This window comes from Zingiber officinale, chromosome 6A, assembly GCF_018446385.1.
Source record: "Zingiber officinale cultivar Zhangliang chromosome 6A, Zo_v1.1, whole genome shotgun sequence".
Classification (NCBI taxonomy): Eukaryota; Viridiplantae; Streptophyta; class Magnoliopsida; order Zingiberales; family Zingiberaceae; genus Zingiber; species Zingiber officinale.
This window is the reverse complement of record NC_055997.1, coordinates 142,481,249-142,625,427: the sequence shown is the minus strand read 5'-3', so window position 1 is coordinate 142,625,427 and position 144,179 is coordinate 142,481,249. Positions and strand designations below refer to the sequence as shown.

The following is a 144,179-nucleotide window of genomic DNA, read 5'->3' as shown; positions in this document are numbered from 1 at the left end:
AAAGGTTTTGTCTAGTCGGTGGTGGTTGCTCCCATATCCAAGAAGGCCATGTGCCTCGCCACGTCCAAGATTTAATTTAAAAGAATATTTAATGAAATTAATAACTTAAGGAGACTTGGGTCGAACGTGTTAAGTTCCGCAGGAGATCCAAGTCAAAACCTAAAAGAACAAATAGATTAAGTTTTGGATCAAACGTGTTAAGTTCCGCAGGCGATCCAAAATTTAATTTAAAAGAACACATGGTAGCTAGGAAAAGGTTCAGACCTTTGTACAAAATTTTTGTACAGTGGAACCTATAGGTTTTCCGAGTAGCAACCAACAGCTTGGAAGGTAAAATGACCAAGAGGTCGTTCAAGGCCAAGGGGTATAGAGCCAAAGAAGTGTTAGAATTGGTTCATTCTGATTTGTGTGGTCCTATGTCTGTCCAGGCAAGAGGTGATTTTGAATATTTTGTCTCTTTTATATATGATTATTCAAGATACGGATACATTTACCTAATGCGCCGCAAGTCCGAGTGCTTTGATAAGTTCAAAGAATACAAGGCTGATGTGGAGAAATGACTAGGTAAAAGTATCAAGACACTACGATCTGATCGTGGTGGCGAATACCTCTTAGGAGAGTTTAGGAATTACTTATCAGAGGCCTGAATTCAATCCCAATTGTCTGCACCTGGAACACTCCAACAGAATGGTGTAGCAGAACGAAAGAATAGGACTCTTATGGAGATTGTTAGATCGATGATGAGTTATTCAGAATTACCAAATTCATTTTGGGGATATGCTCTGGAAACAGCAGTATACGTTCTTAACTTAGTACCTTCTAAATCAGTTTCTTCTACTCCCACAGAATTGTGGAATGGGCGAAAACCCAGTCTAAGACATATTCGAATTTGGGGTAGTCCAGCACATGTGCTGAAACCAGATGCTGATAAGTTAGAATCTCGTACAGAAGTTCGAGTGTTTGTGGGATATCCCAAAGGAACGAAAGGAGGTTTATTTTATAGTCCTAAAAGAAGGTCATTGTTAGCACCAATGCCCAATTTTTAGAAGAAGACTATATAATGGATCACAAGCCCAGTAGTAAAGTTGTTTTAGAAGAACTAAGAGAGGACACGTCTACTTTAGTACCAACAGTACAAGATGAAGTACCACAAGAAACTGCAACACGTGTCACACATGATACACAACCACAGACAGTACCTCGTCGTAGTGGGAGGGTTGTAAGGCAGCCTGAGAGATTCAGTACCTCGTCGTAGTGGGAGGGTTGTAAGGCAGCCTGAGAGATTCATGTTTTTGGGAGAGTCTTCGGACTTGATCTCGGATAAACATAAACTTGATCCCCGGACATATGACGAAGCACTCCAAGATATAGATGCAGCATCTTGGCAAAAGGCGATGAATTCTGAAATAGAGTCTATGTACTCTAATAAGGTCTGGGAGCTTGTAGAACCACCTGATGGTGTGAAAGCCGTTGGATGCAAGTGGATCTACAAAAGGAAAAGAGGGACAGACGGGAAGGTAGAAACCTTCAAAGCTAGGCTTGTTGCGAAAGGGTACACTCAGAAAGAGGGAATCGATTATGAGGAAACCTTTTCACCGGTAGCCATGCTTAAGTCTATCCGGATACTCTTATCCATTGCTGCTCATATGGATTATGAGATTTGGCAAATGGATGTCAAGACAGCTTTCCTTAATGGAAGTCTTGAAGAGAACATCCATATGAAGCAACCAGAAGGGTTCATTGAAAAAGGCAAAAAGCATCTAGTGTGTAAGCTCAATCGGTCCATTTATGGACTGAAGCAAGCTTCAAGATCTTGGAACATCCGGTTTAATGAAGTAATCCAGTCATATGGATTTATTCAAAGTCCGGATGAGTCTTGTGTATATAAGAAGTGTAACGGAAACGTGGTGGTATTTCTTGTACTATACGTAGATGATATTTTGTTAATTGGCAACAATGTCAAAGTATTATCAGACGTAAGGGTATGGTTGTCCAAACAATTTGATATGAAGGACTTAGGAGAGTGTGCACACATTCTTGGGATCAAAGTAATAAGGGATCGCAAGAAAAGAATGTTGTGTCTGTCTCAAGCTTCATATATAGATACAATCCTTGCTCGTTTTAGCATGTAGGATTCCAAGAAAGGTTTCTTACCTTTTAGGCATGGAATAGCTCTATCTAAAGAGATGTCTCCTAAGACATCAAAGGAGATAGAATACATGAAAGCAGTTCCTTATGCCTCGGCTGTAGGAGGCCTTATGTATGCAATGCTATGTACGAGACCTGATATTTGTTTTGTCGTGGGCATGGTCAGCAGATATCAGAGTAACCCTGGACAAGGACATTGGATTGCGGTAAAGCATATATTAAAGTACCTGAGAAGGACTAGAGATTATATGCTAGTTTACCAAGCAGACGATTTGCTCCCTGTGGGTTACACGGATTCAGATTTCCAATCAGATAGGGACAACAGTAAGTCTACATCAGGCTATGTGTTTACTTTAGAAGGTGGAGCCATTTCATGGAGGAGTGTTAAGCAGAAATGCGTTTCGGACTCAACCATGGAAGCAGAGTATGTAGCAGCTAAAGCAGTATGACTCAGGAACTTTCTAATGGACTTAGATGTGATTCCTGGTTTACCCAAAATTATCACAATTTTTTGTGATAATAGTGGTGCAGTTGCAAACTCGAAGGAACCATGGGCTCATAAGGCAAGTAAACATATAGAGCGCAAGTGCCACCTGATACGAGATATCGTGAAGCGAGGAGAAGTTGTCATCGCCAAGATTGCATCAGTGGATAACCTGGCAGATCCTTTCACTAAGGCCTTTCTGGCAAAAGCTTTCGATCGGCATGTGGAGGGAATGGGAATCAGATGTATGGTAGAAGATATGGCAGCTTAGTCATTAGTATAAGTGGGAGATTGTTGGAGTGTATACTGAAAGCCTAAGCTTTTGTAAACATTTATGTTAAATAAAGAATCACATTTTGGTCAATTTATCTACATTTGTTTGTAGTTGTTCAATTAATTTATATTGTAGATAACATAGTATGTGGTGTCACATATAGAAGATGATGTTATCAGTACCTTATAAATTATAAACAGTAGCTCACGACCAAAATGGAAAGGAACAAACCATTGGAAGGTCGTAGTGTAATTAGGAATTAGTTTATCTTGACTATATAATTACACTAGTACACTTAGAGTGTATTGAGTAGAACCATTTGAGGTTGTTTCTTTTATACTGACTTTATAAAGGAACAAATACCTCAGTTATTATGGAAGTGTGTGCTCTTAATCCTAATATAATAACAAGCACATATATTTGATATTTATTTTATTTAATTTATCAATGGGTGAAATTTAGTTCGATGAATCAATAAACCCGATAAGTTGGGAAATGATATCACTTATAGTGTGTGTTGTTAATTATAGAAGGAAACTATGTCCTAGAGATACTAGGTTGATAATGTCCCCAAGAGGAGCACATAAGTATTGTCATGTTAAACCCTGCAGGTGGACTTAGTCCGACATGATGATAAGGTTGAGTGGTACTACTCTTGGACTAAGATATTAATTAAATGAGTTATCAGTAACTCACTTAATTAGTGGACATTCGATATCTTAAACACAGGGAGACTAACACACTCATAATAAGAAGGAGCCCAAAAATGTAATTTGGGATTGGTGCGGTAGTTCAATAATAGTTCTCTAGTGGAATGAATTATTATTGATAAAATTAAGTTGTGTGTTCGGGGCGAACACGGGATGCTTAATTTTATCGGGAGACCAAAATCAATTCCTCCTCTCGGCCCCTATCATAGCCTCGTATTTATAGAGTACTATACTCACCTATACTCACCTTCTATACCCATCTAAAGGGGGTCGGCCAAGCTAGCTTGGAATCAAGCTAGGGCAGGCCTAAGCATGGTTTAGGGTGGCCGGCCCTAGCTTGAACCCAAGCTAGAGGGGGCCGGCCATAATTAAATTAAAAAGAATTTTAATTTTAATTTTTATTATGTGGAAGATAAAATTTATTACAGAGAATTAAAATTAAAATATCTCTCTTTAAAGGATCTACAAAAGATTAAAAGAAAGAGATTAGATCTCTTTCCTTATTTGTAGATTGGAAAGATATTTTATTTCTTTCTCTTTGAAAATTATTCACATGATTGAAAATTAAAATTATAGAAATTTCTTTTTATCAACCATGAAGGGATTTTAAAGGGAAATTTTATTTTTTAAAATTTCCAAAGACAAATAAGGAAGTTTTAATTGTTGATTAAAAATTAGCTTATTTGTTCTCCATGAGGTGGCCGGCCACAATTCAATTAATTAGGAAATTTTATTTATTTTTTCTTAATTAATTATTGTCAAATAAAGTTAAGGAAATTTTATTATAAATAAATTTCCTTATTTGACAAAGCCAAGGAATATAAAAGAAGGGGTAGGGGTGCCTTCATGAGACAACTTCTATTATTTCTCTCCCTCTCTTATTCCTTGGTGTGGCCGGTCATCCTCTCTTTTCCTCTTCCTCTTTGTGGTGGCCGAACCTCTCTCTCTTCCTTTGGAGCTTTTGTGGTGGCCGGATACTACTTGGAGAAGAAGAAGAAGAAGGAGAGAAAGCTTGCATCCCTTGGAGCTTGGTTGGTGTTTTTCTTTCATCCTTGGTGAAGCTTTCTTTGTGTTGACCGAACCTAGCTAGGAGGAGAAGAATGTTCATTGGTGGTTTCTCATCTCGGAAGATCGTTGCCCACACAACGTCCGAGGTTAGAAGAGGAATACGGTAGAAGATCAAGAGGTCTTTCTAAAAGGTATAACTAGTAATTTTTCTTTCCGCATCATACTAGTTATTTTTGGAAATAATACCAAATACAAGAGGCTTACGATTCTAGTATTTCAAATATATTTTTCGATGTTGTGTTCTTTTGTTTTATTTTTCCTTGTGATTTGATTGTTCTTTTCGGTTAACCTAAAGTTATTTTAGGAAATTAAATATTAGCTTTCCATAAAAGGTTTTGTCTAGTCGGTGGTGGTTGCTCCCATATCCAAGAAGGTCGTGTGCCTCGCCACGTCAGTACTGGGAACCAATTATGGAAATTAATATTTAATGGAATTAATAACTTAAGGTGATTTGGGTCGAACGTGTTAAGTTCTGCAGGAGACCCAAGTCAAAACCTAAAAGAACAAATAGATTAAGTTTTGGATCAAACGTGTTAAGTTCCGCAGGCGATCCAAAATTTAATTTAAAAGAACACATGGTAGCTAGGAAAAGGTTCAGACCTTTGTACAAAATTTTTGTACAGTGGAACCTCTAGGTTTTCCGAGTAGCAACCAACAGAAATATGGACGAAGCCTCCGAGCGGTGAGCACTAGCGCGTACTCTGCATCTTTTAATATATGACTTAGAAAATATACAGGTTGTTGCTCAATCCCATTCTGCCTCACCAACACCGAGTCAACCACATACTTTGTTGAGGACAGGTAAATCCAAAGAGGCTCGCCGGCGTTAGGTTTTGCCAGTACATGTAGGGAGGTGAGGTACTCCTTAAGTTCCTCCAGCTCCATGTCGCACTCCGCGTCCCATTGGAACTTCATCGCTCGGCGTAACACCTTGAAGAACAGGTGACTCCGGTCATACGATTTGGAGATGAACCTTGAGAGTGCGGTAATTCGTCCAATCAGTCATTGAGTCTTCTTCAAGTTGTGGGGAGGGTAGGGATGGCAATGGGGCGGGACGGGTGGGTTTGCCATTTCCATCCCCGCCCCGTTCTCATTTTTTCGGGTTCGGGGATTTCACGAACCCGAATCCACGGGGATCAAATCCCCATCCCTGCCTCCATCCCCGTCTCATTACCAAATTTAATTCATATTATTATTATTATTATTTAATAATTATTATTAATGATAATATTGATATTAATATCAATATTAATAATATTATTAATAATAATATTTTCAAAAAATTTAATATTAATATTAACACTATTATTAATACTTTTTTAAAAATTCATATTATTATTTATTAAAATTAATAATAATAATATTCGAGGCGGGTTCGGGGATGGGGATAGTATTCCCATACCCGCCCCGAACCCGTCCCATCCCCGAAAAATCGGGGATCTCCATCCCCATTTCGGATTTTCCCCGCGGGACCCCAAACCCGCGGGGGAAATTGTCATCCCTAGGGGCGGGGGCATTTCCTAAAATGCCCTCACTTTGCTCGAATTCGTCTCGATCCCTCGTTTGGTGACGATGTATCTAAAGAAGCGACCACTCTTTACTCCAAACAGACATTGTTCGGGTTCATCTTTATTTCATATGCCCTCAAGGTTCAGCAAGATTCTTCAATATCTGTGCAAAGGTCAACGGTTCAAAGAGATTTTATTAATATATCATTGGCACATACCTCCATGTTGCGGCTGATCTGCCATCGAAACACTTTGTTCATTAGTCTCTGATAAGTGGCGCCGACATTCTTCAATCTGAACGGCATCTAGTTGTAGCAGTAAGTCTCATCGGCAATGATGAAGTTGACCTTCTCTTGATCCTCCCGGGCGAGCAACACTTGGTGATAACCTTGATATGTGTCGAGCATGCAAATCAACTTGCAACCCGTCGTGGAGTCTACCATTTGGTCTATTCAGGGCAAGGGATAGAAATCTTTTGGACATGCCTTATTCAGATCACAAAAGTCGATGCAGACTCGCCACTGGTTGCCCATCTTGGAGACCAGTACGACATTGGCCACCAGCTCGGGAATTATACCTTATGGATGTGGCCTGCTTCCAGCAACTTTTCTATTTCTGCTCGGATAATTTGATTCTGTTCCGAGCTGAAGTCCCTCTTTCACTACTTCACTGGCCAAGTGTCTGGTCGGACTTGAAGCTCGTGTTGAGCTACACTTAGTGAGATACCCGGAAGTTTGTATGTCAACCAGGCGAATATATCATGGTTTCGTCTAAGGCAGGTAACCAACTCTGCCTTCTTTTCATCTATCAAGTCAGCGACGACAAATGTAGTAGCTTCCGCTCGGCTAGGATGGATCTGAACCTCCTCCTTTTCCTCATAGACCAGCATAGGAGGTTCTTCTATAATGGTGCTCACTTCCAGACGCGGGACTTTCCGTGCGGCCCTTGCTTCGGATTTGACCATCTCGACGTAGTACTGTCGAGCGGCCAACTGGTCTCCGTTAACTTCGCCCACATCGTTGTCCACCAAAAACTTGATCTTCTGGCATAAGGTGGACACCACCGCTCGAAGCTCATTAAGAGTCGATCAACTCAATATAACATTGTAGGCGGATGGCGCGTCCACCACAATGAAGTTTGTAGTTCTGGTCCTCTTGAGAGATTCCTCTCCGAGCAATAAGGCCAGCTGAGCCTGACCGATTGGCAACACTTAATTGCCTATGAAATCGTAGAGTGGGGTCGTCATGGGTTGTAGTTAGCTTCGGTCGATTTGCAATTGATCTAATGTCTTCTTGAAGATTATATTTATCGAACTTCCTCTATCAACAAAAGTTCGATGAATGGTATAGTTAGCTATTACCGCCCGGATGATCAAGGCGTCGTCATGAGGGATTTCCACTCCCTCTAAGTCTTAGGGACCGAAGCTGATTTCCTTGTTGTATCAAACATCATGTATCTCCAGTCGCCGAGCATACGACTTTCTCACTCGATTAGAATCACCGTCGGTCGTCCTATCAATGATCATACCAATTTCACCCCGAGCGGTGTTGCCCTGGTTTTCCTCCTCTCGGGATGAGGGTCTGTTCCGTTCAACAGAAGCTCGGACCGGACTTGTGTTATTTCTTCTTTGAGGCTGACGATGGCATTCTTCGTATGCTAGTCTCTCTTCATCCCGTTGCCCAATCAATCGGCATTGATGATGTCGATCGGGAGATGGTGACCGACGGTGATATCCTCGTGGAGTCGATCTTCTTGAAATCGATGTCAGGTCGTAGCAGTCGCGCATGTTGTGCGTCGTCGACTAATGGAAGGAGCAAAATAACGGCATCCATGACTTGTCTTTTGCAGCTTTCGGGTGACCTGCTGCTACATGTTGCACAACATGTGTTCTTGGCTCCTAGTGTGGTTGTCCTGCTCCCAATCGGGAGGCCTTTCGACGGTTGATGAATGTCAGTCGACCATCATTCCGCAGGAGCAGTATGCTCAGCAGGTGCTTCGTTCCTCAGTGTTGCCTAGGCTTCCTCCATATTTCTGTATTCAGTGGCCCTCTTAAGTAGGTGGTCGAAGTCTTTTGGCGATCTACGAATGAGTGGAAGAATTCCCCTTCAGTAAGCCTCTGGGCAAAGGCATTTACCAATATCTCTGAGGAGACCGATGGAATATCCATGGTCACCTAGTTGAACCAGTTAAGGTAGGCCCTCAATGTTTCCTTGTCCCCCTACTTCAATACGAACAAATTGACACTTATCTTCTGGTAGCGGCAACTGTTGGCGAAGTTGTTAAAGAATGTCGCTTGGAAATCTTTAAAACTGTGAATTAATACGATCGGCAGGTGTCTGAACCAGCATTGCACTGATTCGGAAATGGTGGTGAGGAAGACCCGACACTTCACTCCATCAGTATACTGATGGAGGGTGGTCGCGTTATCAAACTTCACCAGGTGGTCGTCTGGATCAGTCGTTCTATTGTATTCATCTATCGTCAGTGGGGTGTAATGTCGGGGCATGGGGTCATCTAGAATCCCCTGAGAGAATTATCAGTTGATTCACTCGGGTGAATCATCATTTCTAAATGCTTTCCCTTTCCTTGAATCTCAAATGGGTGTGTCATCCGAAGAGGATCCCGGTTCTTTCTCCGCTTGCCACTGTTCCTTTAAGGGGGTCTGGAACAATGCGTGATGAAAGGGGATCGGCGCATTGGGCGCGTCCCCATATGTGCTTGTCAGCTTCTTATTCTGTCCCCGAACAAACATACAATCCGCTCAATCCTTGTATCCGGCCTGTTGACCCGCTGTTAATGTTGCGGGCTCATGTACCTGGCGCTCGACCAGCGCCTGCTGCTGTTATTGCTCCACCATTTTTTCTGCTCGAGCTTGTATCAACATATCCAACTCCTCCTTTGTTAAAGTTATCATGGTAAGTCATTCAGCGTCCTCCATTTTTACGTATTGAATGCAGGTTACGTTTTCACAGACAGTGCCAATATGATCCTGTCTGAAAATCATAGGGATTGCTAGTTGGGGATGTGGCTTCTGTATTGACTGGATGTAGACTTCGTTCCACTCTATAACATAAGAAACATCAGTACCGAGCCAGGATAGGGGTCTCTGGCATTGGCCCTACGATGCTCAAGTTAATCACCAGAAAGATGGAGGGAAATGGAGCAACAGTGAGCACATTATGAATAGTGAATAACTCGTACCTCCGTCAATGCATGAACCTCCCTTTATATACCGTCTCAGCCAACGATGTGCATGCTTCTCGAGGCACGAGCATGTTCTCTAAATTGTCCTATGAAAGGACTTGTCATGAAAGTATCTTTGATACCATACCTTAACAATGCAAATCTCAGACAAGATAGTAGAAACTTATGTCGTACGATCCGCATGTTGACTATACCTCGTTATCAGCAACATTATCTCCCAGAGAGATATCAAAAGATATGAGAGGGGTCTCGATGTTTGGCCGAGCGGGGGAGACGCTCGGCCGGGGATCCCGGCTCGGTTGACCTCTGATGTTTCCCTACAATGACTCAATTCAGTATATTATTCCTGCTTGACCGAACTAACGCTCTGGTCGTCCCAACGTTCCTCTACTCCATGACAAGTGTCTGATGATCTTGGATGTATGAGCATTCTGCTTGGATTATGTAGGACCGTTGGGCCAGCTAGAAGGGGGGTTGAATAGCCCTGTAAAAAATAAACAAAATCCCTTCCCGACTTTTCAAACTAACACTTGTAAAAGAATCAAAGCAGTAAATTAAAAGTAGAAAAGAAAGAGGCATAATTATTTACTTGGTTACAACTGGAGAGGTTGTTAATCCAAGGAAAGGATGAAGCGCACTATCAATCTCCTTCAGGCGGAGAAGTCTCTTACAGCGTTGAAGCACAAAAAAGAGAAGCTAAACTAGAGAGAGCGTACAAGTGTTGTTACAATAAGCTGTTCTGAATCAATTGAAAAGCTTCTGGACCAAGGCTATATTTATAGTCTTGGTCGGGTCGCCTGGAAAGGTTTCGAGCGCCCTGGGGGGGGATAAATTTTATCCCCCAACATTCAGATCGAGATTTGACTCGATTTGGTCAAAATTCAATCTTCGGGCGCCCGGAAGGGTTCCGGGCGCCCCGGGCTGGTCCGGGCGTCCCTAGTCCAGGCGCCCTGGGCTGGTCCGAGCGCCCCGGACCCTAAGTCAACTCCGGTTGACTTTTTTCACCTCGGTCAAGGTCTTCAACTCCGGTTCTGCTCGCTTGGTGATCTCTTCCATCCGAAAAAGAGCTCACCCGAACCCAACTTCCGGTCTTCTCGAGCGAGCTTCCCTCCGGCTTCTCGTCCCTCGGAATCGCCACGTGTTTCCTTCTCGTCTGTTGGCGTACTCATCCGCAGTCTTCGTCCCTCGGACGCACTGCGTACCGTCCTTCTCGCTAGCTGTGTCTCTTGCTCCCCGAGCAATATTCCGCTCTGGCTTTCATCCCTCGGAACCACCGAATGCTTCCTTCTCGTCCGCCGGTGTACTCTTCCGCATCACCTTGTCCCTCGGACTGCCGTCCTTCTCGCTAGCTGCGTCTTCCGCTCGACTACCTGTGCTCCTAAGCTCCTGCACATTTAGACACAAGGTTAGAAACAAACAGAACCTAACTTAACTTGTTGATCACACCAAAATAACCTTAGGGTTCCATTATCCCTTTGTCGGTTGAGCAATTCATGCTCGATCGTCCACTGCAGTAGAGCTCCGCTCAGCCCCATTTTAGTAAGCCCATTGGTTCTCTGGTGTTGACCTCCACGTTGGATGCTATCTCCGTCCTTTGACCCACACTTGGTGGGCCCCCCTTTATCAGTGCATCAACTGTAATCCAGCTCTAGGTGAACGATTATTTAGTAAATTTCTAGGAGACTTAAGAAAAAAAATACATAAAGCATGGACGGATCAACATACCAGCACTTTATGATAATATCGGGGTACAAATCCAACACATCTGGGCTACACTTAAAGACAAAATGTACATACATTTATATCCAAAAATAATTTAAAAATCAATAATATAGATTTTGTAGTCAGATTTATACTCCACAATAATATGAGAAACATAGATAAAAACAAACTAAACCTATGATCATGCCTAAACCAAAAATGAAACATAAAAAAAAGTTATTATGTCTGTAAAAGTAAGGAAAACAAACCTTACTTAAACAAAGATAAGCATGTAAGGAAATTCAAACCTAAAAAGACTTATTCTAATACTATTACTTGCTTTGCATATAATGAACCAAGACATCTTTCATCTACATGTCCAAACAAGAAAAATATATACAGTCAATAGGCTACACTAGTTGGTTGTACCAACTTAGACTTAATCGAGGTTCAATCTGATGTCATTGATTCCTCTTCTATCTCATCTATTGTCTCAGTTGATGACTTAGAGGAAATCCCTCTTCTGTTGATTATACATTAATCAATTCTTTTTAACACCCAACTTTCCCATGTACACCAAAGGATACTGCTACTTTTGAAGAAACACTCAATGAGATACACAACTTTACCTTCATGTACTATCGATTCATCCCATAAAACTTAACAGATCTTAGATCTAACTAACATACATGTACTCACGAATGAACTTTAAAAGAAGGCACAGATAATGTACCGTACTTTATCTATGGATATTCTCCTTTTATTTTACAAAGAAGAACTTGTAAATTATGTAAAAAAACAATGTTGCAATCTATGTTTAGATACAATCTTTCAAGCAACTATTCCTCCCACTCATACTATTAAAGGAAGTACTAGGAATACATTTTTGGAAACTCAGGACTCTGTCTTGAAATTCGATTAAACCTCTTAGAAACTGAAATAGCAGTATCCAAGGCCATGAACTTACTTTACACGCTTTCTTAGATAGTGGAGCTACAACTTCCACTATCTCTCATTAAATCTACTAATATATCTCTTATTAGTATTCAATTTAATAGCCAACAACTCATTTGTCATAAATTTGTTAAAAACATTTACCCTCATTTTTACACCAATTGTGGCATTTTTAGTTTGCCCTTTTTGTTGGTACAATTAGCTTCCAGGGTTTTGATGTTTGACAATGTACCCAAGTCTAATCAATTTAACCAAGAGTGGATACAAATAGGACTTGATGTTTGGAAGAAAAAAGTCTCAAAAAGTGGAAATCTCTAAGGGGAGGTGACCCTTGGTAATGAGAAGTCTTGGAGGAGTAAACTTCAAGCATGTGTGATCAAATAGTTGACCAAACCAACGAATCTTTGAAGGTGCTAACACTGATTTACTTTAGTATTATATATCTATTATACTAACTTGGTGTTGCAGGAATATCTTAGTTGATCAGACACTAAACAAGACCAGAAAAAGTTGAAATAGATCTGAAGGACCAAATGTTTGGTAGGTAAAGTTAGGTAAGCAACTGGATGAGAGATCCAGTGAGAACGCGTTCCCGGTTGAGGGAACAGTAGACATCGGTCCGACATAGGGTTTCAACGAAATTCAAAATCAGAACTAAACAGTCCTCTGACTATCAAAATATTTATTTTCCATATTATGCTAGTTTTGCTAACCCTATGGTGCAGGACATCGAAGTTGGAAGCTGGCTAGAAAAAAGAGTTCCAGATGCTTGGGAAGGAACCAGGCGCTTGGAGGTCTAGGCGCCCGAAGTGGGTCCAGGGGCCTGGATGATCCTAAACCCAGCCACTCGTTTAGATGAGTTGTCACGCTCTGACTAACCGACACACGTCAACGTCCAAGTGCCCGGGGGTGGTTAGGCGCTTGGTAGTGGATAAAGGCAACTGGATAGAGTTTCACCAAGGTGCAGTCATGTCAGCATTCCAGGTGCCCAGGGATGGTCTAGGTGCCCGGAGGTGAATAACTTAGTGTCAAAATAGGATCAAATAGGGCTCAGTCTAGGCATCCGATGGTGGTCTAGGCACCCGAAAATGCCTATAAAAGGAAGTCAGCGACAATTTTCACAATACAATATTTTGTTGGAGCAATTTATGTGCCCTAAATTTTGATGTTTAGACAAAGTTTAAGTTAGGTTTATTATTATATTTGATATGCATTGTGAGTGTGTAAGATGCAGATACAATAAGAAAAGTTCAAGTAAGATCTTGGCAAAAGAAAAAGTCCGAGGATAAGTCTTGACGATGTAAGTCCAAGCATGTAGTCTTGTCAATGTAAGTCCAAGTGTCACTTGACAAAGGTTGAAGTTTCAGAGGTGCGATCTCTTGGCAAAGAAAGACCCGACAACAAAGGCAAGACCGATGAAAGCTCTAAAAGGCAAGGCGTGAAGGATGGGGAGTCATCTGAGGGACACGAGACTGATGGAGGAGGCTAGGTCTAGGTTGATCAGATGAGTACTGAGAGAATGTACTTGAGGTAAAGCCTAGGTTTAGGGTTTACCAGTCGACTAGTTATGTACCAATTGACTAGGGAGAGAACAGAATGTTTCTGTTCTCTCAATCAAAGTGGACCAGTCGACTGTTCCTGGGACGAGTCAATTGGTATTGAGTCGTTGGCATATAATGATCGAATTTCATAGAGAATCAGTCGACTAGTAACAAAAAAAATAGCTTAGTATTTTCCTCCCGAGCTCTATTTAATAGAGCTCGCGGTGGCTGGCCATGAAGACGAAATAGACTTGGTTAAAGTCTATTAGAAATCTCCCAAGTGCTCTAGCAATCCAAGGTGTGCTCAAGTGTTCTTGAGAAAGATTGTGGTGAGGTTTCTCCACCCACAAGGAGATCGTGCTAGCCGAAGATTTTCCGGGATTGATCCACCGAAGGATCACAAGAATTGTCCACCTTACGGACACGCCATAGAGTAGAAGTAAGTTATCTCCGAACCATGTTACATGAACATGTGAGGTTTGTGTTGGTGCAATATCCCTCAGGTCAAGGTTGACCTGGGTAACCAAGCTGAGTCTTGGTTTAGGTTTAGATGTTTGACAATAAGATATTGATTGAAGAAGAGTCAAGTAGGTCAAGGTTGACTGGATACTTGACTGGGAAGTCCTAACTGGGATGTTAGGCAAAATGAAAGTCCTGGTGAGTGAAGCCAGGCAGAAGAAAAGTCCTGGTGAGTGAAGCCAGGCAGAAGGAAGTCCTAGTGAGTGAAGCTAGGCAGATGGAAATCCTGGTGAGTGAAGCCAGGTGAAAGTCCTAGTGAGTGAAGCTAGGCAGATGGAAATCCTGGTGAGTGAAGCCAGGTGAAAGTCCTAGTGAGTGAAGCTAGGCAGAGTGAAAACCCTAGTGAGTGAAGCTAGGTGAAAGTCCTAGTGAGTGAAGCTAGGCAGATGGAAAACCCTAGTGAGTGAAGCTAGGTGAAAGCCCTGGTGAGTGAAGCCAGGCAAGGGAAAATCCAGATGGATCAAGGATGATCGGACATCTGGTGCTGGGAAGTCCAAGTAGGTCAAAGGATTGACTGGATACTTGGCATGAAAGAAAAGTCCAAGTAGGTCAAAGGGATTGACCGGATACTTGGCACAGAGAAAAGTCCAAGTGGGTCAAAGGGATTGACCGGACACTTGGTAAGGGAGTCCTAGCAGGTCAAGGGAGTGACTAGATGCTAGGCATGACATACCAACAAGTCAAGGTTGACCGAATGTTGGTTAGGGATGTTTGGGACTTGGTTTTGGACAAAAACCAAGTGCTGGATCGATCCGTGGATCGATCCAGGATCTGGATCGATCAGTGGATCGATCCAGACCTGTCCCAGCGAACAGAGAGCTTCTGGATCGATCCGTGGATCGATCCAGATGTCCCAATCGATCAGTGGATCGATTGGGAAATGGATCGATCCGTGGATCGATCCAGGCGCGTTTCCAGAGCACAGAGGCGCTCTGGATCGATCCGTGGATCGATCCAAAGCCTCCCCGATCGATTGGGAACATTCGAATCGATCGGGATCCGACCGTTGGCGTCGTTTATAGCTGCAGGCGTTCGATGGCTGCAAAAACAACTTCACCGATTCACTCCAGAGCTCTCGCCAACTCCTCCACAGCGCTCTCAAAGATCAGGTCGCCAGTTCTTGAAGGATCTTGGAAGCTTTCCAAGTCAAGAGGCGGATCAAAGGCAAGAAGAGAAGCTAGGGTTAGGGTTTTCTGTACTCATTGTAAGCTTTGCGCTTGTATTTTGTTTCCCTTTCCTTTCTTCTTGTACTGAGAGTCTTGTAGGGCTTCTCCGCCCTCGGTAGTTACCGAAAAGGAGTGTTTTCATAGTGGAGGGTGCGTGCGTGGTGTGGATCCTTGGACTAGTCACCTCTTGTGAGGTGGATACCAAGTAAACCAACCGTGTTAGCGTTGTTGCATTTGTTTCTGTATTTTCCGCTGCATATTCTTGAAGAAACAAGCAACGCCAAGCAACGCCGAGCACCGAGAGAACGCGACGAGCTATTCACCCCCCTCTAGCTACTTTTGGTCCTAACAAGTGGTATCAGAGCAAGGCCGCTCTTCACCGGAATCATCGCCGGAAGGGTCAAGCATAACAACAAAAGCTAGAGGGTGAAGAAGTTAGAGCAAATTCATCAAAGTCAAAGAATTCAAGAAGCTCAACTTCAAGATGCAATTCCAAGATGGACTTGGATTTGATACAAGGGTGGCTCCACCATACACTTCTACGAGTTTCGATTCTTGGAAATCAAGAATCGAAAATTTTCTTATGATGGAGATAGAGCAATGGTTTGCTCTAATGGAAGGCTTCAAAGCTCCAACAAACTCCAAGGGCAAGCTTCTAAAGAAAAGCAGATGGAGCTCAGAGCAAATTCAAAGGGGCGAGGCAAATGACAAAGTGACCAAGCTTCTGGTCAACTTATTGCCTAGCCACATCTTGGCTCGAGTTGGAGAATTCAAAGATGCCAAGGAGCTTTGGAGCAAATTGGCCAAGCTTCATGAAGAGATCCCCTCCACTGTACAAGATCGTGAAGAATCCAAAGAGGGTGACTCTTTGGAGCAAGACCAAAAGGAGGATTCCGAGGTTGATAGATGCTCAACCTCCCAAGAAGAGGAAATCCAAGAAGCTTCATCCTCAAGGAAATGCAACGAAGGGAACAAGGAGGGAGCATACTCCTTGTTTCATATTCAAGATGATGAAGCCTCCACCTCTAGGATTGAGGGGGAGCAATCCTTGGTGACACCGGATCAAGAAGAAGAAGAAGCTTCTACATCCGGGTCAAGAGAAGAAGAGGAGGAAGAAGCGTCTACCTCCACAAGTCAAGAAAACCCAAATGGAGGAGAATCAAGGTCCGATCAAGAGGAAGCTTCTACCTCCGGATCCAAAGAAAAAGATGTCACCCCTACAAGCAAAGGTATAAATATTTCAATTAATAATAAAAATCATATTATATGCTTTGAGTGTAGGGAACATGGGCACTACAAGAGCAAGTGCCCTAAATTGGCCAAGAAGAAGGGCCAAGTGGCACAAAAGGGCAAGGCGAAGCTCGAGGAGACCATTCCCGGAACAAAGAAGAGCAAGGAGCATATCATATGCTTCTCTTGCAATCAAAAGGGGCATTACCGGAGTCAATGCCTCAAGGGGAAGAAGATGGTCAAGGCTCAAGGAGGCATTAGTCAAGGGGGAGCCTCCAAGGTAAAGAAGAAGGTAACATTTATTGAGCCTACTCCTTTACATTATGGTAAAAAGCATGATAGTTCTAATTTTTATCATTTTAATGCGATTTACCATAAGAATAGGAAGCATGAGGGCTTTAAGGAAAAGCATGTAGCCCTACATGCCAAAACTACTACACCTAAGGCTAGGAATGTAGGTAAAAGTCTAGGCAAGAACTCTAAGGATTGTAGCTACAAGCCTAGAAACAAAAATGCTCATGAACTTAATGGAAAACCAAAAACTAAGGACTTAGTGATGGAAAATCAAGTCTTGAGGTCAAGACTTGATAAAATGGAAAAGACCCTAAAAAGGATGGAAAATATCTTATTAGGGCAAAATGAGCATAACCTAGGTTTAGGGGTACAAAAGCCATCCAATGGCCATAGAGGTTTGGGATACAAACCAAAGGCTAAGAAGGATGTGCCCTCTTACCATAGAGTTCCATATAGTTATGGAACAAACCCTAGGTCTAGTGGTCAAGCTAAGAATACTAGGGAAGTCATCCCTAAGAGTATTTTTGCAATAAATGTGACTAAGACTTCTAAGAAGTCTAAGAAAGTCACAAACAAGGTCACAAGGGAGGTTATCCCTAGAGTTGACCTAGAAAATGTGACCAAGGCTTCTAAGAGGCCCAACAAGGTCACTAGGAAGGTATCTAGGGAAGTTATCCCTAGTGAGTACCTAGAGCATCCAAGGAGCACCAATAGGTGTTGGGTTCCTAGGAGCATCTTCTCTACCCCATAGATGGGTTAGAGAGTGTCAACTCCGATTAGAAGGGTGGTTAACCCAACTTTGAGGAAATTGACACTCAAGGAGCATTTTCAAGGTTTTTGTTAACCTTTGAAAATGAAATGGAATTATTGATTACTCCTTGAAAGAGTAAATGTGCCTAATGGTGGAAGAATTGTTTTTAATTTTAAATGGCACATATTGGAAAATTAATAAGAACTATCAAGTTGGGTTTTTGGTATGTTCTTAGGCAATTTAAGGCAATCCGGGCCCTAAATTTAAAAGTGATTACTCTTGAGGAAAAATGGAATATGCCAACATTTGAGAATAAGCTTAATTTCAATTGGCATAAATTAATCAAGAGAATTAGAAATGTCCATTTAGGTTTTGGCACTCTCTTGAAGCACTTTGGGCAATCTAGGGTTTAAGTTTTAGGATTAGCTAAGATTAACGATACTTAGATAGTTAATCTAGGTATATTTTATTTATGCTAAACCTTGCCATGATTGTTTGCTCATAATATGCCATGACATCATATTTTATCTTATTTGTATTTTGCATTCATGACTTATCATGAAAAATACAAAAATACCATGTCATGCCATACATACATCATGTAGTTATAGGAATCTTTCTTTTGAAAGCTATTTTATTTTGATGTATGTCATAACATTATCATGCATTATGTTTATTTCCTTAAAAATTAAGGACATATGGCATTAGTTAAACAAGTGGCATTTGTTTACAACAAGTGGAATAAACAAGTGACATTTGTTTAACAAGTAAATCAACAAGTAACATCCTTTGTGGATGTCTACCTCTCAAAATGCCTAGATAGATATGCATGATCCCTAGAATAGGGCAAAACCAAAATCTTACATCTCACAAAGACCTATAAGATGACTTGTATGTGTTTCAGTGCATATTATAGATAAGTGAGATGTTAGGATGATGAACAAAACTCAAGATGTTGATTTAGTGCATTCTTTTGAGTTTTAAGTTCATCAAAACACATAGTTATGTGTTTTCCCATCATTGGGAAAGCTAATGTACAAGTCATGTGCATTATGCCCAAGGAACATGATGGGATATTGGTTTTGAAAATGTTTTAAAATGTTTTTGGAAAACCTTGGTGAAGGCTATCTTTTGATAGTAATCACCATTGAATAGTTAGACACAAACTTGAAGAAAAACACTAAAGTTTTTGCAAGCTTTCAAGTTTGTGTCAATCTTTGAAAATATGATGTATTTTCATAGAAAGCTATTTTTCCATGATTAAGTATGCCCTAAATAATGTCTACACGAAATTTCATAATTTTTGGATTTTTGTAGAATTTTCTAGGGGTTTCTGAAGTTGACTGAAATGGAATTTCAGCAACTATCAGAGCTCCGATCGATCCATGGATCGATTGGAGTTCCATGAATCGATCCATGGATCGATTCAAACGGCAATTCCTGCGAGCAGAAGCTCGCTGGATCGATCAGCCGATCGATCCAAGGAGTCTGAATCGATCCGTGGATCGATTCAGAAAGGTTCAATCGATTGGAACCCAACTCCAATCGATCCAAGTTGCTGATTTTGGCTGGGAAGGCCTGATTTCAGCATCTTTGAACCTCTTTGAGTCTAGGTAACCATTCCAAACCCCTTAAATACATTTGTATACATACAAAGGGTGTTTTCATGTTGAAAACAAGGATGGATTGGTTAACGAAGACTAAGTAGAAGTTTCGGTTGAGGTTGTTTCAAATTTTGAATATTTGAACCTCAAAACTTCTAAATTTGGGTTTCCTAAAGGTTTAAGGATTCCAAGTCATTGTTGGTGCAATGACAGAAGTTACCACCATGTCTTTAGGGGGAGGGACTTTTTAAAGACATGAAAATTATTTTTCATGAACCTTGGAAGGTGGTTTACCTTCTGTTGTGAACTTGCTCAATGTTGAGCATTTAAACTTGAAATGGGAAAAATGGGGAGTGGATATCCTCATTATTTCAAGTGGACACTCAAGTGGTTGAAAATGCTCAAGGTTGGGTATTTGTCAACATTGAGGGAGAGGTTAAGGATAAATGAAGGGTATGGGACCTTCATTATCGTGTTGATCACAACGAGTGATGTTGTGAACAACGATGAGCAACTCTTCAGGGGGAGAGTCTTCAACAAATGGATTTGTTGAAGTGTGCCCAGAATTGGAGCATAGGTTGATGTGTGTCCAACGATGGGTTGATGTGTGCCAATAGGGGGAGAATGTATGGTTAAGCTTAGTCCTTCATTACCTATGGGAAGGTCATAGGGGGAGAATGAAAGGACTCATGAAAGGGAGTAAGTTAGGCTTTCATTACCTAGAGGGAGTTTGCCCTCTTAGGGGGAGAATGAAGAGCTTAATTTATGCTTTCATTACCTAGTGGCATGAAGAAGGAGGCTATGGGATTAGCCTAACTTACATATGGGATTGTAAGTGTTATTGTGGTATTGTCAAACATCAAAAAGGGGGAGATTGTTGGTGCAATATCCCTCAGGTCAAGGTTGACCTGGGTAACCAAGCTGAGTCTTGGTTTGGGTTTAGATGTTTGACAATAAGATATTGATTGAAGAAGAGTCAAGTAGGTCAAGGTTGACTGGATACTTGACTGGAAAGTCCTAACTGGGATGTTAGGCAAAATGAAAGTCCTGGTGAGTGAAGCCAGGCGGATGGAAATCCTGGTGAGTGAAGCCGGTGAAAGTCCTAGTGAGTGAAGCTAGGCGGATGGAAATCACGGTGAGTGAAGCCGGTGAAAGTCCTAGTGAGTGAAGCTAGGCATGGAAATCTAGCGGAAAGGTTGGTGAAGGAAAGTCTAAGTGTGTCAGTGATGACCGGACATTTAGTGTGGAAAGTTCTGGTGAGTGAAGCCAGGTGAAAGTCATAGTGGGTGAAGCTAGATAGTGAGAAAGTCCTGATGAGTGAAGTTAGGCATGTGGAAATTCAGGTGGGTCATGGTTGACCAGACACCTGGTGATTGGAAGTCCAAGTATGTCAAAGGATTAACCATATACTTAGAACAAGGAGAAAAGTCCAAGCGGGTCAAAGGATTAACTAGATACTTGGCACAAGGAGAAAAGTCTAAGTGGATTAAAGGATTGATCGGACACTTGGTGAAAAAGTCCTAACAGGTCAAGGTTGACCAGATGCTAGGCAATAAGAAGTCTCAACATGTCACGGTTGACCGGATATTGGGTAAGAGAACACTAGAAGTTAGGGTTTAGTAATCGATTGGGCTAATCGATTACCATAGCCCAATCGATTAAGGTGATCGCTTAGGAGTTGTTTGACGTGAGCAAACATAAGCTAGCTTAATTGCTTAGCCTAAGCAATTCAGCATGGCTTAATCGATTAGGCTAAGCTTAGGTTTTCTGCGAGCTGGATCGATCCGTGGATCGATCCAGCGCTTCAAAGGCGCTCGGATCGATCCGTGGATCGATCCAAAGCCTCCCCGATCGATTGGGAACATTCGAATCGATCGGGATCCGACCGTTGGCGTCGTTTATAGCTGCAGGCGTTCGATGGCTGCAAGAAGAACTTCACCGATTCACTCCAGAGCTCTCGCCAACTCCTCCACAGCGCTCTCAAAGATCAGGTCGCCAGTTCTTGAAGGATCTTGGAAGCTTTCCAAGTCAAGAGGCGGATCAAAGGCAAGAAGAGAAGCTAGGGTTAGGGTTTTGTACTCATTGTAAGCTTTGCGCTTGTATTTTGTTTCCCTTTCCTTTCTTCTTGTACTGAGAGTCTTGTAGGGCTTCTCCGCCCTCGGTAGTTACCGAAAAGGAGTGTTTTCATAGTGGAGGGTGCGTGCGTGGTGTGGATCCTTGGACTAGTCACCTCTTGTGAGGTGGATACCAAGTAAACCAACCGTGTTAGCGTTGTTGCATTTGTTTCTGTATTTTCCGCTGCATATTCTTGAAGAAACAAGCAACGCCAAGCAACGCCGAGCACCGAGAGAACGCGACGAGCTATTCCCCCCCCCCCCCCCTCTAGCTACTTTTGGTCCTAACAGTTTGGTGTTCTTTCTTGTCTATTAGTGTTTAGCTTTCATACTTGTATTTATTTGTATTTCCACTACGCTAACGAATATATAGGAAACGACGATTTAGGTGAGGAGTTATTCACCCCCCCTCTAGTGAACGTTAAGGTCCCAACACATTTTTCTACACTTCAAGCGCCATTAAGCTTTCGAAATGATGATATTCTACTGCATTCAAACCTCAATAATGCAAGAACGACATGACGTCGCTACGTGCTCAAACAAGCAAAGACTTGGGTAATGTGTAGTTGTTTCTTTATATTACTCTCACTTTCTTCCTGTATTTTATATTTTAAGATTGGTAATCTTGTTACTAACCTATCTTTTGTAAAGAAATGATTTGATAGTGAATTACCCATTGAAAAGGTACAAAGGGCCAAGGTCTTAGAGTAGGAGTCACCGAAGGCTTTGAACCAGGTAAATCAGTGTGTCTTGTTTATTTCTCTTCCTTCTTACTTGATCATTTTATTCTGCTGTGCACTTGTTTTTAAAGTTCAAAAAGACTCATTTTTAAATACACGTGATTCACCCCCCTTCTCCCACGAGCCTATAATCCTACATCTTTTACTTCTCTAGTTCTCGGTTCGCCCTATGCCCAATAAGGTTATCCCTTTAATTCTTAATCTTAATTTTTCTCATTTCGCCTTATTGTACCCTCTTACTTACCAAAGACTATGATGTTTTTCTTTTTACTCCTGTTATTTCTCCCATGTTTTCTGTCTATTCTTCAGAGGTCGGCACTTGTAAGCACGGTGATGCCCCTCCTCCTAAAATTTTCAACCTAATAGCTAGGTTTCCATGCCCAATTAAAAGCACTAATAAAGGCAGAATCAAAAGTAAAGCCCAAAATCAGGAAAACTAATATTACTTGGTTGTGAAAGCCTAGATACAGAAGTAGAAGACTCAGTCACATGTCTTTCTATAATCAAGACACAGATACTTACTATCAGGATTTAGGGTTGTAAACCAGTCAAGCCGAGCCAAGCTTTGAGGTGTTCAAGCTTATTTGATAAGGTAACTAGTCAAACCGATCCGAGTCTAAAATGAATCAAGCCTTTGAAATGATTATTCAAGCTTAACTTAGTTTATTTTTTATGAGCTTGAGTTTGATTCGTTTAAATGTTATCGAGCTCTCAACTCAAATTTAGCATAAGCTTAGTTCATTTAAATGTTATCGAGCTCTAAATTCAAATATGTTTGATTATTTGAAATTTTTACTTGTTTGATTGATTATTTAGCTTGATAACTTGTTTATTCATTTTATATGTCTTATTTATTTATTTAGCATGTTGATAAGAGTTTTATTAATGAACATGATTTACAAATGTTATTCACAAACATTAGCGAGTTGAATACATATGTGTTCAAACTTATTTGTTTAATTTAACGAGTTATTCAAGCTTGCTTATTTAATTAATTTTGTGTGTATTGAACGAACATAAATAAGCTCTTATCAAGCTAAATACCAAGCTTATTCATGAATGTTCGATTTATTTACAACTCTATCAGAATTGTCTAAATCCCACTTATCTATATGCTCTACTTAAGACATAAGAAAACTTAGATATAGTTTCTCTCGGTTAGAAAAATTAGAAATTATAAGGGAAAATCCTACTAAATACAGGAACAGCGCAAAATCTATTGCAAATTAAACATCATTAGTCTCGACTTGACTATTAAAGCACAAGACCTGAAATATACTAATTGGGAAAGAGAATAGTATACAAACCATATTTCCCAATTACTCACTCTTAAAGTCATACAATGATCTAATTCTAAACATAGGAGTCCTGCTTTTATTGTTAATGATCTTGTCTGAGGAGCAACCTAATCCATATCAGTTAATAAGGGAGCAAAAAAAAAAAGAGACCAATCTAGAATAGTATTTAATTATAAACATTTCAATAATAATTGTCATGAAGACGATTATAAGATATTGGACCAAGATCAGCTACTTAATAAAATTTAGAATTCTAAATGGTATTCCAAATTTGATATGAAATCTGAATTTTGACAAATTAAAATGCATCCAGACTCAATACCCTGGATTGCATTTTCCTGTCCAGAAGGATAATTTGAATGGCTAGTAATATCATTTAGACTTAAAGTAGCTACTCAAATCTTTTAACAAAAAATGGACAATATTTTTACAGGAGTTGTTCCTTTACTTTTATATATATATAAAAGTAAAAGAAACAACTCCTCTAAAAATATTGTCCATTCTTTTGATGATGCATTAGTTTTCTCCAAAATAAAGGAAGAACATTATGTCTATTTACATATGATATTCAATTTATTTGAAACTGACGGTTGTGAAATTGGATGAGGTGAAGCCTTATTCAGCAAACTTTCAAAATATGACCAAAAAACCTCATAATCTTTATGTAGATATGCTTAAGGAAAATTTAAAAAAAATGACCATCTTACTTCTCTGTATTATGAAATTCTAACAGTGATTTAATGTTTAAACTCTTTTATGCTTTTTATCTTTAGCAAAGTCGCCACCGTTATGGCATGTAGCAACAGTAAGACGTTTCTACAATGAGACAAGGAATCAATTTCCGATAAACACATGCTCTTGGAGAAAAATCCTTCCTGACCCTAGTTAATTTGGCGGTCGGTTATAAGTTGTCACCATGATTTATCTCTCTTTGCATAACTTGGGATTGACTATGAGGGACGCCTTAATTGAGCATAATCACATTTTACTATAAAGGGGATCCACGTAGCACTATGGGTTGATACTTAGCTGGGATATGCATGAGCACCTACTTTGGAGGAGAAAGGTTGTGTCAAGGGATCCACGGCTTGAACTATCTAGCTCGGAATCCGAGCAGTTTGAGCAGTCCTACAATGACAGAAAGGCCTGTGGAGGTCAGCCATAGATGTAGTACCGCGCACTTCCGGATGTATCCGATGGGCAAACTAGAGAGGGCACAGATCCTCTGGACCGTAAAATGTGGTCCAGAGAATGGACCATATCACTCATAGGTGGAATTTTATGGACCTCACCTATTATACAAGTGGGATCCATAAAATCCCACATATGAATGATCCCTGGTCCAGGAGCAGAACAGAGATTGTGATCCAGAGGATCCTAGGGGAACTGGAGGAGGGTGCTCCATCTACCTCTAGAAATAGTTAGATCTGTAAGGATTTGAAAAAAAAAAAAAACACAAGTTGCGCGCAATCAGCACTATGACGGATGGGAAAAGCATGAGAAGAAAGGGTCCAGATCTTCTGGTCCATATTTTTGTGCACTAGGGGATGGACCACATAGAATTATGGTCGGATCGTGGTCACGATCCAACCGCAATTGATTACGATCTTTTCCTGGGTTGATTGTCCCCTTCAAGTTATAGTTTAGGTCGAAACGAGTGACTGGAGACCACTCGGAGGTCGCCAGTAATGGACAAGTGACTAGACTACTGGACACCGAGCAAGGGTGGCCTCTGGGTGATCTCTGGCTATCCATCCCGACCTAAACTATAATCTAGAAGGAATGGTCAATCCAAGAAGGAATCGTAATCAATTGCGATCGAATAGTGATCATGATTGAACCATAATTCTATGTAGTCGATCACTTAATCCACAAAAATGTGAACCAAAAGATCTGATCTCTAAGAAGAAAGCAGCAAGGGGGTCTGTCCTTGAAGCACTCCCTGTCTCACTGAAGGGCCCAATTCGATCATGGCGCTTGCAAGGAAATTAAAGCAAGCCTCAGCTAGTTCACGACCACCATCTCAACATCACAAATCATTAGCTCAATAGTTTAACGACATCATAATGGCCATTTTATCGATATATCAAAAACTAAACTTAATTTTGTTCCGTAAAATATCAAAGACACATGAACCATAACTACCACTAAACAAACATGGATCCTGGGCCAGTTCCTTGTGCAAGATCTTACGAGAGGCATCCTTATCTCATTCGAAGTGGCGCCGAGGAGAAAGCGAAAGTTCATGAAAATGGTGGTCCTCTGCAAGAACAATCGCCTATGTGTGGCTCTTTTCATGCATTGCATTTCCCAAACTTAGTTTTCTACTCTTTCAAGGTGGGAGTAGTCTGGACCAGGATGGATGACCTCTGTAGCTGCAAAAAGCAGTGTGACTTAATTAGGGAATCAAGTTTGAGTACCATCATTCTCATCTCTTAGTTAACAACTAACATGATTCGACTCGATTCAACTAACTAAATTCTCCCGTCAGCCATGATTTTGTAGGAGTTAACACTGTGAAAAGGGCTGTTTCAACATGCGTATCTGCACGTATACTTGTTTCAATTTTCCCTTTTCAGTTCCCTCTTCTTCAAAAAGTGAATCTTGATTTAATAAATAAATATTTATTTATTTACACGTTATACAGGTTATTTTTATTTTTAGGGAAAATTCCATTTTTCTACAACTTTATAACCTGATAGGAATATATATATATATATATATATATATATGGAGAGTGAATTCAGATGGTGACGCTGTTGGGCACGCCCCGGCACGTGATCCCCGGTCCCGAACTCGGCGCCAGCAACTCGTACGGCAGCACGCCGGCGCCGCACCGATTCCGCCTCGCTGGGTCGGCGTTACGTCGAGCGATCTCCGCCTCCGCCCCCCTCACCTCGGCCGCGAACTCGTGGAACGCCTCCACCATCTCCCCGTCCGCCGTCCACGTGTACGGATCGGGGCGCTCCCCGAGGTACTCCTCGTCCGCCGAGTGCGTCGACAGGGTGTCGATCACCGTCATGAAGGTCGTCGCCTGCGTCAGGGACGGGAGCGACGTGAGGAAGTACCGCGCGGGGTCGCGCCGGAAGTACTCGTACTCGGGGTCCCCCTCGGCGGGCACGAGGCGGCGCATTAAGGGAGGCCGGTTGGGGATATACCCGCCTAAGGGGTACTGCCCGAAGTTGAGGGCGGCGTGCTGGGCGGAGCAGAGCCAGACAAGGGTGGTGAGGAAGGCGCTCAGCTCTCCGGGGCTCTTCAGCCGCGGCCACCAGGGCGCGTTGCGCTTGTCGGCGTGCCCGACGTTGACGGCCTCAGAGTACCAGCTCTGCAGCTCCGAGTCGAACCGGACCGAATCGGCGTCTGGGTAGTATGCCGCCACGTACTTATCCACCCACTTCTCGATCGCCGACCACAGGAGAAGCCCGTCGGCGGCGTACGGATAGTCCTCGATCACCAATCTCAGTCCGTACGGTCGCGTCTCGTCCTCCACCGCCATGCCTCTGTTTCAAAATAAAATAAAATAAAATACTCTTCACAGGTAAATCTATGCTCTAATGCTCCCATTCGAATTTTGGATTCAATTAATCCTCACCTTCGAAGGAGATCGGCGGGGAGGCCTTCCTGGTCGATGCGCCAGTGGTCGCGGTAGGCGGCGGTGCTGATCTCCATGCAAACATGGCCGGGGCTGAAACCCGATTCGATGACGCCGCCGCCGCTGATGAGGATTTGGCGAGCGAGGGCGTTGACGTGCAACGTGTACCTCATGTGCGGCTTCAACAGCTTGAACACCGGGTGCATCGCGCTCAGTTGTCGGTGCGCCGCCACGATGAATGGTTCCATGCACGCGTGCGTCTTCAACCTGCATCTCCAATCCCAACAATTTAATCCCAATACTAATCATTTTTCACGTTTTTGTTCATTAATTAGATCGTATACTTACCAATGGTTTACGAGTTGGTGGACGCCGGCGTCGTTGGAGCAGACGTGGGCCTTAGCCAGCTGCCAGAGCCAGTTGCCAGTTGCGTCAGTGGGCGGCGTCAGGACACGGTTGGCCCGCGGATCGCCAGGCCGGGTCGGCGGCAGGCTGAGCTCGATGGCGATGGGCTTGAGCGTTCCAAGCTTGGTGAGGAAGAAGAGGGTGCGAGTGCCGTAAGCTTTGCGCCCGTCTTGCGCATTGATCCGATCGACGAAAGGAAGGTACGTGTCGTGAAAATCCAACATAAAGAGCTTCTTCTCCTCCAATGCCTGTCAATCGCAAATTGCCATAATTGGAAACGATCTTAAATCGACGTTTCTTCTCCAACATCCCCGGAAGGAATTCCAATGTTTACCTGCTGAACGGACATGCCGTCGAGATGGCTGACGATGTGTTCTTCATTAATGGCGGACTCCGGGGGGCCATACACGGCGGGATCTAGTTTACTCGCCGGTGGAAACGCCTGCGGGTATTAAGAACGATTAAACTTCAGGGAGAGCCGTTTTTTTTGTGGATTTAATAGGTGATTAGATTACCTGAAGCCTTTGAATGTTGACTGGGTTGATCCCTGCAAGTGTTTGACGAGCGAACTCATCGTCCCGCAGCCACGCGAACTTGTCCTCTGATGGAGGCGAGTCAAAGAGAGGGAAAGAGAGATTAAATCGGAGGTCGAGTAATGGTGAAGAATTTGTCAAATCCAGGCTTACTGGTGATGATGTTGGGGGTGTCGTATCGGAGGAGACCGTCGCTAGACTCCTCGATCTTGCTCACCAGAGGGAGCTTGTGGAGCAGCTGGTCCTGCAGGCTCTGCTTCAGTCGAAGCCCTTCCTTGAAGAGGTTGTCCACTTCATGGAACGACTTGAACTCGTTGATGTCCGGGCAGAATCCGGCGAGGAGAAGCGGAACCAGGTTGTGCAGCACCGCCTTCCGCGCTCCCGCCGCCAGCATCTCCTCCTTCCCCTCCTCGAACCGTTCGTCGCGGGGCACGTAGATCGGCATCGGGTCCTCCACCCTGCTCTCTGCTTCCGGATCTGCAAAAGCTCGGCTTTTGTCAATCAATGCAGTTGCTATTGATCCGACTCGGAATTCAACAACTAACAACTCTTGGTACTTGTCAATTTCGACATTAATGACCTGAGATTGTAGGAGATCGTCCTGTTCTCAATCTTCTCGGGTACGGCTTCTTCTCGCCTCCCAGCGTGGGCCTCGCGAACTCGATTCCCCTGTCGGGGTTGCCCAAGTCGTTGTAGGTGCCGTAGTCGAAGACTCGGTCGCTCGGCTTCCTCTCCCCTTTCCCGTCACCGCGCAGCTCCTTGAGCTCTTGCTGCCGCAGCTCCCGCAACCCGAGAGGCGTCTCCGACGGCAGATATGGCTGCGGAGTCGATTAAGATGTTAGTTTGTGAAAAGGTTGCGAAGTTTATACAGGTTTGGCGGGGATTCGAGACCTTGTTGCTGAAGAAGACTCGCTTGGTGGGGTGAATCCGGGTGGGTTGCACCCAGGAGTTGCAGGGGAAGTGGACAGGGCCGCAGGCGAAGCCCTCGACCACGACGCTTTCCACGAAGAACTCGCCGTGGTGCCGGTTGAGCACCGTGATCGCGCCGGGCACGCCGAAGTCGGAGTCCACGGAGAAATCCGCCGTGTAGACCGCCCGCTCCGCCTTCGCCGCCTTCTTCTCGAACCAGCCCCGTAGCTCCGCCCGGTTGCTAGCCTTCGGCTTCCCGGTTTCTAGCGTCGGAGAAATTAAATTTTTTTAAGGATTAATTCGAGCAAAAATGAGACCAAATTAATCGCAAAAAGAACTCACTTCGATCAAGCTTCGTGCTGATGAGCTCCAAGACGACATTTTTACCCATCTTGTCGAAGAAAGCATCAAACTGGTTCACGGCCGCCTCCTTTAAATCCTCCTTCTTCTTCCTCCGCACAGTCACCGCCGCGCGGACCTTAAATCTCACCGGCTTCTCCTCCGCCTCTGCACTCACCGCCCTCTCTTGCAACACCATCGTGGCAACCACCGGAGGCCTCACCGCTCTCCTCGCCAGGCAAATCCTCCGCTCCCAAACAGGGAGGAAGCGGAGGCTACTCTGCTCGCCGGCGGCGGCTCGGAACAGGAGCGAGCTCGTAGAAGGAAGAAGAGTCCTCTGGGACAACGAAGACCCTAGAATCTCCATGGAAAACGCAATTTTAAAAGCTCTATGATCTGCAAAATCCCAACTTTGGAAGAGGAAAAGAATAATTGCACACGGAATTTGAAAGAACAGAGGATTTGATTCCTTTACGCGAACGGTCGATGAATTTATAGCTAAACGAAAGGGGCAAGATAGTAAATTACGCACGAAAGAGAAAATTCACGCCGTTCACACGCCTTTTGCGCGCGCAGACTGAAATCTTTCTCCACGCTTTTCCGCAAATTGTCAATTCAACCCCTGAATCCCTTTGTTTTACAATAATTCATCAAACAATGTTTTCATTGTTAAATCAACTCCATTGACAATTGAACCCACATGAACCGAGCTCGTATACGGTTTAGGGTTTAAGGCTTACGGCAAAAAGATAAAAAGAATGGGTTTTTTTTTTAAATGTTTCAAAGTCGGTCACCTGTATGTAGAAAGGGCATCTAGGGGAGAAAGTTTGGCTGACGTGGACCATCGCATTGATTCCTATTCGTCAATTTGGACGGAGATCCGCGTTGACGGTAAGAAGCCATCGCTTGTTGAGTGTCAAAATATCATTAAAATAAAAGCATAATTACAAATCAAACCCTTCAATTACTCAAATTTGCAAAGGTAATTTGATGAATATTAGAATGAAACCATCGTAATATTATATTTTAATCGCCAGATATGATGATGATTTGAGCTGTCGTCTATTTATAAAATGGATATTCTACAATAATTTAGTACATCAAAAAAATCAAGGAGATTTTTTATTATAATTAATGGAGATATAATCTATTTTTTTATCTGAAAATCTTCGTATCAAATCCAAAAGCAAACAAAAAAGACTTTTTTTTACCATTTAAAAATATATATAAATCAAACTAAAATCTAACAACCATCGTCCTTTAATCTTTTTTCTCTCTTTTGTCAATTTTTTTTTTCTCTTTTCCAAGCAAAATATGGAACACAATGAGCAACGTGGAGCACAAAATTAACACACAAATTATTTTTGATTTAGGACCGGAACGATAATGTTACAATTCTTTCAACGGTACTACTATAGACTTAAACGAAATAAGAGATTTTTTTCCAAAATCATTGCGAGATATGCATCTTCAATGCTTAAATTAAATAGAGGAGGGTAAGCCAACTAAATGTGTCTTTACTAACCCTACCAACTTTAGTTTGCGAATGATTGACTTAGTCAATGCCATACGAGCTAGAACGAATTCAAGAGCGGTTTGTTCAAACCCCGTGCGGGTGAAATTAATCTTGAATTGTATTTCTCTACATGCATATATTAATTTGTATTGGATTAGGGACCTATCGAGGAGACAAGAATGTCACGAAGGCTTAATAGAATTTTGAGAGTGATGGCCTTCAACTTTAGAATGTATATTATTCAACAATTAGTCAATAATTGAAAGGGAAAAATCAAATAATTTTAATGTAGCAACCTTCTTTCTAAGAATTAGGTAGAGATTCATTTTCAAAATATGGATTTAACACACTTTCAAGAGGAAAATGTTCTCTTATTTTGAAAAAAAAGATGATAAATATTATGATACTCGAGCTCCCATAATATTTAGTTATGTGGATGAGTTCACCGATCAAGTTGTCTAACACATGACTTGACCCAACACGGGTTGTGCTTGACATTGTCGTTAAACAAAGAAGAAAGCATTATGTTAAATAAAGAAGAAAGCTCGATGAAAGGAGATAAAGGGGTGGCTCTCAAATGGCAAAGGTGGATTAATAGAAAGCGACAAAAGGTGGATGGCAGTTGAAGGAGGAAGAAGTTAAGGTTAAAAATGGAGATTTTTCAAATGAAAAAATCGAGAAGGAGAAAGTTATAGACACAACACTAAAGAAGTGGTTGAAATAGTTACTTGTAATAGCCATAAAGCATCGTTAGGAACTACGACTAATAACTTGATTTGCCAATGGATATATTTTCATTGATCGGTTTTTAAGCACATATAAGTTGTTTTATGATGATTTTCATGGTTGTAATTAATGGGGGGAAATAACAAGACTCATACACTAATCTAACTTGACCTACGATCCATTTATATACATTAATTTACATGAGTTTATGTACTTAAACTATTTAATAGTTAAACAGTCTGATGCCTATCAGAGACTTTGACTAGCTTATTAAACAAGTTTAGTTCAGATTCAAATACTACTCCTGAATTATCCATGTTTGAAATATACGCTCTACAAACAAAGATTAAAACAAAGACTCGTGTTGCCTCTAAATTTAATTTCCTCTAGGTTTGACCTTATCCTGGTCAAGAAAGTCAAAGGTAAAAGTCAAGCATAAATCTAACAAATGTTATGTATATATGTAACCTACACACCAAGTTTCCTTGTTATTGAATCAAGACTTAGCTCCAGAGAGCCCAGCCAGATGCATGACAAAGTCTTAATGTTTATTTCTATTTTGGTTGATTGTTTCTTTCACTGTGACATATACATTGACTAGATTGGTTGACCTTGTGTATGTCAACTCAGGAAAAATATACAAATCTACACCTAAGTTGGTAGATAGACTTCGACTTCAAATCTGATGGAGATCTTAATGAATATTCCAAAAATTAATGAGAATATATATATAAGGAACCAAGGTTTTCCTTTCACTCTTTATTTAAAGGAAATATGTTGCATCATCAAGGCAAGCAAGTTCCATTATTGTCTACTCTTTACCATTTATTTTCTCCATCTTGTTTTTCAAGGTCTGACTTGAGAGTCGGAGAGACCTTCCCAAACCTTGGCTCGACTACCCCTCTAACACCTTCCTTCTGTCTTTCCAAGCCTCTGTTCGAATATTCCTATGATGCTCCGTAGTTGGAAGCTAAGCCTACCTCTTGAGAAGGTTAATCTCTTGAGAAGTCATCCTAACAAAGACTAACCTCCTGAGAAATATTTCCATCAAAAATTGATCTATTGAGAAGTTGTTCAGATAAAAATTGACCTCTTAAGGAGTCTTCCCAATAGAGGTCGACCTCTTGAGAAATCATCCTAACAAAGGCCGACCTCTTGAGAAATCTTCCCAACAAAGATTGACCTCATAAGAAGTCATCCAAATAAAGACCAACCTATTAAGAAATCACCGTAACAAAGGCTAACCTCTTGAGAAACTGACTTGATAAAAGTCTGACTTAGTTGAAGAGTCAGTCCTAATAAAAGATTTACTTGATTAAGACCGACCTGACTCGTAGCCAACCAAGATAATCAAAATTACTCGGTTGTAGTTATTTTATTGAGTCGAGTCATCTCATCCTTTAATCTCGGACTGAAATAATACATTTAATTTGATTATATATTCAAATTTAGAAATGTGGACTTCTTTGTAAAAAAAAGTCAAAAAGTAAATATTTGTGTGAATTTGTGGAACAAGGTACTGAATACTGATTCCATGATCAAACAAGAGGCCATCACCTACCTTGGTCGGTTGACAAATTGACATGCATCGAGAAAATAAGGAGTCAACGTTGCTTGCATGGGTAGAACTAGAGCAAGAAGATTGACTTTGATAGTTGCAAGGTGTTCTCACCTGGATCACACGTTGACCAAAAGCTTCATGCAATGAATGCAATGCATGGGAGGGACAGGATGTTGAATGGTTATAGAATTTCCACCTGCCTCTCCTTTGCTTTTTTAAATAATAATTAATAATAATAAAACTAATGAACTAGTCTTCTAATGAGCTTTTTGATAAAGTGAAATTCATTCTTGGAGTGGAGGCAAAACTTGGAAAATGTTTTTGAACTTTGACTTAGCTTTTTTGAACTTTGACTTAATTAGATAATTAGGAAGGAAGAAGTTTAGGGTTTAGGGTTTCTTTCGAAAAGAAATGCACCTTGCCCGTTAGATCGAAATGTTTCGGTTTGAGAGTGGGTTCTAGAATTGTTGGATGTTTATCATAATTGATTTCAAGTAAATAAAATAATCTTGTTTGTATAGTAAAGGTAAGAATTTATGTTTTGTTCGAACAAGCAAGAGGAAAACGTTGATCGACTTGTTGTGTGATACGATTCGACTTCTATACTTCAAGTCGACTTTTAGTCCGAAGTAATATATATATATATATATTTTTTCTTTATCCTATCGTGTATAGATTGTTATCCTATCTAAATTAGGTAGTTAAGCCTAACTTTCTTTTGATCTCAAAAGGTTGCTAATTTTCAAGCTAAATCTATTGCCCTTTTCTACCTTCCACTTACGTGATAATGACTTTATAGGAAGAATTAGCCGACAAGTTTCCGAGGAGAAGAAATTAAACATCATTATCTAATCATCTCGATTAGAATTAGTGCAAACTATAGACAAGAGTAAGAAAAGTTTTTTAGTACTAGAAAAAGAAGAAAAGTGAGGAAAAGGACAGGAAAATAATCATCCATTATCAAAGTTCATATGTCCATGTATCCTCCGCGTGAAATCATATCTTAATCAAAAAGATCTCATGTTGTAAGCAGTTTTATTCAGTTTTTAATCACATGGTGTGTCCCCACACCATATTAGTGAGATAATTCCGATTCTGATCCGGTGGTAAGGTGGGGCCCACCCGATAGGAAGTCGAAGTGGTCAACGTTCTAGGTAGGCGTCCGAGCGGACGAACTACCTTCCCGATCGGCAAGAGGAGTAGCCGGTCCGACACTTCGACAGCTCGATCGAACACTGAGCTTCCGACACTCATAAAACTCGAAGCAAGGAGGGGCGAAGGCCGAGCGGCCACCCTGCTCGGCTAAGCAGTGGGTGCAGCCACGACCCGACAGATAGGGCTCTGTCGCTTGGTAGGGCGGAACCGAGTAACAGGTCATTAGTTGAGCGGATACTCGGCCTGGCCATTGTATCACCCAGACGACAAGCTGGCCAAGCGGCTCTCCCGCTCGGCCTAGTAATAGACAAGAGGAGCAATTGGTGATATCTTCCTAAGGACCAATGTCACCGGCAGGCTACATGGTCGACGGCATGATCGTGCAGAGAATCATATGGTAGAAGCTTCCACTGTCACGTCAGGGATATGCTGGGGTTGTTCGGGTATGGCGTCAGGCATGCTTTTCTGACACGTCTTTTCCAAGTATGCTTTGAGAAGCGTGCACGCCTCGGGAAGTGTGCACGCACCTCCCGGTAGCCCTATATAAGAGCCCCAAAGTTTCGACGGAGGTATGTGGTTCACTACTGTAGTTACAGTCATGCTGCTTCTTTCTCTCTACTTCATTCTTCATTCGCTTGCCGTCGGTGACTGACTTGAGCGTCGAAGGGACATCGTCGGGGAACCCCTCCCTGACTCGGCACTAATGACTTGTGGTTGCAATCTCAGCTTGTGGGAGATCCACGTCATCTTTGGTCGACATCCAGCCAATGTGAGCGTCACATTCCCAGCGTCCGTCGACTCACTCTCGGACAGGATCAAATTTGATGTCGTCTGTGGGAACGCACCTGAATCCGAGCAGAGGGGATGAAAGAAGTTGGACGTCTCAACACCGTGACGCTCACTCCAGAGGAACTCGATGCGTTCATTCAAGTACGAGCGACAAAGATAGCCGAGCAGCAGCGGCAGAAGACACTAGCCGATCGGTTGGCGCAACAAGCGACGTCGGCCTCGGGAGGTCGGGCGACGCATGAAGACTGGCCGGAGCAACTCTCCATATGGGGACAGAACAAGATGTCGACCGGCACTCCAGGAGAGGTTCCACCAGCGCCCATTCCGTTTCACCGGGCATTATTTCAGACGCCCTCATAGATTGCTCAAGCCAACCAGGACAGGGGTTCTTCTTCAGACGAGGCTCCCGTTCGGGATGTAAGAAAGGGCAAAGCGCCCCGAGCTGATTTTTCGCCCGAGCGGATCAATCGACAATTCTCCGAGGCCATTTTGTAGGATCCGCTGTCGAGGCACTACGCTCCCTTGGCGATCGGAGAATATAACGGGTCAACTGACCCGAACGACCATCTCGGTAAGTTAGATAACATCGCTACCCTTCATCAATACACAGATAGAGTCAAGTGTCGAGTTTTTCTCACCACTCTCTCCGGCTCGGCGCAACGGTGGTTTCGGAGGTTGTCGGACGGGTCGATTAGAAGCTTTAAAGACTTCCGAACGGCATTCCTTTACCACTTCGTGAGCAGCAGACGCTATCAAAAAACCAGCGTTAGCCTGTTCTCCATAAAGCAGGGCCAGAGGGAGACTCTCCGAGCCTACATCCAGCGCTTCAACCAAGTGGTGATGGATATCCCCTCGGTCTCGTCCGAGACCATGATAAATGCGTTCATGCAAGGGCTCGTGGATGGGAACTTCTTCCGATCGCTCGTCTGGAAGTCGCCCCGCGACTAGGATCACATGCTGAAAAGGTCAACGAGTATATCAATGTAGAGGAAGCTCAGGCAGCAAGAAGGAAGGAGGTGCCATCTGAGTCGCCTTCGGGGACCGAACGAAGGCCACCAATCAGCCATCAACCTCCGAGAGGGCCCCGAGCCGAAAGAGTACGCCCACACCAGGAAGCAAGGTCACACGTCGTCTAGCATGTTGCCGCCGAACGTCTGAAACCAAAGGGGAAGGTATGGACCCCTTTGTTCTGCTCGTTCCATCAATCTGCAACTTACAACACCCACGACTGTCGCGGATTCAACCCGGTCGCTCAACCGGTGCCTAGGAGTTATCGTCGCTGATTCCCCTTCTCCTGACTGATGACACAAGTATCATCGTTCCGATCGACGAGAGGAAGTAAGGTGATCCCCAAGACAGCCTCATCGGAGGAGTGCAAAGTCGGCGAGAGCCGGGCGTGAGCGAAACAAGTCGTCCGCTCGGGAGGAGGAGAACAAGAGCAATGCTGCTCGAGGGGAGATCAACATCATAGCTGGCGAACCGACCGACGGGGATTCCAACCGAGATAGGAAGTCGCACGCTCGGCGGTTAGAAATCCATACGGTGGGTTGCAGCCGGGAGCAAGCCAGCAGACCCGAGATCAGCTTCAGTCCCCGTGATCTCGAAGGAGTTGAAGTGTCGCATGACGACACCCTCATCATCCATGCGATAATCACCAACTATACCATTCATCATGTATTCGTTGATACTGGCAGCTTGGTCAACATCATCTTCAAAAAAGCGTTCGATCAACTTCAAATCGATTGCGGAGAGTTGCTGCCGATGACAACCCCATTGTATGGGTTCACCGGCAATGAGGTCAAACCGATCGGCCAAATCAAGTTTGCCATATCGCTTAGGGAGGAGCCGCTCAGAAGGGCGAGGACCATGAACTTCATTGTGGTAAACGCCCCTCCGCCTACAATGTCATCCTGGGCCGACCGACCCTCAATGAATTTCGAGCGGTCATCTCAACCTTCTGCCAAAAAATCAAGTTCCCGGTGGACGATCGGATCGGAGAACAAGGGATCGGTGTTGGATTGAGAAGCGCTAGAGGGGGGGTGAATAGCGCTCGCGGCTATTTCGTTCGATTATCGGAATCGTAAAACGTTCGTCGAGTAATTAAAGCAGTGGAATAAAAGAACAAGCAGATGAACACAGTGGATTTACTTCGTTCGGAGCCTAGATCGACTCCTACTCGAAGGCCTGCGATCATTGATCGCTTTCGGTGGACAACAACTATAAGCACGATTATTACAAACTAAGTATTACAATAAGTGCAATAAATAAATCTATACCAACGACGGAAAATGAAATCTCGGAGCTCTGGGTCGTCGGGCACGAGTAGCAGCACTTCGAAGCGTCTTTTGGAGCAGCACGTGAATGAGAGAAGGCTTAGAATTGTTTATCTGAACTACTGGTCGAAACCCCCTTATAAAGGGTGTTCAAGGCACCTCTATGCTGCCGAGTCGTCCGCGTGGATCAAGCTTGAACTGGTCGAATTTTATCTCTTCAAGGCGCCTTATGCCTCATCCAAGGCGCCTTAAGCAACTGGTTCAAGGCGCCTTATGACTCCTTCAAGGCGCCTCCAGAGTGCTTCACAGTCAGCTCCAGCTTTGCACCCAAGGCGCCTCCAAGCCCCATGGAGGCGCCTCGGACACTGTTCATCCGAGGTTAACTTGTGCTCCTTTGGTCCTGCAAAAGTGTTAGTCCCAAACACATACCCTGCAAACCAAAGTTAGCACAATACAATAGTAAATATGATAACAGAATAATGACAGTCTCCGGACTGTCCGGGTCTGACTTCGGATTTCCAACCGGAAATCCTAGGTCGACCCGACGCCTACTGTTCCCTTAGTGGGGAACGCGTCCTCACCTACTTCCCTCAGGAGAGATTACCTGATGCCAGTGCGATTCTCCAGATCGACTGGACTTTTGCTTGGCGCTTGATGTTCCCGGACTTTCTGCTGGACTTCCGCTTCCCGGCTGGTCCAGTCTTTCACCTGGTTCACGACACCAGGACTTTCCACCTAGGTTTACCACCTCCTAGGAGTTTTGCCTGAAGCAATCAACCCACCAAGACTTTCCACATAGGGTTACCACCCCCTATGACCTACGGTTACCACCTCCTAGGGTTTTCCTCCACCTAAGGTTATCGCCCCCTAGGACCTAAGGTTACCACCCCTTAGGATTTTCACCTGCCTAACCGCAATTAGGACTTTCCTGAAACACTCAATCAAGCATGTTAGATCACAAACCAACTTAATCTTGAATCCTTTGTCATTATCAAAACTAAGGTTCGATCGTCGGATGCTTCCCGCACCAACAATCAGTTGGCCGCTTGACGTTGCTATGTCGAGATGGTCAAGACAGAAGCAAAGTCCGCTCGGAAGACGCCCCGGCTGGAGGTAAGTGTCATAACTGAAAAGCCTCCTACGTTAATTTATGAAGAAAAGGAAGAAGTATAGATACATCCGGGCCAAGTGGAGTCCGACCTGGAGGCCAAGCAGAAGGCCGAGCTGATTAGATGCCTTCGGCAGAATCATGATGTTTTTGTATGGTCAACGCATGAGCTGCCCGGCATTTCCCCAAGCGTCACACAGCATGAGCTCACGTCCGACCAGACGCTCGACCGCTGAAGTAGAGGAAGAGAGGCTTTAGTGTTTAGCAGAATTTGATTATCCGAGCAGAGATTGAGAAGCTACTGGAGATCGGCCACATACGCGAGATTCAATTCCCGAGCTAGCTCACTAATGTGGTGTTGGTCTCCAAGCCAGACAATAAATGGAAGGTATGCATCGACTTCCGGGATCTTAACAAGGCGTGCCCAAAGGACTTCTATCCCTTGCCCCGGATAGATTAGATGGTAGACTCCACAGCGGGGTGCGAGCTGATATGCATATTGGACGCATATCAAGGGTATCATCAGGTGTCGCTCGCCGGTAAATACCAAGAGAAAGTCAGCTTCATCACTGCCGACGGTACGTACTGCTATAACGTAATGTCATTCGGCCTAAAGAATGCTGGAGCCACCTACCAAAGGCTAATGAACAAAGTGTTTCGGCGGTAGATAGGTCGCAACATGGAGGTATATGTCGACGACATACTAATTAAATCCTTCCGAGCCGCCGATCTCTATGTAGATATCGAGGAGACATGTCAGACCCTCCGAGCATACAGAATCAAGTTAAATCCTCAGAAGTGTCTGTTCAGCGCGAAAAGTGGACACTTCCTGGGATATATCATCACCGAGCGGGTCATTGAGGCAAACCCCAGCAAGGTAAAGGCACTCTAAGATATGCCACCACCAAGAAACTTGAAGGAAACTCAGCACCTCACCGGGTGGATAACGGCATTATCATGGTTCATCTCCAAGTTGTCCGACCGGAACCTTCCTTTCTTCAAGATCCTGCGTCGAGCCACCAAGTTCCAATGGGACGAGGAGTGTGACCAGGCCTTCAAGGAACTCAAAGCATATCTGAACTCGCTACCTGTACTAGATAAGCCTATTACCGGTGAACCGCTCCGGATCTATCTGTCTTCGACCGAGCACGCTGTCGGCTCGGCGCTGGTTAGCCAGAACGGCGAAGAACAGCCAGTGTACTTCTTGAATCATATATTAAAGGATGCTAAATCTCGCTATACCGGTCTTAAAAAGCTCGCATTTGCATTAATACTCGCCGCTCGAAGGCTCCATCCTTACTTCCTCGTTCACACTTTCATTGTGATGACCAACAACCCTTTGGGAAGAGTCCTGCTTAACCTAGAGGCGTCCAACTGGTTGATTAAATGGATAATGGAGCTCAGCGAGTTCGACATTCAATATCAGCCCCGAACGACCATCAAGGCGCAGTCCCTGGCAGATTTCGTCACAGAGGTACAAAACCTCAAGCCCGATTCAGTCTGGAAAGTATACATGGATGGGTCGTCCACCCGGCATGGTAGTGGGATCGACATACTACTTATCTCCCCACAAGAAGAGCGGGTGCAGTTGTCCGTTCGACTAGAGTACGGGACAATTAACAACGAAGCCGAGTGGAGGCTCTTATAGTCGGCTTACAAGCCGCTCGGCATGTCGGTGCCAGCAGGATTCTTATTCACTCTGATTTTCAATTAGCCACTCAACAGTTGGTTAGAGCATTCGAGATCAGTAACATGCAGCTCAAGTCGTACGTCGAAGCCTTCGAAAAGCTGAAGGCAAACTTTCAGGAGGTAATCATCCAAAAGATCCCCCGAGTAGAGAACCAAGCGGCGGACGAGCTAGCCAAATTGGCGAGCTCACTCTCGTCGATCGTCATTACTCAGCCGATTGAGCAAGTATCCTTGGTGGCACACGTCGATTGGATGGAAGGGCTCACTTTCCCTAGCGATTGGAGAACAGTCGTAATAGAGTTTCTACGATCAGGAGCTACGCCGTCTGATCGGGAGGAAGCTCGCCTATTGAGAAGAAGAGTCGGTCGTTTCACCCTAGTCGGGGGGCCAGCTCTACAAGAAGGCCTTCTCCAGGCCATTGCTTAAATACGTCGGATCGGAGGACGCCAACTACATACTACAAGAAGTACACCAAGACTCCTGTGGAGGGTATCCGGGTGGTCGGTCGCTAGCGAGGAAGATTCTGTTGGTCGGGTACTTCTGGCCGACTCTACAGGAAGATACCGCTCGGACAGTAGCTAATTGTCTGTACTGCCAGAAGTACCACCACCTCTCCTATCGGCTAACTGAAGAGATGAAGACTTCCACTGTGTCGTGTCCGTTCGACCAATGGGGTATGGATATTGTGGGACCCTTCCCCGTGGTGATCGAACAATGAAAGTTTTTGCTCATCGTAGTAGACTACTTCTCCAAGTGGGATGAAGTCGAGCCGCTGGTAAAAATAACTGAGCAGATGGTCCAAAAGTTCATCTGATAGCATATCATCTGTCGGTTCAGTATTCCGCGTCGATTCGTCTCAGACAATGGTAGACAATTCGCCCAACGGAAACTCAAAGAGTGGTGCGAGGAGTATGGCATCCAGCAGGCCTTCACCTTCATAGCGTACCCTTAGAGCAACGAACAAGCTGAAGTCGCCAATCGGAAGATCTTGCAGATTTTGCGGGTTCGGCTCGACCACATCGGAGGGAGCTGGGTGGATGAGCTCCCCGACGTGTTATGGGCAATCCGCACGAGCCCCAAAGAAGGCACGGAGGTGACCCAGTTCCACCTGGTGTACGGCGGTGAAGCGATCGTCCCGGTCGAGGTCGGAGTCGAATCTAATCGAATACAGCACTACGGTGAAGACAACACCGAGCGGAGGCTTCTAGAGCTGGATTTAGTGGATGAGACGCGTGACAAAGCAACCGTTCGGCTGATAGCTTATAGGCAGAGGATGAGACAGAACTACAATCGACGAGTGATCTCGAGATCGTTCCACGTCGGTGACCTCGTGTGGAAGAAGGTGAAGTCGGTCGGCGACGTCACTAAACTAGAAGCTCCGTGGGCCAAACCATTCAAAGTCGTGGAGAAGTTCCGCTCGAGCGCCTACTACCTAGAGGACGAGGATGGGCGACAACTAGAACGTCCCTGGAGTGTGAACCATCTCCAGTCGTACTGAGCTGGATGAAAGATGCGCCAATGTAATTAAGGTGTACTCTCCATTTTTCCTATTTCCCTTGGATGCAGGATTGGAATGAAAAATGAAATGTTACCAAAATTCTCATCGAGTGGCGACGTTAAACTCATGTCTTCACCGACGGTCGAGCGGCGACCTTAAACCCCGGTCTTCACCAAATCGTCGAGCGGCGACATTAAACTCATGTCTCCACCGACGATCGAGCGACGACCTTAAACCCCAGTCTTTACCAAATCGTCGAGCAATGACGTTAAACTCATGTCTCCATCGATGGTCGAGCGGCGACCTTAAACCCCGGTCTTCACCAAATCGTCGAGCGGCGATGTTAAACGCATGTCTCCGCCGACGATCGAGCGGCGACCTTAAACCTCGATTTTCACCAAATCGTCAAGCGGAGACGTTAAACTCATGTCTCCACCGACGGTCGTGCGATGACCTTAAACCCCGGTCTTCACCAAATCGTCGAGCGGCGACGTTAAACTCATGTCTCCACCAACAATCGAGAGGCGACCTTAACCCTCGGTCTTCACCAAATCGTCGAGCGCCGACGTTAAACTCATGTCTCCACCAACGATCGAGCGGCGACTATAAACCCCCGAGTCGATCGACGACCTTAAACCCAGGATGTATGATCCCAGCAAATCTACCAATAACAAAGGTACAGTTGTAGCAGCCGGTGGGGACTATACAGTTGGACACTAGTAAAAAGACAACATATGAGGAAAATATCACAAAAGGATTTCATTGATAGGAAATCAAACACTGTCGAACGGCGGGAGTACATTCAGGGCTCTCGCTCAAAAACATTTTCTACAGACTCCTCACTCACTCGATATAGTCGAAGGCTTCATCAGGAATGGATTCGAGGAGCTGGACGTGGTTAACATCATTGTCAGACAAGGCCTCCGAGACGTGGTCGTTCGCCTTCAGCTGGCTTAGCATCGCGTCGATGGCCAGCTCAAACGAGCGGACAGTCCGATTGGTTGCCTTTTCTAAAAATTGGTCCGAGCGAAGGTATTGTTGCCTCAGGACCGCGAAGCGGCCCGGCTCAGCCTCCTAGTAGGTTGATAGTGTAGCGCGGGAGGCTTCCAGATCTTCTTCGAGGCACTTCACTTGACCTTGAAGCTCAGCCTCCTTGGCCGAACGACTCTCCCGCTCAATGATTAGAAGGTTCTTCGCATCTTTGAGTTGTTCGGCCAACTGACGAGCCTCCTGGTTCTTCTGTTCCAGGTCAGCGATGGCTCGTTGTTTCCTTGTGGAAGCCAGATCGAATTTCCGGTCGTAGGTCTTCAATTGTCCCTCGATCTGGCCCAGCCTACTGGCCTGCTCGACCGACTTCTGCTGCTCCACCGCGAGAAGTTGTTGGGCCTTTTGCAGGTCGTTATGTAGACGAGCGGCCGGTGGCCCCTGGGAGGAGAAAGCTTCTTCGAAAATCTTGAGCTTCTTCAACTCGTCCTCCACTTGAGCCAATCATTGGCACATGGCGATGTTCTCTACCCAGAACTGCAAATGACTGTCGGCGAGCGCGCAGGGGCTTTCACCGTCGTTCGTGCCCTTGCTTCCTCTCAAACACGGGCGAGCCGACCACGGATATAGACTTGATGCTGAGGAGAGTTGGGATGGTCGCCTAGCGCAAGAAGATCCTCTGTTGGCAGGCGAAGCGTAGCGGTGATGGATCGTCACCCGCTCAACGCCGATTGAGAGGAGGTCGTCGGGCCGGAAGCTTGAGCACGGGGGACTGGGAGAATGGCGGACCGTTTTATCCTCCGCCTAGCCGGAGGCAAGGAAGTAATCGGCTGAACGGCGAGCGGCTCTAGTAGCTCAGCCAAAGGCAGAGTCCGATCATAAGAAGTAACCTCCACTGTTGTACGAGCAGCTAGAGAGGGGGTGCCTCCCCCAGTAGAGGCTTGTACGACTGAAGTGGCAGAGCGGGAAGGTGCATCCATTCAGCGTCTCATGCGGGTGAGCGGTACCTCATCACCCGAGGACCCCGAGCCCTCAGCATGGACGACAGATGGCGCTTCTTGGACTGGGCGCGGGTCAGCTGCCCCTCCCACGCTGGGCGTCCGTTCGACTGTCCCCTCGCCCACGGTTGGGGTTTTCTCAATTGTACCTTCCTATGAGCCGACTGGGGTCAAACCGAGTCGTTCTATCTCCTTGGCTGTGGCTACTTCAATCTTAGCTTGCTTGGCCTTCATTATGCTGGTTGCCCGAGCGCGCATCATGATGTCAGCTGCAAAACAAGATATGAATCAGTTAGACTCAAGGGAAGAAGGTTGAGGAATTTCATACCTAGGCTGCTCGGGAGCTTCGTTCGGATCGGACTTAGCTCGAACACGTACATCACACCCTCTGACAGCAACTTATAAATGTCGAACTTCAGGCCGGCCCGCATATTAGCAGCATGGAGGTAGTACGGTCGGGTCTTGTACCTCTTCAAATCAGGTTGAGTAGGAAGCCCGACCTGCCATCTGGTCCGAAAGCTTGGCCGCTCGGGAAGTCTCAAAAAGAAGAAGTACTCCTTCTAGTGTTTGTTGGAGGAGGACATTTTGTCAAAAAAGACCAGCCCGATGCGGGATTAGAAAAGGTAAGTGCCCAGCTCGGACTATTTGGGGTAATAAAAGTAGTGGAAGACCTGAGGGGTCAGTGAAATATTATGCACGCGGAACAACATTACCACGCCGCACAGCAGGCGGAAGGAATTGGGGACAAGCTAGGCGAGCGCGACAAGAAAGTAGTTGCAAATCTTGGTGATGAAAGGGTGGATGGGAAACCGAAGACCGACCATGAATTGGTCTCGGAAGAAACAGACTGTGCCGACCGGTGGGTCATTGGGCCGACCGGACGGAGAGGCTAGAACTATTTCATGGTCGGAAGGAAGGTCAAAGGTATTTATCAAACTCGCGACGTCGCCCGCGTCGAACAGGGTCTTCATGGTAGTATACCAAAGACCGGGAGCGGGGTCAGACGGTTGCGAAGAGCTCGCCATGGCCAGGAAACGAAAAGGCAGAAGGTACGAGGAGAAAGATGGCCGAAAAACACAGAAAACTCAAAAAATACGATGGCAGAAAAGGAGCAACGGGAGAGCAGCAATGGAGAAGGAGAGGGAAAGCTTACGAGAGGGAGGACCACCGCGAGGAGCTGGGGATCGCCGCCTCAGAGAGCCAAGGTTCGCCGGAGCAAGCAAACACACAATCGCCGGAGCACACAACAGATACAAAAGCCAACACCTCGGCTTTATAAAGAAGGGATCGGTCGACCGGAGCCGTCCAATTCAAACCGCCAAATGTCATATCAGCAGCTATCACCTCGAACGTGCGGCGACTGAGGCGACGACACATGGCGCCCTCCCACAGGGCGACATTTAATGGGCATGGCCGCGTGGTCAGCCTTAATGGGGATGATTTGCGAGTATCCCGAGGAGATTTGAGTGCCGCCAGCATTGACTGCCCAACTCACGCCTCTCCGGGAGCCATGAGGGAAAAATATCCAAGTACAAAGGCTCAAAGCGTCGATCGGAAGAGAAAGATCAGTTTTACACTGGCCGATCGGGGTCCAACCTACCCATGGCCGATAAGCCAATCGATCACCAGACTACTTTTCAGTCAGTCGGACTTGCAGCCTCCTTCGACTAGACTTGTGGGGGAGGCACGTGATCCGGTGGTATGGTGGGAGCCGCCCGACAGGAGGTTGAAGTGGTCAACGTCCTAGGCAGGCGTCCGAGCGGGCGAACTACCTTCCCGATCGGCAGGAGAAGTAGCCGGTCCAACACTTCGACAGCTTGGTCGAACACCGAGCTTCCAACGCTCATAAAGCTCGAAGCAAGGAGGGACGAAGGCCGAGCAGCCACCCCGCTCGCCTAAGCAGTGGACGCAGTCCCGACCCGGCAGACAGGGCTCCATCGCTTGGCAGGGCGGAACCGAGTAGCCGATCATCGGCCGGGCGGATACTCGACCCGGCCATTGTATCACCCAGACGACAAGCTGGCCGAGCGGCTCTCCCGCTCGGCCCAGTAATAGACAAGAGGAGCAGTTGGCGATATCTTCCTAAAGACCAGTGTCGTCGGCGGACTGCATGGTCGACGACATGGTCGGGTAGAGAATCGTACGATAGAAGCTTCCACTGTCACGTCAAGGATATGCTGGAGCTATTCGGGTATGGCGTCAGACATGCTTTTCTGACACGTCTTTTCCAGGTATACTTTGAGAAGCATGCACGTGTCTCCCGGTAGCCCTATATAAGGGCCCCAAAGCTTCGATGGAGGTATGTGGTTCACTACTGTAGTTACAGTCACGCTGCTTCTTTCTCTCTACTTCATTCTTTATACGTTTACCATTAGTGATTGACTTGAGCGTCGGAGGGCCATCGCCAGAGAACCCCTCCCTGGCTCGGTACTAACGACTTGTGGTTACAGGCTCAGCTTGTGAGAGATCTACGTCATCTTTGGTCGACATCCAATCAACATAAGTACCATCTTTCAGCATTCGTCGACTCACTCTCGGACATGATCAATTCTCATTTACAATAAATCAAGATATACCCCTCCTTAAAGTGTTTGTTATACAAATTTACACTCAATTTTTGGCTAGAAATTTCCTAAATTTAATCGAACTAATTGTAAGATGCACATGAACTTCGAGTTGCGTTTGTTGAATTGACACGGCTAACAAATTGTATTTGTTGACTTGATATGACCAAGTTAATTTGACTTAATCAGATCGGGTTCGGTCCAATATGAGACAGCGGGTTACATCCGAGCAACACGCGTCATGTTCAATTATTCATCCAAATTTGCCTTAAAAAATGAGAAAAATGCCAACGCAGCATACACCGATGCCAGCCACCAGAATCCGATTCCCGCCGCGTATGCCCCAAATCCAACCAGAAAAGTCCACGTCAGCAGAAAAAGATTCGCCCGCAATCTAAGCAATATGACGCAGTCAACGACGAGGCTTGGTGTGGCGAAGGCATCGTAGCTGGCATCTGCTGAGATGGGACCAATAGGCGTTGGTTTGTCGCCAGCCTGTGATCTCTCTAGCTATTTGACCACTTATACCAGTCAAACCACCCCTCAAATCTCCTTTGAAACCGGCAGAGCTGCTTCTCTACCGACAACATTGAAAATATATAACAATAACAATAAAAATAGAATTACAAAATGAAAGTCCAAATTATGTTACCAAATTTGAGTGTGCTGTATTTACCATTGGTTACAACCAATCATTTACTGATATGAAATTTTATGGGCGCCTAGTCTCAATCTGGACGTATGAAATCGGTTGATGTAGACTTTGTGTTGATCCTCTTCGACCAACGGCTCGATGTGATAGAATAGTCCAAGCACTTAGACCGGGTTTGAGCGTCTGAAGTTGGTTGACGTGGACTCCGTGTTGATCTTCTTTGACTAACGACTCACTTATATTACGAAACAGTCTAAGTGCCTAGACCCAGTCTGAATGCCTGGAGTCCGGGCGTCTGGACATGATCAACTCTGAAGTTGTCGTATTCTCGTCCGGTCATTTGGGTGATACTCTATCGAATCCAAATCCGATTTTTTCCTCGAACAATCTTTCTATCTAGCTTCTTATCCCTCAGAAGCACAGCGCACATTCTTTTCGTCTACCTGTGTACTATTCCACAGTTCCTCGTCTCTCGGATGTACCGAACACATCGACTCGTTTCTCATGCTATCCTTCTTGCTTGCTGCCTAAGTCTTTGCACACTTAGGCATAAAAAATCAATCGCAGAGTCTAACTTAACTCGGTTGATCACATCAAAATTAATTCGGATACTTATAATCTCCCCTTATTTGATGTGCAACCATCAAAATTAAGTTAGGATAAACAATTTAAAAAAAATAAATTTAAAATTATTACAAGTAATAAATTTACAATAAATACAAATAAAATTTGATTCAAGCAAAATACATCAAATTTTATAATCTCCCTCTTAACTTAATCCTTCTAATTTTCTCCTCCTGTGATCCCATCAAACAAGTTATAAGGAGAAATACTATAAAAAAATAGACAAATATGTGAAAAGTTTTCTTGGGATTTTAATATGGATATTCAAGAGTTTATCTTTATACCGAAATTATTTTTCAAGAATTTTTTTTAACAATTAATCCTTAATTTTGCTAAAAATAATTTAAAATTATTTTTATTTGTAAAAAATCTTTAAAATATTTATCATGGTCAAACCAAAACAATTGGATCAAGATAAAAATTTTCTATTTTTATTTTAATCAGAATAAATTCGTTTAAGCAGAATTAATCATTTTCAAATTTAAATGATTAAAAATAAAATTTATCATCAAAAAAATTTTACGAATTTTTTTAAACCTCCAAAATATGGTTCAACCATCTTTAGCCAAAAAATATGATTTTTCAAAATTAATTTCTGAAAAAAAATAAATTTTAAAATTATATTTTTTATCAAAAAATTATAAAAATTATATAATAGTAAAAAAATCTCAAAAAACATTTAAGCTAACATAAAACAAAATTTAATATCACAAACAAATTAAGTTTTTCAAAAATCAATTTTCAAAATATCTTTAACTTCAAAATTCCTTTTATGAAAGAAAAAAATTAAAAAATAATATAACAATAAAAAATTTTCTGTTAGTACATAATATTTTTATTTTCACTCGAAAAAAATTTAAACAAAAAATATGAAAAGAAGGTTTATGAAATAATTAATTTTGCTAAAAAGGTAGAAATTAAACCAAATTAAATTTAAACATGCATATTAATTTAACAAACTAAGCATGATTTAGTCAAAATAAATTCCTACGTAATGAATTAATTAAATATTTTTTAGGAATATTATTTCTATCAATTTTTAGAATTTTGCCCTTATAGTTTTTTAAATATCAATTAAGTTTATTATTTTAATTCTTAAAATTTGAATTACGAAAAATGTTAGGATTTGAGTATGCAGAATTTTATAATAATTCTATTTTACCTTTAACTTTGTATTTTCTATTTTAAGTTTATCAAGATTTTCTAACAAACATGCATATTTCATATATATATTTCGTCCTAGTTTTACAGAACAATCTATTTAGCATTTATATAACTTCATATAATTGATCGGAGGGAAGGTTATGTACCTCACTTATCATGTCGGGCTTGTAGTTCGACGCTCCTCCTTCATTGTTGCATTCGATGTTCATCTTGGATGAGCTTTCCTCATCTTCTTCTTGATGATTTACCATTAGTATAAGTTTGGTGTAGACCTCAATCTCGGACTCTCATGACGACTCATCCCACGTAACTTTTAGATTCTTGTGCTCCAATCGTCTTGACCCGTTATCATTTTCTTTCTCCCTTCTTTTCAATTTCGGACAGTTATCCTTAATGTATCATTCTTTGTAGCAATTATAGCATCTTACTTTCCTTTTTCCCCAGAGAATATTGTTGGCATGTTTCTTATCAAAATTGTTAGACTTAAAAAACTTTAAAAAATGTCTTACCATATAATTTTCTTCATTTTCGTCGAGCAATGATTTTGATTCTGGTTTGATTTTCTTGGCTTTCAGTGCTAGATTCTGAGTTGACTTCTCTTCTTTATTTTTAAAACTTGCACATCTAGTGTTAGATTCTGAGTTGACTTCTCTTCTTTATTTTTTAAACCTGCACATCTTGACTTGTGTAATTCGAAAGCGAAAAATAAATTTTCTAAACTATTTATCTCGAAGTCCTTGGAGATATAATAGGAGTTCACTATAGATGCTCATTCGGATGTTCTCAAGAAAGCATTTAATGTTGGATATAATTATCTCTATTAAGTGGGTTTATTTGTAAATTGCACACGTGAATACGATCCAAACCCTTAAAGTGATCTAACTTATGTCTAATGGGTTTCGGATAATTGTATGTGGATCTCATATGTGTAGAACTTATAGTCTCGTATTTATTATTATCGATGGGCTGATAATAGATGTGCACTATATAATGGGTTGATCCCCAGAGAATTAGGGTAATCTTGAGACATCTCTTCGTTCCCCATTGACGAAGAGAATTCGGCGTCGTCAACCCTAACTCCTCCGTAAGACCTACCTTTTCCTTCCGCTATTTCTTTTTCCACAGGATCTTCTTGACGATGCTAAAGGACAAAGATATGACTCTTCAATCAGGTTCTTTGTCATTATGTTTATGTATTATTTACTTTCTTATGTCATGTTCTCGATGAAACGAAGATTCATGCTCATATGTTATTATTTTTCCTATATGAATTTTTATTTTGATTGTCTAGAATTCATGCGGCTTAGGTTTTTACGAGAACCATCATTTAAAACATACCTTTGTGAATTCCAATTCATTACCGTTTCTCTGAGATTCGTCAGTTCGGTGATCAGCTCTTTAATTCTTGCGTGTAAATGAGCTATCGTTTCTTCCTTTTCGATCCAGAAGTTGCTCAGTTGGTTCCGGAGTAGGTCCCATTTTGTGAGTTTTGCCTCTAAGATTCCTTCATATAGTTCCAAGAATTTTTCCTAGAGCTCTTTAGCGGAGTCCTAGGTGTCGATCCGATTGACTTCTTGCGGCAGTAGAACGCTTAGCAGATAAAATTATACTTTATCATTGGCTACAAAATTAGTCTACTCCTTTTTGCTCCATAGATGTTCTTCTTTTTATTCTCTGTGCTGATCTCTGGGTACTATAAAACCATACTTAATAGTTAGCAAAATTTTAAAATTAGTTTTGAAAAATATCTCCATTTTCTTTTTCGATATCGTGAAATATCTCTCAAACTTCGATGGGTAAATGCTCAATCCGATCATTATATTATTGATTTAGTTGACGATTAGTTCTTTTGAAATGGTTGGGCTCTAATATCAATTGAGTCTCTATAGCCTGGCTAGAAAGGGTGAATAGCCCTGCAAATTAAGTTAGAATTTTTCTCTTGTTATTGATCTTAGTGAGGACACAATTAGTTGAAAACAATAAAAAGATTAATTAGAGGAAGAGGTAAAGATTTACTTGGTTTGCGACCAGAAAGGTTGTTAATCCGAGGCAATGAAAGTTCTAATAAAAAGATCTCTTTAGAAACAGGCAGGGTAGCCTCTTTACATACATTGAAAGTATAAAACAACACTACCAGAATTACATAATAAAAGTATAAGTTATGCTATCAAACTTCAAGCACCATAGCTCTATTTATAACTCACTGTTCGCAACTAATTGTTTGTTGATGTGGCGCTTCCCAAGCGCCTAGAGTTAGCTGATGTGGACTCCGTGCTAATCATCTTTGACCAATGACACGATGACATGGTGGAACAATTCAGGCTCCTAGATCCATATGGACACGATCAACTCCGAAGCTGACTGTTTTCTCATCTAGTCGCTTAGGTGATACTCTTTCCATCCAGAGTTAAGCTTACCCGAACCCAACTTTGACCTTCTCCTTGAGCAGTCTTCGTCCCTGGCTTCTCGCCCCTCGAAAGTGTCATGCACATCCGTCTCGTCCACTGGTGTAATCTTCCATAGCTCCTTGTCCCTTGGATGTACCGAGCTTGTCAACTCGCTTCTCATGTCATCTTTCTCGCTTGATGTGTCTTCCACTTGACTTCTTGTGTTCCTAAGTCCCTGCATACTTTGACACAAAGGATAAAACTGCAGAGCTCAACTTAACTCAGTTGATCACATCGAAACTAACTCGGGGTACTTACAAATTATACGTGAGTTGCTTGTAACGCTTTATTTGGGAGGAGGTGAGGGAAGAGGAGGGGAGGAGAAGGTAAATAAGGGAAAGGAGAAATTTAAAACTTGTTTGAAAAGAAATAAGCTAAAGGAAAGAAAAGGTAAGGAATGGTAGGTGATAAACTCAAGTGTTGTACTACGAGTGTCAAACACAAATAAGTACTGAACCCTTCTATATTAATGTAATATAGAGATGACTAAGGTCGTCCCTCACAAGTAATATAACGGTAAAGTGATAAACCTAGTATCAAATGTTATTGCTTTAGAATTTTTGAAATTAAATGGGGTGTTTGGATTTGAGTGCTAAGACTACAAAATAAAATAGCAATGCATGTAATGAAATTTAATCCTAATAAATGAAAGACCATGTGAGTAAAGGAAACTTAGTCTAACCTAAACTATGATTGCACAAAAATTATAGAAAATACAAAGAAAGCATTAAACGACACTAAGCATGGGAGGAAATCTAAAGCAATTAATAAAATATAATCTAATCTAACCTAATAACATCCAAATGAACAACAAAAATCATAGAAACATAAATTACTAAACTAATAGAATTAAACTAACCTACTTGCAAGTTGCAACAACTAAAGTACCAAAAAATGGTTAGGAGATTCAATCGAAAACGTTGAGAACATTACTCAAATTAATCAAGTATGTAAAGGACATCCCTCGATTGTCGGATGGAAAAGATGCGTCCGGAGAGGAGTGCGTCAGAGCTGGATGGAAATGGTCAGGGACCTCTCCTCTTGGCAGCTGAAAGATGGAGGCGTTCGTCAGGGTTGATGGCGTGGCTCGATGGAGAAGAAGGCGTCGGACAGAATGCATGCCTCCAAATCTGTGCGTGAGGAAGAAGGTGAGGCAGATGAGGAAGAATAAGTGGCCAGTCGTCGGTGGTGAAAAAGGTGGCCTCCGGCCGTGGTGAAGAAAGATGGAGGAGGAAGGAAAGAGGCGGCGTCAGGGTCATGTCTATCCCACGGGGGTTCCCGTGAGGTAACTGTGTTCGTGAAACATCCTGTAGCTACTCATTGGTTTTGGATCCGGGTTTGAGGGTTGAGGTGGTATCTTAGTATCCGTATCCAATTCTAATTGGTTTTTAGATTGGTCGGGCTTCTCAGTTATTTGGAACCGAGTTGGGATCGAATAGATCCAGATTTGATACTATCATTGGAATGGAATGAGAATGAAACTTTGGAAGAGGTTTCAATTGAACCAAATTAATTAAACTATGCTCAAATTGAACCAAGCTCCTCAACCCTAGCATTGGATCTAATCGGTTTGACTCATGCCCTTTACACTCTTGGAATTTCCTATAAAATCATGAAATGATACAAAAATTTAGAGAAGAAGCAGAATTTATGTATATAAGAAGATAAAAATACTAAGTATAACAGTTAAAATAATGTGTCAAAATACTAATTATTAGTAAGTTCTAATCTTCTTTACCCATAAAAAGTAATATTTACTTACACCAAAGGGAATAAAACTGATCCGGCAGTAAGAATGGGGGACCCACTTTCTGAAGGGTCTTAGCTTGAGAACCGATGAAGGGCTGACTAAGCGGTCAATGGCCGAGCCGATCAGCCGGGTTGGTCCGAGCGGAGTTAGAGATAACTCATCCATGAGGTTGGGTGTCCGACGTCAAGGCAGGAGGATCGAAGGGCCGACCGGGAGACCGAATGGCAGGGGCCAAAGAGCCGAGCGGGCAACCTGCCCGGACAAAATAAGGGCGAGGGGACAAAAAGGTGGCCGAGCGGCCTATGCGCTCGGCTCGGGATATGGGATATCGGTAGAAGCATGTCTGATGATTAGGCCGTACACAAGATCGCACGATGGAGGATCTTGCCGTCACATCATGGAGAGGTTGATACAGTAGCAGTATGGCCTCAGGGACGCCTTTTCTGACGGATCCATATCTAGGCATGGCCCTTCTGACAGACCCATGTCTGGGCATGGTCAAATGCAGGTGATTGCTTTGATTGGCGCGCCCAGGCTTCTTCGAGGGGTCTATATAAGGCCTCAATTTCTTCACCGGAGGTATGCACGTCTTCATCTTGAGGCTACCTTCTTGTCATTCCTCGCCTGACTTGAGCGTCGGAGGACCGTCGCCGGGACACCCCTCCCGGCTCGGTTTTGTTGCAGGTTCGCCGGAGCACTCGAGGATCCAGCAGAGAGCGCCACGTGCCCAGCGTCCGCTGACTCTTGGTTCGGACAGGATCAAATTGGCGCCGTCTGTGGGAACGCTCCTGCATCCGATCAGAGACGAGGCTGGACGACAACACACGGTGACGCTTTCAACAGAAGAACTCGACGCCCTGGTCGAGACAAGGGCCGCCAAACTCATGGAGCAAAAACAAAAAGCATCCGCCGAGAGGGCGGAGCAGCAAGCAACATCTGCGTCTCATGGCCGAGCGGAAGCGCCTCCAACCACCGTCGCATTCCATCGGGCCTTGTTTCGCACCCCTGAAGCCATACCAGCCCGAAGAGATAGAGGATCTTCCTCAGATGAAATGCCAAGTCGGGATGACAGGAAGGGGAAAGCTCCCCGAGCGGATCAATCGCCAATTTTCGGAGGTTATCCTACGAGACCCTCTGCCCAAGCACTACGTGCCTCCGACGATCGGCGAATACAATGGAACAACGGACCGGATGATCATCCGGTAAGTTCGATATCTGACCACGCTCCATCGATACGATGGAGTAAAGTGTAGAGTTTTCCTTACCACCCTCTGGGATCGGCTCAGCGGTGGTTTCGGAGGTCGGACGGATCCATCACGAGCTTCAAGGAATTCGACGGCCTTCCTCCACCACTTCGCGAGTAGTAGGCGCTATCAAAGACAAGTGTCACTTATTCGCCATCAAGCAAGAGCCGAAAATCACTTGAGGCTATATTCAGTGATTCAACCAAGTGGCGATGGATATCCCAACTACCACATCGGAGACGATGATGAATGCCTTCACGCAAGGCCTTGTGGATGGGGACTTCTTCGGTCGCTCATCCGAAAGCCGCCCGAGATTATGATCACATGCTACATCGGAACGAATATATAAATGTGGAAGAAGCGCAAGCCGCTTCGGAAAAAGGAAACTCGGTAGCGCACACTGCTCATGCCGAAGCGACACACGCTCACCCACCCGGATGACCGAGGGTCGAAGCAATTCGATCCCTCACGTCGGATCGCACGTACAAGAGGTGCTCGGCTCAAGCCAAAGAAGAGGTGGACCCCTATGTTCGCAAATTCCACCAAACGGATACGCACAACACGAGGGATTGCGAAGCCTTCCCTTTGTGTCCAATCTGTTCCGGAAAGCCGAGCAGCGGTCGCCTCCCATCGGCGAGGCGTGGGACTCATGAAGTGACCGGACCCGCAGAGGGACGACACCAACACCCGATCGGCCGATCCGGGCGGGAGAATCGCCGGGCGTCTAGAGAACGGTCACGACCGTCCGCTCGGGAGGAGGAAAATAGGAGCAATACTTCCGGGCGAGATCAGCGTTATTCTTTGGTGGGCCGGGAGGAGATTCCAACCGAGCGAAAAGGCGGGCGTCCGTCATTGCAGATCCACGTGGTCGGCCAAGAGCGGGCAAGTGGGCGGAAATCACTTTCGGACCGGGGACTTAGAAGGAGTTGAAGTACCCCACGACGGCGCTCATTAAAGCGGTAATAGCAAATTACACCATTCACCGCATATTTGTTGACACAGGGGGCTCGGTCAACATCATATTCAAGAAGGCGTTCGATCACGTGCAAATTGATCGAGCCGCCCATGACAACCCCCTCTACGGGTTTACGGTATGAAGTTCGGTAGGTCGGACAAATCCGGTGGCCACCTCATTGGGAGAAGAGCCGCTCGGGAGGACCAGGTTCGTGGTGGTCGACTCTCCCTCATCCTACAACGCCATTTTGGGACGGCGCTCGGCGAATTCCGAGCGATTGTCTCAACCTTCCATCAGAAGATAAAGTTCCCGTGGAGGACAAAGTAGGAGAAGTGCGGGAGATCTAGCAGCTCGGCGGTGCTATATAGAGATGATCCGAGCGAGGCTTGTTCCGCTCGGAAGGCTCCCGAATTGAGGTACACGCCATAACCGAGAAACCTCCGCTTTAATTTATGATGAAAAGGAGGAAGTCCAGATCCATCCGATCCGATCGGAGGCCACGACTTTATCGCCTCGATCCGGGGAAAGAAGGAGAAGGCGATTCAATGCCTCCAACGAAATCATGATGTCTTCGTTTGGTCGACACATGAGTTACCCGGAATTTCGTCGAGCCTGGCGCAGCATGAATTGCATGTCCGACCGGACGCCGGGCGGAGGTGGAAAAACTTCGAAGGCCGGCCACATACGCGAGGTGCAGTACCTGAGCTGGCTGGCCAACGTAGTCTTGGTCTCCAAGCCGGGCGGCAAGTGGAGGGTCTGCATCGACTTTCGAGATTTAAACAAGGCATGCCCCAAGGATTTTTATCCTCTGCCCCGGATAGATCAGTTGGTGGACTCCACAGCCGGTTGCGAACTAATTTGCATGCTTGATGCTTACCAAGGATATCATCAAGTACCGCTCGCCCGAGAAGACCAAGAAAAGTAAGCTTCGTAACGGCTGACGTGCATATTGTTACAATGTGATGCCGTTCGGATTGAAGAATGCCGGAGCCACCTATCAACGCTTGATGAACAAGGTTTTCAAGGAGCAGATCGGGCGGAATCTGGAAGTTTATGTGGACGACATCCTTATCAAATCCGTCCGAGCGGCCGATCTTTTCAAGGATATGGAAGAAACCTTCCGAGCAGCAAATATGGAGTCAAACTAAACCCCCAAAAGTGCCTGTTCGGAAAGAGAGGTTTTCAGGATATATAGTGACCGAAGGGAATTGAAGCAAATCCCAAAAAGATTAAAGACATGCCGCCCCAAGAAATACAAGAGAAGTGCAAAGGTTGACGGTCGGATAACCGCTCTATCGAGATTCATCTCGGAACCGCCGAGCTGCCATTCTTCAAGATCTGCAAGGCTACTAAATTCGATGGGATGAAGAATGTGACCGAGCATTTGAAGAGTTGAAGACATATCTTAATTCTTTACCAGTGTTCAAGCCGGTCGGGGTGAGTCACTTTATATGTATCTTCAACCGAGCATGTCGTAGGCTCGGCACTTGTGAGGGCGAACGGACAGCTGGTGTATTTTCTAAGCCACATTTTAAAGATGCTAAATCTCGTTACACAGGGCTCGAGAAGTTGGCCTTTGCTTTAGTTCTAGCAGCTCGGCGCTTCGACCGTATTTCTTGGCCCATACCATTATTGTCCGGACGAACACCACTTGGAAGAGTGCTGTTGAATCCAGAAGCGTCCGGACGGCTTATCAAGTGGACGACAATTAAGTGAATTTGACATCCAATATCAGCCCGCTCGGCGATTAAAGCCCAATCCTTGGCTGATTTTGTGACCAAAGTGCAAAGGCCGGGGCCGGAAGCTATGTGGAGAATATATGTGGATGGATCCTCCACTCGGCTGGAAGTGGGATCGAAATATTACTACTCTCACCTCAGGAAGAAAAGATGCACCTATCCGTCGGCTAGATTACAAAGCTACTAACAACGGCGAGTATGAGGCCCTCATGGCAGTTGCAGACGGCATGTGGGAGCGGCTCGGGTGACACTCTATTCGATTCACGGTTGGCGCTCGGCAACTTTCCACCTTTGAAATCAAGCGTGTTCGGCTCAAACTTTCTGTTGAGGCCTTTGAAAACTCAAAGCTACTTTCCAAGAGGTGCTTATTCAGAAGATCCGAGCGGAGAACCAGGCGGTAGATGAGTTAGCCAAACTAGCGAGCTCAATAACGCCGGTGGCCGTGCAACCAATTGAAAAACGCCACCGGTGGCGCATGTCGATCGGATGCAAGGCCTCACATTTCCAAGTGGAGGACACCTATTATAGAATTCCTCCGTTCGGGCACCACACCATCCGATGAATATGCCAGCTCCTCGGAAGAAGAGCCGGTTCACACTCATCGGAGATCAGCTTTACAAGAAAGCTTTCTCGCGCCCCTTTTGAAATGTGTAAGCTCGGAGGACTCGACACATCCTCCGGAAGTACATCAAGGATCATGCGGGGTCATCCGGCGGACGCTCATTGGCCAAGAAGATCCTCTTGGCGGGATACTTTTGGCCAACCTTACAAACAGATGCTGCGAACGGTATCTACATGCCTTTCATGCCGTAAGTATCACAACTTCTCCCACCGACCGGAGAGGAGATGAAGGCATCAACCATCTCATGTCCGATTCGATCAATGGGGAATGGATATTGTGGGTCCATTTCCGATGGCGGCCGGGGAAATTTTACTAGTGGCGGTAGACTATTTCTCCAAGTGGGTGGAGGCCGAGCCGCAAAATCACTGAACAAATGGTTAAAAATTCATCGGCAACACATCATTTGTCGGTTCGGCATCCCTCGCCGACTAGTGTCCGACAACGGGCAGTTCACGGGGAAGATGTTAGAGGATTGGTGCGAAAGCCGGCATTGAGCAACATTTCACGTCCGTAGCCTATCCTCGAAGCAACGGTCAAGATGAAGTCGCCAACCGGGAGATTCTTCAGACTCGGCTCGACCATTTGGGAGGAGTTGGCTGATGAAGTGCCGGGCGTCTTGTGGGCTATCCGAACGACGCCAAAAGAAGGGACGGAGTCACACCGTTCCATTTGGTATATGGCGGTGAGGTGTCATACCGGTCGAAGTCGGCGTTGAGTCAGCCCGGATCCGAGCTATGATGATGACAACGCCAAACGGAGAAACATGGAGTGGACTTGGTAGAAGAGGAGAGGGCAAAGGCGTCCGTTCGGCTGATGGCATACCGTCAGCGGATGAAGCAAAACTACAACCGGCGCATAATTCCCAGATCGTTCCAAGTCGGCGATCTTGTCTGGAAGAAAGTCAAGCCGGTCGGCGACGTCGGCAAGCTTGAAGCTCCATGGGCAGGCCCTTTCGAAAAGCTCCGCTCGGGCGCGTATTATCTGGAGGATGAGGACGGACGGCAGCTAGATAGGCCGTGGAGCGCGAACCACCTCCAGCCTTACCGGGCGGGGTGAAAGGTGTATCACTGTAAATCACCCTGTGTATTTCATTTTTCGACTAAATACTTGAAATGCAGAGATGAAAAGTCAAAAGAGCGAATATAAGGCATTATCATCGTACACCGAAGGCCCCCGAGCCGATCGGCCGGGAGGTTGTATCCGAGCCGGGAGCTCGACATCGAAGACCCCGAGCAGTTCGGCCGGGCTGCATACCAGTGTGGCAGGAAGGAAACCAAAGCCCTGCGCTGCTCAGGATGATAGAGGGAGGTTATTGCCTGGAGCGAAGGCCTGAGCCGGTCGGCCAGGTATATGGTTTTCCGAGCCAAGTGCTCGACAACGAAGGCCCCGAACCGCTCGGCCGGAGGTATACGGATCAAATTGGCGCCAAACGCTCTAGCAACGGAAGCCCCGTACCATTCGGACGGATATAAATTATCCGAGCCAAAATGCTCGGAGCAGACCCTGAGCCGTTCGGCCAGGAGTACGTTCTTGGGTAAAAGGGGCATAGGGATTATCCGAGCCAAGCACTCGAATAGGGAAGGCCTCCCTGCCGATCAGGTTCGCAAGCGAATGACCCGTGCTGTTCGGCCGGGCATAAATATTGTTCAAGCGCGAGATATGAAGGCCAAGGTCGCTTGACCTGGTAAGGAGTCAACCTCGAAGGCCGTCTAGCCCAGACGTTAAACCGTAGAGACGAGCCGGCGTCTATAAACCCTCCGAGCGGAAGACCGACGAGCACCGTCGTTAAAAATCGAGAGACGTGCCGGCGTCTATAAACCCTCCGAGCGGAAGACCGACGAGCACCGTCGTTAAAAATCGAGAGACGTGCCGGCGTCTATAAACCCTCCGAGCGGAAGACCGACGAGCACCGTCGTTAAAGATCGAGAGCCGCGCCGATCGGCTATAAACATCCGCGCCGACGAGCACCGTCGTTAAAAATCGAGAGACGTGCGACTATAAACCCTCCGGCGGAAGACCGACGAGCACCGTCGTTAAAATCGAGAGCCGCGTCTATAAACCCTCCGGCGGAAGACCGGCGAGCACCGTCGTTAAAAATCGAGAGCGTCGGCGTCTATAAACCCTCCGGCGGAAGACCGACGAGCACCGTCGTTAAAATCGAGAGCCGCCGATCGACTATAAACATCCGCGCCGACGAGCACCGTCGTTAAAATCGAGAGCCGCGGCGTCTATAAACCCCCGGGCGGAAGACCGGCGAGCACCGTCGTTAAAATCGAGAGACGCGCGACGCCTATAAACCCTCCGAGCGGAAGACCGACGAGCACCGTCGTTAAAGATCGAGAGCCGCGCCGATCGGCTATAAACATCCGCGCCGACGAGCACCGTCGTTAAAAATCGAGAGACGTGCCGGCGTCTATAAACCCTCCGAGCGGAAGACCGACGAGCACCGTCGTTAAAGATCGAGAGCCGCGCCGATCGGCTATAAACATCCGCGCGGAAAAATGAATATCAAAGTAAGACCGTGGAAACTACAAATATTAAAAAATTCAGGCCCGATTGGGAGTTGGCCCTTCGATACTCGGCTTTGTGGACTTCACGCAGGCAAGATACGTGCAAAGTGAGTAGGCTACCTAGCTCGGACCCTATGCAATGTGCCAAGCCGATCGGATGCGTGAAGGAGAACCCTTAAGAGCAGGACTAACTCTAAGTATCAACGTTAAGCAAACAGAAGAATATTATGGACAATGAGTAGGAAAACAAACAAAGGAGCAGCGTTTCTTTAGAAGAAGAATTATGCCGAACGGCACCCACAAAAATTTTACATCCGCCGAGCGGATGAAATACAGAAGGTACTCGAAATAACCCGCCTCACTCAGGGTCTTCAAAGCTGAAGAAGGCGTCAGGAATATCATCAATCATGGCCGCCAGGTCGGAAGCGGGAATATGCATTCCCTCGGGAAGGTGGCCCCCTTTCTTCAAGTATGTCACGGTGACCTTGACCGCTTCGGCGAAAGTGGAAGAGACGTTGCCACCGAATTTTAGGCCGAACCTCTCCGAGTGGAGGTATTCCTGGCGCGCGGCTGCTAAGCGGCTCGGCTCACCCTCTTTATATTTTCTGAATGCCGCGCGGGAAGCGGTTAAGGTGTCTTGAACAGCCTTCAAGTCCACCTCGGCCTTTGTGCGCTCCGCCGAACGGATCTCTCGCTCGGCATTCAGCTCGGCCTCTAGCTTCTTAGACTGCTGATCTAGGGCCCGGACTTCGACTTTCATTTTATCCAGATCAGCAATCGCTCGCCTCTTCCGGCCACTGGCGCGCTTCACGTCCCCGAGTCTTCGAGTCGGGCCACCTCCGCAGCCAGATCGGCAGCCTTCTTCTGTTCGGCCTCGAGGGTTTGTTTCTCCCGCTCGGCCGACGGACCCCCCGACAATTGAAGTTTTTCCAGGAGACCCTCCAGCTCGGCTAGCCGACGGCTAGTGGCGATTTGCTCAGCCCAGCACTGTAAAGGAAATAATGAAATCAGGAATCAAATAGTGGCATGGAACAGGAAGAAAAATGAATACCTGAGTGGCCTGCTGCATGTTGTTGTCGCCGAGCTGCTTGGGCGTCATGAGGGCCGCTTGAATCTGCGCGTCCTCAAAAAGCTTGGCAAGCGGACCCGTCAAGGTTATTTCGTGAACGGGACTTGAGGGCCGATCGGCGGACAGTAAATATTCCTCCGATGGGAATCGGAGGGTGGTCTTGATGGTTGGGTGGCCGGTCGGCGCTTCTTCAGCTGCAGTCGCCTGGCCAGAGGACTCCCCTATGGTGGAAGTTTCGCCCAACCGATGTAAGCGGCGACGAGTCCGGGGAGGAGAGTCGGCGGGCTGCGCAGGAGGCGATGACACAGGAGTCCCGATCTGCGACGGCGTGCGATCGGACGAAGTAACGCCGATCGGCTCGTGTGGTTCCCCCTCTTGGGGTGGCGGAGGACCGGAGTCTCTTCGACGTTTTCGCCGAAGTTCTAGCGGTGGATCCCCGGACGGGGGAATTCCCAGCTCGGCGGGAGCCGAGGAAACAGGATCCGCCTCAACCTCCGTTGAAGCGGATGGGGCAGCATCTGTTTCAGGGGCGGACTGCGCCCCCCCCCCCGCTGGGGATGAGACCCCGCTCGGCGAGCTCCTTTTTGGTGGCCGCCTCGATCTCCACCGGCATTTAGAATGGGGGAGCTTTAGCCGATGACTTCAGCTGCAATAGGAGAAATTAAAATCAGTTAGATAAAAAGGTAAAGGGAGTAAAGAGTCTCTTACCCATACGGTGGGAAGATTGGCGAACGGAGATAACCCAAAATATATAACACCTTGAGTAGTGGTCGATCTTGTATCGTGACGGACAACCAATTATTTGCATGAAGATAGGTGGATTGCTTCGAACTTCCGAGCTCATTGAGTCGTGATCTGCCATTTGGTTCAAATGCTCGGAAGTCGGATGTAGAAGAAAAATTCCTTCCAGTGCTTGTTGGAGGTCGGCATATTATCAAAAAATTTAAAGTCTATTCTACTCTGGAAAATGAAAGTGCCCAACTCGGATTGTTTGGGGTAGAAGAAGAAGTGGAATATTTTGGGGTCAAGTGGGATACTATGCAGCTTAAAGAGGACAACCACCCCGCTCAGCAACCTAAAGGAGTTCGGCACAAGTTGGCCTGCGGAAATAATTACAAACCTCCAAAATGAATGGATGGGTAGGAAATCTAAGGCCGCCTGGAATTGGTCTAGAAAAGCAAATGGTGCCGATCGGCGGGTTATGGGGCCGATCGGACGGGTCGGCTATAATTATTTCGTGGTCATCAGGGATCCCATACGTCCGAACAAGACGCCGAGCGCCCTCTTCATCAAACCGACTCTCCATGGTCATATACCAAGGGCCATAAACACCAACAGCGGGCTCAGAGGAGCTTGCCATCTCGGAGGAGCAATAAGAGGGCAAGAAAACAGAGGAACGGGAGCGAAAGAGGCGAAATGAGCAGGGAAAACCTAGTAAGTGAAGGAAGAAGACTCACTGAGAAGGCAACGGGCGGATAAGATTAGCCGGAAACTGGGACTGGATCGTCGGAGGCTACAGCGGCAGGGGAGGCAGACGGAGGAAGCACGAGCAAGCACACGGCGAAGGGAGAAGACGGAAGCTTTATATTGCCAGGGTTGGTTGGCCTCCGTCGTCGGATGCAGGTCACGAAAGACGAGGCCTTCATCCGACCGTCTATTTCGAAGCAATCGCGTCCCATCGTACTAAGCATCGCCGCCACGTGAGAAGAGCCACGTGTCGCCTTGCCACTAGGCGCAATTAATGCGCGTCATACCGCGCATGCTACGACTTAATGGGAAGGATTTACACGATTTTCGAGAAGATTTAAGCAAGCAAACGTCCACGTTGAACAACAAGGCATCCGAAACGAAGAGCCGAGCGGCTGAATCCGGCATAAGGGCCGAACGGCTAAAAGGAAGATTATGGAAGCGGCTACCGCCCGCTCGGACACATATAGTCCAGTCAGTCGGACTCACTGCCTCCTTCGACTAGACTTGAAGGGAAGGCAAGTGATCCGGCAGTAAGAATGGGGGACCCACTTTCTGAAGGGTCTTAGCTTGAGAACCGATGAAGGGCTGACTAAGCGGTCAATGGCCGAGCCGATCAGCCGGGTTGGTCCGAGCGGAGTTAGAGATAACCCATCCATGAGGTTGGGTGTCCGACGCCAAGGCAGGAGGATCGAAGGGCCGACCGGGAGACCGAACGGCAGGGGCCAAAGAGCCGAGCGGGCAACCCGCCCGGACAAAATAAGGGCGAGGGGACAAAAAGGTGGCCGAGCGGCCTATGCGCTCGGCTCGGGATATGGGATATCGGTAGAAGCATGTCTGATGATTAGGCCGTACACAAGATCGCACGATGGAGGATCTTGCCGTCACATCATGGAGAGGTTGATACAGTAGCAGTATGGCCTCAGGGACGCCTTTTCTGACGGATCCATATCTAGGCATGGCCCTTCTGACAGACCCATGTCTGGGTATGGTCAAATGCAGGTGATTGCTTTGATTGGCGCGCCCAGGCTTCTTCGAGGGGTCTATATAAGGCCTCAATTTCTTCACCGGAGGTATGCACGTCTTCATCTTGAGGCTACCTTCTTGTCATTCCTCGCCTGACTTGAGCGTCGGAGGACCGTCGCCGGGACACCCCTCCCGGCTCGGTTTTGTTGCAGGTTCGCCGGAGCACTCGAGGATCCAGCAGAGAGCGTCACGTGCCCAGCGTCCGCTGACTCTTGGTTCGGACAGGATCAAAAACCTTAAATATTTTTTGTTCCAATTGTATCTTTATTTTAAAATATTAATTTTCAAATTATCCTTATTCCAATTTTATGCTCTTTTTCGTGTCTTTTTGTTTGAAGTGTTCCCCTCTTTGCATTTCTCCTTTCTTCTCATGACACAAGATGCTCCTTCTTTTCTTGCTACTATTGCTTGTGTCTTCCTCTTCTCGTGGCCACTTCAATCGTCTTTTCGGAGGTCAAAGCTATCTCATGCAGCCACACAAGTAAGGTGTATTTCCACCCATTCCTTTTCAATTTTTGGCTCTAGGGTTCTTAGTTCCAGTTGTTTGGTTGCAGCTTATGCTAATTCACTTTCTTTTGATTAATATTGTTTGGTGTTCTTAGTTTAATGAGGGGCTAATTTTTTTTATCTAAGCTTGTGAGTTTGTTAGAATTTAGGATTGTGTTTTGCAGTTGGATTTGTTGAGTGAAGGTTTGTGTTGTGTGTTTACACGCTCATGTTAAACTGTAGGTTGAATTATGAATGTGAATTTTCTGTCTTGTTGTAAATTAAGATGACAGAACCAAAGGGGTGGACTAGGAGCCACTAGCAAGCAATTCTCGCATATTTTTTTAGGTCAATTGTCATACTATTGTTGTCTTGTGAAATGAGTATTCCATTACATTTCCCTATCTGACCACCCAGAAAAAGCTAGAAGAAGACATTAGATATACGTATCTATCAGTCTCTATTTTTTTTTTTGAAAAAATAATAAGAAAAATATCAGGTCATCACTATTTGTTTATCACATTTGCCCATCCTCTGCTCAATTAATTTTCTTCTTAGTAAACATTATTTTCCTAATTGTTTCTCGTTTAATTATTTGCTTTTACTCAGAATCTATTTGTTCATTTATTTGATTATAGATGGGTGATCAAAATGATAAACGTAATGATTTCATTAAATTACATGGCATGCATTAACTCGCATCGACCCAAGTTATTTGTTTGGTTGCGGCTTGGTATGTGTAAAATAGACACAAATAAAATAGTCAAATTTCTCGTGTTGTATCATTAGAAGGGAAGGTGTACGAAATGAATTAATGACAAAAGTGCTAAATAATGATCAATGTCATAGTATAATTAGAATAGGTCATTCTGCATTTGTAAAATTGTGTAATCTTTTAATCAAAGAATGTGATTTAAGACCTATAACAAGGATTACTGTAGAAGAATAAGTAATAAAATCACTCTATTTGCTAGGTTATAATGTTACAAATTGTGCATTGTGTTTATTTTTCTGTCGACCACGAGAAACAGTGAGTTGTCATCTTCATAATGTATAAAGAGCTATAATAGAGTTGGTAGATACATTTTTCAAACAACCGGATGAGTCACAAGTTCTTTCAGAAATCTTCAATAGCAATCGATTCTATCCATTTTCTAAGATGAAAATATTATTCTTATCTTTTGACTAGTGTAAATTCATGTCTATATATTAATAATTTAGACATAGTTATATCAGAATTGTATTGGAATAATAGATGAAACACATATTTGTATTAAAGTTTCTCCCTTTGATGCCCCAAAGTTTTATGGTAGAAAGGATTTTCCAACACAAAATTTTAGCAGTATGCGCATTTGATCTAAAATTCACTTATGTCTTAACCGGGTGGGAAGAGACCGACTCAAGAATAATAAAAAATATATTAACCAAACAAGAGTATCTTAAACTTCTAGAAGGTAATTAAATGACATATATTATGATTAGACTTTTATTGCTTTTATAATTTAATAACATAGAATTTTTTTTAGGGAAATACTATCTTGTTGATACTGGATTCATGCTGAAAAGTGATTTTATTACACTATATTGAGGAGAACGTTATCATTTGAAAGAATATAGCTGAAATCCATCAAGAAATGCTTGGGAGTTATTTAATCTTCGATATTCGTCTTTGGCAATGTAATTGGAAGAGCTTTTGGAGTTCTTAAGAAGAGATTTTCTATTATAGAAAGTTCAACAAAGTCAAATTATGATATTGAAACTCAAAAAGAAATTATTCTATGTTATTGTATTTTACACAATTATTTGATTAATGTTGATTTAGACGAGGGATTACTTGCCGAGGTTGATGTTGAACTTAATAATAATAGTGAACATCAAGAGAAAAATTATAGTAATGGAGATGACCATGAAAAAGTAAGAATGAGAGAATTGCTTAGAGATTCCATAGTTACGACTACATGGTTAAATTATAATATGTGTTATTTATGTTTATTTGTTTATCTTGTGATTTTGGACAAATTCTCTTATAATTGGATGATTGTGAATGCTAATTTTAATTTATTATGTTACTTTGAATTTTATATCATATGGTTCAATATGTGATTGTGTGTTTTGATTGTTACTATATTTTTGTTTTTAAGGATGCTAAAAAAGAAAGACTTACAAAGTGAAAATGTAAGTGGACTAAGGTGAATAATTAGTGTGTTTGGAATAAAGTAATGGATGATGCTCTTATTGATGCATATTTGAACCAACATAATATGAGCAATAGAGTTGGTGAAACCCTTACTACACATGCATTTGAAAATATTACGAATGAATTGAAAGCAAAATTTCTCAACAAATCTATCGATATAGACAAGATTAAAAATTGCATGAAACATATTAAAAGAGATTGATTTTCATCTTATGATCTATTAAGAATGGTATAAGTGGTTTTGCATGGGATCCCACCACAGAAATGTCCATTGTTGAACTTGAAGTTTGGTGATAACTAATTGAGGTGTGTTTCATGATATGCATTTGAAAACTATATTTGATTTTCTCTTGTGATATTATCCATGAATGAATGTTTGATGCAATTATATTGTAACTTGTAGTTAAAACCAAAAGCTATTGAATGGAAGAGCAAGCCTATTGTAAATTATGAGAAGTTAGTTCAATTATATGGGAAAGATAGGGCTACAGGACAATTGAAATTGCGTCAAAAATGTGAAAGAGAAAATCTATCATGGAAGTGGAGAATAATGTTGGTGAAAATCATTTTAAAACCATTGAAAAAGTTGATTTTATAATATGTCAATCGGAAATCTATTTGGATAATACAAATGTAGTTAATGAGGATGCCCAAATTCCAACTCCTAGTTCTGAACCAATTAAATCTCAAGCTAACTCTTTTATTGGAGCATCATCCAAGAACAAGAATGGAAAGAAAGGTAAAGTTGTTGATGATGATATGAACAATGTAATTGAACAAGTAGCTCAAGTCATTTTGAGTTCAACATCTGAATGATTAAGTCAAATGAACTTTCTAATTCGCAAATGAAGTGTGGAGTTTGTTGAGTTAATTATGTGTTGAGCAATATAAAATTTTTACATGCTATTTGTATGTTGTTTAATGTCCAAAAATGTTGAAACTTTTACTTGGATGTTCTTATAAATATCACAAAAACTTGTTATGCCAACTATGGATGGAGAGAATCCACTGCATGATTTGTTGCTTGTTATATGATATATAATTGGATGATTATATTTGGATGTTATGTATTATACATTTGAATGTTATGCACTTGGATAATTTTATATATTTGTTAGATTATTATTATTTAATGTAAGACTTGTTACTTGATGAATGGATATACTCTCTCATTAGAGTGGAACGGAAATTGCCTTTAAGATGATGCATTTTTTACTTTACTCTTTTTAGTTGCTAAATTAAGTGAGGGATCCAGAGCTTGCAAAGTGCATTGAAACTTGGCAGAAAAATAAATTGACAATATTTTTTTTATGGGAACTAATTCAGAGTGTGATCTCATATCTAAGTTCAGTGAATATTATTGAAGAGGGGAATAGTTAACAACAATTTTTTAAATGTAATTCTCTCCTACATAGTTGCAAGATGATTTGAAACACCAATAATTTTTTTTTTATACTAAATAGATGATGAATCGATAAAGAGCTTTGATAACTTGTTTTATTATTAGTAGGATTCTGAATGTTATTGAGGTATAATAAAAGTGAATATAAAAGGGTCAGGAATACTGTGAAATTATTCATTTAAAATAAGTAAAAAAAAAATTTATGAATTGAATAAAGTAATAATTTTTTCTCCAAATAAATAAATCAATTGATGATTTATTAATTAAATGGTAATATAAAAGTATTTGTTTTAAAAAATAACTAATTTAAATGGTAATATAAAAGAATTTTAACTTTTTTTTTCAAAAAAATATCTAATTTGTATTTATAAAATAAATATTAATATTAAACAAAATTAAATCAATGTCTAATTTTAAAAATAAAAATATTTTTATAATTTTATATATTTAACCTTTATTTTTTTTCATTTCCTCCCAATAATATATTATCTTAATAAATCATCTTTAATGAGAACATACATACTTCTAATTCTTTTCTCTTTTTCTCTTCCTTTCATCACTTTTCCTTTTCTCTTTCTCTTTCCTTTTCCCATCCAAATGAACTCGGATGGAGTGTCCTTTTATAAAAAATAAAAAAATATTAAAGTGGTACGCCTTTCATGATTTAGAAAAAATGGAGGATCTTTTTTATTTTTACCCTTTTTTCCTTTTTAATTTAAACATTCTTATTTTTTTAAAATTGCAATTGTTTTCTTGTGTTTACATATTTTTAAGACAAAAAGCATATTTTGATATTTTTTTTATAATATAATACCCTTATAAAGGAAATAAAATGTGGCTTTTTTATTTTTACTAAAATATCTTCACTCAAAAACACAAATACGCCTAAATATTAAACCATGTAAATAAAGTATCAAAATTATCAAATTATATATGATACTTTTAAAATGATAAAATCACGTACTCATTTTTCATTTTACCCATAATCAATCGATTGATTTTAAAAAAATCAATTGAATCATTTTTTCATTTAAAAACTAGCCGACCGACATGTTCTACCAATCGAATTGATTTCTCTATGTTAAAATTTTAAGTAAATCAGTTGACTAATTTTTTTTATCAAAATTAATTTTGGGTAAAATTATTTGATAGACCAAAACAACTTTAGATTAACATGAAATTAGTTCATACGTATTCAACTAGTTCTCTTGATTATATTTATTCCCTCAAACATCAATTTGATCCAATATATTGAAAGTAATATTTTTTTGAACATGAATTAAATTTTTTGAATATATTCATGTTCAAAAAATCACTGCTCTTAACATATTAGGTCAAAATGATGTGTTAAAGGTATGAATATAATCAGGAAAACTAACCGAACATATATGAATTAGTTTATTATCAATCCGAGGTCATTTAGTCCATTAGTAAATTTTAGACAAAATTAGCTAATGGACCAAATATCCTTGAATTGACATAAAACTAGCTTCTATGTATTTGTTTAGTTCTCCTAATTATATTTATATACTAAAATATTAATTTGAGTAAATATATTAAAAGTAGTGATTTTTTAAATAAAAATTAATTTTTTTAAACATATTCATATTTAAAAAAATCACTGCCCTCAATATATTGTGTCAAATTAATATTTGAGAGCATGAATATAATCAGGAGAATTTGACAAACATATAGGGGCTAGTTTCATGTCAATCCGAGGTCGTTTAGTCCATCAGTTAATTTTGGGTAAAATCGGCTAATAAACCAAACATCCTCAGATTGACATGAAACTAATTCCTATGTGTTCATCTAGTTCTCCTGATTATATCCATGCCCTTAAATATCAATTTGACCCAATATATTGAGAGCAGTGATTTTTTGAATATATTTTGTGTTTAAAAAATCACCGCTCTCAATATATTTGATCAAATTGATATTTGAGGTCATGAATATAATCAGGAGAACTGGACGAATATATAGAAAGTAGTTTCATGTTAATCCGAGGATGTTTGATCCATAAGCCGATTTTACCTAAAATCAACTTATACACCAAAGGACCTCGAATTGACATGAAACAAACTCCTATGTGTTCTTCTAATTTTTTGATTATATCTATGCTCTTAAATATTAATTTGACCTAATGTATTAAGAGCAGTGATTTTTTGAACATGAATGTGTTCACAAAATTTAATCCGTGTTCAAAAAATTACTGCTCTTAATATATTGGGTCAAATTGATATTTCAAGACATGAATATAATTAAGAGAATTAAACAAACACATGAGAGCTAGTTTCATGTCAATCCGAGGATATTTGGTCTATCAGCTTTTGATGCAGTAATGATGAGAGGCCCTACCCTGCTGTCACGGAGAGGTCAAAGGAGGTTAAAGTCAAGACGGTCAACATGTATAGGGCATCAGCCGATTGAGTGAAGCATTCCCCGATCGAGAGGAAGAATTCGATCCACCATCGCCCTCGACACAGGGAGCATTCAAACAATCAACGCTCAAGGGAGAACGACGCGTAGAAGCCAAGTCGAGCAGCTCCTCCGCTCGGCCGAGCAGCAGACTCAACACCAGTCGAGCATGCGGACAGTGGACTTTCGGCCGAGCGGCCATCCCGCTCGGCCCAACAACATGTCACGAGGACAGTGGACTTCTGGCCGAGCGACTATCCCGCTCGGCTCGACATCAGACAATACTTGGATAGTGGACTTCCAACCGAGCGGTTATCCCACTCGACGCAACAGTAGACAGTATGTGGACAGTAGAATTCCGACCGAGCAACTATTTCGCTCGACCAAGCAACAAACATAGTAGGCTATCTTTTGATATCCTTTTGGGAGCTAGTGCCGCTGATAGGCGGCATGGTCAGACAGAGGATCGTACGACGCAAGCTTCCACTGTCACTTCAGAAATATGCTCGACCCGTTAAGGTACTGTGTCAGGGACACTTTACTAACACGTCTTTTCAGGGAAAGCTTTGAGATATGTGCCTGCCTTGGGAAGCATGCACGTGCGCTACCGAAGCTCTATATAAAGGGGGGTTCAAGCATCGATGGAGGTATGCGATATTTTACTGTTGCGCTACAGTTCTTGTTGCTCCACTTACTGCTTCTTCTTTTTCTTCGCCGGAGACTGACTTGAGTATCGCAGGGCCATCACCGGGGGCCCCTTCCCTGGCTCGGCACTGACGCTGCTTGTGTTGCAGTACCGGAGCAAAGTCCATAGGAGGTCAACAGGAGCGCCACATCCCCTGCATCCATCTCATCGACTTTCGGATAGGATCAAGCTTATTTTGCCCCAAACTAGATGATGAACCAAACAACCTCGAATTGACATGAAACTAGCTTTTATGTATTCGTTTAGTTCTCATGATTATATTCATGCTCTTAAATATCAATTTGACTAAATATATTAAGAGCAATGATTTTTTGAACACGATTAAATTTTTTGAACACATTCATGTTCAAAAAATCACTGCTTTTAATACATTATGTCAAATTAATATTTGATGACATGAATATAATTAGAAAAATTAGACGAACATATAGGAGTTTATTTCATGTCAATTTGAGGAAATCAAATCCTCTATCCCCAAATCTCCCTGTCCCCGTGTCCCACACATCGTCCCAGCCCACCGTCGGCGGCCTCCGGCCGCCGCTCCGATCAATACTATAACTCTTAGGGAAGGTGCATGAACCCAAGGGGATCGCCATCGGCACGATCGGCACCGGAATCCGGCTGGATCAGAGTAGGGGCTTAGATCGACGATAGAGGAAAGTTTGCTCAGATCCAGCCGGATTTCGGTGCCGATCGTACCGATGGCGACCCCCTTGGGTTCACCTTCCCCAAGAGTTATAGTATTGATCGGGGCAGCGGCCGGAGGCCGTCGACAGTGAGATGGGGCGATGAGTGGGACACGAGGACAGGTGATATTGGGGACAGAGGATTTGAACTCCAATCTGAGGTCATTTGATCCATCAGTCAATTTTAGGCAAAATCGGCTGATGGATTAAACATCCTTAGATTGATATGAAACTACTTTCTATGTATTTATCTAGTTCTCTTTATTATATCTATGATCTCAAATGTTAATTTGATCTAATATATTGAGAGCATTAATTTTGTGAACACGAATGTCTTCAAAAAAATATAATTCGTGCTCAAAAAATCATTGCTCTCAATATATCTGATCAAATTGATATTTGAGAATATGAATATAATCAAGAGAATTAGACGAATACATAGGAATTAGTTTTATATCCATCCGAAGATGTTTAGTTCATCAGCTAATTTTGCCCAAAGTCGATTTATGGAACAAACGACAATAGATTGACATGAAACAACTCTTATATGTTTGTCTAATTCTCCTGATTATATTTATACTTTCAAATATCAATTTGACTTAATATATTAAGAGCAATGATTTTTTTGAATATGAATATGTTTGAAAATTTTAATTTATATTTAAAAAATCACTACTCTTAATAAGGTTAAATTAATATTTGAGGATATGAATATAATCAGTAGAACTAGCTGAATATATAGGAACTAATTTTATGTTAATTTAAGATGTTTAGTTCATCAATCAATTTTACTCAAAATTAATTTTAATAAAAAATAAATCAATCGATTGATTTTTTTTTTAAATCAGTTAATTAATTTATTTGAAATTTTAAATTTTTGATATAGGAAGAAATTAATTTGAATGCTAAAAAATATCTCAATCGGTTAATTTTTAAATAAAAAATTGATCCAACTATTTATTTTTATCAGTGGATAAGAAATGGATACGTGATTTAATTATTTTAAAACTTTCGATAATTTGATACTTTACCTGCAGGTTAAAAAAACATATTTTCTTTTTTAGTGTTCGAGGCGGTTCGCTCTTCAATTTAGGGAAATAAACCCGGTCGAATCGCAATTGGTGCATCTTGTAACGACCAGTCTCGCCTCCTCGTTCGCTGGCTTCGCGGAGGAATGAGAAGGGGAATGATCCCAAGCGCCGATCGGAGATTCAGAAAGGAGAGTGAGTGAAGACTGAGGAGGACTCGATTGGATTTCCTGTTCGTCTTTTCTATGTGCGACGGCGATGTCCCACGAGAGACCCTCCACCTCTCCGGCCGCTTCCCTCACAGCCGACGAAAACAACCTGTAAACCCTCAGCTATCCCTAATTCCGTCCCGCACGTGTAATTGATTAAGTGCCCGATTTTCTAGTCTTGTCTCCGTTTATCCCATGATCCATTTAGGGTCATGTTGTTGGACGTTACGAAGAGAGAATTTCCCCCTACACTGTTAATTTTCTGTTTTTGTATATATATTCTTGTTTGATTGCTTGCTTTACAGATTTTTTTTTTACTAGAAATTTACATGGGTGCTGAAATATCAATTTTTTTACTTTGGAAGACCTTAGGTGTTGTGGAAGTGTGTTGTTTGGAGAGTTTAATTTGTTAATCAAGTTAAGATGAATAAGCATCTTTTTACTCGTGCGGGCTAGGGGTAGAGTTATGCAATCCTACGATGAAGGTAATCTGAATCCACCAAAAAAAAAATCCACATCTTCACTTCCAAAGAATTGATATTCTAAGTATTGAAGTTAATAAATCTATCTAACTAAGCATAAGAAAAAGGGCAATCTATCCTAGTAGTTTTTAAGAAGATGATATACCTTTTGATTTTTAGAATGTTCATTGCTACATTGAAAAAAGGTAAGAAATTATTACTATTTATTATTTCCTTTTCAAAAAGTGATTGCTCTTTCTTTTACAAATTAAAAAAAAAGTTTACATTGTAGATTAAACCTAACATTGCTACATTGAAGATGTGTTGACATAAAACTAACAAATATTAAAAGGTATCATACAAATCATTAGAAATATAAATAAGGTACCAAGTTTTCAATGACCTAATGTGTTCCCATATATAGGTGAGATTTGGCAATCAAATACACATTTTAAACAACAAAAGGAATGACTTGGAGGATACATAATTTATCCTTTTAGTTGTTCTTGCTTTTATTTCTTCTCCAACATATATGGATTGTGAAGTACTGTGGCAACAAAAAAACAAAACGCTTCAAGGTAAATTCTTACACATGGTATTCCAAGATCAGTACAGTAGGGTCACTAAGCCCAGTCTCTTCATTATGTCTCCATTCTTGGTGTTGTATGGCTCTAAAGAACTAGCTTCACGAATGGAACCATTATTTCTTTTTCAATGGAATTGCATCACTTGATCCTTATATATCTCTTAGATTGTGATTGCAGATTGTGGGTGATTTCTGATTATTATTTTGTTTTGACTTTGGAGTTTACTACTTGTATTTGTTAAAGCTTTTTTTCTTCTTAATGTGTTATAGATTTCTTGACATCATACAAGAAGCTCCATTATCTGGTCATCGAGAGCCTCGGAGCATCTTTGGTAGTGCTTTGTATTGTCTCTTGTTGGCAAGTATACTTTCTCCATTTTACTCAGTTTTCTCTTTAATGAGCATTTTGAATCAACGTTCCAAGGAGTGGGATTTCTTTTTCATGTTCTGTTATTTTCTTTATAATAAACTATAGTGCTTCATGTTTCTTGTTTATTTTCCCACTATTGAGTATCTTTTCTATCTTTCTTTCCTTCATATCATTAAGATACTCAGCTTCATCTCATTGTTTTAGGCAGGGTATGCTGTTGTAGCTGCAGCAGCTCCATGGATATTTATTCTTGTGCCAAAGTTAATTCCAACGCTGCTTTGTAGTTGCAATGTTCTAATTTTGATCCTTACAGGTCTAGTATTTCACTTCTTTGATGTTCTTTAACTTTTAATTTTCATTTGTGTTCAAACATGTTCAATTACTTCATTTTATGCGCTTTTAGTTCTGATCGTTTATGATTTTAGTTTCAACCTTGACATATATATATAAATTCAATCCTAGTCAGTTTTAGGGAAAAGATGAAAGAAATAGGGAAGATGTGATCTTGGGTGACAAGAAGCCAATTAATTAGCTAGAAGCTGAGCTGAAACAAAGCCCTCTTTCTATTTCTTTCTTTTTTTTACTTCTATATGGTGAGGGTGTTATTTATCTTACAATGTCATCATCTCTTCCTCTCTAATCTATTAAATATTAGTCATTAAATAATATATTATATGTCATAAACTAGGTGCTTCTTAATCTCTTTACTGTTTTCTCTACTCTCTGCTTTCTTTCTTTAGTTTATATTTGTATAACTTTGGCGTATTTCCTTTCCTGCCCAGAAAAATTCATTGGTTAGTGGCTGTTTAGTATCTCATTATAACCATGTGTTTTGACATGCTACAGGTATGTTTCAGCAATACTGGGTTTACCAGGTTAAAAAAGTGCGCTTGCAGGTACTTCATGTTGCTTCCACTTGTACTCTCCATCTGAATTTTCTCTTTTCAAATTTCCCTTTTGTTGTGAAGTATCATTTTAGGAATTCCATGAGCATGATGTTAGATACAAGTATCATTTTCCTGGCAAAACTGTCTCTTTGAGGTATCCTTGGAAACTGTTTGGTATGTGCAAACATGTCGACAGGCAAACAATTGGTAGGAAACTTGTGGAAGTGGCAAACACAATAATGATGTGAAACACATTTGTAATCTCCCTAATGACACAATGTTATTCCACAGAATTACAAAATAAAATGTTTATATTCTGGCAATCTTGAATCAATTATTTCAGGTTCTTACTTAGGTTGCAATAAGACACCTCAATTTATTTTGTCGGAATCTAATGTCACAAAACTCAGACAGCTACAAAGATAAGGTTGTCAACATAATCACTTTTTACAAAAAAAAATGTCATTTTGTGGACCTAGTTGGCTATATTAAGAATTTGGAAGTTTATCTGCTGAAATGCTAACACTTGCATTGGGGGTATCAAACTTTTGATGGTGAATGATTTGATACATAGTTGATATTGACTTTGTTTATTCTTATATGTTTGATAGACATATAAATCTCTTGTTGTAGTGGTCTGAATGAAGGTGATTGAACAAAGAACTTAAGAAGATATCATTTTTATTCCTTTCCCCTGTAAGTCACTGTGTAAGAAGCATCTAATAATGGCTTCTGCATGTCTTCAGGGCTATTATTCTTTCAGTCAAAGATTGAAGCACATTGCTCAACTTCCTTTTGCTACCATCACCTACGGTATGTCATACCATTAGTTCACTAATTTTTTCAATGATGTATGCCGATATAGTTTCCTCCAAGGAGTTGTACTTCTAACCTAATTAAATGAATATATTCAGTACTAATTTCCTGTGATCACCGGAAGAGATGGTGCTTGCCATACAACCGTTGATCAAGGAAAGGAAGAGAATGTGGTTACTTAAATTACAAAGCTCTGCATTCTAGATTGAGAATTCACCATTTATATTTCCCTTGAATTTAGGGACAAAATGTTTTCCCTTATTTATGCTAAAAGTTAATTATCTATTTAGTTTGTATACATTTTTCTACTCAATGACTTGATTAAAGCATGGAAATGAATGGAAGTGAGCATGCTGTTTTTTCTTATGGAGTTTTGCCAAGCCACTTAGTAACTTACTCTCTTGCATTTTTGTGGTGCAGGAACTGCAATGATGCTACTTGTCTTAGTTTGGCAACCATATATCAAGATATTATCTGTTGAAACATTGCTGAGGTATGCCACTTGATGTCCTCAGCAACGTATATCCAACTCTTCAGGTTACTCTGTTTACCTTTTCAGGTTTCTGATAGGTGTGTACATGGTACAATTCTGATTGTTGTTATTGTTACAAAACCAGTACTATGTGAATGTAAACACATAAAGATGCCTACATAATAGTGCAGAGGCTCAAACAATAATTGGCATGATAAAAAAAGGGCAGTCCGGTGCATGAAGCTCCCGCTATGCGGGGTCCCGGGGAAGAATCCATTGTACGCAGCCCTACCCTGCTTTTTGCATGAGGCTGTTTTGAGAATTCGAACCCATGACCTTTTGGTCACAAAGCAACAACTTTACCGTTGCGCCAAGACTCCCTTTCAATTATTGGCATGATGCCTTTCATTTTTATTTGTTTCCAATCAAGTAAATCTTGCTGTGTTTTTCAAATATAAAATTGATAGTGCTTGTAATGGTCTTGCTAATTGCTTGAATCCTTTTATTCTTCCATATTTGTAGGATAGTCATGCTTGTTGAAGTCATCTGCGCTGGATGCTTTATGAGTGTATATGTTGGTCAGTACACTTATCATAGTCTGTTTTTATCTATTTTAAATAGTAATTAGATGCATTTCAATTATTGGATGGTTTGGCAAAATTTGTTTACAGATTTGAGATATATGATCAAGTAGTATAAAAGTGACTACCCACCAGGGTACAACTCCATAGTAATCTTATTTTTTTTTGTCAGCTTTTGTGCTTAGCTATCTAATTATTATTCTTTAGGCACATATTCTTCAGTTTTACTAAGTTAGTTATAATGTTGTACTAACTGGACTTAAAAAAAAAGTTTATAAATGTAGATTATGAATCATTAAAGAAGTTTTAAAAACTAAATGGCGCTAACATTTAATATGTTGTGATTATGACCCTAATTCTTGTTCTAAGTGTTTCCATTGTAGGAAACAAAAAAAAACTAAAATTGCCACTTCTATAGCTTGGGAAGCAGAACCTAGCTAGTCATGTCTAGGGTTTTGATATGTTGTGATTATGGTCCTAATTCTGGTTCCAAGTGTTTCCATAGTAGGAACCAAAAAAACCTAAAATTACCACTTCTATAGCTTGGGAAGCAGAACCTAGTTAGTCATGTTTCAAAACTTATACAGAACCCACTCATCCAGATCTTTCCCAAATGATTCAGGATTTACTTGTAAACTATGCTCACCTCTGGTCAGGGGCAAAAATTTATGCTGTTGTTATTCTGTTTAGATCAGCAGAAGTGCATCATAGCATTTAAAATATATCTTTCATAGTAGTTATTCAACTTTTTTATTTGTATATGCCAGAGGAGGATTGAGAGTATCACCCAAGTAAATAATGAAATTCTTCATGATAGTTTAATTTACATAAAAGATCTTGGCTTTTGCAGGCTATATCCATCAATACAATTCTTTGGATGGCCAACCTGATATTTTGAAGTCTCTTTACTCGGCATTACAACCATCGAGTTCATTGGAGGACCGGAGGTTGAGTTTATAGTGATTGTTGATTTTAGCTTTTTTAGTCTTTTAAAGGAAACTATTGATATGATGGATCATAATTGAGTTATTTAACAACTGCATCTTTGATATGTACATCCTGCTCTATGCCTAGGAAATAAAGAAAAGGGTTACCAAGTTTTTTTTATTTAACACTTTTGTATTTTTAATTGTTTAAAACATTATTTTTAACAAAAGAACATGTCTATTTTCATAGCAGAGCAAGATTAACAATACTTTGATGAATTAAATATAACATGACTTCTTGGAATTAGCAGTAATGCTAATCAACAGGATATTTATAGATTATTTTGTTTCTGCTTGAACTATGGCTCATTTAATGATTTTGTTCTAATTACATGAGTCTGTTTTAGCTGTAATGTTGTACACACTAGTGATTGTCCTAGCATTTTTTTCATAGTGTTCTTTGACACTTCATTCTCAGTATCACTGTATTTTTGGTATGATAGATATTATGATGGTGGTCGTCTTTCAGACCAACAAATGGCTTTACTCCAGTACCAACGAGAAAATCTTCATTATTTGAACGAAGAGGTAGCTACTGAATTAGCAAATTAATTATTATTCAAATATATTTAGTTTAATTGCTTTTGTATTGGCATTCTAGTTTGTATGAATTGGCTGGTGAGCATTTATATTTGTAATTTTTTGAGTTGAGAGGACGTGCATTATTATTTCTAGCTAATTTTTGAAAATTGTGATTTCAACTACTGAATTTTAGAATTTTTAGCATAGTTCATTTGCATTCACATTTTTAAGAGTCTATACCAAGGTTTGAATTATTTTTCTCTCTTGGGGTTTCAATCCTTGGCTAGAATGAGATTTGTGAATGTTGTCAATGGTGGACTGATGTGGTGCCAGTATTGATCAGTATGAGGAATCCAGGGAAGAAGAAATGGAGTAAGAATGCATGCTGAGCTTTTCATGCCTTCATATATTTTGGAGGAGCTTCCATCAATGGATTGCAAGCGGACAGAGCTGAATCCCTTCATTGGAAGCTGTGCGAAGAAGACAGAATGCAACTCCGATGTTTTGATCCATTCTGTGTGCCTTTGGGTGGGTGAAACAATAAGTTTTGCCCATGTTAACCGACATGGAACAAAATTTTAAATTATTATCTACCATCATTTATATGTGTTCCATTCTATTTTTCTCTTTGTTTGGAAATCAACTACTGTTTTATTTTGCTAACCTTTTTTTAACATAAAGTAGAAGTACATTGTAGATAACTTGTTAATTTACTCGATGCACTAGTGTATGAACTACACATTTGTTGCATTGAAAAATTAGTAAAACGCATTTTTGACAACCAAAATCAATATATGCCTTCTACTTGTCCATTTTAAGATATATTAAAATAATGCATGGGGGGTGAGCCAGCGAATACAAGTCGATGCCAAGTTGATTTACTTTATACATCACCTTTTTCTAGGTTCAAATATGTTTGTTGCAGGTTCTCCGATTACAAGAATGCTTAAGCAAATATCAAAGATCGGATGATGGAAATACCCCACAGGTCAGCAAATATCTACTTGATTTTTCATTTGATTACGTTGCTCCTCCATAACAGGCTTTAGGTTGGAATAAAAAGAAATGGTAATAAAACTCGTATACATCATCATGTAGTTCTCTAGTAAATCTAGGTAAACCGTGGACTGGTCAATTCTCTTCTAAAACATGACAGATCAGATTATGCAGAAGTATTCTTTTTACCTATTTTTTTTTCTAAATCCATTACCTTCTTTGTCTCTATATCTGCTTAGGTTGACCTTGCTCATTTGTTGGCTTCTCGAGATCAAGAACTTCGAGCACTGACTGCCGAGGTATGACAATATGTAATCATGTCGATTCCTAAAGCTGTTTTCTTTGCTCATATTAGAACGTCTGTATTACGTAAACCCTTTTTTATTTTAAAAAAGAAAGACAGAATGCAAGTGAAATATGCAAAATTTTTTGTGCTGATATTGCTGTCATATACGTACTTGTTTATTCACTACTTTGTTATACTTTTGATCATTAGTGGAATGCCATAATCCTGTTTATGAAAGTCTTTCCAATTTCCCTCACCAATAAGCATGTCTTACTACCTTAATTGGATATCCGGAAGTAACTACTAGATGGGAGCATACTATATTATTGCTGTATGATTAAGTCGTCTTCTATAAGCTTTGCAGATGAATCAAGTGCATTCTGAACTCCGCCTTGCTCGTAATCTAATTGCTGAGAGAGACACCGAAGTTCAGAACATGCAAGTAACAAACAACCAGGTTCATAAGTTAAACATTGTACCTTTCAATAGACTAGAAAATGATAAATGATTATTCGAAAGGCCATCTTTCGCTTAGACTAAACTTACTGCAGTATATCGAAGAGAACGAGAGACTAAGAGCTATACTAGGAGAATGGAGCACTCGAGCGGCTAAGGTTCATTTACTAAAACCATAGTGCCTACTTTATATTACCAGCATTTTAGTAGAATCTGCAACTAATGTGTCTGATGCAGCTCGAGAGAGCACTCGAAGCGGAGCGCTTGTCGAATATGGAACTTCAAAAGAGCATCTCGGAGCTGAGAAGCAAACCGACCGGTCAGCAGACTGATGCGCAACAAAGCTAAATTGTCACCAAAATAGGCACTGCCTACTCCTTGATTGTGTACTTGTATAGAAGGTACTTTTGGCGAAAGACATACGCCAATTAAAACTGTGGAGTTCCTAAATGGAGTTCATTGTTGGATACCAAGTGATCGATCTTTTACGCCGAGATTTGAGTCAGAGTGCTTGTAGATAAAATCGCCGATGTAAACATTGTTCTGAGAGTTTCATTCATATTTACATGAATATCATCGTTAGCCATATTTGTGAATTAGAAGTGATTTATCTACTGATATATTAATTATCATTATCATTATTTAATCGTATGCCATCATTACTTGAATATCTATTACAGGAATTTTATTTAATTGTTTATTAAGTCTAAATCACGTATATTATTTAATGGGGATGTAGATCATATGATAGAGTGCTAGTTTAGTCGATGACACGTGAGAATCTGAATCTGGTCAGTTAGAAAATGAATTTATCTTGTTAAAAAATTAATTAAATATTATTAATAAAAATAAATTAGTTATTATTTTTAAAAATTAAATATAAAAACTAGGTGAGAAAAAATATAATTGATTCATAAAATATGATATTAATTGATTCTTTAACATTGTCTTTAAATCAATTATATAATATTATATTTTTGAGAATTTACGTTTTTTATTAAATTTTTAAATAAAAATTTATAGATAAATAATATTTTTTCAAAATAAATAAATAAATTTATAATATTAAATTAATTAATCATTTAAATAAATTAAAAATATTAAAAAAAATTTAAACTCTCAAATTCAAAAGATAAAAAGGCTAAATTTCAACCATGGACAACTTGATTAATTAAAGGTTTGGTTTTAGTGGTACAAAACTCGAATATTTAGATTATTAATAAAAAAATTATAAATGTGACTTTGGTTTGATATTAATAAGGTGATTTTTAACACCTCATGAATTCATTCTTAAGCTAATATAGAAGAGATAAATCACTAGTAATTACTAATTATTAATGTAAATGATCAAAATACGAACGAAGACATATTTAGATGTGATGAACTTTATATAATAATACCTTATCTTTTAATCATTGTATCGTTACGAGGAGGAGACTGATTTAATATTAATAAGGATGAATATTCTAAATTAATCTGCTTAAAATTTTGTTTTGAATTTACTCCATAGACGAATTAAAGGAAAAAATTGTTGAATTTTGATATGTATAGGCTGTATTTTGGATTTATTCGAATTAAAGGGAAAAAGTAGTTGTCTTGTACATCCGTGCGAGCTCCCTGCGTGGTAGTGTCCCTCACAGGTTTGAGGTGCTTCGGATCATCACAGGTTGAGGTGCTTCGGATCATCTAAGATATCTCGATTAATGTTTTTTGTTTATTTTATTTTTTTATTTTTAGTTCTCCATTATGTTAATAAAATTTTATATTTAGAATTTAAAAGTTAAATTATAATATTAAATAAAAAAAATTTAAGTGTGACAGCCTACGTGACTTTAATCCAAAATTTTTAGTTTTTCATCTGCATATAATAATTCTCTTCTATTATTTGTATATAAAATGATGCTAATTTCTAATTCTCTTATATCTTCTATATATAAACTAGCACCAAAGCGATATCAATATTAGTGTTGATTTGTGCAAAACAACATCAACGTCTGCAAACCAACACTAACACAATGATGTTGGTTTACATAAAACAGCACCGCTATTAATGTTGGTTTATACAAATCAGAATTAAAACAACACCAACATTGATACTGATTTGTGCAAATCAACACCAACATAGTGCTGATTTGCACAAACCAACATCAATGTGATGCTGGTTTGCACAAACTAGCACCAAGAGTTGATATTGATTTACGCAAAATATCATCAACGTGTACAAACCAATATCACACTAGTGCTGATTTGTACAAAGCAGCACTAATTGTTGATACTGGTCTGTTGGTGCCGGTTTATACAAAGTAGTACCAACATGGTGCTAATTTGTGCATATTGATGCTTGTATAAAATAGTACCAACGTATGTAAATCAGCATCACGTTGATGTTGGTTTGCGCAAACCAGCATCACATTGGTGCTAGTTTGCGCAAACTAGCACCAGTGCAAACCAGCACTAAACTGGTTTGCACACCTTAGTGTTGATTTTCACAAATCAACACCAATTAGTGCTGGTTTACACATGTTCATGCTGGTTTGCTCAAAGCGGCACCAATGTGGTGTTAATTTACGCACGTTGGCGCTAGTTTGCGCAAACTAGCACCAACGTAGTGTTGGATTACACACATTGGTGTTGATCTGTTGGTGCTGGTCTGCCCAAACCAGCACCAACATTGGGCTGATTTGCACATACTAGCATCATGTTAGTGTTGCTTTACGCAAACCAGTACCAACACCAATTTGTACAAATCGGTACCAACAACGGTGCTAGTTAGCACAAATCAACACCACTATTGGTGCAGTCTTGAAAGACCTGTAACGACCACCCTTCTTACTACTACTACTACTCTCTAAGGATGACCGTTACTTAACTACTAACTCTACTTAACCGGTATGATTAAAAATCACATGGAAACCCTACCGAAAAATTTCGACAGAGTCTCCCCTGTACCGGTGACCTTATTCAACAATACATGCAATATATATACTCAGCCACAAGCGGCTGGAACACATATCAATCAACCACGCAGTATAATAAATCCAAAATAAAGAAAACAACACAAGAAATCATCACACAAGATTACAATTCTTCTACTACGTCCTAATCATATCAAAATAACAAATACTATCTCAAATACTCCTAACATAGCAAAAGACAATAAAAACTAAATTAAAACTTCTTTCCTAGTCCCAAGGCTTTCATAGTCCTGGCATCACACATCCTTCGAACGCCTCCTTGTCGCCTTCCTTTCTATATCTTTTCCTTTCCTGTATCTGCAGTAAGAGGAAGTGTAGTCTATAAGCAAAAATTTACTTAGTAAGCGCTATCTAACTCACAAAATCTCGATATGCATGAGGATATACTGAAATCTAAAACTGAATGCTCAAAAGGAAATCTACTCATGCTCATCTACTAGTGAAAGGAACATACTGAAAGGCTAAACATGTAAAGTAAATCTATACAATCATGCTAGCATAAAGAACTAAGCTTACTGAATTCTAAACACCTTCTGAATCTTATTTCACTTGTTTAAAGACTTATTCTTTAAATACTTTATACTTAAGTAAAACTTTCAGAAACTTATACTTATAATACTTCAAAATAATAATCAACTTCTTCTTGGGCCCGGCAACTGTGCTTTTACTTTTGTAACGACCCGACCCATTCGGCGGCCCATTTGGCGGCCCATTTGGCGACCCTATGGTCGTCGACCGTCGACCGTCGGCCGAGCCGTTACTACTAGGTTATCTAAACCTAGGGACGACTATGGGAGCCCAGCCCAAGGACAGAGAGTCCAGTTCAGTGCCACTGATAAAAGTAAAATACTTGTTATCTTTAAATACTTCTATATAATGCCTCGACATTTTCTTTAGCACCTTGTGTGCCAAAATCCCTAAAGTCTTGACTTTGGGATCTACTTAAGGCCTTGGCCTTTTTCTTTCTTTTCTTTATCTTTCTTATACTTGTTAATACTTCTAAAAGAATACTTCTTTAAAAGAAACTGAAATGTTTAAGCAAAATCTAACTTTGAAATGCTTAACCCAAAAAATCTGCCTACTATGCTAATAAAATTCTGCATGTTAAAATCTGCATACTATGCTTATAAAAATCTGCATGCTAAGCTTATAAAAATCTGCACATGTTTAGCTAAGGGTAAATGAATTCTGCACACTAATACTTAATAAAAATCTGCACACTAAAATGCTGCATATTAAGCTAACACAATTCTGCATATTAAGCTCTAAAGAAACTAGAAATTGATTGTTTTAGAAGGAGGGCTACTCATGCACATCTAATAACATAAGAAACTAGAAATCTGCTCATGTTATTCCAATAGCAAAGGAACTAGAAATCTAAATCTGCACATGTTCATGTTATTTACTAAATCTAAATAGCAAGTAACGGAATGAATATGTAAATGCACACTTGAATGTATCTGTTCATGCCTACTTCTACTTGAATGAATATAAATGCTCACTTGAATAGATCTGCTCATGCTCATGCCTACCGGTGGGAGTTGTTTATAGTTCCACGGCAAGAAAGTAATATAAGGGAAGCAAAATGCTATACATAGCTATTCAAACCAACATATATATCAAATTCACAGCTTAACCCTTTTGTAAGCAACCCTAATTCTCCAAATCATGCTTCATCAGATGGCAAAGAAAACCAATAATATAAACTTCAATTCATGGCAGTAAATAAAGGAATCCGAATTACTCTATTGCAAACCACAAGCAACCAAAGCAAATACTGATTACATATATATCAAATTCACAGCTTAACCCTTTTGTAAGCAACCCTAATTAAATCATTATGGGCAACTAGACATCTGGTAAGAGGGATCACAACCGGACCAAATCTATAATTCGAAACAATATAATCCGTTTCTCTTCTCTGATATTCTCGGCAGAAAACTAAAGACTGAAGGAAACATGAATCCTTAAACTATTTTAGATAACTTAAGGACACAAAGGATTTAGATAAGAACACAATCTATTCTTCCTTTGAAGGTCACGGCAGCAACCCTAATCTAACCTTCTTCACAGCACAAGTTCGGAATACAAAAGAAATAGAAATCCGAAGCTATCCTACTGCAGGTGAGTAAGCAACTTACATCGGTTCCTTGGACTTACAGCCGGCGAGAACAATTCTAGGGCTTCGGAGAACTCGAGCTTTCGGTCCCTCCTTGTGCTCACGGCTCCTCCTCGACGAGAGGAACGCAATGAGATGAAGAAGCCTTTGAATGAGCCTTTGGCCGGCCACCGGAGACGCCCTAAAGCTCGGCTGCGTTTTTCGCCCGAGAGGAGTCGTCGACGCGAGAGAGGAGAAGAGGAAAAGAGAGAAAAGAAAATAACTTAACCCCTCTCTTACCTGTCCTTTTATAACCTAGGGTTATGGCTTAAGACCAATTCGTGATTGATTTGTTCACGAAACATCAGTGTGCTCGCTTGGTCCGCTGGAAAGTCGGATTCCCGAAGGTCTTGGGTTCGAGCCGCCCTCGGCTCTTTTTTAAACGGTAATTTTATTTCGTTTCTTAAGATCGCTTAACTATATTTAATTCCCTTAAATTATAACAAAACAACCGTGGATCAGCTGGTTGTCTGAGTTCGGTTAAGACTCGGATCCGGGTCCGAGATCTTGGGTTCAAAATCCGACTTCAACATATTCTTTTTTTTTAACTTCTTCCTCTTGGTAAAAATACCAAACTAACTCCAAAAATTACATAAAAATACTCTAAAAATTTCTAAAAATCCCTAGAATTTTTCTAAAACATTTCTAGATTTTAATAAGGTCTTTTAGGACTCCAAATCATGAAATTTGGGGTGTTACAAGACCAGCGTTGTGCTCCCAAGGCGTAGTGCAGACGATGAGCGCATGATATCTCTGGCGTAATAGTCAGGGGTCGATTCTCAGGAACTGACGACCTGAGATTTACCCCGCCATGTGCCTATGACCTGTGTACCTGCATGAATCTCCCTCTATATCCGTGGAACCGGCACTAAGGGATCGCTAAGGTAGCGGATCTACCTTTTTTTGAAAGACCAACGTTGTAAATACCCGAATTGATTCAATCGACTTGATTTGTTAGATAATCTATAACCTACCCTTATTATATAATACTTACCACCTTATCAAAAAGTATGAGGTCCACTACCACATATTTATTATAACAACGTATCTCTTTCACTCACATTTCTTTTAATATTAACCCTCATTATTTATTGTATATCATATTAAATAAATATATTTTAAAATATTTAAATTATTATTATTATTATTATTATTATTATATTTAATAATAATTTTACTTTCTAAATTTTTTTTACTATTCTAAAAAGATAATATTAAATTTTTTAAAATATATTTATTACTATTTAGAAAAATAATATTACTCATTCTTCTTATGAATCGGGCATTATAGTATCCACTCGCCTATGTCCTCATTATGAAATTAGTATCGACCACCCCAAGTTTCGCATCTTTCCGTTTAGGTCCTCTCTTCCTTTCTGCGCCCTACAGCAGCCCTAATATTCGTACTACTACAATTAAGGTAACACCGCCACCGTCTCTCAAAGTCCACACCGGAGTCTCTCTACCATGCTGCCTGCTTACTCCCCACGGCCATGGTGAGCAGCGCCCGCTTCCATGACCGCCTCAAATGCTCTCACACGCCCCGCTCCACCATTCCGTGAGCTACTGCCGCTGCCGCCTCCGCCGCATCCTCCTCCTACTCGCCTGCCCCGCCCACCGCCGCCTGTTCACCGCCTCTGACCCCAGCCCCGACCCTTCCGATCTCTGGATAGCCAAGATAGTCTCTACCATCTTCCGCCTCGCCCCTACTCCCGCCGCGGCCGAAGCCCGCCTCTCCCCCCTTCGCCCAGTGCTATCCCCCTCCGTCGTCCTCGCCGCCCTGCGTCGCCTCCGCGATCCTCTATCCGCCCTTGGACTCTTATACCTTAGCCGCTCCGATCTCGGCGTCGTCCACCTTCCCCAAGCTTTTACATTCCTGATCTCCTGCCTCTGCCGGTCCGGCCTCCAAGATGACGCTTTGAAGTTGTTCGATGAAATGGCGAGCGAGGGCCACACTGTGGATGGCTCCTTCGTGGAGTTTCTGGCTAATTCCTGTATCGAGGCCGGTAAATTCGACCTTGCCACTGGTTTTCTTGCTGCAGTTTCCAAATACGGATACCGCTTGCAAGCCTACACCTTCAACAAGCTCCTAACTCTTTTAGTAAGGGAAGAACGAGTTAGTGATGCCGTTCTTCTTCTGAGACAGCATTTAGGCTTTCAGTTTCTATCCATTGATACATGTAGCTTCAATATACTCATAAAGGGTCTTAGTAGAGTAGGTGACATGGATACTGCATTAGAGGTTTTCAACCAGATGCAGAGCTTTGGCTACGTGCCAGATATTATTACCTATAACATTCTTATTGATGGGCTCTGTCGAGCCGATCAGGTTGATAATGGACACAAGATTTTGCAGAAAGTCCGATCGGATAGTGCATCGGTGCCAAATGTGGTCACATACACATCTGTCATTTCTGGTTATTGCAAAATCGGCAAGATGGAAGAGGCATATCAGGTTTTTGATGAGATGATTGGTGCTGGAATCAAACCTAGCAGGATAACATACAATGTTCTTATCAATGGTTATGGTAAGATGGGGAATATGCCATCTGCTATTTCTTTGTATGAGAGAATGTTAGTTTGTGGTTGCCCTCCAGATGTTGTTACTTTTACTTCATTGATTGATGGGTATTGCCGAAGTGGACTGCTCAATGATGCAATGAAGCTCTGGGATGAGATGAATCAGAGGGAACTAAAGCCTAACGCATACACCTTTTCTGTTGTTATACATTGTTTGTGCAGGAAGAACAAGGTGGGTGATGCCAGAAATCTTCTGAAGGTACTGAATGGCAGGAGAGATGTTGTGCCACGAGCCTTCATTTACAACCCTGTCATTCATGGGCTTTGTAAGGTCGGCAACATAGACGAGGCCAATTCAGTTCTACTAGAAATGGAGGAAAGGAGTTGCACTCCAGACAAATATACTTACACTATACTTATCATTGGACACTGCATGAAGGGAAGAATGTTTGAAGCCATAGCCATTTTCCAGAAAATGGTTAATTCAGGATGTACTCCGGATAGCATAACAGTTGATTCTTTAATATCATGTCTTTTAAAGGCTGGGATTCCCCATGAAATCAACAAGATAAAGTCTTTTGCCTCTGGAAGGGGTTCAAATTTTGAAATACCAAATCTTCAGGACATTCATTCATCCATTGGTAAAAACATGGATATTTCAGTGGCTATTTAAGTGATAACGGTGTCTTCGGTGCTGAAATGTTGAAATACGATGATGAGGATGATCATCACAGAGCAGGGGACCCTTTAAAGGTCACAATTGACAGAACCAACTGATCGAATAAAAAAGTTAAACCACTCATTGTGGTATTCTATGGTCACTGATCTCTGCCGCCGTTTTCTCAAGAAATGTAGATTTTGACAGGTGTGGGAAGCACATTGTTATGATCTGCAACTTCTTGTGTTTCTTTAGGAGCCTTGTGCCATCACTTAATTTCTGGGTAATGTGATTGCTGTGATCCATGAATACTATTGAGTTTCTGTCAAATGGTTGATTTGACACTCACGGGAGATAATATGAACAAGATCGGAGAATACTAAAACAAGATCTATTCAACATTATAAGGTTTCATTTTTTTTTTTCTCTCCTTATACAAGTTGCAGTTGTTTAAAATAAGTGTTTAGGTGAAATTTCACTACTTATGCTGCCTATGTTTAAAATTTTTGGTGCTGGCATTTTCATGCCAAAAAGATATGCATTTTTCCAACTTTGTGGCTGCTTTTTTTCCGTGTCTGCACACAAGTGATATTGCAAAGAATTGTTTGCTCTTTGTATTTGAAGCATCCTGTTGTCTTTTGATAAGAATTTTCTCAACCGAGCTGTTCTTGTATTCTTTTTGAGAGTTGGATTTTACTACTTTACACTAACAAGTAATGTGTCAAGGTACATCTAATGGTTTGAACCACTCCTATAGGCTATTTCGATTCTTGTTAATTTTTCTGATGCAAGTTTGTATAGATCAGCAGTTCATATGCACATAAATACACAATACAGTTTCATGGGCACATGCTCATTAAATCTAAGACACGAATGTTTATGATATAATTTGGATAAACATCCCTCATTTCACATGATAACAGATGCAATATTCTATGGAATAATTTCATCTAGTTCTAAAACAATATATCTTGTCTATTTCAATAGTTTCCTTTTCAGTTTAAAGGAACCACTTGATTTTCTTTAGATCTGGCGACACTTTCCTCTGAAAGAAAGCTCGTAAAAAGAACTTGCTCTTCATGGAATATAGATTAGAGGACTTCTTATTTGGAACTGAATATCACTTTTCTTGAATCACTATAAAATTTTCTTGTATGAACATTTAAAACCTCATAAGTTTGAATGTATTGTATTTTAATTGAGCTGTCTGTTTCCATTTGAATGTATTGTATTTTGATTACTTGAGATCATCAAGGACTTGATTTGCGGAGTCGAAGGTGGCTTCCATGCCACTTTAGGCACATCACTAACTCGCTGAACAATTCGGCCATGGTGGAGCAGGTCATTCTCTTACAATGCGGGCCAATACAAAGATGAGGACCGCAACTCGTTTCACAAAAAGAACAAGGCACTACAGTTGGTTAACATGGTAGCTGTTTCTTCGACAAAGGCACACTAGGTGAAGGTTCTTCTCCTGCTTCAGTAGTGATGCTTGTCGGGATAGTTTGTGCACTCCTCTATAATTACTCACGTGGCAAAAGACGATTCGTTCCTCCAGTGCCCCTGTCAATCTGTGTCTTTAGGTCAATATGGAAGAAATAAATCATAGATGATTACTAGCCATTAGTTCAGTTGGCTAAGGTATAGAGAAAGGGGCGTGCCAAATTTCAATCTTAAAATCTCATATGTCAACACCTCATATCTCAATTACCATACCTTTCCGAGAGGATACTCATCAGGTCTTGTAGATGCTGGAGACTTTGCATAATGCAATGATCGAGCAGCATGTCATTGCAACATCACAATTTATAGCGTAGCAATGTAGGCATGGATGGTAGGTAACAATAACATAGAATCTGTCTCCACGGAGTATCCAGTTGAATAATGGAGGATAGATTTGTTATAATAAGATAAAAATTAATTTTTGACAGATGCATGTTCTCGGAGAGAAAATTTATTTCACCTCTTAACCACTTGACGATTGACTATAAATTGACTCTATAATTTATCTCTCTGCGAATAGGCATCTAGGATGAGTGCAATTATTTTTTTTTTTACAATAACATAGAATCTTTACAAAAGAATATACATGAAATGAAGATTTGTGTTCATGCTTGATCCTCGTACATCACAATACATTGAGCACAAACAATTTGCAGAGTTGTATGTTGCGAGCCATCTTTACCAACACAATGAGATCACTTGACCCCATTAAAGGACTATAAACACTAGCAGTTTGTATTTGCATCAATAACACAAATCCTTGGGGTTGGACAATGGTTAGCTTCGTCAAGCATGCGTGCCAGAGAGCACGAATCCTCGCCCTACTAAAGGGAGCACACTTTTTCGTTTTCCATTACTGTGGCCGCATTGATGCATTGGTGTGTGTAGGCGCAAGGGCAATCATCGGAGTGAGAAGGGAATCGGCACACCGGCCTGCCCCAACGACCTACAGTGTTCCTATTTCAGCGTTTCACAGTGCCAACTAAGAACTCATCTCGCCCATTCTACCATTTGAAACATGTTGGACAATATATTACGGGAGATATTAGAGTAAGTTATTAAATTAAAATTACATAAAATCAATTCTAATTTATCTGAGTTGATCTGAATGGATAATCTCAAACTGTTAGTTGGACTGGTTTTGCCAAGTTTCTGATGGTTTAAATTGCGGAGTTGATGCGGTGCATAGTAAAATCAAGAGTTGATCGTCGAGTCGGGAAGGGAATTCGCTGAATAAGATACCGAAGCCTACGTTTAACGCAGTTTCCTTAAAACAAATTCGCCTCACCTCCGGCTATATTTTGAGTTTCTCTCGGAGCGTTTGTTTCCCAAGATACAATGACAAAATCACGCACGCAACCAAGCACTGGTTGTTCGTGACGAATTGAAAATGCACCCGAGTACTATCACAAGTAGTTCAGTAAAATAGATACACGACTGAGAGAATTTTTGTGGGAAAATAAAGGTGGACAAAAGTTCGCTTCCTACTCTTCCTCTCGCTCTCTTTCTAGCTTATCTTCCGCTACTCTCTATTCTTTACTCAAGATCCAGCCTCTTTATACAGGAGTCCTCACCTTGCCTACAATGAATGACCAATTATAATACTGGGTTTAATGTCATTAATGAGTTTAATATCTTCATCAATGTTGAGACGTTACGGAATCATTAATAATGAATTTAATGTCGTCATTAATGTCGAGACGTTTCAAAGTCACCATTAAAGGTTTAATATCGAGCATTAATTTCATATTAATGTTTCTGTTATCCTCTTGAGTAGATAGCAAAAAAAGATTCGGTTGCAAAATGTTGGTTTATTCGATTGGGCAAATCTTGCCTCGACTGGTCAGACATTCGACGTGCGTAGATCATACTCACACACAAGTCAACTTGGTTAGTACAAATTTAGGCCCTGGATTTGCATCCACCGCTACTCACCTATGTGTGAGAGAGTTTCTCCCCATGCATATGTTTATAACATCAATACATGTACCATAATTTAAACCAACAATAAAGCTAAGAGACTTCTAGTGTGGGACTAACAACCCATGCATAATAGAGTTTCTTTGTCTCCACCTCTTTATTCCATTCACATTTTCAACAATCCTCCACATGAATGGAATACAGGGTATTCATAAACTCTAGTACTTAATCCTGGAGGTCTAGAGTTCGAATCCTGGGGAAGGCAAAAATCCACTGGCCAGGGGTGGGAAGATCTAGGGAGTAACGACATGGTCGAGGGCCCGCCTTGGGGCGTCCAATGGGGTCGAGGGGCCAGGTCGTTACAATAAAAAGGCGTCTTTTATTGTAACGACCCGGCCCTCTTGGCCCATTTGGCGGCCCATTTGGCGACCTCTCATGTCGTCGACCGTCGGCCCTTATGTCGTCGGCCCATTTGACGACCTCTAATGTCGTCGACCGACGACCCTTGGCTGTGTCGTTGATCTCACTTGGTTACCAGGATTCATAAACCCTAATACTTAAGCCTGGAGGTTTAGAGTTCGAATCCTGGGGGAGGCAAAAATCCACTGACCACGGGTGGAAAGTCCTAGTGAGTAACGACACGGCCAAGGGTCGTCGGTCGACGACATTAGAGGTCGTCAAATGGGTCGACGACATAAGGGCCGACGGTCGACGACATGAGAGGTCGCCAAATGGACCGCCAAATGGGCCAAGAGGGTCGGGTCGTTACAGTCGTCGTCATATACAAGGAAATGATTGATTTTAAGAAAATCATGATGATTATAATAAAAGAAACAAAACAACTCACCTAAAAGTGGGTTAACAATAATGTCTACCAGAAATAGACAAATGACAATGGTAAAAAGGTTTAAAATAGACAAGATAATGATGAAAAGAATTCAAAATATTTATATTATAGATGTGGTATGAAAGGACATTAGTCACGTACTTATCGTACGCCAAAATACCTTACTGATCTCTACCAAGCCTCTTTAAAAGGCAAAGCAAAAGATATAGAGACAAATGTTGTCTTTCAAGATAATAACACAATTCTTGGTCCTTCTATGACAATACATTTGGATATTTTTTATTCCTTTACAGATCCTGATAGACGAATAAACAATTTGATTAAAAATAAAGATATTTATGGAAATATTTAAGATGATCAAATATTTTAAAATAAATTAGTTTGTTTGCTATTATAGTTCTTTAGTAATCTTTAAGTTGTTTCTCATTATCTATTTTTTTTATTGTAATAAAGAATATCATGGCTTTTGGATTCAATAATAGAGATTTATGTCTTGTTGATAGTACAATGACACATTCTATATTTAGAAAGGAAAAATATTTTTTTTATTTAGAAATAGGTGAAAGTAATGTTAAAACAATATCTGGTAGTACAAATATTATTGAAGGTTCTAGAAAAACTAATATATCATTATTTAGAGGATCAAAATTTGTTATTGACAATGCATTATTCTCTCCTAAGTCTTAAAGAAATTTGATAAGTTTAAAAATATTCATTGAAATGAATATCACATTGAGACACATGATAAAAATATTGAATATCTTTATATAACAAAATTAATGTTGGGTAAGAAACACATATATGAAAGATTATCCATTCTCTCATCTGATTTGTACTACACAATAATATATGCGGTAAAAACAAATGCAACAATAAACCTAAATTTTACTAACTCAAATGATTTTATACCTTGGCATGACCGGTTGGGACATCTTGATTTTACATTATTTCAATAATTATCAAGAATTCACATGAACAACCATTAAAAAACTATAAGATTCTTCAATTTAATGAATTCTCGTGTGCTGCTTGTTCTCAAGGAAAACTTATTATGTGGTCTTTACAATTTAAAGTTAGAATTGAATCCCCTACATTTCTGAAACGTAGACAAGACAGTATATGTGGGCATATTCACCCACCATGTGGACCATTTAAATATTTTATGGTTCTAATTGATGCCTCTACAATATGGCCACATGTATGTATATTATCAACTCGTAGCCTAGTGTTTGCGAGATTGCTCGCCCAAATAATTTGATTGAGAGCACAATTTTTAGAATATTCTATCAAGAAAATATGTCTTGATAATACTGGTGAATTTACATCCTAAGTATTTAATGACTATTATATGTCTATTGGGATAACTGTTGAACATCATGTTGCTTATGCTCATACATAAAATGGTTTAGCTGAATAATTTATTAAACGTCTCCAGTTAATAGCTAGATCATTGATTATGAGAACTAAGCTCCTTATATCCATTTGGGGACATGCTATTTTTCATGCATCAACATTTATACGTACCAGGCCAACCAGTTATCGTGCATTCTCCTCTTTACAATTGTCTTTTGGTCAAGAGCCGAACATCTCCCATTTGAGAATATTTGGATGTGCAATATATGTACTAATTAGTCCACTACAATGAACTAAAATGGGACCCCAGAGGAAAGTGGGAATATATGTTGGATATGATTCTCTTTCAATTATAAGATATTTGGAACCAATGATGGGAGATGTCTTTACAGCACGATTTGCCTACTGTTACTTTAATGAAATAATTTTTCTAAAGTTAGGGGAAGAAAATAAAGGGTTCCCCAAAGAAGTCACTTGGCATGCATCATTATCGCAATTTGATCCTCGTACAAATCAATGTGAATTTGAAGTTCAAAGAATAATTCATTTGTAAAATAGTGCAAATCAATTGCTTGATACATTCACTGACCTAAAAAGAGTGACTAAGTCATGTATACTAGCTATTAATGCTCCGGTAGATATTGATGTACTAATTGGACAATCAATTAATGAGACTACTACTCGTCTGAAGCATGATAAACTGATAGGTTCTAAAGATAAAAATCCCTGAAAAAGAAAAGGAGCAACTAATCAAGATATTCATTTTGAAGAGGCTCGGTCTCCTATAGAGACGACTGACATAACTATTGATAAAACTCTAGAAGAGGTTAGATACTTGAAAATAATGAAGAGATCTCAATAGATTATGTCAGGATAGTGAAGAAATTGAATCGATCAAAATTAGTTGTCAATAATAAATTTTCATACAATGTAGCACTTGATATTGTTTATGAAAACGAGGATCAAGAACCTAAATCTATTAAACAATGTCGTAGTAGCATGATTGTCCAAAATGGAAAGATGTGATTCAAGAGGAATTAAATTCACTTGCAAAACATGAGGTTTGGGGACCTATATGTTAGAACCTTGACGTCCGCTAGATGGGGAGTGAATAGCCTCTCACCCAAAACTTTACTTCCTATAATGTTAGTGCACAGCGGAATACAAAAACAAACTAACAAATACGAAAGTTAACCTAAAACAAGAAAGAAGAAGACAACAAACCAAACACAAACCCTAACACAAGGTGTTTACGTGGTTCGGAGATAACTTGTTCCTACTCCACGGCGTGTCCGTAAGGTGGACGATCCCTCAATCCGTCGGTGGATTAGTCCCCGGCAAACTCCGGCTAGCTCAACCTCCTTGTGGGTGGAGAAACCTCACCACAACTCCAACCAAGATCACTTGGACACAAGAGATCCTTGAGCACTTTGGTGACTACTAATTAGGCTTTAACCAAGTCTAATTTCGTCACCTTGGCCGGTCATCCCAAGCTCCTTCTTATAGAGCTTGGAACAAATCAGTAAGCTGATTTGCCCGTTACCAGTCGACTGGTCCTTGCACTAGTCGACTGGTGTCAGCCCAACGGCTATCTACAGTGCACCAGTCGACTGCTACAGTCACCAGTCGACTGCTACAGTGCTGCTACAGTACGCTATAGTGCTGCTACAGTAACATACAGTAACCCCTAATTCGAGGATTTTACCTCGAGTACATTTACTTAACACTCGTTCTCGCCCGACCAACCTAGACCTAGCCTTCTAGCCTCCTCCATCAGCCTTGCATCCCTCGGATGCCTCCCCATCCTTCACGTCTTGCCTTCTGGAGCTTCCATCGGCCTTGTCATTGTTGTCGGGTCTTCCTTTGCCAAGAGATCGCGCCTCCGGGACTTCATCCATTGCCAAGTCACACTTGGACTTACGTTGCCAAGACTACATGCTTGGACTTACACCGCCAAGACTCATCCTTGGACTTTCCTTCTTTGCCAAGATCACACTTGGACTTACGTTGCCAAGACTACATGCTTGGACTTACACCGCCAAGACTCACCCTTGGACTTTCCTTGTTGTACCTGTATCCTGCACACTCACAATGCATATCAAATACAACAATAAACCTAACTTAAACCTTTGCCCAAACATCAAAACTTAGGGCACCTAGATTGCTCCAACACTATAGTCCAAACACCAAAAGGTGTAACCCCTATAGCGTACACATGGATTTTTTAACGAAAGTGAAATGAGAAAAATGAAATCATAAGATATAGTTTGTTAGTGACACAAGGTTTTTCTTAAAAACCTAGTATTGATTATAAAGAAACATATTCTCCTATACTGGATGCAATCAAATTTCAGTATCTTCTTTGTATGACAGCACAAGAAAAGTTTGAAATGTGTTTAATGGATATAGTAACAGCTTATTTGTATAGAAAATTTGATAATAATATTTATATGAAAAATCCTTGAAGGACTAAAGGATTAGTGCAAATGGCCCCCAGCGCCCCCGCTAACCCGTCCCTAGGCCAACACGGAGGAGGTAAATCACGGGTGGCTACTAGCCATTAGTGCAAATGGCCAAGACATGGGGGAGGTTATGCTCGGTCACGCCGAGTTTCGACCCCAAGACCTCATGTGGCAACACCTCATGTCTTAACCATCGCACTGTCCCGAGGGGACTGAATTGAAGTAATCAGGACATATGTTGTATAAACGTCTAAGTGATTATTTGATGTAACATAAATATCAAAATGATCCAATATGTCCATGTGTTTTTATAAAAAAGGATGGACCAAAATTTGTCATTATTTCTGTATATGTTGATGATTTGAATATCATTGGAAGTCTTGAAAACTTATATTTACCATTAATATCTTGAAAAGAGAATTTGAGATGAAAGATTTAGGAAAAACAAAGTTTTGTATTGGATTACAAATTGAACATTTTGCGGATGGGATTTTTAATCATCAATCAGCTTATATACTAAAGGCTAAAATGATTTTATATGGATAAACTTCATCCATTAAGTTCCCTAATGGTTGTTTGATCGCTTGATGTGAACAAAGACCCTTTTCCACCTAGTAAAAATGGTGAAGAATTGCTTGGTCCTGAAGTACCTTATTTAAGTGCCATTGATGCATTAATGTATCATGCTAATAATACAAGACCAGATACATCATTTGCTACAAATTTATTAACAAAATATAGTTTTCTCCAACACGTAGACATTGGAATGAAATTAAACATATATTTAGGTATCTTCAAGGTATCATCGATTTGGGCTTGTTTTATTCTAATATGTCTATTTTAGAATTAATTAATTATGCAGATGCAGGATATTTATCTGATCTACATAAAAGTCGATCTCAGACTGGTTATTTATTTACATATGATGGAACAACTATATCTTGGCTATCTACCAAACAAACCATAGCTGTTATATCATTGAATCATTCAGAAATACTTGCAATACGTGAAGCAAGTCTGGAATGTGTTTGGTTGAGATCAATGATTCAGCATATTAATGAAAAATATGGTTTAGCTGCTAACAAGAAAATTCCAACAATATTGTATGAAGACAACGTAACATGTATAGCTTAATGAAAGGAAGAATACATCAAAGGGGATATAATTAAATATATTTCATCAAAAATTTTCTTCAGTCATAATATACAAAAGAATGGTGATATTAAAGTTCAACAGATTCGTTCTAGCGATAGCTTGGTAGATTTATTCATCAAAGCATTACCTACAACAACATTAGAGAAATTAGTACATGGAATTGGATGGGCGGTTCAAAGATCTCAAATGATATTTCAAACAGGGAGAGTAAATTCTTACTATACCATATTATATTGTTTGATAAATTCATAGTGATACGACTATGGAATGACATACTCTTTTTCCTTATTAGGTTTTTGTTTTCCCATCAATTTTTCCTATGAGATTTTAATGAGGTGGATTCCTTAATTACGGACATTCAAGGGGGAGTGTTGTAAAATAACATATGTATGTAGGTGTCCATGAAACTCCTACATTTCATAAACCCCCTCATTGCTTTATAACTCATCATCTCTTATAATCTCTTAATTAATGTAAATACATGAGCATAGAAGTTTCAAGATGGTTATATGCCTTTAAATATATGTATGTATTCTTTTCATAATGAGAAATAGAAAGTGTAAAGGTTAATAATATTTCCTTTTCATATGCAATTACTTATATAATTTTACAACAAATTTCATTTTTACCCTTTGCACAAAATAAAAGAAAATAAAAAACTACATCATCTTTACCACGACATGTTGATTTAAATTTAAAGTTGGAGGTTTAGTTAGATCTTCCTAATCATATCTAACTACCCTTTTATGTTATTATTATAACGATAAGGCTAGTCAATATGGAAGGATGAATAAAGAACAAAGATTAACCATTCAAGAGAAAAAAAACATAGTAAAATGGAAAAGAAAAGTGAAGGCGTCTAGTAGTAGATTCACAATTTTGAGTTTAAGTTGTTGTCGTTGTCAAAAAGTAGCTTTGCTTGATTTTAGATGGATCAAAAAATTAATCAAAATGTAATTTGCAAACCGATTTTTTTTTTAAAAAAAAAGATCTCAATTCTTATGCAATCAATCCTTTCTCTATTCATCCTTCAAGGAAAAACGATAAAGCAAATTACATATATGATCACTAGGTAAGATAATAAGCACTATGATCATATAGATATCTTGAAGAAAAACAAAAGGATATACCCGGAGAAGAAACTCCTACTTATAATTAGAGAGACGAGATCAAATTAGATAGCTAGGAAGATCAAACCAAATTAGATAGAAGATTAAGAATAATCGCCTACCTATAATAGCAATTTGTTGTATTAATCATCTCTTCAAATCCGAAGACCGCGATAAATAACAAGATCACAACCTACTTGATTTTCCAAAATGGCAATATCTCCCATTTCTTTCAAATGGTTTAATATTGGTCAGATTGGTTAGGTTTATCAAATAAAAAATTAATAACTTGACCTGATTATTTTACTTTATAAACCACATTTGAAAATTAAAAGATCTTGATAATTTGATCAGCAAAATCCTTCTTACCTTTTGTTTATATAATTCAAATGTCTAAATTTCGCTCGACTAATGCCGAAGATAAATGATCAACCTTCATAAGTGTTTCTATTGGAATTTGAATTGTGAACCTCTTATTTATCTTTAAATATTTTACCACTATACCACACTCATCCTTTCTTACGTTTAGTATCAACGTTGGCCTAAAGCTTTATGTTTGTCCCCATGATGACCTGGGGTTTACCTGAGGTTTACCTCGTCATTGTTTCTATTGAAAATTTCAAAAACTGACGACCTGAGTTTATCTCGTCATACGCCTATGACCTGTGTACCTGTATGAACCTTCCTCCATATCCATGGGATCGACATTAGGGAGCCGTTAAGATAACGAATCTATCTTTTTTTATGTTTGTCCCCACGAAAGAAAGAAAAGACAATAGAGGTGAGAGCATAGTTAAGCAACAACTTTACATGATCATAAGAGATGGAAGGTATATTGGAAAAGATTGAGATCAAGGTAAACAATTACCTCACGAGATCGAGATCGAGATCGAGATTGAGATCATGGTTGAACTTTATATATTATTCATTTTTGTTCAAATACATTTATTGCTTTAGATACATCATACATTTTTTTGGTGGCCTTCCGTGAATTAAGTAGTAGTTAAAATGCCATGGTTGAACTTTCATTAATGGCCTAGTCAATTAACAACTCTAGAGTAGTAGCATGTAGCTATCCTCATGCCAATATAATAATTAACCAAACCCCTTTAATCCACAATATCGACAATCCTCTCCATCTCTTACCAAATTGCCATAAACTCAATTTTAAAACTTCACATTTGTTCTTGCAATGTCATGAACAAAATACATTTAATGTAATCCATTTTGGTGACCTAAACATGGTTAATGGCTTGTAATGGGGCCTTAATTATAATTAATGATGATCTCCTTAATTTAGAAATTAAATTAGGGGAAGGTTCTACGCTGGCAGGCGGAGTGACAACATATGAGGGAGAATTTCATTTTGCCCCTGGAAAATTTGAAAGCGAGTTGATCAAATGTGTGGGTGTTCAACGGAGTATGGCGTTGTGAATTTATAAAGTATGAGGGGGTAAAGTGGGATTGAGAACGGAAGGGTATTAATGTCATTTCATATTTGTAACAATAACTGTTTCTATAAATGAGAACCCGGCAGGAGCCAAATCCTCCTCTGTTCGCAATCTTCCGATCGACTGCCGCCATGTCCAGCAATCCGTGGGGGTCTCTGCTAGCGAGCTGCTGCGGGATTGGCTGCGGCGCCGCCTCGGGAGCGCGGCCGAGGAAGCTCCGGAGCGGGTCGGACTCGTGGGACGGGAGCAGCGGCGGCTTCTCGGCTGAGGATCTGTCGCTGACCCTCGCCGGCTCGAACCTGCACGTGTTTTCCATGGCGGAGCTGAAGGCCGCCACCGGGAACTTCTCGGCAGCGAACTTCCTGGGCTCCGGCGGGTTCGGGCCGGTCTACCGGGGAATCGTCGACGGCGGGCTCAGGCCGCAGGAGGTCGCCGTCAAGTCGCTCGACTTGGACGGCCTGCAGGGCCACCGGGAGTGGCTGGTGAGCTACACCAAACTAAGCCGAACCGAACTCGAAAACGACTTCACGCTTAAACACCTTTAATTTGCAGGCGGAGGTGATGATTCTGGGGCAGTTGAGGCATCCCCATCTCGTTAAACTGATCGGCTACTGCTGCGAAGACGAGCACAGGATGTTAGTTTATGAGTTCATGCCTCGGGGAAGCCTGGAAAGTCATCTCTTCAAAGGTATTTTCCATCATATAATAATATATCGATCGATCAATGGGAGCATGCATGTTAGTTTTCCTTTGACTCGGAATAGTTTTAAGGCTTTGATGACGTTGTCGATCGATCGGTATAGGGCTGCTTGTTTCGTTGACGTGGGAACGAAGGTTGAAGATAGCAGTGGGCGCAGCCAAAGGCCTCGCCTTCCTCCATCACGCCGACAAGCCAATCATCTACAGAGATTTCAAGGCATCCAACATTCTAGTCGATTTGGTATAATTTTTTGTTTTTTTTATTTCTCTATTTTTTTTAGATAAATTTAAATCGAACCGATCGAATTGAACTAACAAAAAAATAACGATAGTTGCCGAGTTAGTTGACACACTGTTGTTAAACAACGACTCTTCGACGCTTCCGGTGGCTATTGTTACGAGATGAGCTATGAAAGGTTGTTTTCATGGATTAAGGTGGACAAATGCTTTTTTGCTCGTTTTCCAGTGGGAAAATGCGATCGAATGTATTGTTTGTAAACAATTAACTCGTTTTTTTTTAAAAAAAAAAATTGTTTGTTTGTTTTGTGGGCAGGAGTACACAGCCAAGCTGTCAGATTTCGGGCTGGCGAAGGATGGACCTCAGGGGGATGAATCTCACGTGAGCACGCGCGTGATGGGCACGCACGGCTACGCCGCGCCCGAATACGTTTTAACTGGTGAGGCTTTAGACCGTTGTCCGATTTTTTCATGTTGTGACTGTAGACCGTTGTTTCTGTGACCGATGCATGGATTGCAGGGCACCTCACTGCGAAGAGTGATGTTTATAGCTTTGGTGTTGTGCTGCTCGAGCTAATTGCTGGGCGGCGATGCGTGGATAAAACCCGACCGAATCGGCAAATGAACCTAGTCGATTGGGCTAAGCCTTATCTCATCGACCCCGACAAGCTAGGCCGAGTTATGGACCCGAAGCTGGATGGAGTCTACTCCACCAAAGGAGCCCGAGAGGCTGCAAGAGTAGCCTACAATTGCCTCGGCACCAAGCCTAAATTGAGGCCTAACATGAGAGTCGTGGTGCAGACATTGGAGCCGCTCATGGATCTACGCGATCTGCCCGTGGGGCCATTTGTCTACGTGGCACCGATCGAGGAGGATGAGGAAAAAGAAAGGAAAAGAGAAGAAGAAGAAGAGATGGAGTTTAAGGGTGGAGGGGTGAAACATGGCGATCTCAATCGGAGACACAAGCAACGGTTTCCCAACTCGATGATTCATTCCGATATTGCGATGCACAGAGATGGCGCTACTTTGTACCGCTACTCTCGGTTGTGTAGGTCACTGAGGCAAAAACAGGAACGAGGAGCTTGATTTGGTTGATTAAATGGCTGCATAGTAACAAAGAGATGTGATATTGAAATTGAGGGAGGGAAAAAACATAGTAATTAGACTTCTTTTGCGATTACATAAAGGTTTTTGGAACTAGTTCCATACTAATGGTGAAGATTGGATATAAAGACAGATTCAAAAGGAACACTTGACAAACTACATAAAACATGGTTGAACATGATGAAGAGGGTAAGAACGACGACATCAGATTTCTCATTGCACAACTTACCACCTAACACACTCCCAGGTTCATAACATTAGGATGGTTTCCTTTCAAGCAGTTTATTCTCTGCACTGTACAAGCTCAAGCTACCATCGTGATCAGTGGGGTTTCATAAAATGCCGATAACTTCTCCCTCCATAGCTGAGTCTCCATCGCTAGTTGTTACCTCTTCCTCCTCTTAGATTCAGCCTGCAGTAATTGAACAGTAAATCCAACCTATAAATGCCATCAAAAGTTTAAAGGGTAGCAACTGTTGACACAGATAGCTTAGCTATTTCATAGCTGAGTTTTAATCACATCAAAATAAGAACATTTTAAGTGGCTAAAGTATGTTGTATTTTATCCTTATGTTATTAATTTCATCTGATTGAAACTGGTGGGTAACTGCTGGTTAAGCGATAACCTCAGCTATGAAATTACATGGGGCAACCTGCATCAAGGTGTTTCAATTATAAAACTAGAGCAAGCTTCTAACTTCCATGATTGCTTGAAGATAAAATCAATATCTGAAAGATGATATCCACAAAATAGAGCTTAAATAGGTCTATTTTCACATAAACTACAGCAGGATAATCATCAATGATCAAGACTTGAGACATCGTATCCATTAGTATCATAAGCACTAAACAAAGTAGATTTCTTAACTTCCTCAAAATATCAGAGAGAGCAGGTGTTGCAATGGCAATCAGGATAGCATATGAATGAAGAATTTCTAAATTCGTTACCCGTCTAAACAAACATGAGTTAATTGGTTCAGGAATAAGAGCACATAAATGCTTTTCCTTGAAGGGAAGAGCACACTAACACTACCAACATCACCTTAGGTTCAGAGACTGGTGAAGCTGGAAAACCATTTGCGGATCTTTTTGCATCACTTTCAGAGCTACAGTCTGCACACAGAAAGTGTTCCAATTTTTTTGCTTGTTCAATACTCATGCCCGCGCAAGATGGATGGAACCTATTTGAATAAATTATTTATTCACCTCTGCATAGCGCGTAGAAAGATAGAAACTAAAATAGAAAACAAAGACAAATATTAAATCCCAAGAACAGATGATGAAATAGATCAAACAAGTAATAGACTTCATCACACGCAAAAACACAGCAAAGGATCATAAAACAGTTATTCCAGATCACACCAAGTGCAACATCAGGGAATAAGATAAACTTAGATCTTCTAAAGGTAAAAATTTATTAAGAGTGATATTCATTTTCATTAGTAGAGGAAGAGAGAGGGCAAAGAAGACTTGGTTAGCAACAATAAAATAAGATAAAGGCTTGGATGTTGTTGTGGTTAATATCCATTTTAAATCAGTCAGCTTTGTTGCAATGCTGGCATGATGCACATAAAAAATCATCCACAACACAATTTTATCACTAAACAAACCAAAGATTTAAATTAATCATTCACTTCCAAACATTCTTCTTTTATCAGTTGGCCCGCCCGGTGCACAAAGCTCCCACCATGCGGGGTCCCGGGGAAGGATCCATTGTACACAGTCTTACCCTGTTTTTTGTAAGAGGATGTTTCCAGGATTCGAACACGTGACCTTTTGGTCACAAAGCAACAACTTTACAGTTGCGCCAAGCTCCCCTTCGCCTTCGTTTCAGTTGCAAACTATAATTACTGCAAGCAGAAAAGGTAACCTCTTACAGTAATAGGAGGTGCATAGCCAAAGTGACCATAGGAACCATTTTTTAACATGTTTGTCCAAACATCAGAAATTTAACATAATGTAAGAGAGAAGTGTGAATGAAAGATAACAAGGAAGATATTTAATAGATAGATGTCAATGAATTGGCGATGATTCAAGTTTCTAGCTGTGAACAAACCATTTAGTCTCCAATGTCCCAATGCAAATTTCTATATTTAGTCTTTAACTCATACTATATATGTTTCATATAGTCTAAAAGAATACTCTCCCACACCCATGTTTTGAGAAAGTACCCTTTAGCAGGAAATACTATCATCTTCTTAATAAAACAACTCCATGAACAGATAGGCAGTACTCTGAGACCTTACATAGAGAATATAAGATGCACAACAAGCATCTATTGGGTTAAAGCAAAGCATACCAAAAAATAAAGAGGTATGGGTTACATAAATATTTTTCCAGCCTGTTTATTGATATGTGCTACATTTGATATCATCTTAGCATTAGCATATCTGCCAGGTACTCCATCTACTTCAAACGTTTAGAGTAATTGCCCTAACAAGGCCTCGATTTCTACAAAACACCAATTAGAGCAACTATTTTCTAAAAACCATTGAACAAGATCCCTAATTCATCTTTTCTCCAATTTTTTTTTTCATAATATACAGTGTTCCTGATCAAAAGGAAGAAAAAGGAAGATGTTGACAAGAATCCCCTCGTCCAGTGCTTACTTGAACAGAAGTGAGTGAGAAAAAATAAAAAAGAAATTGATGATCCTCACTTCCTCTTGCTGCTGTTCAAGAACAAAGAAATTTAGTGCCTACCTAAACAACATTTGCCTACAAATCAGCCAATCAACGGTAGTGCTTGCAAGAATTGCCAACAAATCATCGTTGTATTGAAGGACAATAAGGCACGAGTTGCAATTATTTGCTGGTCAAAAATACTTTTGCATGTGCATGTGCATGTGCATGTGCAATCGTACAGATGTTTATGAGAGTTTTTCCTCTTGTTACTTGCAAATTTGCCTCCAAGAACCAATGAAGAAGAAATCTTGCAACATCTAATCAGAAAGGAAGCTTAAGGGGATGTTTTTACTAGGCTTAGAATCTAGAAATTCATGGGTCCTTAACTTTCAATTTATTGAAATCAAATGAGTGATAAGGTGAAATAAAAGTAGAAACTTAAACAAGCTCCACAATTAAAAACTTTGCTTTTTCTTCTAAGCCTATCTTGTCAGTTATTTTTTCATTTGAATATTTCATAAATATTAATATTTTTCCTCAAACTTCCCACCCACCATGCATGGATAGTAATGGAAATTCTTGTTCTGATATTAATTATATGGATATTTACTGTCTTTTTTGTATCTTCTCAAGTATTTAGGTTTTGTCGAGGTCTTTTATGGAAAACATTTTTTCAATCACTAGGGGAACACGAATTAGAGATCTTGTTAGTCACTTTTATAAAAGGTCATCATGTATGAGCAATTTGCAGAATCAAGGGTTTTGCTAGAGCAACTGCCTGATTGTTCCCATATCAAATTATTGCCACTCTGTCTCTAAAGAATGTTTGTGTGCAGAGCCAAACAGCATCTCAATTCAAAAATTAAGAGCTTCTTTGAAGTGATTGCTTCACTTCCAAATTTGAACTCGCATCAATTAGAGAAACAACCAAGTCAGGCAAACGAGAAAAGAGTAGCTGAAATCATTTACCAATCCTTGCATCCGTCACATTGAACCATCAGATCATCAGGGTTGTAAGGCATCTCGCATTTGCAGTATCTGAAAAGAAAAATACAAACTCCAGATAAAAGTACAAACACAAGAAAGTTTCAATCACATAAAAAGGAAAAAAAAAAAATTGAGCCAAAGCAGGCAAAGCTTACACAGCAACACGATCAGGAGTGAAGGCCCCGGTGGCAGCCTTGTACTCGAAGCGGCAGAAGTAATCCTCAGCACCGACATTCTCCAACTTGGTGTAATTTTTGAAGGAGTGGACAACACACTTACCCTCGATGGTGTGTGCACTCTGCACGTCATAGTGGTCGGAGAGGAAAAGCTCCTTGGCGCCATGGAACTGCCGGCGGCCGCCCATGGATTCCTCAGGTCGGTAGTACCACCGAACCTTCACCCGCACGTTGTTTCGGTGGTCGGCCTCGATCTTCTCCACCCGCGCCACGTACGGCGGCTTGTCCGACTCCGACGGCCGGAGCAAAACGCAGTCGCAGACTACAGTACCGCCCTCGCGCATTGAGAACAAAGTAGCAGCCGAATAATAGCTCAAAAAGGACACGAATTGCACAGGAAACAAGGCAGTACCTTTGACGACCTTGTTGGTGCCTTTGATGGTGTAGGAATCGAGGTCCTTCTTCCCCGGTTTGGTCTTGGCCATCAGCTGACGGGGGAGTAAAAGTGAGTACTGAATGGGTCTCTTCTCGTCCTGGAACTAGTGGCTCGCGCTGGCGATGGTGGTCACAGTGCAGATCGAAGAGGAAGATGGCAGGAGATGAAATGGAGGTCAAATCGAAACCCTAGAGATAGAAAGAGAGAGAGAGAGAGGATGAGCAATTGGAAGTGGGTTCCCAAAAAGGGTGGCAAGGAAATGACTCGCTGGGTGAAGGTCCTTACATCAGTTGAGCAATCATTCTTTGGGAACAGGCACTCCGACTCGGCCGGTTGCTAGAATCGGCCCGGTCCGGCCTGACACCGGTTCAATTAAGCCGCTTCATTACCCATCTGTAGAACACAACACCCGAACAAGAGAGGAAAATGCATGTGACTCTAAATTTTGTATACCTGCTCAGAAATATTAGAATCGATTTTCAAGCAATTTAAAGATTTGAAATCTTGCTACAAAGGTTCATCTCCATTGTTGAAAATCTCAATAAATACATGGAACCTGCAGTTCTAAATATACAGAATGGTGTACTAATGACCTCTTCTTCGCCCAGTGAAATTCACCATTCACTTCAGAGACTGGATGCAACCATTATTGGTGATATGAGCAAACATCAAATCAACAACTTGAGGGTCGAATGTAAGTTGGAGGCAAGGAGGGGCAGTTTTCGTTCATATTCGCGTAAGGGTCAATAGTGTTGTATTCAGGCAGCTCCATTCTGTAATCCCCTAGTATCTGGCAGAAAGGAAGCTTTTCCTCCTGTGAATTGCACCAGCTTGGTAATCGCGTCTGGTTGTTCTCATATATGTTAAGCATGTAAGCATCGCGAATCTGGAGAAAGGAGAGGAGTGTAGGGTAAGAGCGCGGTGAAGAAACATCTAATATGTTAAGTAAAAAACTTGGTAGTGACAGAGTGCCATGGTGGATAAAATTGTACTTACAGTGAATTCAGTAACTTGTATGGAGTTGGCTAGAGGGCCAAATATTCCAGCCTCCTTGTACATTTCCAGAATAAAAGCGACACAAGTTGTAGATTTTCCATCACTGTAAACCCAGTCGTCTTGTTCGGGCATGGTGAGCAACTGATCGAAGGTCATTCCACGCCGTTCAGTTTCAACGATAATATCGTGGAACTCCAACCCCTGACAAGCAAAACCTTGTTAGTTACTTGAACAAGATTAAGACATTTGTTTCTATCATCAAAGGTTAATGGCATTCTCAATAACAAAAATTGACAACTATGACAAATATTGTGTTTCAATTGCATCCATTTTTTTGGAAGTGGATCATTTTAAAGATGACCTCAAATTTCCATGTACCAAGGTACTTATCACATCCGTAGATCAAGCACATGACCTTTATTGAAAAGAGATCCTGAGGCAAATCAGCATCATCTGTCTACTATGTCAACCTTTACCTACTAACCTTACTTCATTAATTTACAAGGGATTCCTATCTATTCATTCATATACTGATAAAAGGATATTTCCCATCTCAAAACATGCAAGATGTTTAATTTTTCTCAATATCCATCTTCATTTGAGACAGAAAAAATATCCACAAAATATTTTCTAGCATCAGACAATCACTTATCGAAAAGTTTTATCTGTTAGAAATGACAAAATTCATATTTCATATTTTTGGCATACTTTGAAGGGGAGCTTGGCGCAACAGTAAAGTTATTGCCATGTGACCAAAAGGTCACGAGTTCGAAACTTGGAAACAACCTCTTGCAAAAAATAAGGTAAGGTTGCGTACAATGGATCCTTCCCCGGGACCCCGTATGGCGGGAGCTTCTAGATTGTTTAGGGTAGCTGGAATAACTACTCGAGAACAGCAGAAGCAAGAGGAATTTAGAGTTTTAGTAGCATCTGAGATTTTGTATAGAACTTTTTAATTAACCAAAATTGCATAATGAAAATCATTTTAATAAGAGCAAATGGGAAATAGTATTTTTACTATATCCAGCCAACTATGCATACTTGCATAGGCAAGAAAACCTTGAGGCAAATATCCCATCCTGACTTGTTACTCAAGATAGTTACAAACTAGCTGACATTCCACCGAAATCTAATATCTAAACATATAACTAGAAATATTTCAATGATCTAGTTCAAGTACCTCTGTCCCAAGTCGCTTGTTGAGGGCTTCATTCCACATATTAGCAGCATAAGCAGGTTGCAACCTAGTCCACATGGACATAACGGACATTACCTGGGGAACAAACAATTGCAGAAAATATTTAGATGAACAATAAAAGTTCCTAATTAACCCTATTAGCAAAGAAAATAAAGACAAATAAACTAAGCATCAAGACAAACTCTACAAGGTGGTTGCATGGTACATAACTGCCCTGCCGATTGTTTGTACTCTAACCAAGTTATACCTGTCCATCCACTCAATAAACAATTTATTGTTTTTGTTTACCATCTTTCCCTCCTTTTTTTGTCTTTTCCCACTTCTCTCTCTCCTTTGTCCATTACGACACTTGCTCCCCCTCCTTTGAAAATAAGCTCCCTTTTCTGTCTTCTAACAGATATCAACACCTATCACCTGTTGGTCCATCAATCGGTAGCTTTCCAGTCACCAATCAGTTTCAAGAATTGATCACTAATTGAAACCTTGGCTCAATTGGACAAGCTTGAAGGATTAATTATAAAATGACAATAAACTTTCTGACATCCTTAACTCCTTAAATAAACCCCATCCTATTTTTGTCGCATAATAACAAAACTATTCTAATCTATTTTAGGACTGCACTTCCCTCATTAACCAACAAAACTCCTATTCAACAGAACTGTGCATAATTCTCATAGGTTATACATAATTTTGTCATATATGATCTATGTTGCAGTAAAAAAGTCACAAGGGCATTTGATCCTAGCTTCTAACAACTGTCCTAGATGTAGCGGTAATGGGGGAAGGGATTCAAAGTGATGGAAATAGAGCAAAATTAATCTGAGTAAATTAACAGTTCGTATATAGTAAATCTAAAGGCATAATCCAAAAGAATAAGACTTCCACATCTTTAGTATGTGAATATTAAACACAAAAGATTGTATCGCAGCGATGTAGAAGCTGACATATACCTGCTAAACTATAACCAAAAAAATGCACAGTAAACACATATCCAGAATCTACTGAACGAAAAAAAAATTATGATGAATTAATAGATAAAATCAACAATTATAAAGGTACCAAAGTTTGAAATTTAAAGAATCCTTATTACACTCATACCAAATTAGCATCAAGGGGAGGTGGATAATTATCAGATATGGTATCGATCCAGCTAAATATCATGTTGTGATACCCATAGGGTTTTCCGGACATGCCCCTAGCATAAGCCCATGCTGCTGTTTCATTGAATTTTGCACGCAAGTCTGGATGCAAAGGCAGCAACGCTATTTGAGGGTTAGAATTATCCTTCAGTGCCAAGTCCCACCACTCATCCCATGGAATCACCACAATAATCTCCTCTCCCTGTCAGGAAACCATAGTCAGAGAATTAGGCAAAAGTTTACATGTCACTACCCATTGGAAAAGAGATCATGTTAATCAAATAGCAGTTCAAGACATATTAATTAATGGACTTCCAATATATCCATAAAGCTCAAAAGTAATGATATAAGGTTAAAGTTGGACATTTATAATCTCTCAAGTACCTTCTCATTCTCATGTCCAGATTCTCCAACCCAGAGATTACCCACTTCATCCTTTAAGCAAACTGCTGTATGCCCAGCGAATGCACCAGTCACCCATTTTTCTAATGTCTCAAAACCTCCCCAGCGACCGCGGATCTTTGAAACTGCTAGGAAATCACCTGAATGGATATCCTCTACTCGAATTGTAGCCTGATGAGGTTGAGAACGTTGCTCAAAGGTGGCATCCATATGTTTCTCCAAGAATGCTAAATTAGCATTCTGGCCCCAGCCAGTGTTGGAAAAGAGAGGCAAAACATCAACCAAAGATAGCAAAGTCCCAAGCATTCCGGAGGGCATGAGAAATACAGATATACCATGTTGTTTAACCTGAAGAGTATTATCAGATATCAATTTCAACTACTCTCATGAACTGATGAAAGTAGAAAAGATCCATCAAAATTTACATATTCCATTTCTGCTGCATCTTCCCATGACTTTATCATTAGTGTGTGTTCCCGTGCTGAGAAATAATAATCCCACGTTATCCTGTATGGTGTTGCGAATACATAGAGATCCATACATGTCCAGCTATGTGCTGCATCGGTCTGCCAGAGAAAAGACAAAAAATTAACACCGACTCGAACCACTACTCAAAAAATAATCATCAATGTAATGTGTAGTAAAACAAAATAATTAAGGCGATGTCAGATTGTAAGTTATTTGAGGATTTATATGTTTGCAGTGCAATTTCTGTCAATTCAGAAACAATTAAGTTTGTGCCAGTAGCACACATATAATCATTTTTAAGCTCTTAAAGAAATGCAGGACAAAAACGCTGCACGCTTTCTTTAGGTAACTGATAACTATCAACTCAAGTAGATCCTACAGCTAGTTAAGGAAAGCTAAAACAAGTTGGAGAACAAATCAACATAATAGTTTATTAATCTCTCACACGGAAACATAAAATGATAGGAAAGGACTCTAAACTAAGCCGAACAAAATCAAATAACCAAAGGATTTAAGATGAACAGGCGCTAAAATATTGGCAACATAGATCAATTTGTCTACCAAAAAATCTGCTTTTAAATTATATATATAAATATATATGGGAATTTGCCTTGAGACGTAGAATTGCGCCGCTGTTGCTGCTCTCATTGTCACTGCCTTCCCCATGCTCGATGAATTCAAGTCGCGCCTCGTTCTCAAAGAAGCAGGCGCCTTTCCAGCCGACGGCCGCAGCATCGGGGACGACGGATCCGACATAGGACGGTAGGAGGTCGACGGCGCTGTGCAGGTTATTCATAACCGGCCAGGATATTTGGTGGGGGAGGATCGGAAGCACGTCGCCGACGCGGAAGGGGACCTTGAAGGTGGCCGCCGGCGAGCCGCCCAACCCGAATGCTAACGCGAACCCTAGCCATAGGAGCGGCCAAAGCGACGACAGGGGGGAAAAGACGACCGCCACCATGGCATGGAAAAGTTCCCTTCCGATTCAGGATCTTCTCCTCCTCCCTTCTCCCCCTTTCGATAGCGCCTCAGAAATTTTCGATGGTATGTTTGACTGCCACAAAAATCGAAGACCCTCCGATCCGTAAATTTCATTCAGCGTGGACGCCGTGGAGAAGTGAAAGAAGCTGCAATGTTTAGTCAACGAGAAAAAAAAGAGAGTTATTTTTTATTAGTTTTTAAATTTTTTTCAAAAATTAGTTATTTATCAATCTATTTTTTCAAGATTCTTTATATCAAGTTTTTTATAAAAATTAAATATCATGGTTTAAAAAATAGCAAAGTTGAATGATAAACTCTCTTTTTTACGCTAAAACACTAATTTTTAAATTTTTGGAAGGGTGTATTTGTTTTCCAATTTACCTCTCTGGTAATATTTTAAAAATTTATATCACTTTATGCAGCATCGTAATGATGTTAATTTTTGAGGTAAACGTAATTAATTTTTTTATTACAATAATGTTAATTTTATTACTATATATATATATATATATATATATATATATATATATATGATCCGGCAGTAAGAATGGGGGACCCCATTTAGCAGAGTCAACGCCGCGAGGAGGGCCAAAGGCCTTGGCCGAGCGGATAAGGAGGGCGACGACCAGCTGAGGCTTCCGAGCGGAAGCAATATACCCCGCCGGAGGCGGGGTTCCGACGCTCATGATGAACAGTAGGAAAGGCCGAGCAGAGGGCCTGCTCGGCCGAAGGAATAAAACATCAATGCTGCGAACAATCCAGAGCACATGACCCGGAAGCTCCAGCGCGGATCAGAACATCCGATCGGCCGGACGCGAGGAAACGGCCGACCGGTCGGACGATTGACGGGGAGTAAGAAAAGGCAAGGATAGGAACATCTTCTGACAGCAGATGATATGCAGGATCCTAGGACATGGGCTCACTGTCCCATCAAGGACATGGGCTCACTGTCCCATCAAAGACATGCTCACTGTCCCATCAAAGACGTGCTCGTACTGTAGCAGTAAGGAGTCAGGCAAGCTCCTCTGACAAGCCCATACTGGGTATGGGTTGAGGACACGTGTGTGTGCCTCGGTATATGTACATCAGCCTCCTCAGAAGTCTATATAAGGCCTCCACTTCTTCAACCGGAGGTACACGAGTCTTCATCTTTGAGCCACTTCCTTCATCTATTCCCTCGTCTGACTTGAGCGTCGGAGGGCCGTCGCCGGGACACCCCTCCCGGCTCGGTTTTGTTGCAGGTTCGCCGGAGCACTCGAGGATTCAGCAGGGAGCGCCACGTCCCCAGCGTTCGTTGACCCCTGGTTCGGACAGGATCAATTTGGCGCCGTCTGTGGGAACGCACCTGCATCCGAAAGGGAACAATGGACGAGGCTGGACGACAACACACGGTGACGCTTTCGACGGAAGAACTCGACGCTCTGGTCGAGATGAGGGCCGCCAAACTTATGGAGCTAAAACAGAAAGTAGCCGCCGAGCGGCCGGAGCAACAAGCAACATCTGCATCGGGTGGCCGAGCGGAAGCACCTCAAGCCACCGTTGCATTCCATCGGGCCTTATTCCGCACCCCTGAAGCCGTACCAGCTCGGAGAGATAGAGGATCTTCTTCCGACGAAATGCCTAGACGAGACGCCAGAAAGGGGAAAGCTCCCCGAGCGGACTTATCTCCCGAGCGGATTAATCGCCAATTTTCGGAGGCTATTCTACGAGACCCTCTGCCTAAACATTACGCGCCCCCGGCGATCGGCGAGTACAATGGAACAACAGACCCGGATGATCATCTGGGTAAGTTCGATAACACAGCTACGCTCCATCAATATACAGATGGAGTAAAGTGCCGAGTCTTTCTTACAACTCTCTCGGGATCGGCTCAACGGTGGTTTCGGAGGCTGTCGGACGGATCCATCACTAGCTTCAAGGACTTCCGAACAGCCTTCCTCCACCACTTCGCCAGCAGTCGGCGTTATCAAAAGACAAGTGTCAGCTTGTTCGCCATCAAGCAAGAGCCGAGAGAATCGCTTCGAGCTTACATCCAGCGATTCAACCAAGTGGCGATGGATATTCCAACGGCCACATCGGAGACGATGATGAATGCCTTCACGCAAGGCCTTGTGGACGGGGACTTCTTCCGGTCGCTCATCCGAAAGCCGCCCCAAGATTATGATCATATGTTGCACCGGGCCAATGAATATATCAACGTGGAGGAAGCGCAGGCAGCCAGGAAGAAAGAAACACCAACCGAACGGGCTCCTCCTGCCGAGCGGAGACCCTTGGCCGCTCATCAACCGCCAAGAGGACCGAGGGCTGAAGCAATCCGATCCCCCCATGCCAGATCACACGTACAAGAGGTAGCTGCCGCTCGGCCCAAGCCAAAGAAGAGATGGACCCCTATGTTCTGCTCCTTCCACCGGACGGATACGCACAACACGAGGGATTGTCGAAGTCTTCCCTTCGTGGCTAATCCCGTCCCCAGGAGTGCCGAACGGCGGTCTCCTCCCATCGACAGGAGACAAAGGACCCATGAAGCCGACCGGACCCGCCCCGAGAGGCGACATCAACAGACGCCCGATCGGCACCGATCTCCAAGACAGGAGAATCGACGGGCGTCCAGAGAACGGTCCCGACCGTCCGCTCGGGAAGAGGAGAATAGAAGCAATATTGCCCGAGGCGAGATCAACGTTATTGCTGGTGGGCCGACCGGAGGAGACTCCAACCGAGCCAGAAAGGCGGGCGTCCGGCAGCTACAGATCCACGCAGTCGGTTGTAGCCAAGAGCGGGCAAGTGGACCGGAAATCACTTTCGGGCCCGGAGACTTAGAAGGAGTAGAAGTGCCCCACGACGACGCTCTGCTCATCAAAGCGGTAATAGCAAATTACACTATTCATCGCATATTTGTTGACACAGGGAGCTCGGTCAACATTATATTCAAGAAGGCGTTCGATCAGCTGCAAATTGATCGAGCCGAGCTGCTGCCCATGATAACGCCGCTCTACGGGTTCACTGGTAACGAAGTGCAGCCGGTCGGACAAATACGGCTGGCTATCTCACTGGGAGAAGAGCCGCTCAGGAGGACACGAACAGCAAACTTCGTGGTGGTGGACTCTCCCTCATCATATAACGTCATTTTGGGACGACCGGCGCTCAGCGAGTTCCGGGCGGTTGTCTCCACCTTCCACCAGAAGATCAAATTCCCCGTAGAGGATAGAGTAGGAGAAGTACGTGGAGATCAGCTAGCAGCTCGGCGGTGCTATATAGAGATGATCCGAGCGGAAGGCGCAGAACAGGCTTCTGCTCGGAAGGCGCCCCGGATCGAGGTGCACGCCATAACCGAGAAACCTCCTGCTTTAATTTATGATGAAAAGGAGGAAGTTCAGATCCATTCGACCCGATCGGAGAACACGACTTTTATTGCCTCTGATCTGGAGGAGGAGCAGAAGGAGGAGCTGATCCAATGCCTCCAACGAAATCATGATGTCTTCGTCTGGTCGACACATGAGTTGCCCGGAATTTCCCCAAGCATAGCGCAGCATGAGTTGCATGTCCGACCGGACGCTCGTCCAGTGAAGCAGAGGAAAAGGGATTTCAGTGCCGAGCAGAATGCAATCATCCGGGCGGAAGTAGAGAAACTTCTGGAGGCCGGCCATATACGCGAAGTGCAGTTCCCGGGCTAGCTGGCTAATGTAGTATTAGTCTCCAAGCCGGGCGGCAAGTGGAGAGTCTGTATCGACTTTCGGGACTTAAACAAAGCATGCCCCAAAGATTTTTATCCCCTGCCCCGGATAGATCAGCTGGTGGATTCTACGGCCGGCTGCGAATTAATTTGTATGCTTGACGCCTACCAAGGCTATCATCAAGTGCCGCTCGCCCGGGAAGATCAAGAAAAAGTAAGCTTCGTAACGGCCGACGGCACATATTGCTACAATGTGATGCCGTTCGGATTGAAGAATGCCGGGGCCACCTATCAACGCTTGATGAATAAAGTGTTCAAGGAGCAGATCGGGCGGAATCTGGAAGTTTATGTGGACGACATTCTTATCAAGTCCGCCCGAGCGGCCGATCTCTTCAAGGACATGGAAGAAACCTTCCGAACGCTTCGCAAATATGGAGTCAAGCTAAATCCCCAAAAGTGTCTGTTCGGAGCAAAAGGAGGGCGTTTCTTGGGATACATAGTGACCGAGAGGGGAATCGAAGCCAATCCCAGCAAGGTGAAAGCTCTGCAAGACATGCCGCCTCCAAGAAATACAAGGGAAGTGCAGCGGTTGACCGGTCGGATAACTGCTTTGTCCAGATTCATCTCCAAAACCGCCGACCGGAGCCTACCATTCTTCAAGATCCTGCGCAAGGCTACTAAGTTCCAGTGGGATGAAGAATGTGACCGAGCATTCGAAGAATTGAAGACATATCTTAATTCTCTGCCTATACTTGCTAAGCCGATCGGGGGTGAGTCACTTTATATTTATCTGTCGTCAACTGAGCATGCTGTAGGCTCAGCACTTGTGAGGGCGAGCGGCGAAGAGCAGCCGGTGTATTTTTTGAGCCATATTTTAAAAGATGCTGAATCTCGTTACACCGGGCTCGAGAAGTTGGCCTTTGCTTTAGTTCTAGCCGCTCGGCGTCTTCGACCATATTTCTTGGCTCACACCATCATTGTCCGGACGAACAGCCCGCTAGGAAGGGTGCTGTTAAATCCAGAAGCGTCCGGACGGCTCATCAAATGGACGACAGAACTAAGTGAATTTGACATCCAATACCAGCCTCGCTCGGCGATCAAAGCGCAATCCTTGGCTGACTTTGTGACCGAAGTGCAAAAGCCAGAGCCGGAAGCTCTGTGGAGAATATATGTGGATGGGTCTTCCACTCGGCTCGGAAGTGGGATTGGAATATTGCTGCTCTCGCCTCAAGAAGAAAAGATGCACTTATCCGTCCGGCTGGATTATAAAGCTACCAACAATGAAGCAGAGTATGAGACCCTCATAGCCGGATTACAGGCAGCACGACATGTGGGAGCCGGTCGGGTGACACTTTATTCAAATTCACAGTTGGCCGCTCAGCAACTATCTGGCACCTTTGAAATCAACAGCGCTCGGCTTAAACTCTATGCTGAGGCCTTTGAAAAACTCAAAGCTAATTTCCGCGAGGTTCTTATCCAGAAGATTCCCCGAACGGAGAACCAGGCAGCCGATGAGTTGGCCAAACTAGCAAGTTCTATGACGCCGGTCATTAGCCCGAAGCCAATTGAACAAGTATCTTTGGTGGCACATGTTGACCGGATGGAAGGCCTCAGATTTCCGGACGACTGGAGGACACCCATCATAGAGTTTTTGCGCTCGGGCACCACTTCTGCCGATCGGGAAGAAGCCCAGCTGCTCAGGAGGAGGGCCGGTCAGTTCACACTCATCGGCGATCAGCTCTACAAGAAGGCTTTCTCTCGCCCGCTTTTGAAGTGTGTGAGCTCGGAAGACTCGGCTTACATCCTCCAAGAGGTACATCAAGGATCGTGTGGAGGACATCCGGGCGGACGATCACTAGCCAAGAAGATTTTGCTAGCTGGATATTTTTGGCCAACCTTACAAATGGACGCCGCTCGGACAGTATCTACGTGCCTCTCATGCCAGAAGTATCACAACTTCTCGCACCGACCGGCAGAGGAGATGAAGACATCAGCCGTTTCATGTCCGTTCGATCAATGGGGAATGGATATTGTGGGTCCATTCCCGATGGCGACCGGGCAAAGGAAATTTTTGCTGGTGGCGGTCGATTATTTTTCCAAGTGGGTGGAGGCCGAGCCACTAGCCAGGATCACCGAGCAGATGGTCAAAAAATTCATCTGGCAACACATCATCTGTAGGTTCGGTATCCCTCGCCGGTTGGTTTCCGACAATGGGCGGCAATTCACAGGGAAGGTGCTAGAAGATTGGTGCAAAAGCTACGGCATCGAGCAACACTTCACGTCCGTGGCATACCCCCAAAGCAACGGTCAAGCCGAAGTAGCCAACCGGGAAATTCTCCGTATTCTACGCACTCGGCTCGACCACGTGGGGGGGAGTTGGCCGGATGAAGTGCCGGGCGTTTTATGGGCCATCCGGACGACTCCTAAGGAAGCAACGGGCGTCACACCTTTTCATCTGGTGTACGGCGGCGAAGCAGTCATTCCAGTTGAAGTCGGCGTCGAGTCCGTCCGGGTCCAATTGTACGATGAAGGCAACGCCGATCGGAGGAACATGGAGCTGGATTTGATTGACGAGGAGCGAGCCAAGGCATCCGTTCGGCTGATGGCATACCGTCAACGAATGAAGCAAAACTACAACCGCCGCGTCATTCCCCGATCATTCCAGGTCGGCGACCTTGTCTGGAAAAAAGTCAAACCGGTCGGCGACATCGACAAGCTTGAAGCTCCGTGGGCAGGTCCCTTCAAAATCACCGAAAAACTCCACTCGGGTGCGTATTATTTGGAGGATGAAGACGGTCGGCAGTTGGATAGGCCGTGGAGCACGAACCACCTCCAGCCTTATCAGGCGGGATGAAAGGTGTACCACTGTAAATCATCCTGTGTACTTTTTTCGACCGAATACTGGAAATGCAGAAATGAAGAATCAAGAGAACAAATATATGGCACTGTCATCGATGAACGAAGGCCCCGCGCCGTTCAGACGGAGGTATATTGGTCGAGCCAAGGTGCTCGACAAAGCAAACCCTGAGTCGTTCGGCCAGGAGTACGTTCTCCAAGCTGGGAGGAAAGGGCGTATGACCCGTGCTGTTCGGCCGAGCATAAAAATAGTTCAAGCACGAGATGAGTTATGAAGGCCAAGGTCGCTCGACCTGGTAAGGAGTTAGCCTTGAAGGCCGTCTAGCCCAGACGTTAAACCGTAGAGCCGCGCCGACCGGCTATAAATATCCGCGCCGACGAGCTCCGTCGTTAAAGATCGAGAGACGAGCCGGCGTCTATAAACCCTCCGAGCGGGAGACCGACGAGCCCCGTCGTTAAACATCGAGAGCCGCGCCGACCGGCTATAAATATCCGCGCCGACGAGCAATATCGAGAGACGAGCCGGCGTCTATAAATCCCCGAGCGGAAGATCGACGAGCCCCGTCGTTAAACATCGAGAGCCGCGCCGACCGGCTATAAATATCCGCGCCGACGAGCTCCGTCGTTAAAGATCGAGAGACGAGCCGGCGTCTATAAACCCTCCGAGCGGGAGACCGACGAGCCCCGTCGTTAAACATCGAGAGCCGCGCCGACCGGCTATAAATATCCGCGCCGACGAGCTCCGTCGTTAAATATCGAGAGACGAGCCGGCGTCTATAAACCCTCCGAGCGGGAGACCGACGAGCCCCGTCGTTAAACATCGAGAGCCGCGCCGACCGGCTATAAATATCCGCGCCGACGAGCTCCGTCGTTAAAGATCGAGAGACGAGCCGGCGTCTATAAACCCTCCGAGCGGGAGACCGACGAGCCCTGTCGTTAAACATCGAGAGACGCGCCGACCGGCTATAAATATCCGCGCCGATGAGCACCGTCGTTAAAGATCAAGAGCCGCGCCGGCCTATAAACCCTCCGAAGGGAGACCGACGAGCCCTCGTTAAACATCGAGTCGCGCCGACCGACTATAAATATCCGCGACGAGCTCCGTCGTTAAATATCGAGACGAGCCGGCCTATAAACCCTCCGAAGAGACCGACGAGCCCGCCGTTAAACATCGAGAGCCGCACCGACCGGCTATAAATATCCGCGCCGACGAGCTCCGCCGATCGAGAGACGAGCCGGGGCCTATAAACCCTCCGAGCGGAGACCGACGAGCCCAGTCGTTAAACCGTAGAGCCGCGCCGACCGGCTATAAATATCCGCGCCGACGAGCTCCGTCGTTAAAGATCGAGAGACGAGCCGGCGTCTATAAACCCTCCGAGCGGGAGACCGACGAGCCCCGTCGTTAAACATCGAGAGCCGCGCCGACCGGCTATAAATATCCGCGCCGACGAGCTCCGTCGTTAAAGATCGAGAGACGAGCCGGCGTCTATAAACCCCCCGAGCGGAAGATCGACGAGCCCCGTCGTTAAAAATCGAGAGCCGCGCCGACCGGCTATAAATATCCGCGCCGTCGAGCACCGACGTTAAATATCGAGAGACGAGCCGGCGTCTATAAATCCCCGAGCGGAAGACCGACGAGCTCCGTCGTTAAAAATCGAGAACCGCGCCGATTGTCTATAAACATCCGCGCAACGAGCATTCGCAAAAACTAAATTGTTTAAGTCCGATCGGCCGTCGGTTTGTTAATACTTCGCATTCACTGAATGCAAACAGTATAGCCAAGCGCTAAACGATTTCGAGGAAAACGAGTTAATTGATTAACCTGATCGGTTGTCTAGTGGGAGACACGTATAGCTTAACTGACTCTACAAATGAGCACCAAACAGACAGAAGAGGGCAATAAAGGACCGACAAAAATGGAAGCAAAGGAATACAATTAGGCCGAACGGCACGTACAAAAATTTTACATCCGCCGAGCGGATGAAATACAGTAAGTACTTGGAAGAACTCGCCTCACTCCGGGTCCTCAAAATTGAAAAAGGCATCCGGGATATCGTCAATCATGGCCGCCAGGTCGGAGGCGGGAATGTGCATTCCCGCAGGAAGGTGGCCACCCTTCTTCAAGTACGCCACGGTGACCTTGACCGCCTCGGCGAAGGTTGATGAGACGTTGCCGCCGAATTTTGCGCCGAATCGTTCCGAGCGGAGGTAGTCTTGGCGCGCTGCTACTAGGCGGCTCGGCTCTCCCTCCTTATATTTTCTGAGTACCGCCCGGGAAGCAGTTAAGGAATCTTGGACTGCCTTCAAGTCCATTTCAGCCTTTGTGCGTTCTGCCGAACGGCGTTCAGCTGGGCCTCCAGATCCTTGGATCGCTGATCTAGCGCACGGACATCTACTTTCATCTTGTCCAGATCAGCTATCGCTCGCTTCTTCCGGGCAGTAGCGCGTTTGGCATCCGCTTCGCGCTTCTTGATTTGGCCCTCTAGCCGAGCCACCTCTGTAGACAGGTCGGCGGCCTTCTTCTGTTCGGCCTCGCGGGCTTGTTTCTCCCGCTCGGCCGATGGACCCCCCGACACTTGGAGTTTCTCCAGGAGATCCTCCAGCTCGGCTAGCCGATGGCTAGTGGCGATTTGCTCAGCCCAGCGCTGTAAGGAAAATAATAAAATGAGGAACCGGACAGTAGCATGGCACAGAAAGAAAAATGAATTCACCTGAGTGGCCTGCTGCATGTTGTTATCGCCGAGCTGCTTAGGCGTCATGAGGGCCACTTGAATCTGGGCATCCTCGAAGAGCTTGGCGAGCGGACCCGTCAGGGTTATTTCATGTACGGGGCTTGATGGCCGATTGGCGGACAGCAAATATTCCTCCGATGGAAATCGGAGGGTAGTCTTGATGGTCGGGTGGCCGGACGGCATTTCCTCGGCCGCACTCGCCTTGCCCGAGGACTCCCCTATGGTAGAGGTTTCGCCCAACCGTCGTAAGCGACGGCGAGTTCGTGGAGGAGAACCAGAGGGCTGTGTGGTGGGCGAGGCCGCTGGAGTCCCGATATGCGATGGCGTGCGATCTGGCGAAGCTACCCCGATCGGCTCCTGTGGTCCGCCCTCTTGGGTCGGCGGAAGGCTGGAGTCTCTTTGACGTTTTCTCCGAACTTCCAGTGGGGGATCCCCGACCTGGGGGACCCCCAGCTCGGCTGGGGCAGAGGAAACAGGGTCCGCCTCAACTTCTGTTGAAGCGGATGGGGTAACTTCTGTTTCAGGAGCGGACTGCGTCCCCCCCTCTCCGGTAGCTGCCGGGCGACTGGGAATAATACCCCGCTCGGCGAGTTCTTTTTTAGTCGCCGCCTCAATTTCCACGGCCTTCAACTTCAGATGATCGGTGGCCTTGGAGCGCCACATGACTTCAGCTGCAATGGAAGAAATTAAAATCAGTTAGACAAAAAAGGTGAAGAGAGTAAAAAGTCCTTACTCATGCGGTAGGGGAGATTTGCCCGAACGGGAGATAATCCGAAAATGTATAACACCCCCTTGAGAAGCAACTGGTCGATTTTGTACAACCAGTTCGCCGCATGAAGGTAGGCCGGATTGCTTCTGAATTTGCCGAGCTCCGGCTGGGTCGGCACAGCGGTCTGCCATTTGGTTCTGAATGCTGGCCGCTCGGGAAGTCGGATATAGAAGAAAAACTCCTTCCAGTGCTTGTTGGAAGTTGGCATATTATCAAAAAATTTAAAGCCTATTCTACTTTGGAAAATGAAAGTGCCCAGCTCGGATTGTTTGGGGTAGAAGAAGAAGTGGAATATTTTGGGGTCAAGTGGGATACTGTGCAGCTTAAAGAGGACAACCATCCCGCTCAGCAACCTAAAGGAGTTCGGCACAAGTTGGCCGAGCGGGATGCGGAAATAATTACAAACCTCCAAAATAAAGGGATGGGTCGGAAATCTAAGGCCGCCATGAAATTGGTCCAGAAAAAAGCAAATGGTACCGATCGGCGGGTTATGGGGCCGATCGGCCGGGTCGGCTATAATTATTTCATGGTCATCAGGGATCCCATACGTCCGAACAAGACGCCGAGCACCCTCTTCATCAAACCGACTCTCCATGGTCATATACCAAGGGCCATGAACATCCACAGTGGGTACGGAAGTACTTGCCATGACTGAAGTATCAAGAAAAAGAAAGAAGGAAGCCGAAGGAAACTCGGAAACGGAGGACAGACAAGAGTTTGCAAGCAGGGGAACGAAAGGAGTTCCACGCGAAAAGGAAAGGCCGAACGAAAGGAAGGGAGAAGCTTACTGAGGAAAGGTGAACGGAGAAGATCACCAGAAAGCCGAAAACCACCAAGAGGCGAAAGCTAGGACAACCGGAATGAAGCAGCCGCGGGCACCTTCGACGGAGGACGAGCGATGAAACAGAGAAATGCGGCGTAAGGGTGGAGACGAAGGCTTTATGCGAACGAGGCTGATCAACCTCGTCCGTCGGATGCAGGTCACGAGAGACGAGGTTATCATCTAACCGTCCATTTCAAACTAATCGCGTCCCATCGTACGGATCATCACCGCCACGCGAGAAGAGCCACGTGGCACTCTGTCACCAGGCGCAATTAATGCGCCCATACCGCGCATGCTTCGACTTAATGGAAAAGATTTGCGCGATTTTCGAGAAGATTTAGACAAGCAAACATCCACGCTGGAGGCCAAGATATTCAGAACGAAGAGCCGAGCGGATGATGAGTTATGAGGGCCGAACGGCTCTAGGTATATCATAAGCGGCGGTAAGATGACGACCGCCCGTTCGGACACATAGTCCAGTCAGTCGGACTCACTGCCTCCTTCGACTAGACTTGAAGAGGAGGCAAGTGATCCAGCAGTAAGAATGGGGGACCCCATTTAGCAGAGTCAACGCCGCGAGGAGGGCCAAAGGCCTTGGCCGAGCGGATAAGGAGGGCGACGACCAGCTGAGGCTTCCGAGCGGAAGCAATATACCCCGCCGGAGGCGGGGTTCCGACGCTCATGATGAACAGTAGGAAAGGCCGAGCAGAGGGCCTGCTCGGCCGAAGGAATAAAACATCAACGCTGCGAACAATCCAGAGCACATGACCCGGAAGCTCCCGCGCGGATCAGAACATCCGATCGGCCGGACGCGAGGAAACGGCCGACCGGTCGGACGATTGACGAGGAGTAAGAAAAGGCAAGGATAGGAACATCTTCTGACAGCAGATGATATGCAGGATCCTAGGACATGGGCTCACTGTCCCATCAAGGACATGGGCTCACTGTCCCATCAAAGACATGCTCACTGTCCCATCAAAGACGTGCTCGTACTGTAGCAGTAAGGAGTCAGGCAAGCTCCTCTGACAAGCCCATACTGGGTATGGGTTGAGGACACGTGTGTGTGCCTCGGTATATGTACATCAGCATCCTCAGAAGTCTATATAAGGCCTCCACTTCTTCAACCGGAGGTACACGAGTCTTCATCTTTGAGCCACTTCCTTCATCTATTCCCTCGTCTGACTTGAGCATCGGAGGGCCGTCGCCGGGACACCCCTCCCGTCTCGGTTTTGTTGCAGGTTCGCCGGAGCACTCGAGGATTCAGCAGGGAGCGCCACGTCCCCAGCGTTCGTTGACCCCTGGTTCGGACAGGATCAATATATATATATATATATATATATATGAGTTTTGATCTCCTGCGCGATACGCACAGTACGGAACTGTGCGCGTCGCGCAGGAGATCAAATAATTGTTTTTATTTAAATTTTTTAAAATATTTTAAATTAAAAAAATTAATATTTCTTTATATAAATTTTTAATACAGTAATATATACTATCAATATATTACAATACTCAATAAATACTTAAATTATTTTTTTTTTAATTTTTTTTTAAACCAAACACTATAATTTAATTGGGAAACCTGAACCTAGAGGTAAAATCTAAAAAAAAAAAATAGTTTTGATACTATAACCCAAAGCCTAAACCCTAGAAATAAAATCTAAAAAAAATAGCTTTGATATTATAACCCAAACTTTGAACCCTAAATAATTTTGATACTATAACCTAAAGCCTGAACCCTAGAGGTAAAATCTAAAAAAAAAATAGTTTTGATACTATAACCTAAAGTCTGAACCCTAGAAATAAAACTTTTTAAAAATATTTTATTTTTTTTTTAATTCAAAAATAAAAAAAAAATTTAAAACCTGTGATATCCTCTGCGCGCACAGTCACGCACTGTGAGAGCGCGCAGGATATCAATTATATATATATATATATATATATATATATATATATATAGGCCTCACTTGGTTACCAGGATTTATAAACTCTAGTACTTAACTTAGAGATCTAGAGTTCGAATCCTGGGGAAAGCAAAAATCCACTGGTCAGCCGAGGGTCGTCGGTCGACGACATAAGAGGTCGTCAGTTGGGCCGCCCAAGGGATCGCCCAAGGAGCCCTCGGCAGCAGCTGCATATGGCAACGATGGACATGAGCACTCTGGTGCCCTCATAGTACCACAGAGCTTTATTCTGGGACCACAGTATCTGACTCAGGGCTAGTATCAGCACCCAGCCGCAGGTCCAGTATCAGTCGCAGTCTACCTATCCATCTCTGGCTCAGTGCCCGGCACCGTCACAGTGGCAAACTCAGACTCAAGCGTCGCAGCCTTTGGCAACACTACCACCTCTACCACCGCCAGAGACTGGACATATTCATGCGGTTACCAGAGAGGATGCACAGCCGGCCGACGGATCCGTTTTCCGCGGTATGATTTTACTTTATGCATTATCCGCTGATATGCTGAAAGATACTGGTAGCTCGCATTCTTTTATTTCCTGTGCCTTTATAAGGGACATAGGTAGACTAACTACTCTTAGACTGCAACGACTGACCATCTTCCTACCGTCCGGTGATACATTAAACGTCACTCAAGAGGTCAGAGGTTGTCCGTTAGACTTTGGCAACATGATACTTGCGGTAGATCTTTTAGTACTGGAAATGATCGACTTTGATATTATTCTTGGCATTAATTGTTTGTCAGCATATCATGCCATTGTTGATTGCCAGATGAGGGTGGTCACTTTCCGACCATTATGAGTTTTTGGTAATGTCATTTGGGCTTACCAATACTACAACGGTATTATGGATTGTTTGTCGTGGAGTGTTACTCCCACATGTTTTGGATTGTTGTGGTGAGCGTTGCTCCCACATATTGTAGATTGCTTGTAGAGGAGTGCTGCTCCCATATAGGTTGCATTGATGGTGGTAGAGCGTTGCTCTCACATATATAGTATTTCTTGTGATGGAGTGTTGCTCTCACATTCCATGATCTATTTCTTTGGTGATTTGTAGCTAGTGATCATATTTCAGATTTGTTGTCGGGGATCTTATAGTTGAGTGTGCCTGTTGTACGACCATTATGAGTTCTAGGTTTTACCATTTAAGCTTACAAAGCCCTAGATGTTTTTATGGACTCGATGATTTCGGTATTCCTAGGTTGTTTGGATCGATTTTCATTGTCTTTGTTGACAATGTTGTAATCTATTTCTGATCCTAGGAGAATCACGTGCATCCCCTTCACATACTTCTAGAGATGTTTCGACGGAAACATCTATATTTGAAGTTCACATGGGTAGAAGCCTGCGAGAACAACTTCCAGGAGCTGAAGCGGAGATTAGTGTCGGTTCCAGTTTGGTTTTTGCCCTATGGAGAGGACTGGATTCGTACATTGATGCATCTCTTCAGGGTTTGGGCGTTGTTCTAATGCAGCATGACAAAGTAGTCTCCTATGCGTCTCGTCAGTTGAAGGAGCATGAGAAAAACTACCCTGTGCATGATTTGGAGTTAGCTGTCATTATCTTTGATTTGAAAATTTGGCGGCATCATTTGTACGACATTACCTTTGAGATTCTTACAGATCATAAGAGTCTCAAATATATTTTCACTCAAAAAGAACTTAATCTCCGACAGAGGAGATGGATGGAGTTTCTGAAGGATTACGATTGTACCATTAGCTATCACCCGAGGAAAACTAATGTGGTTGCTGATCCACTTAGCAGGAAGTCCAAAGGGACTTTGGCTTGCTTCCGAGCTTCAGTCACAGACTTGGTTCAGGGATTCTCCGAGTTGGGCATTCAGGAGCAGGGACGGACAGAGCAAGGTATATTAGTTACCATGTTCGCTCAGTCGTCGATCAGGACGAGGATATGAGAGGCTCAGACCGGAGATCAACACTTATAGTTCATTGGCAGCCAGATAGCTTTCGGGCAGCAGACCGAGATCACACGAGATGAGGAGAGTATTATATACTTTCGAGGTAGATTATGCATACCTCAATCTCACCCGGTCAGGGAGGAGCTACTTCAGGAGGCTCATCGCTCTCGATTAGGGGTGAGCATTCGGTTAATTCGATTAATTTGATATTAATTTTGTATAAATCCTTTTTATTGTTATTTTAAACAAATTTAGTTAATTCAGTGTTAATTGAAATAACTAATTCGGTTAATTTAATTTTAGTAAAATTTTGATTTGATTCGGTTAGCCAACACTAAATCGGTTTTCGGTTAATTTATGGACCAAATTAACTGAATGCTCACCCCTACTCTCGATTTACGATCCACTCGGGGCGGGACTCGCATGTATCGAGATTTGAGACATTCTACTAGTGGAATAGTATGAAGAAAGACATCGCGAAATATGTAGTTAGATGTCTTGTCTGTCAGCAGATGAAGGCTGAACACCAGTTGGGCCGCCCAAGGGACCGCCAAGGGGCCGTCAAATGGATCACCAGTTGGGCCGCCCAAGGGGTCGAGGGGTCGGGTCGTTACAATAAAAAGACGCCTTTTATTGTAATGACCCGACCCCTCGGTCCCTTGGGCGACCCAACTGACGGTCCCTTGGACGGCCCAACTAGCGACCCCTTATGTCGTCAACCGACGACCCTCGGTCGTGCCGTTACTCACTAGGACTTCCCACTCCTGGCCAGTGGATTTTTGGCTACCAAGATTCATAAACTCTAGTACTCAGCCTGGAGGTCTAGAATTCGAATCCTAAGGAAGGCAAAAATCCACTGGCCAGGGGTGGAAAGTCCTAGTGAGTAACAGCACGGCCGAGGGCTGTCGGTCGATGACATAAGGGGTTATCAGTTGGGTCACCTAAGGAATCGCCAAGAGGTCGAGAGGCTGGGTCGTTACAATATATATATATATATATATTTGGTCCCTTTTTAACAAGTGATGTGACGATAAAGGGGAGTCTATTTGTCACGGGTCCATTGATATGGTATCAGTCAAAATCAAGGCGGTCAACGTCAGGACTTACGGAAAGAGTCTTGACTAAAGGTGACTATTTGGTTATCCCGGTCAGGAAAGGAGTGGTCGAGTGGATCACTCGGTCGGTCAGACAAATGGACATCATGGGTCGGTCGGACGAATGGACAACATGTAGTTAGTTGTTTCGGCTGACAGAAAAATAAGCCCTTAGACCACCCGTCCGACAAGAAAACGAGCTGCTCGAACTGCCCGCCCGACACAAGAATGACACTACGTAGGAGGAAAAGAGAAAATAAAAAAGATAACTTTGTCTATCATCATTACATATAAAGAAGCCAAGACCAAGAAGAACACTTCATTTATCATTAATGCACAGAAGTCAAGATAAAGAAGTCTTCCTCTGGTAATTAATATCATTAAATAAGAGCAAATGAATGATAAAAAAAAAGGTATAAAAAAGTACGCTGGGTACGAGGAAATGTAAGATTTATCTATTTCTCGACTACTCATTCTCTCTTCCTAATTCTAACTTGAGCATCGAATGACCAACATCATGGATCCCTTCCCTAGTTTTGTTTTGTTTTGTAGGATTGAAGTCTTCATCCCATCAATAGTCATCTCATCCTCAACTTTCCAACTCTCTTCATTCGGACAGAATCAATAAATATAAAATATTTTACTAAATGTCTAACCTTTCTCGTGAAAAACCTAACTCCCATAATTTACCCTTCTCAATATGAGACCGCCCGAAAAAGCTACTAAGGTAACCGTTTTATTTTTGCTCTAAAAAAATATAATTATAATTATGTTAATTGTATTGCCTCACCCCTCCATAATGTACTAATGTGCTAATATGAGACCCTCTATGAGATCTTGGGTCGAAATTCGACGTGACCGAACATAATCTCCCTCATATCTTGGTCATTTGCACTAATGGCTAGTAGCCACCCGTGATTTACCTCCTCCGTGTTGGCCTAGGGACGGATTGGCGGAGGCGCTAAAAAAAAAAAGTGCCACATAATGTGCTAATATGAGACCCTCTATGAGGTCTTGGGGTCGAAACTCGACGTGACCGAGCATAACCTTCCCCATGTCTTGGTCATTTGCATTAATGGCTAGTAACCATCCATGATTTACCTCCCCCGTGTTAGCCTAGGGACGGATTGGCAGGGGGACTGGGGGCGAATGAATCATCTTTTTTGTCACCTAATATTATTGGACGAATTGTAAATAAGATCCGCAATAAAAAACTACTGAATTTTTTTACTATGAAAAAATCTCATAAAGCTAAATCAATCATCCACATAAATAATCAATAAGATTAATTAGATTTATTATTTTTTAAAAATTTATTATTATTATTTTTTATTGCCGGATAAAATCTCCATAATTTATCCCCTGCTACAAAGTCTTAAACCACCTGGGAGAAGGCTGCCAAGATGACAATTTAAACTTTTGTCACGTAATAATATTATTTTTAAATAAAGTTTCTTTAAAATTAACACCACAATAATATTATTTTTCGAATACGTGAGGGATAAAAAATGAATAAATAACTTTAAATGCACAAAGCAAACGAACCGAACCAAACCACAAAGTATTCTCATATGGGCTCTAAGCAAAAGAACCAATTCGTGGCTAATCCAAAAAATATCACAACTAAGAAAACACACCAAATACATATGAAGCTCAATTAAACTATTGTCATCGTCCATAGTGAATCTTTGAATGCTTTGGATTCTAATGATATCCAGCAACAGCTCAAAATCAGAGTTCGAGGTTTACATAGCCAAAGAACTTATTCAAAGGAAATGTGAAACCGGAGGCTCAGATAAATCGATGGAATAGGTTACTGCAACCAAGAACCGTTTGCTGAGATTCCAATATATTTACAAACATCAGCGCTGCTACTCAATAAGTAAAGAAGATAAAAATTGGATAAACCAATTACTCATTTTGAATGTCCGTCGCAAGGGGCATAAAAATGGGGGCTCTATGAAGTTTGCAGCTTCAGTCAGAGCCTCAAAGTGGCCATGATCATAATACTGAATAATCTCCAGCGTGATTCTCTAGCATTTTGTTTTGCACGGCAAACCACAGGCAAAATCTAGCGGAAACTGTCACTTGCTTGGATGGATCCATTAAATGGTACTAGAAAGCCCAGCAGATTTGGGTGTGGGTTCGGTCCGCGTGTAGGTGAGATTCCTTGCTGTCCGCGACGAGACATTTGATGTTAGTGGAGGTTTTGCTCCCTCACTAGGTTGCAAAATGGATGTCTCCCGCTTCCATTGCAAGCTCCTGGCTCCAGGTTTAATTGGGGGATGCCCTCGAAAAGAGCCCGGAAATGTACCTCTTGGATATGGCATTCGGCCAACTCTAGAAGCAAATGCTGGCGCACGAGCAATCCAGGACCAAGATAATACTGGAGCCGCTTCATGAGAGCTTCTGCGTACCACCTATAATACACACAAACAATCACATGCCAAGTTATGCACTATTCTGTGAACGCATAGAAGAAATAACTTTAACACATTAATAGTATTTAAAGCTTACTAACAAGAATGCATCAGCATATATTCTCTTGAAAGTATTATGGTTTAGAATCATATGCCAATCGATAAACACTACTTTACAAATGGGGAAATCAGAGTCACCACAATTATCTACTTCAGTCAATGCTCTTGCTGCTTTCTTTAATTCTATGAAATGATTTACGGCCCAACATTGAAAGCTTGCCTTAATCAAATTTTTTTTAACATAAAGATGGAAAATTGGATACAGCAGAAAAGATGCAGCCATCAGGTCTCACAGAAAATAATAAATCCCATATCTGCACTAGTTTCTCCAAATGGGGAGCATAATTTCAATATACATGACCCTATTGTACGGATGCAAAATATGGTGTTTAAGCAAATTTGAAATTTGAAAACCATAACCTTATTGGATGTTTAGGAGTTAGGTATTGACAAATTTAAGACAGCAAGAAATAAATGACTGACCAGAGGCTGGTCAAAGAATGTCATGAAAACTTCATAATTGCTTCAGTGAATATTAATTTAGAACATAATAATCTAAGGATGCTGTATGCAGATGGAACATGTATATATATATATATATATATATATATATATAATGGTAGAAAAAAAACAAGCTATAGAAAAGCACTAATATACTGCAAGCTTGCCTTGAGGATGCGGGACATAAACGAAGTACCATTCAATGACAATGCCAAATCTGCTGATTCTTTCTTCAGGAATTCAACATAGGCTGATCTGCTTGTAGCCACAACAAGATTATAATTTATGATTGATCTGAGAACATACAAAAAAAAAAACATAATGTAAAATTTTTATCATTACCCTGTAGGTTGACCGGTGGTAGCATCAGTAACTATGATTACTTTAAGCACGTCTCCAAATTGGTTGAAATGACGGGAAAGTGTATCTTTAGTTGCAGCAAAATGAACCTGTGAATTCAGTGGCAATATAGATTAATTACACTGCTTTTTCATATTCAATTGTTGCAAATGTGAGAAAAACAAATACTTGCATTGCTAACAAATAGAGTTCGAGAATCTCCATCCTCGGAAGGTCGGCCAGTAGTATATGAACCTGTAATTAGAAAGTGGCCGCAATATTAATATCCATAGGACACAGACGAGGATAAGGAGATGCCTCAGCTACTATTTACTGACAGAAGGTTCGTGGTAGCTGAGGTCTAAAGTCTACTAATACAGCATGCACCAAACATCAGTTTGATGTTTGGTTTTGGTGGCAGAATAGTTTTTTGAAATGCCAAACAAGTATAACAGTATTTCATGATTCTCTAAGTATAAGTTAGAATTCAATATACCCGGAGCTGATAATTGTTTCAGAGTAAATTCCTTTTGATTGCAGTCCTGATCGATTTCCTATAGATATAAACAGAATAAACCCCGTCAGACATTCAATTTACAGTGAAGTACAAATAACAAAAAATCACCTGACAAATTAACAAAGTAGATAATGTAGAAGTTTTGACGGTTTCAATAACCGTGAAGAAGACAAATAAGTTGGTGGATCATTCAAATGACTTGGAAGAGAATAAAAAACTAATAATTAAACCCACATCACAAACAATAGGTATGCAATCATGATTGTCAGAGCTACTAACAATAAAACAAATAATTTTAAAATAACTACAACAAATAACAGCAACATGTCAATTATAAGCCTCTATTTTTTTACATTTTAACACTCAAAATGTTCATTCATATTTGAAACAAATCTCCCTGGTGTATCTTATTTCCCAACGATATTGTGCTAATTGATTAAAATAAAAGAATAACCTCAAATTCTATATGTTGGAGAAAAACTTAAAATCCTAGGCTTCAAGTAAAATCAAATAACAAAATGAAAAATAGTTCCAGTAATAAGTATGATAGGTGGCTAAAACATTTAAAATGTTTTAGAACTATAATCACTAACCAGTGTTCTTTCTAGTGATTTAAAACTTTAATGGTCCTAAAATTTTAACTCAGGAGTTTTGGATGAGAGAAATACTGGTGAATACTGCATGAACTATGTTTACAAGAACTTAAACTCTAGCTTAGTGGTCAAGTGTTTAAAAACAATAAACAGGCAAAGTGATTCATACAAAGATCACATGGGATAAATCAAAAGACCACCTAGGTTAGATATTGTGGTTTCCTACAAAATGACAAAAACAATTAATAATATAAAAACATAGTAAGCATGTCCTCATAAAAATGTGTTGGCAGTGCTGTCAACTACAGCTCTCATTCTCATGATGCTTTTGACCCATATATACTGAGTTGTTCAATATGGGAGTTGGGCATCTCATTCTGAACTTGCATCAACTTGTAGCTAAATCAAAGGCGCAAGCAATGAAAAAATGCCTTAGCATCCAAATCTTGTCTTATAGAGAAGGTTGTCAGCTACATTGAGAGGTTTCGAGACTTGCATCAACTTGTAGCAAAATCAAAGACGCGATGATGGAGGAAGAAATTGTTGGAAAAACAATTCATTCCTTGTGGTTGGGCTTAACCACATTGTTTTGATGTGTTGGCAATAAAGTTCAAGTTTGGCATTTTGGATTTAGGATGCATATCAAGTGTACACATTAGTTGTGCCAATTCAACTTGGAGTTTGCATGGTGCTCGAGGAGCTTGGTGAACTTGTAGCTCATAAGATTCATAGCATCATGGAAGATAAAACTCAAGAGCAGCTCAATAGACTCAGAGATGCAGGCTCAAATCAAGCGATTGACTTGGAGCTGAGAGGAGGCAGACCCAAGAATTGGGGGCTGAGATCGAGCTGTTGACTTGCAGCTCCAAAGGAGCTCAATGGATTCAAGAGTTGGAGTCTTGGATCGAATGAATGACTTGGAGTTAAAGAGGAGCTTAATGGACTCCAGAGCCAGGAGCCTAGATTGAGATGCTTGGATGACTTAAAAGGTAGGCAGTCCAAATCAAAGAGATGAAGACCTGACGGTGCGAGAGTCATTGATTAGAAGAATACAATCTTGGGTTTATTCTTCAAGCATGTACATTGTAATAATATGGTGATTGCCAAGGAAGTGGGTGTGCTACCTAAAACTTGGTTGAATTCGCAACATTAGGGCATTCACAACTCATGTAGTAGATCCAGAACAAGCCTTGGCCTTATTGTAGGCTTATGGGGTGTAAGCGGAGAAAGGATGTTGGTCGACATTGTTCCAGTCGAACTGGCCAAGGTTGCAGTTGAATAGGAAATGGTCAGTCGACTGACCAAGGTTGACATTCGACTGTACTAAGGGTTTAGGCAAACTAAATATTTCTGTTTAAGCAACAATTTAACTCTAAGATAATGGTTGGGATATATAACCTTTCCCAATGAAAGGTTCAGATGTCCAAGATTCAGAATACCAATACCATAGCATACTGGAAATCTTTACAAGCCGCTATAGGCATGTTAGATATACAATTTTCAGATAGGTCTTAACCTGGTATAGACCTGTTTGAATGTGCTAAGTCTAATATGAGAGGAATTCTTGCAAACCAGAACTATTCTTATGACTAATGAGAATCAAACCCAGTGCAATACTAGGATATTTAGAAAAGAAAATGAAAAGGTCATGGTAATTCATAAATAAAGGTCATAAGCCAAACTTGAGTTGGTAACTTAATGAATTTCCTCTCTTACAATCCTACTTTCCCTACATCTCCCAAATTTTCGGTAAAAATTATGCTCTCCAAATGAAAAAGACAAACAGAAAAGATTGTTCATTTGATCTCAATGAATAAACTGAGTTAGACATGGCTAAAACATGGTTAAGGGAGAGTTCTGATGGAATAAACAGCTTAGGTTGACTTTTAAAACACTTTCAATATATTTATCATGACTTCAAAATAGTTTAAAAGTTAAGTTTTATTAGTTTTTGGTTGTACAAAGATACTCAAAATTAATTGCATCAGCTTTGCATTACATAAATCAGAGACTAAAAATGAGATGGAAAATATAAAGAATTTTGAATTCAGCCTAGATGGTGTTTTGGTACAATATGCACATGGCATGAATAATTGATGAGATGCTTCATGCCAACAAACACACTTACTTTTATATTCTGAGCTGGGAAAACATCATTGTCTTTTAGAAACTTGGCACTCTGATTTCCTACACCAACTGTGCTCTTTTTTACTGCTACTTGATTCTCCAGCTTGGCATCATCCCTAGAAACTTGATAATGGGAATGTTTCTGTGTTACATTAGCAGGACTATCTACAACCTTCTTAGATCTCATTACTGCTAAACCAGTAGTTCTTTCCTGATCCAATAACCTACTTTTCTTTGATATTTCTTCAGACTCCGGTACAATATTTGGCTGCATCATCACAGATTTGATTTTTTTGCAAGATGGAATACCTCGAAAAGAACCCTGACCAAGTTGGTTAACACTACCACTGCCGTATTCATTATTATCTAATGTGCATTCGGCAGGCACAGAAATCTCTTTCTTTACTATGGACATGTTACCATCAAAGTCATCATACTCATTTCTGTAAGGACGATCCAAATAAAGTAGTTCTGGAACCTTATCAGTAGCAGCAATCTCACTATCTTCAAGCTCTAATGCAGTGGGAACTGACAACTGATTAACATCCTCTTCCATCTGTTTGCTATGACCCAATCTATCAAAAACACTACCGGCCAACCTGACCTTGGTTGCATCCTCAGCAGCTTCAGCAGCAGCTTTTAGAGCAATTGAAAGAGTACCCAGTCCTCTTGACTCTGGTCTTCTGTGGGATCTTGCTTCTATCACAGAATCTGTACTAACTGCTGAGACTACCGAGCAAACTCTTTTTAAAGCTGGCTCAGCCTTAGAGTTTGACTGCTGCACAGTTTTTACAGCATCTCGAACAGCAAACTGAAGAAGCCGGCGTGAAGCACCAATTGTTGAATATGAGGTTGTATCTCTCTGTATTATTAACAAATCACAAATTAAAAGCCCAGGAAATGAATCAATACAATTAACTAATAAACATGGGAAAAATTATCAATTTTGATAATGCATTGCATCAATAATCAGTGACGCAAGGTGCAACACTTCAATATCAAGGATGCCAGATCCAGCAAGCCCAACAACATCACAAATCATTGTCCCAGATAGAATTATATGGTTATAAAAAAATCATCTAAATAATGAACAAAAGCAACTCCCAGTTTACTTTCCAAGTAAAGAGGCCTGAAATGTGTTGAGAAAATTCTTGATGAAGTTGAGCAACAATAGGTCACTTAGACAATTAAATTATCCAAGTAAACAGCAAGTGATAGTGTCTCGAGCATACTTCTCCTCAAATACAAATGTCATCTCTGGCCAATGTAATAGGTAGACAACCTAGTCATTATAGGTAGGTAATACCTTCGTATCAAACCTTCTTAGCACTTCACTGCAAGCTACATTTTTTGGCAAAATGAACTTGCTATTTGCTAAATTGAGTAAGTATATTAGTCAAAGTAATCTTTCATGCCATCTAACCAACCAAAGAATGCATTAGAAGTAACCCATCAATCAAACTACAGAATTTTACATCAACTTGTTTAATAATATACCCTAACTTTCTGGGAAGGTTCCTACATGTACGGTTGAACCATATCTACATATCCATCTTAATTGTTCAATAATATATCCTAACTTTTTGGAAGGTTCATGAATGTACAGTTGACCATATCTACATATCCATCTTAATTGTTGATATCATTTGACCATCTAGAGGGGGTTTCATCGGTGCTAATAAGAATGAAATAATTTTATAAACTATCAATTTTTAATATGCATTAGACAAACAAATATTCCTTAAATAGGAACTACCTATTAAACAAATGTAATGCCGAATAGAATCCTAATTACTACCATAACCATATTAAAGTTGGTTCCTACTGCATCCTAATTACATCATTATCATAGTTGTAGAATAATTAAGGCCTACCACAAAAGCATATGGCAAGTTATTTACCTGTACTTGTGTGTGTTCATCATCTCTGTTTCGCTTTCTCTTACTCTTGACTATAGGAGAATGCAATAGCCTGTCAATATTAGGTCTGGACACTTTCTCCTCCGCATGCAGAATATTGGTCACAACACTGTGAAGAGGAAAGGTTCCATTACTCTCCTGTGTTTTACTTTTCCACCCTCTCCTATGATAATTTCTAGTGCTAGAATCAGTTGAAGCTTTAACTGTCTGATGTTCATGAGCATTCTGCCTCTCTGAAGATTCGCATGGAACATGTTTAGACTTAGTCACTTCATCTGGAATAGACTGTTCTGGCTGCAAATATAAGTGTATATTTGACGAGAGATGATCCCACAACCTGAAGAACAGAGATTTCATACAATAAAAATCAATGGGCTAGAAACTACATATTAGAATGAGTATTCCATGTAGCACAGAAGCAAATTTACTTATACTATAATATAGGCTCCTACCAGGAGATAAAAGTTGCAGTCTCCTCCCCCAAAAAGACATCCAGTTCCTTCTTAGCTTCATCTTTGTGACGGCCATTCCTGAGTAAAACCAAAACATAGTCCTGCAAATGTGCAGTGTACTATCATCAAAAAATTTACCAAAGTTATTACTTAACTGGCTATACTGATAACAATGTAATAAAAATAAATCCATAAAAAAAAAACAGAACCATTTGAAAAGCACAATAAAGCAGTTGAAATTTGCATATAGTCCACTTTAGGAAAGGAACTAAAAAATTGTTTTTCTGAGAGCTTATGTGCAAGCTAAAAGTTGAAGAGACAAGTTAGCTATTCACTGACCAACAACAGAGGTGAAAAGCTGAGGCAAAAGTGAGACAGACTGGGAGGAAAAGAGTTAAACCTTGGTCCTCACTATATGAGTTACAAATGAGGTGGAAAGTTCCATCTATTGAACGCAATGCAGTTGGTACCTATAGACCAAGGTTCCAAGATCATACCCATCCAAAACCTGAAATTAGTGTTTATGTAATTATGTTCACATAAAATTTCCTAAAATATTTAACCAGGATACATGGTCAGGATGTTGAGAGCAATCTTCAAAGTTAGATCCTTTCCCGTACATAGTACTCAAGTTCAAGTAACCCTGTCATATGTGTCTAAACCCTAGACATAAATTGCACAATAGACTCTAAATAATATTTCTTACTCTAAAATTGCAGCATCAATGTATGGAAAATTAATCAAACTATTTCATAGCAATTTGTAGGAAATCGATAATTGTTTGTATTGTATAAAAAATCTTAAAAACTTCCTACAAATATACATCACTAAAATGAAACAAAGATAGGCTGGACATGGTGGTGGAAATATGATAAGCAGTACTATTTCCCAAATATAAGGTTCTGTTTTGGATGTTACTTTAACCAATGTAGCATAAGCCAAGAATTTCCTTCCACCAGTGGATCTTTATGAACTATGCAACCACTAGAAAACAATGTTACAATGTAATATATTGAAGTCATACAGTCTGTTGCATGTGGTTACACAGATAGGTGGAAACTTCCCAGCAGAAATGCAGAGGTGATTCCACTTAGAGGGCATTATCGAGTCTATGCAAAACAATGTATGAAGTAACAAGTTAAGAATCATCTGACAACATCGTCGGCTGTTTTAATCTCCTCGGATTTGATATTCATATATCCACAAGTAACGAGAAATCAATGTCACGGAAGAAAGCAAGAGACGAAACGTCATTGCTCTAGATTAGTTGTTAATAAACAAAAGGGTTGTTTTGCTTAACTAATAGTAAATGTAACGGAATAAGACAAAACAGATAACATTGGAAAAGAGGTTGGAACGCAATTCCCTCGTTTCAGACACAGGAAAAGCAGAAAAAGGAGGGTTGAGGTTTCCCTCACATCCTCTAGAGCAATGAGGTTTCTAAACAAGGGAAAACAAATTCCTGTCCTCCCTCTCAAAAACCCCCAATCCAAGAAAGTCCATCACCATTAAAAACACAAAAACTCAGAAATATAACCCTACCACGAGGGTATCATCCGTATAATCGCCCATGAACTCCTTCAGCTTCCCCATGACCTTCTCACGCAGCCTCGATAAGCCATCTGAACTGAAACTGACCTTAAATGTCCGATCATCGCCCGAGCCATCATGAACATCCATGCCCGACGCAGAAGGAGATCAGACAAACACCGTAATTCACCGTTTTGTTCTTCTCGGCACTTGAACCGATGCCTAACCCAAACGGAACGATTAGCGCAACAGAGGATAGGGGGCGACGAGCGGCATGTAGAAATCGCTGAGGAGCAGGAAGGGTCGGGGCGGGTGGAGTATAGTTGACGAATCGAAGAAACCGCCGAGGAACGGGAGGTCGCCGATGCAAAGAATGGATTGGATTAGGGATCCGACAGGGTCGAGGAGGTCGGCTGCGTATAAATGGTTTTCGATCAGCCATTTTATTCGCGTGAGGAAATCAAATATAAAATTACGATAATACCCCTGGCCGTTTATCAAATCATTTGTTAAATACTAAAAATGTACAACTAATTTTATTATTTATGATACTACGCAGGCGAGTACTGTGCTGATGTCTAAGCACTCCTTTGATTCACTGTATAGGTTCAATTTTTCACCGGATGCTAAGTTGATTAGAGATCAATTTTTGATACACACATATCTCTTCAAAAAAAAAAAAAAAAAAAAACACTTTTTTCTATCTTTTAACCTTAATTATATGTTGACATCACAATTTACCTCCCTTCTTATAATTTAAGGACAGATTATGAGGAGCGTCTGAATGAATATAATCATCTTTTACTATAATAATATTGAAACGCTCCGCTCCTTATGTTCTTTATACCAGGTTGAGACGATTCATTGTTGAAGGTCGATATGCTATCAGAAGGCATCAATCCTTAGTACGATGCTAAGACGTAGAGAAATAGATGATTATATAAGAGTGAGCATCACAGTTTGCAAAATCGTTATTCGGATCATAGGATCGTCTTACGATCTAGAAACACTATATCAATTCGAGATCAATTGGAATTGGTTTTTGCAGTAGAATCTGAGTAGGATAGTTGGGATCGTACAAGATCGTTGGGATTGGTAAGATTCTATGATTCTACGATTCTACAATTTGATACGTCATAACTTTTGACTCGATTTGAATCAAGGGACACATAATATATCAAATCGAAACTTATTCAGAGATTTACATTTATTATGGGTGTAACACATAACCGTCCCGTTTTAGGCTAAAACATATCTTTTAAAGTTTTTCCAGAGACTTCAAACATTTTTATAATTAAATTAGGGTTATTTTGTTATGGGTTGAAAACTATTTAAAGCATTTGTTTAGTTGATATTCAATCATTTTGATCATCACAAATATTTTTTTCTCAAAATTATAAGTTTTGGATGTCTATTTCTTGATATTATACTAAATCAAATATTTTTAGAAGATCTATATCTGACATTCGTATGCGAATCAATGAAATTGATATTTGATCTTGACTGATCTAATCCTACCGATCTGATCCTGACACCAAATTGATCTTGCGTAGGATCACGATCCTATAAACTATGGAGTCTGCCTCTCCTAAATTATGATATTTCTTTTATAGTTGTTACTGTTGCTGCAGTTAGCCTTAAAGTTAGATATTATGTGCTCTAATTTATTTACCAAGTATGCAGGACTAGAAGACTTGACGGGACCTGAAACCAGACTGAAGTCTAGTTAAGTAGTAGAAAGTTCAGATAGGTTGATATCTTATAGGAAGTCCAGTTGAGTCTCCAGAATCTGACAACTGGCTGAAGTTCAAATGGGGCTTCTAGTAAGAATACCTAGAAGAGATCAAAGTCAAGTAAGTATGCAATTAGTAAGTAAAGGTAAGTATGGGAGGAAAGAGATCAGTGAGGACGTGCTTCCCGTTAAGGGAACAGTAGGCGTTAGTCCAACCTAGAATTTCAGTGAAATCCAAAGTCAGGATCAGACAGTCCCGAGACTGTCTAAATGTTTAATACTTGTATTTCATATTATGTATGTTTTGCTAACTTTGTGATGTAGAAAATCAAAGTTAGAGTTAGGGCATTCCAAGCGCTCAGAAGGGATTCAAGTGCCCGGAAGTCTGGAAGACCAGATGGATCCAGGCGTCCGGAATGACCTGAATCCAGCCACGCGAGAAGCTGAGTTGATACGCTTTGTTTATCGAAGCACATCAGCTTCTAGGCGCCCAAGAGTGGTCCATGTGCCCGGGAAGGGATAGAGGTGACTTCGATAAAACTCAACAACAAAGCTCGATCGGATAGGCTTCAGTGGAGGCGCCAGGGTGGTCTAGGCACCTGGAAAGACCTATAAAAGAAGTTTCAACCAACAACTTTAAACAACCATTCCTCACATCTTTCATACTCGCGTGCTACTCCAAAAACTACTCTATGATGTTGAGACACTGCTCCAATGATACTCTACTCTAAGTCATCGATATATTTATATTTAATTACTTGCACTTTAATTTTTATAGCTTTGTAATTATTCTAGCTATTAGTACATTAACCAACGAAAGCACTCAACAAGTATAGACCTTAGAGTATAAATCGTTAAAGGCTTCGAACCAAATAAAAACAAAGGTTTAGCCTTATTTTTATTTTTCTTATTTCCGCTGCTTTACTTTAACTCTCGTTTTATGAAAAAGTGACACCCGCTATTCACCCCCCCTCCTCTAACATTTTTCTATCATACAGTCACTACATAATAATACCCTTTATGACATTAATAACGATCGTTGATCATCAATGGTCACCCGAAACCTCTGTCCATAATAATCATTATCAATTGTTTTTATTAACCCTGAACCAAACCAAATATGTGGGTATCTTTCCAGAGCATTATTAGGCTTTGCGCTCATCGCTCAAACACTCTCTAAGTCTAAACATGTTTCTTGAGCACCTCATGGTTCCAACTCCCGAACACCTTCAGATTTTGAATCTGACTCCCAAGCACCTTTAGATTTTGAATCCGACTCCCAAGCACCTTTAGATTTTGAACTCAATTTTAGAACACTTTTGGGCATCTCCAATGCAAGATTTATGAAAGGTTTGTAAAATCTAAATAGCTGAATAAACAACCTTGAACAATTATAGAGATGAGGTTTGAGGTTTGTAGTTTAATAGCAGTAGTGAAAACTCAAACCTACTCTTTTATCTCGAAATTAATGCAATATGCATGAAATCATATAACTCATGCTATGAATTGGATCACAAAAAAATATATTTAAAGCTCTAACCATTGGAGATATTTTAATAAGCTTTCATATTATTAATATGACATATTGAGATCATAAAAAAAACTCATTTAAAATTTTAACCATTAGAAATACCCTAATCATGTTAAGTTTCTTGGGCTTAGCATCTTTTTAAATACACAGCCCAACCTCCTCTTTCTTTGGACCCAACTCAATTGGTTCATTCCTAATAATCGTAAATTATTATAGAGTATCAATTTATTAGAATTCATATTTGTTTTCTAAATTATTTCTTCCTTCATCCACTATTACATCAAACTAGATTTAACTAATTCTCAGCCCCCATGGATTTAACTTAATTGGTAAGTGGTTGTTGGTTTGTCACATAAAGTCCAGGGATCAAATCTCGGGACTCATGGGGCGTCAATCCCTACAAACCCCCTCCCCCCTCCACTTGTTACTCAGTTATAATGATTTACCTTCTTCGTGTTGGTTCTGGGACGAGTTGGCGAGGATGCTGGAGGCGAGCGTAATCACCTTTTGACATATAGATCTAACCAATTCTCTTTATTTAAATTGAACCAAAATAATTTCTCATAGAATTTCTCTTCTAGTTGTGAAATTATGCCCATTGTAATTTTTTAAAGCTCATAATAAAACTTGTGACTATAAAATTATGATTACCACATCGATTGTCTGGTAATAATTAATTATAATTTTGTCCGTTCAATTTAGATTAAACAAAACTTAATTTGGTTTGAGAGTGTAAAGAAAGTATTTTAGAGAATAAATATTCATTTTAATAAATATCAACGTTAAATGTTAGTTTTGAGTATTTTTTTAAATTTAAGTATGATAAATTACTATTTAAATCTATAAAAAGAAAGGCACATTTAAATTATTTCTGTGTCCAACTCGTTTGGATAATTTCATTATCATCCCAATCATTAGATGATAACTGATTATATTAATTAAGTGAGATATAATTTAACTAAAAATTACTTCAATTGAGTTAATATGATTTTTAATTAATTAATGGTAGTCAAATATCATTAACTCAAAATGTTTAACGATTATATTCCCATCCGAGAAACCACTAATGTATCCTCCCCATGCGGTCCAATTATTCCCCTTGCTTAGTTTCTTCGACCTTGATCTCAGTTAATTCTTGACAACCATAGCCATCGCACTTAGTTGCCAGAACTGTCCTTAGCCCGATAGATGAAGACGAGGGCGATGTTAGATATATGGGAAAGGAAAAGAAGGGTAAAGGAAGGAAATTTTATTGTGAATAGGGGTGTCAAAAATGAATTTGATCTGATGATCTCACCTAAGTCGATTAAAAAAAAAATCAGATTCGGATTAGAAATTTAAGTTCGGATTCCAAGGATTTTGGATTGAAAATTTTCTGATCAAATTCGGATTGATCCGATTTAACCTGAATTTAGGGTTTAATCATTTAGTGAGTATTTTTTAGATAATTTTATTTTAAAATTTAAGATGATTTTATATATAGTAATATTAATTTAGTATAATAATGATAAAATATTGAAATAAAAATAAAGAATTATAGGAAAATAGTAAAAAAAATCATTTTGAATTGAATTTTCGGGTTATTCGGGTTGGGTTTGAGTTGATCAAGTTCGGGTTTAAGGGTTTCGGGTTCTAGTCGGTTCGGGTTGGAACTTAAAAAATTTTTTCCAACCCGACCTGAACTCGAACCCGACCTTATCCACTCAAATTAACACCCCTAATTATGAATGAAACTTTAAACTCACATTGAATTTTAAGATATGTGTTGGGTTCAGAACGTAACGAAAGACATATATTGATCATGGATCTTTGCGTGGTACATATAGTTTTACATAAAAGTAACATAAAAACATACCTTGAGTCCTCGATAGGTGTGAATGATATCACAGACAAATAGATAGATAAGAGCCCCACGTGTGACTCCTCTAGCGGTATCCACGTGCACTAGATCACGAACTTGACACAATCCGTTAAGTGCTAACCTCTTGGATCGACAAAGCCTTGGAAACACTATGATTTCTTCCTGAACGAAGAAGAAGTTGACGAGGGAAACTCGGAGAGAATCAATCTCTTCTTGCATTTTTCCGAGGATGACTACTTATAGTCTCCAAGGAATACGAAGAGTTAAGTTCTCAATAAATTCATTATTTATGATCTTTATTAATTAGGAAGATGAAGAGTTATAGGCTCTATAAATTCTTCATTTATAACCTTCATTATAATGACTCTTCAAATTCTTCATTAATTATCATTATGATGACTCTTCGAATTCTCCATTAATCATCATGATTATGACTATTCGAATTCTCTCTTCTTTGTATCAAATAAATTCATATTTGATCTTGATCTCGACTAGCTTCCGATAACATTGTTAATGTTTACGTGTTATGCGTATGAACCACTAGGTTTTATATACGAAGGTAGTGTAAATCCATACACAGACTAAGGTAACCGTCTAGCAACAGTTTTAGCCACCAAATATGATAAAATTAATATCATTCATAAACTGTAAACAACCATGAAACGATTACTGTGTAATTCGATATCTTCATCTAAGCCTGCATCATAATTAATTTGATACATTATGCATCATTACCAAATTAATTGTTTTACTTGATTTCCAAGATATAATAGACTCCTCTTGAATGATAAATCATTCCTCCCATAGCCATGGATTTTGAGTCACTAATATCTCTATCAAGCGGCCAGGATGTTAACTCCTAATCCAAGATGAATCCTCTATTGACTCAACACTATTCTCTCTACGCTTTGTCATACACCCAACTACCATATTAATCACAATCCAATTAAAGACTGCTTTTAACGACGTCAAAGCACATAATTCTACGCATAGAATAAATGAAGGTCTCGAGTCAAAAGATCAGTTACACTCATTCATAAGAGGAATAACTAATGATGCTTAATATGTGGTATCCTCTTGAGCGGGTCGTGTCCAGTATACCTCTAAACTCAAGGCACCCCAAGTACAACTTGGATATCCATCCCTCGGTCTATCTCGACCTAGTTATACTCAACGTTGATCTAGATATCCATGCCCCCTCTAGATATCTGTCCGATCAAGGACTATTTTTAGATTAATATACCCATTAATCTGTAGGACTTTATCATTAATTATATACATACAGAAAAGTAAATAATTAATGATAAATACTTGACTTTATTAAATAATTATCCACAAAATACATAAGAAGTGTCTTGACATAGAAGTGCACACACTAACAATATGTTGGTTGATTTATATTAATTCATAAGCATTTATGTCGTAAACAAATATATGAGGAGAAACTCTCTCTC

The 144,179-nt window shown here is 41.6% G+C and overlaps 7 protein-coding genes across 9 annotated transcripts; 3 read left to right on the top strand and 4 right to left on the bottom strand.

Annotated features, from left to right (window-relative positions):
• Nucleotides 1–25,743: 25,743 nt before the first annotated feature.
• Nucleotides 25,744–36,507, bottom strand: LOC121995412 (putative lipoxygenase 5). The gene is made up of 10 exons (XM_042549158.1): nucleotides 36,375–36,507; nucleotides 29,090–29,584; nucleotides 28,730–29,010; nucleotides 28,419–28,656; nucleotides 27,992–28,315; nucleotides 27,821–27,906; nucleotides 27,640–27,747; nucleotides 27,249–27,553; nucleotides 26,901–27,167; nucleotides 25,744–26,808 (listed from the first exon to the last, which is right to left on the bottom strand). Exons 1-10 carry the CDS (start codon nucleotides 36,505–36,507, stop codon nucleotides 26,052–26,054), a joined length of 2,994 nt encoding a protein of 997 aa, XP_042405092.1. The 3' UTR covers nucleotides 25,744–26,051.
• Nucleotides 36,508–72,212: 35,705 nt separating this feature from the next.
• LOC121998426 (protein FIP1-like) lies at nucleotides 72,213–80,350 on the top strand. 2 transcript variants are annotated; one of them, XM_042553359.1, is made up of 14 exons: nucleotides 72,213–72,456; nucleotides 73,663–73,750; nucleotides 73,967–74,075; nucleotides 74,609–74,658; nucleotides 75,396–75,462; nucleotides 75,886–75,958; nucleotides 76,460–76,515; nucleotides 77,369–77,465; nucleotides 77,948–78,032; nucleotides 78,952–79,014; nucleotides 79,262–79,321; nucleotides 79,673–79,765; nucleotides 79,860–79,922; nucleotides 80,002–80,350. In XM_042553359.1, the coding sequence occupies exons 1-14, from the start codon at nucleotides 72,395–72,397 to the stop codon at nucleotides 80,110–80,112; spliced, it is 1,077 nt and encodes a 358-aa protein (XP_042409293.1). In that variant the 5' UTR covers nucleotides 72,213–72,394; the 3' UTR covers nucleotides 80,113–80,350. The 2 variants fall into 2 exon arrangements, with proteins under 2 accessions (XP_042409293.1, XP_042409292.1); XM_042553358.1 differs by having other exon boundaries at nucleotides 78,931–79,014.
• A 5,853-nt stretch (nucleotides 80,351–86,203) lies between these two features.
• Nucleotides 86,204–88,686, top strand: LOC121998424 (pentatricopeptide repeat-containing protein At2g06000-like). Its single transcript, XM_042553357.1, has one exon. It carries the CDS (start codon nucleotides 86,426–86,428, stop codon nucleotides 88,088–88,090), a length of 1,665 nt encoding a protein of 554 aa, XP_042409291.1. The 5' UTR covers nucleotides 86,204–86,425; the 3' UTR covers nucleotides 88,091–88,686.
• An 11,298-nt stretch (nucleotides 88,687–99,984) lies between these two features.
• Nucleotides 99,985–102,047, top strand: LOC121998422 (serine/threonine-protein kinase RIPK-like). The gene is made up of 5 exons (XM_042553354.1): nucleotides 99,985–100,357; nucleotides 100,428–100,563; nucleotides 100,679–100,815; nucleotides 101,128–101,251; nucleotides 101,332–102,047. Exons 1-5 carry the CDS (start codon nucleotides 100,007–100,009, stop codon nucleotides 101,895–101,897), a joined length of 1,314 nt encoding a protein of 437 aa, XP_042409288.1. The 5' UTR covers nucleotides 99,985–100,006; the 3' UTR covers nucleotides 101,898–102,047.
• Nucleotides 102,000–106,400, bottom strand: LOC121998423 (chromatin remodeling protein EBS-like). Of its 2 annotated transcripts, XM_042553355.1 has the most exons (5): nucleotides 106,115–106,400; nucleotides 105,682–106,024; nucleotides 105,509–105,577; nucleotides 102,958–103,096; nucleotides 102,000–102,327 (listed from the first exon to the last, which is right to left on the bottom strand). In XM_042553355.1, the coding sequence occupies exons 1-5, from the start codon at nucleotides 106,185–106,187 to the stop codon at nucleotides 102,301–102,303; spliced, it is 651 nt and encodes a 216-aa protein (XP_042409289.1). In that variant the 5' UTR covers nucleotides 106,188–106,400; the 3' UTR covers nucleotides 102,000–102,300. The 2 variants fall into 2 exon arrangements, with proteins under 2 accessions (XP_042409289.1, XP_042409290.1); XM_042553356.1 differs by lacking the exon at nucleotides 102,000–102,327 and having other exon boundaries at nucleotides 103,060–103,149.
• A 202-nt stretch (nucleotides 106,401–106,602) lies between these two features.
• LOC121998421 lies at nucleotides 106,603–111,451 on the bottom strand. Its single transcript, XM_042553353.1, has 7 exons — nucleotides 110,952–111,451; nucleotides 110,299–110,439; nucleotides 109,856–110,221; nucleotides 109,431–109,673; nucleotides 108,315–108,407; nucleotides 107,135–107,335; nucleotides 106,603–107,024 (listed from the first exon to the last, which is right to left on the bottom strand). The coding sequence occupies exons 1-7, from the start codon at nucleotides 111,300–111,302 to the stop codon at nucleotides 106,812–106,814; spliced, it is 1,608 nt and encodes a 535-aa protein (XP_042409287.1). The 5' UTR covers nucleotides 111,303–111,451; the 3' UTR covers nucleotides 106,603–106,811.
• A 17,457-nt stretch (nucleotides 111,452–128,908) lies between these two features.
• Nucleotides 128,909–138,012, bottom strand: LOC121998420. The gene is made up of 9 exons (XM_042553352.1): nucleotides 137,614–138,012; nucleotides 136,072–136,172; nucleotides 135,602–135,956; nucleotides 133,702–134,562; nucleotides 130,960–131,017; nucleotides 130,657–130,718; nucleotides 130,467–130,573; nucleotides 130,292–130,379; nucleotides 128,909–129,563 (listed from the first exon to the last, which is right to left on the bottom strand). Exons 1-9 carry the CDS (start codon nucleotides 137,749–137,751, stop codon nucleotides 129,249–129,251), a joined length of 2,085 nt encoding a protein of 694 aa, XP_042409286.1. The 5' UTR covers nucleotides 137,752–138,012; the 3' UTR covers nucleotides 128,909–129,248.
• Between the last annotated feature and the right edge of the window lie 6,167 nt (nucleotides 138,013–144,179).

Bases quoted from the DNA above. Each gene is read 5' to 3' on its own strand.
- LOC121995412 (XM_042549158.1), bottom strand. From the start codon at position 36,507: ATGATGAATGGTATAGTTGGTGATTATCGCATGGATGATGAGGGTGTC. The intron at 28,657-28,729 runs GTCTCGAATCCC...TCGACTCCGCAG, and splicing joins GAGTCTTCTTCAGCAACAAG to CCATATCTGCCGTCGGAGAC. The intron at 27,907-27,991 runs GTAAGCCTGGAT...CGCCTCCATCAG, and splicing joins CACCCCCAACATCATCACCA to AGGACAAGTTCGCGTGGCTG.
- LOC121998426 (XM_042553358.1), top strand. From the start codon at position 72,395: ATGTCCCACGAGAGACCCTCCACCTCTCCGGCCGCTTCCCTCACAGCC. The intron at 74,076-74,608 runs GTCTAGTATTTC...GACATGCTACAG, and splicing joins TCTAATTTTGATCCTTACAG to GTATGTTTCAGCAATACTGG. The intron at 76,516-77,368 runs GTCAGTACACTT...TGGCTTTTGCAG, and splicing joins CTTTATGAGTGTATATGTTG to GCTATATCCATCAATACAAT.
- LOC121998424 (XM_042553357.1), top strand. From the start codon at position 86,426: ATGCTCTCACACGCCCCGCTCCACCATTCCGTGAGCTACTGCCGCTGC.
- LOC121998422 (XM_042553354.1), top strand. From the start codon at position 100,007: ATGTCCAGCAATCCGTGGGGGTCTCTGCTAGCGAGCTGCTGCGGGATT. The intron at 100,564-100,678 runs GTATTTTCCATC...CGATCGGTATAG, and splicing joins GGAAAGTCATCTCTTCAAAG to GGCTGCTTGTTTCGTTGACG. The intron at 100,816-101,127 runs GTATAATTTTTT...TTTTGTGGGCAG, and splicing joins CCAACATTCTAGTCGATTTG to GAGTACACAGCCAAGCTGTC.
- LOC121998423 (XM_042553355.1), bottom strand. From the start codon at position 106,187: ATGGCCAAGACCAAACCGGGGAAGAAGGACCTCGATTCCTACACCATC. The intron at 105,578-105,681 runs GTAAGCTTTGCC...TTTTCTTTTCAG, and splicing joins ACTCCTGATCGTGTTGCTGT to ATACTGCAAATGCGAGATGC. The intron at 102,328-102,957 runs GTGATGTTGGTA...CAATTACTGCAG, and splicing joins CACCAGTCTCTGAACCTAAG to GCTGAATCTAAGAGGAGGAA.
- LOC121998421 (XM_042553353.1), bottom strand. From the start codon at position 111,302: ATGGTGGCGGTCGTCTTTTCCCCCCTGTCGTCGCTTTGGCCGCTCCTA. The intron at 110,440-110,951 runs GCAAATTCCCAT...TTTCTCTGGCAG, and splicing joins GCGCAATTCTACGTCTCAAG to ACCGATGCAGCACATAGCTG. The intron at 108,408-109,430 runs GTATGAGTGTAA...TTTGTTCCCCAG, and splicing joins CTCCCCTTGATGCTAATTTG to GTAATGTCCGTTATGTCCAT.
- LOC121998420 (XM_042553352.1), bottom strand. From the start codon at position 137,751: ATGGATGTTCATGATGGCTCGGGCGATGATCGGACATTTAAGGTCAGT. The intron at 136,173-137,613 runs GTAGGGTTATAT...GCACATTTGCAG, and splicing joins ATACGGATGATACCCTCGTG to GACTATGTTTTGGTTTTACT. The intron at 130,380-130,466 runs GTAATGATAAAA...GGCTACAAGCAG, and splicing joins ACCACCGGTCAACCTACAGG to ATCAGCCTATGTTGAATTCC.